The sequence below is a fragment of the Pelmatolapia mariae genome, linkage group LG7 (assembly GCF_036321145.2).
Source record: "Pelmatolapia mariae isolate MD_Pm_ZW linkage group LG7, Pm_UMD_F_2, whole genome shotgun sequence".
NCBI lineage: Eukaryota > Metazoa > Chordata > Actinopteri > Cichliformes > Cichlidae > Pelmatolapia > Pelmatolapia mariae.
In genome coordinates, this window is record NC_086233.1 from 18,420,207 (window position 1) to 18,564,385 (window position 144,179).

Here is a 144,179-nt window from a genome sequence, read left to right on the forward strand (position 1 = left end):
TGCAGCATACTGAAGTCATGTTCTTTTTTAGTCTTTTAGTATTTAAAGCTGAACCTTCATCAGTGTAAGGTCTGAGGTCTTGTTGAAACTCACTCTTATTTGTATTTTCAGCAGCATATATGAAAATTCTGAGAAGAAATAAGAACCCTGATGATGATGATGAAAATGTAGTATTGCAAGATATTAGACTTAATATTGTCAGTGCTTTGATTCACTTAATCTGTGACCCACCCTGGTCTCGTAGCCTCTGCTGCTGTGGTGTGACAAAGGCTCTTTTTGCAATGAAACAAAGCGTCTTGTCTGCAGGACATGCTTTCTCATCCGTCCTCTGCCTTCCTAATTGTCTCCTATTTTTCTATATCGTGTGTTGCTCGAGAAAGCGATGAAGTCAGCATATGCCAAAAAGCTGATTGCCAGCAGAGGTGCATTGGAATCAGTCTTATTCATGATGATTTACTCATCTATCTAGCCTGCGCTCACAGTGCCCTTGACTGTCCAGGCCAGAGTACACTCCAGTTTGTCTCAGCATCTTAACTCCTCTCTCACCCTCGCTATCTCTGTCTTTCATGCACAGCAGGGCTTTTGAAATGCACTCCAGCAGAGCTCGCATTTCAAGATTTTATGCATTTGCAGTGACACACTGTCCTCTCACATATTAGCAAAATTTGATTGGTGGATTTGATTGATTTTTATTTCAGACGCTGCTGTCACCAAGGAAGCATTGGGGATCTGTGCCTGGGCATGACATGCAGCAATCATGTCAACCAGTCAAACAAACTGGACTTCGCACTCAATCAGTCACTCTTGGGTACTGTACAGGTGGCCTAGTGTGAGTACAAACTAAAATGCTGCTTCAGCAACAGAAAACAACCCCCTTCCTTTATCACCTCAAGCCTTGTGTGTACTTTGGTGCCTTCATTTCCCTTTATCTCTCTCTCCCTCTCATGTGACTCATAAATAGCTTTTTTTGCTTGTTTGTTTTTTAATGTGGGAAGGTTGCAGATATTGTAGTAAAATTCTTAAAATGCCAGAATGTAATTTTTCAAGCAATATAATTGTGTCAGTGGAGGTGGGAAGTAATGAAGTACAACACTTTGTTACTGAACTTTTTACTTTTACTCCCCACATTTTCTACATTTTCACACAAATACCTGAATCTGGCATCATGGTGCCAGGACAACCACCTCCAGCTGAACGTCGGCAAGACCAAGGAGCTGGTGGTGGACTTCAGAAGGAGTCAGCACAGAGACTACAAGCCCATTATCATCAATGGAGCTCCAGTGGAGAGGGTGCAGTCCTTCAAGTATCTTGGTGTCCACATCTCCTCAGACCTGACATGGTCTGCCCACATTCAGGTCCAGACCAAAAAGGCTAGGCAGCGCCTGTATCACCTAAGACAACTGAGGAAGTTCAGGGTCTCTCCAAAGATCCTCAGGATTTTCTATACAGGCGCTGTGGAGAGCATCCTCACACAGAACATCACATCCTGGTTTGGGAACAGCTGTGTTAAGGACCAAAAAGCTCTCCAGAGAGTGATCCGTACAGCAGAACGCTGCTGCAGGATTGCTCTCCCCCCGCTTCAGGACACCTACACCAGGAGATGCCAGACTAGAGCAGCGCAGATACTGAAGGACCTGTCCCATCCTGGCAACAAACTGTTCCAACTTCTGCAATCCGGTAGAAGGTTCCGCATCATCCGGGCAAGGACAGAGAGACTCAAGAGGAGCTTCTATCCCCAAGCCATCCGGGCCCTAAACACACACACACCCGCCCTCTCACATCATCTATAATTGACTGAGACAGGACTCTCTTCCAGACACTCTAAACCCACCGGCACAATGTACATTTCAAATTCCTTTAATTTTACATATGTTTATATTGTCTATTCTGTAAAATAGTCAGATTGTCTATTCTTATTTAATTCACTTAATGTACAGAATTCACCTGCTTGCTGCTACTACTGCACATTCACCTAATGTATATACTATATATATATAATGTTCTTCCTCAACCCCCCCCCCATTTTTGCACATGTCGAGGAGCGTGTCAGGCTACATTTCACTGTGTGTTATACTTGTATAACTATGCATGTGACAAATAAAGAACCTTGAACCTTGAAATACCTGTACTTCCTACTCCTTACATTTTCAGGCTTGTTACTTTTGGTTTTGGTTATTGTTTCTGGTCACTGCAAGCCTTCACATATCAAACCAATTTAAGTCTAAACAGAGACACATGAAAGGCAGTCCTGTTTGTGTATTAATCGCCAGGGCATGTGGCTTAAAAACAGATGAAACCCTACGCCATAGTCAGGGGCCTTGTTACTGGCTAAAGGTCCAGCTGCTGTATTTCACAGGGAGAGAAAAGAACGAAAGCTAACTTCACTCAGAGATGGAGAAAGATAAGAAAGACAGGGCAGGAGAGGAAGAAGAGAGGTTAGATTTAAAGATAAGAACGGATCAGTAGGATTTGATAAACTGGAAATGTAAAGGTTAGATGTTCATGTTTTTAAATCAAATATTGGGTCTGTACATATGACATTATGTTTTTTATATTGTAAAACATGCTGCAAAACAAACTAAGGTACACTAACTGTGTTATTTAAAGATTGTATGAAAATACTCTGCACCTTAGTGCAGGATAAACAGGTTAGCTTGCTGTACTGGGATGGATTTAAAGTAAATGAACAATGTGCGCAGTGGCTGTGGTCCTTATGATTGGAGTTAGGTTACATGAAGTGTAGATTAATATTGCACACATCAGCTGATCACAGCCTGTATATCAACAAAATCTACTGGAGCTCTCTATAGCAATTATTGTGAGTTGTTTCCTCATGTTGAGTCACTACAACCGATTTCAGGATTCCCCCAAATGCTGAATCCCACTTTAACCTCTTTCCTACTCATTTTGCTGTTTAGAGGTAAAGTCACTCCCTATAATGTTGGCCATAGAAAAGAGAGATAATGTTTTTCCTTCTTTTCTCTGCTTGTGTTCTACTTCAGTGATTCAAGCTGACTACAATTAGAAATAAATATTAGACTAAAATAAAGTTTGTATTCCCATCTACTAATATTATTTTATTATTGTATTAATATAGCACAAGTTAGTTTCTTCTTTCTTACTTTGAAATGTACTCAAAGTACCATTACCTTTTCACTTTTACTTGAATAACAAAGTTGAATCAATACTTCAACTTTTGTATTTTTAACACAGGTATCTGTACTTCTGCTTAAGAACACAATGTCTGTACTTTTGCCACCTCTGTGTGTCGGTGTAAATGTGCTGTTTATATGCATTTTACTTAAGATGCATATAAAGATGAACCCTGTTCCTTAAAAGACACACCAAACTGTGACCAGCAGTAGTAGGGATTATAATGCAAAGAAATTAGACTAGAAAGTTTTTTTTCCCCCTAAATTTGTTTTAAATTTTTCTATAGTTACTAACAACAAGTAAAGTGGTAGTTTATGAAGTCCGCAGACATCCAGTTGCACATTTCCACATTAATGTACATTTGCAGAAGCAGCATAAAGGCCAGACATCTGAGCCCTTAAGTTTTACAACTGGTATTCTGGAGCGTTGGTGTCAGAACCACTGCTACCCTGAGCCTCACAGCTCAGTGAATTGACAAAGATTTTATTTTCTTGCCTGAAGCACAGACAGTTTGAGGGTTACATGCTGCACAGCAGCAGCCATTTCTCAGACATATGCCAACACATTTGAAATATGGGACACTGATACTTCAGAAGTGCGAGTGCTACTAAAGGACAGTGTGAGAAATAAGAATAGGGAAGACAGCCAGTCTAAGGGCCATTGTAAGCTCTTCCCACTTGCTTATTCGTCAAACAGTCAACAGACAATAAAACCATCACCTTGAATGTTTCAGCAGGTTGTGACAACAAGGTTAAACATTTCATTTTAGGTGGCAAAAGCATTGCCACATAAGGATCTAGGACAACAAGAGTGTGTAGCTTCATATTTAACACACTGTAATGTGTCATTCAGTGGGCATCACTGGGCATTTACCTTTATAGAGATAATAAAGATGGTAATTTTGCATCTTTTGCAGATGTTATACCTGTGCAGGGATCCGTGAGGTTGTTAGGATACGATGACATGTGAACAGACAGAGTTTTATTGTTTTCTGTGAACAATCTCTGGCCCAATACTTAAAAAAAATATATAGGGGGACTAATAATTATGTCCTCATCTGTACATCCATAAATACAGTCATTCATTTTCTGTATGAGAATACACCACTGAGAGATGTCAGCCTTCCTGCTCCTACACTTTTAAAATATCCATTATGGGTATTAGTGCTTGACATCAGGGGGTGCACAGCAGCAGTATAGACTGCAGCCCCAGGTGGAGATGAGTGGCTGTGTAACCCAGCAGCCAACTGATGTTCTACATTTATGACACTAATAATTAGTTCAATAAACTAGTATTTACTAGAGAAATTCTCTATACCGTGGTGAAATCCCCAAAAAGTATTACTGTATGAAAAAGGGCCCTGCTAAAGCCAGAAACCCTATACAGTATAAACTTTGCATGCTTAAAATCAATACTGATTCTTTATCATTTATGCCATATACAAGTAATAAGCTCCATTATAAGTACATTATTAGTATTGTATCCCTGCTCTCATTAGGGATGCTTCTTTGCGACCCAGCACTAATTTGATTTCCTCTTTAGGTAGATTTCAGTATTGCTGACATGAACTGGCTGCTCCTCTGTGTTCATAAAGTTGTGCATTGTTAGTAGATTCTTTTGGACTGGCCACTCCTCTCAGCGCTTTTTGTCTTTTTTTTTTTTTACTGTAAATTTGCTCTGCTCAGCAAATAAGTGTAAGTCGCTCTCACAAACTCACATAGCCAGTGTGTCGTAGTCTTTCATAGGAGTAGTGCCTATTTACAGACACCTCACTGAACCACTGTATCACTATTTCATGTGCAGAATTTTAGCATGCTCTTTTTCTGTAATGCATCTGTGAACCTGTGAATTTGACCAGTTAATTTTTTCATTTATTTTTAAATTTTTGTGTTGTTTTGTACCCAACAGATTTTTTACTTTCTTAAATATATATATACTTTTTGCCCTCAAAACTGTAGTGTAGCATTATATGGGCTGTTTCATTTTTGACCTGTCATTAGCATCACTCACCTCCACCGTACATCTTGATCCAACTCGTTTCTTCTTAACTACAATCCAACATGTGGACTTCAGAGTGTTGAAGATACATTTATTTCAGCATTTATTTCGGTTGGTCACTCTTCATCTTCTCTGGTAAGAATTGCTAAGGATTAGAAATAATGTTGAATAAAATGAGTACCAGTATGCTAATTCTGAATGTCAATGTAGAACTTATAGTATACCCACATGACCATAGGTGGTTTAGTTTGTTTGCCATTTATTAAAGTATCTCGATGAAATATGTTCGATACATTTAGAACATATATTCGTAAGAACTGTTACTTCTTGCTAACCCTATCTGCTTTTGTAGGTTACTTAAACAGTTCCGTTGCTGTAGAGGTTTAGCTATTAAGTGACTATTTCTAAAGCAATATTCTTACAACTAAAGAAAATACAAAACTCTTTTGCTGTATTCTTGCCTTGGAGCTTTCAGTTTTTATCCTTTCTTCATATACTTGCAATCAGCGAATTGGAGTCCTTCAATTTTATGGAGGTTACTAACTTCTAGTACACATCGGATGAAATTAAATAAAACATCTGCAAGATTTGAACACGTTTTCACAAATATTGCAATAGCAAAATACCAGATTGAACTTGGTCTCACAGACTTTTTATGTGACTTACTAGACTTGTCTGAAAAGTAAACAGTTTTAGTCAGTTTTTGGTCACTCTCAATCTTTTTATTTTGTTAATTTTATTCATTGTATATTTTATTGCTTATTTTATTGTTTATTCTTTTAAATATTAAAACATTTTACTTATGTTTTAATATTTAATAGATACTAATTATTTTTATCTTCTTTTTTTCATTCTATGTATTTATTTTATTGTTATTTTTATATATATTTCTTTGTCTGCTTAATGTATGGTTTCTAACTGTCATCTCTGTTTTTTTTTTATTACTGGAAAGCACTTTGGTCAACTATGTTGTTTTTAAAGTGCTCTATAAATAAAGTTGGATTGGATTGAATTGAATGCACGCAGTTACATTAAAGCATAGACACAAAAACATTTGAGTGTGCATGCCTATGGTGTATTTTTGTGAGTTGCTTAGCTCACAAAAAGACATGTATTCAAAGAATCTTCCAAAAAAGCAGTACCGTGATAAAAAATGAAGGATGCCCACTCTAACGCTGTCTCTGTTGTTTGTGGTAGTCTCTCCTCTGAGTTTATCACACCATGAAAACAGTGTCAGTCTCATTAACTGCTTACAATAAACAGATAATAAGCAAATCCATTTTATGAGCTGCTTTAATTCACAGTTTAAGAAGTAAGTTTAATAATCTGAGTCAATTCCTACTGTTTACTAAACCATCTATGGACACCATATACTTACTTTTACAGTGTTGCCTCTTTAATTAACAAAGGGACTATCAAAATGATTGCCATGCTAATAAATCCTTATGTACTGTATCAATCACTTAATGTACCCTGACTGAATGGATTATTTTCATGGATTGATGTGGCCAGTAGTGATACGTCTATCTTCTGTGGTATTGGGTTTTTGTGTAGCTAGTATCTCAGAACACAACTTACGTTACCTACGGATGTTATTACTGGTCTATCCCTTTTATCCTATCAAGTGATGTAAACAGATATCACAGTATGAACAGAAACACACATAGTTGTCAAGTCATGTTAAGTCTGTGCAAGTTAAAATAACAAACTCCAAAAAACCCCCAAAACATGAGGTGTTCTGTCAGGCTTTTTCCACGGGGATTGTATTGAGCAATGCTTTGCTAACTGTTTTTGCAAAAGATGATGAAACATGAGTAAAACCTCGGAGAAACAACTGACCCTAGAAGAGAAATCAGGTCATGTACAAGAGATGGTATGGCTGTGTAAAGAATGACTGGCAGAGATCCCTGGGCACCAGCCAGGGGGAAGGTAATCGACATGTGTATCCGCAAAACAAAAGACATTTAGAAAAGGAAATATTAGGGCAATAAAGACACAGAAGCCTCAAGGACCCAATGGAAATCTAAGAAGCTGAAAAAATTTAAACAGGAGTCAGTGTTACAGCTGGGACAACAGTGTCGAGATGACGTGGACAAATAGAGACGGTTTTCAGCAAACTGAGTCAGATTCAGGAGTTACATTCAAGGCGATAAAGACAAACTTCAGCTGTTGTTCTTTGTCTCTGATCTTAAAAATACACACACACACACCAGCCCATCTATAAGATCATAGCGTAGTAGTGATGTCGGTGGTATGTATGTGGCACCATGTATTTATTCCTTTATCTAATGGTTGGCTGTTGAATTTGAAATCTGATTTTACACAGACTCATTCTCTATTAAAATATATAAAGCATTAGCACAAATTAAAAGATTTGTTTCGTTTTCACTAAATATTCAACTATTAAGAGGTGAAGTGAAAAGATGAGCCGTCTGCTGATCAAAGAGTTTGCTCTCATTCATTTTTTATAGATCTCTGGGTTCAGCTCAGAGTAGCAAAACACAGTGTTGCTCTGTTTTAATTTAATTGGGTGGATTAATTTGAATATTCATTAATGTCTATAATAAACGCTGGTGTTAAAAGTGCTCAGTTTTGCCTTGAATAGAGGCATCTTTTGTCAGTTCCAAACTTATTTGTCTGTTTCTAATCACAAAAAAGGGAAGTGCACTATTTGTTTTGATGAACTACAGCCCTGTTTCCAGAAAAAAGTTGGGTTATGGTAAAAATCATCTGTAAAGGTAACACAGCAAAAGTGAGGAACCATATTCTATTCTTTGAAACATAAGCAAATTTGAACTTTAATATCAGTAAGCTAGCTTATCTGGTTTTAAATTCAGAGCTGTGTGAAGGCCCACAGATTACCGCCATTTGTTTTAGCATTCATCTTTGTACTTAAACACTAGTTATTTCAGACGTTTTCTGTCTTTTGTTGCTTGTTTTTTATTTACTCGCTTATTATGTTTAATACAGTATATGTGTTGATCACTTATTATAATCATGAGTGAGTCTTTAGGTAAAATGACAACTTGTTGCTTTTTCAAGTTTGTAAAAAAATGAAACAAACCTTCAGACTTGCGTCTCAGACAGTGTTGTGTCCCACAAATGATCTCATGTTGCCTCTTCACATCTATCTTCTAAATTAAAACTATCTTGTGACTGCAGTTATCAGTTGTATGTGGAAGCTCGCTTGACTGGGAGCTATTGGTTTCCATAGTTTGTCATTTTCATGGGTATGTCTATATCCCATTAACAGAGGCTTTTTTAGCTCTTTGCACATACACATTGTGGCTAAACCTGAGCTGTCTGGCTCGAGGCTGAAGGGTGACTAGCTTGCTTGCTACTCCTGAGTCTGCTTTAGTTCTGATCTGCAACTCCTGACGTGTGAAAGCAGAGTGAACATTAGCAAGTGAACAATCAAATTACTCTAATGTGATTTCTTATCTTTAAAGATATGTTCTGCTATAATTACCTTCGTCAACATCTGTGTAGCGAAGCAAGAGAGACTTTTAACATGATAGCAACAAAACTCAGACTGTAAAGAAGTAACATCATTACCTAGCCTATCAACTCTAACAGGTGCAGAAATCAGCTTGGTGGACCAGATGGACCAAGTTGAACTAGTATTTTTATTTCCCTGTATACAGTATATTGACTGTTAAGTCCGTTACACATTGCTCAAGACTTCTAATTCAGCTGTGATGTCTTTTTTTAATATTATATGAATACATTTTAATTTTAATTAAGGTGTAGGATTGTTTTTCTGAGCTTACAGAACACCCCTGCTACTAACTTATGACAGTGCTGTAGATTATGATTTATTACCTTAGATTAAAGTGTACACAAAGCAATGTATTAAAAATTAGCTCAAACTTAATCATCTGTAGCCGTAATAATAACCCAAATAACACTGATGGGGAATGTTTTTCTGGAGAATGAGAACTTTTACATTTGATATTTAAAGTTTGCTAGTAATACACAGGAGTCATGTGTTTTCGTAGTGTAGTGTTGCTACTTTTACTAAGGGAACAGTTCTTGGAAAGTCCTCCACCATTGCTCATTGTCATCTAATGGTAAATATTTGATGGTAAGCATGGAGGTAATAAGCTTTTTCAGCCAGGCCAGGAAGGATTGCAGAAAATACTCAAAACTGTCAGCACATATAAAAGACTAGAAGTCATTTATCAGATAATCATAAATCTGGACGTTTTGATCTGGTACAGTTTGTCTCATTAGTGTGTTAAATGTGTGTAGTCAGGGGATGTCTTCTCTCGTTAGCTCTCTACAAAAGTCACCGCATGGAACTTATATATATAGTAAATGTGGGTATTTTTTTTTTTAATTTCCTGTAAACCAATTAAACCATTAAAACCATCTGGTAAAACTGTGTATTTCCCCTTCAGCCATAACAGCGCTGGCCGGGTGGGATATGGGTACAGGAGCTCTGGGGAAGTCTGGCACCAGGACATTGGCAGTGGATCCTTCGGGTCCTGTGGGATACAAGTGAAGCCTCGATGGATTAATCTTTTACCAGCACATCCCACGGATACTTGATTGGAATGGGAAGTTGGCAATGTGTTGATGAGAGTGCTTCTACTGTGGGAGCCCACAGGAACAACCTTTTGGTGGGTGGTCAGAAACAGAAATGCCATAAGCCAGTGTGTCCCAACATAACATTGTGTTGCAACCAGATGATCAGTATTATTCAATGTCGTGGCCTATGTATTATTTTACAATAGCTTGCTGTTTCCTTGCGCTTCAAACGTGCCTAATAAGCCAACCTAACTACCTTCTCACTGTAACCTTTCTGTGTATTTTCAGTATGAAAATGATATCAATATTCTTAATAAATCAAATCTGCTTATTTCCAAAATGTAAAAGTATTTCTTTAATTTAACATACCGTGCGCTGTCTTTACAGTCCTGAACTTCACGAAGTAACTTAGTCAGGTCATGCACTTCTTTCTCGTTTCAAATCACAGACCTTATTATCAACCAGACTTAATCGTGTTTTCCTTGTTCACAAGGTGGATATTTGTACTGCGTCTAGTACACTCAGTCAATAATGCATTTTTTTCTCAGCATGACTATTACCTGCTCTTTGATCCACAATGAAACGTGGGCTTACATCATTTCTCGGTGTTCTACATTCATAAACTATTCCTTCCCAAGTCTCAGTTCTTGACACCGTTCAGGCTCTGAGGGGATGAGCCCTACACACAGAATAGCTAATACAGCTACCAGCAGCTCAGACAGAGGGGAGTAATACCAGAATCCCTGTCTTGTCATTTCTCACAGGCTTAGTCCCGCTTTCATCTTTGATGTACACTGTATCCTAATGTAATGCCGCATTCATGTATCTTGATCCACTTTGTACTTCGACTGACTCAGCAATGGGATAAGTGTAATTAAACTGTAGTTTTGCATAAGATAGAAGCTTTAAAGACATTTTTGCATGAACGTTACACGTCTCGTAGCCTTGAAAGTAGAGAAGAGTGACAGATCTGGGATCAGGGTCAGTCCCTTGGTCACTCGGGGCTGACGTGAATCACTGTGTATCTGCGTTGTTTATACTGTGGAAAAGATTTTTAATTAGCCCCTTATTTTCACTGCATGTGCAAGTGGCATTTCCAGATATAAAAACTCTTTTGCAACTTTTATCAGAATAAAATAATTTATATTCTCTTGACAGGAAACAGTTCTTTGTGATTGTCAGACAGACTGTCGGCGGATAAATCGGAATAATCCGTTTGCAGTAATAAGCATTCAACACTATGTCCAAAGAGAATAAAATAGATAAAATGAATGACTTGCAATGATGCCTTTTTTCTTTTTCTTTTTCTTTTTTCTTTTTTTTTTTTTTGGTAACACCCCCTCTCCGCCTGCTACCCCCCTGAAAAAGAAGATGATTAATAGCAAGTAACTGTGGACACCGACTGAATGAAAAAAAGTACAATCAAGAAGGCAAATTAACAGTCATATTTACTGCAAGGTTTAGACTCAGTGTAATAAAATGCTCTTTTTGGAATAGATGTAAATGTATTTCTTTTTTTTATAATTTATTGTAACTCCAAACAAAAATAATTTCTACAAAAAATATTCAAATAATGTCATATAATATCGATACGTGGTTCATATCTTTTCTCTCTCTTTTAGACTTCTGATTAGTTAAATTCTTCTTCCTGAATACTGTGTGAAGATTAAATCTCGCTAAGTGTGGCAACAATCACTCATTCCTATAACAACCATAATAGTGACTAATGTATTATAATTCATAACCCCCTGGATATTATATAATATGTATAATCTCAGCAACTGCTAGTGGGCACATTAGATACAATGACTGAAGATATATATATTTTTTTTTTAGAAAAAAAAATGCAGCAGGAATAGAATAAATGTAAAATCAAGTCTCAGATTAAGAGAAAAAAAATGAAACCTGGTTAATATACTACGTAGGCCTCAGCAATAGGATCAAACAAGCGCCTCTCCGCTCGACCCTTGTCGACATGCCTTGTCCTCACTCTGAGCCCGACCGCACGCCCTCGACGTCAGTTGCAAGTGAGATCCGCAAGTCAACCGAGAAAGAGAAGAAATTTAAAAAAAGAAAAAAGAAAAGAAAAGTCTTGTGATTACAACAGCCATTCCCTTTGATGTGAAACAGTGGTGATTAAGTTTTTGTCTATGCTTTTTGGTTTGATGCACATTGCTCCAGCTTAGGAATAAAGGGAACAGTGGTTGGTATGATTTTTCTTTTTTCCCCCCCCTTTTTGACTGCATCTTTCTTCTGTGAGGTTGCTCATATTTATTCTCTGTTTGTCCTTCGCACACCTGAGTGTACACCCAGTGCAATTACAGTCCTGTGAAGTGCGCATGTGTGTTTGAAACGGGAGCGGGAGTCGAGTAGTGATCGGTGAGCGTGTGCGCTTTTAAGAGTGCTGCAGTGTTGGGTCCATTACAGGGATGACCCATTCCCATTTTGGGTAACCCGTCGCCTCACAAATACGCTCATATACACATGTTTTAGGTGTGAGGCAGGGGGGTGGGTGGAGTTTGGGGGGTGGGGAGGATTTTCGTGGCTCAATGGGGCGTTAATGTGGCCAGCAGGTAGGTTAGCAGAGTGCCGAGCAGCAGGGTGGCCGTGGAAGGGTGCGGCAAAGAAGCGCCGTTGCAGTCCTTGCCCGCCTCACAGCGCGAATGTTGGCACAGTACCCCCTTGAACTCTGGAGGACAGATGCACTTCAGGTTCTGGTAGCACGTTCCTCCGTTCTGGCACAGGAGCATCTCCTCGTCACAAACGTTAGCTGCAGAAAAGAAAAGAAAGGCGAGAAAAGAAAGTGCAGCAAAGGGAGGAAGTGGCGTAGAGGATGGAGGGTGAAGGATTTGCAGAGGTAAGGTGAACGGGAGAGACGAGTCGTGAATAAAGAGCATGCGGGGAAGTGACAGAATGACAGGCGGTAAAAGGATAGTGGGGGAGTAAAGAGCACAAAGACGAAGGAAAGATGTATGGCAAAGAGGGAGACAGGTGGGGGATGATAGAAGGGGCAATGTTAGACAAAACATGATAGGAAACAGAAACGGGGAGGAGGAGAGGAATCCAGGGCAGAAAGAACAAAGTAGAAAAGAAAGAGCAGGAAGGAAAGAGCCAAGATAAATTCTCCAGTCTTTGCCTCGGGGACTACAACAGGTAACACCTGCCTTTTTTTTTTTTTTTTTGTTATTGCAGCCCTTTTCTTTGACTGTTTTTCTTGAGCATGCACTTTCTCAGGGTGAGGTCACAATCACTGTATCAAATCCAGCAGAAAATACACAACATGTATTTTATTTGTTCAGGAGTCTTTTGGAAGAATAAGCATCATTAGGAACATAGGTACTTGGGTAGCTGTACCGCATAACATACTTGACCTAAAAATGTTCTGAGGGGAAACGGGATCCAGCTTCCGTGACAAGAAGTAATTACATGTGCTAACATTTTTTTATTACACCAAAGATAATTGGTTCTGTTGCCTGGGAGTATCTGGAGTAAGATGTCACAGCTAAAACAAACTGCACGGCCTTTTAGTGCAGCATGTTCCATATTGTAATAAAAAACTCACAGACAGATGCATTTGTTTTTGTGTGTGTGGGTAGTTGGGTCTACTTGAGACTGAGGCCAATGGCTCGATGGTAGATGGCATAAGGAAGGCGTTTCCCCATAATAGGGTTAAGGTGCGACAGGGTCATCAATTAAATAAGAGGCTGATGTCACTAATGAGCTACGTGATCTATTCCTCTGTGAGAACGGACAACAACCAGAGCTGCACGAGCTAAATGGATGGTGCACTTGCAAAGGCCCTGGAAAGACTGCAACGTTTCCTCAACTCGAAATTTTTTTAAACCACCAAAAGTCAGTATCCCCATACTCACGGTAACAGCCTTGCTTCCAGTAGTATCCTGGCAGACAGTCGTCACATTTGGCCCCCGTGGCCCCGTCTTTACACTGGCAGAAACCTGTGCCGTTACACCGGTCATGAACAGAGCCCATCTGGTTGCAGTTACACTCTGAAAGAAGAGAAAGGTGGAGAAGAAGAACAGAACGAGTCAGTTATAAATGCTTGCCTCTTTTCATTTTTTTTTTCTGTTTTTTGGGTGGGGGCGGGGTTAATCTAGACTTGAAATGAGTTTGGCTCAAAATCTACACATTTGTATTCAGACCACTGAGTTGTGTTTGATGTTCAACATCTTCAGAGCTCTGGTTCTGTGCGTGTGAGGTGGAGTTTCTCTAAAGGCGTCCCAGTGTTGAAGACATTCAGGGCTGAATTTGAGGCAATTTTTCAGCCAGAAATATATTAGTGTTTAGCCTGCAGTGTATCACCTTGTTCAAAATTCAGTCTAGTTTTTTTTCTTTACTTTTTTTTTTTCATGCAAAACTCCATGATTATGTGATCAATGTAGTCCTGTCTGGGCTACCAAACTGTTATGATTTCAAAGGCATCTCATAGGTATCATTTAATCTCAAACAGCAGAGCACAAATTTTCAAGGTCTAACTAGAGGTTATAGAGTTTTTCAGCAAATTCACTGACATGTGGCAGAATGAACAATACCTGTTTTTGGAAAGACTTTTCTGATTTGTCTCCAAATTCAATGCATATGCTAATATACACAGTATTTAATTATATGAGTATACAAGGGAAAAAAAATTCTAATGAGACTAAATGTCAACATTTGGTACAACCACCTTTATTCTCTAAACAGCCTGAGCTCTCTCAGGCAGCTTTCCTGTAATTTCTTAGTAGTAGTCTTCAGGAATAGTTCCCCAGGCTTCTTGAAGGACATTCAAAGCTCTTCTTTGGATGTTCGCTGTACTTTTTTTGTGTTCATAATTCCAGCAATTTTGACAAGACCCCCAACATCACTGGCTGAAAAGCAGCCTCAAACCAGGACAGGTCCTCCACTGTGTTTCGCAGGTTGCTGTAGACACTCACTGTTACACCTCTCTTCTCTCCTCTCAATGGTTCTTGTGTAATTACGCATGCCTCAGCTTTTTCTCCCTGTTTCTCTTCCTTAAGAATGGCTTCTTAACAGCCACACTTCCACTGATACCATTTCTGATGAGGCTTCATTGAACAGTAGATGGATGAACTGAGGGGCCGATGTAGCTCTCAGGTCCTGCGTCAGGTCTTTACTGGATCCCCTTCCCCACTTCTTAAAGACAAGACTTTCACATATTGTTCATCTGTTATAGATTGTTTTTTAGGCCTGGCACTTCTACTTCTAGCCTCCACTTGTCCAGTTTCCTCAATTTTTTTTAAAGACACACTGCATACCATGCTGAAAAATGCCAAGTGTTCATCTATTTGCATAATTTTATTTTAATTATTTTTGGCATTATTTGTAGATTTAACTAAAGTAATGGGAGCAAATGATGGGGTTTTGTGACAGGCTGCTAGTAACAAAGTGCCTAAACATACAAATTAAAATGGTTTCTTTTGGTTCTTTGCTAAATTGTTTTGTGTAGACACTACACTAGTTCTTTCCTTGAATTAGGTGACTCTTTAAACGCTCGAATGGTTGAGAAAACCTGGAGAACTAATGCTGAAGACAACTTTAACAAAATACAAGAATGTCTGGCTCCTTGAAAGCAAAATATCAAGAACTGAAGGATGCTACAAGACCCTTGCAGGTAAGCATTTTTCAACAACTTTAGAAGCCTTCTTAAAGTGTGAGTTATATTTTTTTAACGCGGGTTAGCACCACTGCCTCATAGCTAAAAGGTCCTAGGTTCGAATCTACAGGCCACAGCTGTGATCCAGCTTCCTCCCACAGTTCAAAGACATGCACATTAGGTTAACTGGTAATTGTAAATTGCCTATAGCTGTGAATGGTTGTGTCTCTCTCCCTCTGTAGGATAGACTGGCAATCTGTCCAGGGTGTAGCCCACCTCTTGCCCTATGACAGCTGGGCTCCAGTCCAGTTATGACCCTGAATTAGATGAACCGAAGAAGATGGATGGATCCCAGTGCCATTATCAGGTAGTTTTTAAATTGAGTTACAAACTGCCTGTGCTGGAGAAACAGCTGCAAAGTCACAAAAATACTCCATATATACAGTGTGCTGTGAAGTCTCCCCTGCCTGCTGTAGTTTGGTTAAAACAATCTCAGTTCATTTGTCTATTTAGTGCAGTTCACTTGAGCTGATGTGAGAGCTGTCAGTCAGTGCATAGGCACCCTATATTAATATGTATAGACTAAACATAATACTATTTTTTCTTAATAAATTGCTTTATTTCTACTAGTTATTAGGATTTCAAATCCATATATCCTTGAATAATATTGAGATCAGTGACAGCTGGCAGCAGATAAAAGGTTCAAAAACTGCAGAGCTGTGTATTTAGGATACATTTGTCAGTCAGTTGATGATGAACTGATGATTCTATCATAACTTGATGTAAGCCAATAGCTTGTCTTTTGAGAAAACCCAAGATCGCCTTTAGTAATTTATTATAAAATTTAGCATTAAAAATTAATAGAAGTGGGAAAAAGCTGAGAGTCTGAGATTAAGACAACCACAGCGATGTGGTTGGCATTCCTGTGTTTGTGGGTCATGTGCATCAGTATTGGTTGACGTACGGGAGCTTTTATCTGTGAATGTGTGTGGGGAGACTGAGTGCAAACACATTTGTGTTTTACAGTGTTTGGCTTCTTGCTCTAGAGATGCTAGTTTGAACTGATTTCTGTTGCCACACTTGGTGTGCCAGTGTGCTGGCAGATAAGCTAATGGGACCTTATTTGTGCTGACTCCAAGGCCTGGCCCTGTGTGTGCCCTGACCGCAGTGAGTTTACCCTCCAACCCCCTGCAGTCCACCTAGAGATGGATCCAAATCAACACCAGATTTTCCGCTCCACAGCTATGCAAACAGAGTGACCTCTTATCAGGACGTGCCCTTAATGTGACTGACTTTAAAACAAACACACATTATCCTGCATATCACTGCAAATAACAATACAAAACTATTCTTTTTTTTTACAGTACAGTTATAAAATATTCCTACAGTTTCTGTTCTTCATTGTTTTGGCTTTGCATGGTAGAACAGAACACATGATATGAGTTTAAAGAGTTGGCTTCTAGCTTAAAGGATGCCTGAGGGTGTTCGCATTAGTACTGGCTGAACAGTGTCTGACTTCTTTTATTCAAACTGTAGTCCGCCAAGCTTTAAGATAGCAGCGAAAAAGCCCTTAGAAACTCACAAAGCTTTGATTTCCAAGCAATAAAAACTTCTTGACTGGCCACATCAGTCACCTGTGTATACTGTTCCACTTACTTAAGACCACGCTGAAAGGCAAGAAAGCCCTGAAACAAGCAGAGATTTCATCACAAGTAGTCGTATCATCCTTTGCTTTGTTTGTTTCTATCAATTAGAGTGGCTTTAAGATTTTGTTAGAACTGTATGTTCCCTGCAGTTTGAGAATAAGTGTCTAAAACAAGGCTATTTCTTCACTTTTTCTCTGATATGGATATAAACGCACACGGCTTGAATCTGACAGCACTATAATCCCGTAATTATCGTGCCCTGTCTAAATTCAAAGCAAACATAGGCAAATATGTTTTATAAAAGTGCTGCTGAAAAAACACTTGCATTAAACACTATGCATTAAAATTTCACTGCTACACCACCAAGTGTTGGTAACTTTGTTTTTAACTTAAGATGCATCATCTTGTTGTTTGAAAATTTAAAAGCACCTAATGGATCTTCTTACCTGTTTCACTGTCAGTCACACACACACACAAACACACACACACATATATCCACTGCGGTCGTACCAATGCGCTCAAGATCCCCACCCCCCCTCCACATATTCTCCCCGTTTCCCAGCAGACTCACCGATGCAGACGCTCTCATCATCCAGTTCGGCAGAGGCGTTGCGGTAGAATCCCAGTCTGCAGTGTTGGCAGTTCTGGCCCCTGGTGTTGTGCTTGCAGCTGACGCATGTGACGATGTTCAGGTAGTCGATGTAGCTGCAGCGATTGGAGTGGCCGTAGCACTCACAGTCTGAAAGAAAAAGTGGCGGATTTCAAATTTCTTCTCAGGTGTAGGAAAAAAAAAGATTCATGAATGAAATGGGATAGGAGGGTGGGGGGTGTTGCAGTCTTGGAGGTGTTTTTGGGTGACACAAGGAAATGATAAATGAGCTGAGCTTATATAAAATGTCTGAAAGTTTTACTTTTAGATGTCAGTGGAGAAACAAATGATGCCGTGTGTGTTTTATGGCTTCCCTTTCTCACTCTATATTGGTTCAATAAAGACAGACCACTCCCTCTCCATTACTACACTCACAGGTTTGCTGAGTCTGCTTCACTGCGCTGCACTGATTACTGATGGGAATTGCACTATCCTGGCTATGGGTGTGTGTGTGAGTGTGCACGTGTTTGTGGCTATGTGTGAATACAAGCATGGTAATTGTCTCTAGGAATTTAATTATGTTACAGAATGAGCAGATTATAAGCTGTAGAATAGTAACTAAGGGAATTAGTTTGAGGTGAGTGGTACAGTGAGTGTTTGGAGACTGCGCTTGACAATATGAAAATGGTCTGACCCTGGTTAGGCTGACGGAAAACTGGCCTTTGTTCACGCCTCGGCAATGAGTCAATCTGAATAACTATTGGAGCATGTGTAAAATACCAAAAAGTCATTGTAGGAACAGTAAACTTTGTTTCTTTATTTTTAAAATGTGATGATTTTTTAAAAATTTGAGCGCAGCAATGTATAAATTCCGACTAAGGTCAGGTTTGCCCCGTGTTGCATCAGGTCTTCTATCAACAAAACTCAGTTAAGGAACTTGGTGGATCAAAATGTTGACGATGCAAATTGATACAGAATTCAGCTGCTCAGCAGTTCAGGGCTTCCTTTATAACATGCATATTATTTTTTTTGTTTTAATGAGTGAAGGGTTTGGACTGAAGACAGGCCAGTTTAGCACCTGAACCTTTCAAAGTCATATTGTTGGAGTATATAAAAGCTTTAGTTTGCCGCTGTCTTATGCCTCAGTCACACACTTTCTTTCTGGACAAGTTCAACCTCATTTTGAATACGTTGCTAGCATCTTGCTACAGTCACCCACTGTTTGAATGTAAGATGCCGACTGGTCCCAAGCACACTCGGGCAGGAGCAAAACTTAATAATGTGCAAGTGAGTAATTGCTGAGTGTTTGCAGAGGAGTTGCAAGGAGGTTTTCAGTGCAGCACCATGTAGCTCTTTGTAACCAGTTTTACTTTGCAACAACAGTCCCACATCCACTTGCTAACTACTTGGGGAATTACTCGTTACAGTACTTTCACGTTACCCTGTAAAGGACTTGAAACATACTGTCACTGTAATTACCAGGTAACTGCTGAGGACACATATAAGACCTTTCTTTTAGTGTTTAGGTACGAGCACAAGACAAAAAGACAAAGCAAAGATGAAAACTGGCACAAAGAGACCTTAAAACGATTGCCATGGTGATTCTACTGTAGAAATGGAGGCAATAACGCTAAAAGCCTGACTGATCATCACTGTCTTTGTTACTTGTTAAGGTTCAGGGTCTGGCTGCTGGGCTCGGGTCAAAATGCACTCAACTTTAACATCAATCTGAGTTTTTTGCCAGCTTTGCATTAGGACCCTGTCTGATACTTCTCAGCATATTCCATCTATTTCTATCCTGCATGCAGTTTGCACTTCAGCAGTAATTATAAAAGTAATGCTGATCTCTCCAATTCTCAAAAGTCACACACCTCAATGCCAAATTTCCTCCTCCTGCATGTGAACAGAAATTGGGAACAAAACACAAGTTTGTTTGTGCTTTTTTTTTTTTGTCTTTCCATGTTCCCGGCGTGCAGATAACTTAAGAACCTTTACAACCTGAGTAACAACATAATGTACAACAATCACTGAGTTATGTACAGTAACTTGTTACATTACTGCATTACCCAACACTGTAGTAATCAGGTAGTTGACAACTTCTTTATTTATTTAAATAATCAGGACCTTGCAAAATGTCTGGCTGGCAACAAAGCTTTTATGTTGTTCAGCAATAACTGTGTCCTCACAGGTGTGCAAGTTACCTACCTGCACTACCAGCAGACAGGTGCTGTCTACAGATTTCAGATCTCTTAATTAAACTTCGAGTTAAGTTTTTTTGTTTTGAATTTGTATAATTTTTCTAATTGTTCTTCTTAAAAAATCATGTTTATATCAATGTGGACACCAGGACAAGCTGTGCATAAATGTGCAGATGCCGTTTCCTCCTTCATTATTCTATATTGTAAATATCAATCAATATAACAAAAAATGTTGTGAGTATTTTTGGTCCTACACTCCAGCCCTGCTTTCTCCTCTTTTCACTGTTGATTTTTCCATTCACACTGTTTTAAATTCCCTTTTATAAAGTGCTGCGTAATCAGAGCTCTTAATTAAAATTTCTCTTTGTAATTCATGAATTATTCGAGCAGATTTGATTTCAGGTTTTTACTCCCTTTGCTTGTACGCTTGATAAATTAAGACTTGTTACAAGTTTTGCACCCTAAAACCAAAACGAAGAAAAAAAGTGATAATGTGGAGAATGGTTTAAGATCTCTGTATAATTTTTCCACAGAGAGAAAAATTTAAAAAAAGCCGGGTCTAACCTAGTGTAGGATCTGTGTTGTGCAGAAGGGTGTAAGAGAGGAGAGGTTGCTCGACAGTCCCTTTACGATTATCTTGGCTGAGACTTGTACCTAATTAAGGTTTTATTAAGCTTTAGAAGTTGGCTGCAGTGGTGTGCTGCAAGGCATCACTGTCCTCTAAAGAGGCGTTTACCAGGCATGTTTATGCAAATACACATTTAAATGCACATTAAAAAGTCGGAGTTTAGCTGTTTAATCAGCCGTCACATTATTATTTTATTATTGTTTGGTTGATGATGCCAGCTGAAATATTAATGAGCTGGTTTAAAGGAAGCCAGCGAGAGGAGCACAGTAAAGTGCCTCTCTCAGCACTGAGGGAACCATGCTAGCAGTGGGGGGAAGAACTGCCTAATTAAATATAAATGGCCAATTACTCCACAGACTAGAGAGGCAATGGGACATTGTTCCACAAATTAACGTTATGAGTCAAGATGCTGCTTTATTGGTATTTATCAATTGTGAACCGTTAACATTAAACGACAGTTATATTGCAAGACAGAGAGGAAACAACCTGCATTAGAGAAGCTTCAAGATTGGTGCATTTAAATCCAGATTCTTACCTTGATCATGCACATAAACACAACCACGAAGGAGCCACAGATACATAGAGAAAGAATGAGTGAAATGAAAAAACAGACAACATACAAAGGAGGGAATTCTTCCACAGGTTTTCTACTTGAAAAGCATCATCAACAGTTTAGTGAAATGACAAAGAAACACTTTACAATTCACTGACCCAAAATCCACAGGATTTAATTAAGCTCAGATTTTCTGTCTTGTTCTTCAGACCTTGTGTTTGTGTTGGACTCTTACCTTTGAAATCATCGTATATGATCCCAAACAACTGTTTGGCCTGGGGCTCTCCTGAGATCAAAAGTTTCAGCAGCCCTTGAGGGATGAAGCAATCTCTCTTTAAAAGTCAGCTCCAGATCATTCACTGTGCTATAGCCATCTACAGCACTATAGCTTCACACAGCAGGAGCTAGTATACCCTAAAGGTCAGTGTCAGTACTATAGAGGTGCTTATTGGGGGAGGTGGCAGGGATTCCCACTAGATCCTACCTTAAAGAAGGGGATTGCTTTGTTCTATAAAGCTGACTAAAACTTGAGCACTAGAGCAGTGTTTCTTCGCTGGTCAGACAGCAGATTTTACAAGCATTTATATGCAGTAAAGAAAGTACAGGTATGCCACACTTGGCTTTAAAATTTGATTTGACAGTTGTAGTATCTAAGTTGGACTGGCAATATGGTATAGCTGACTTTTACATGTAATTTTGTTGCATAAGTACAATGCAAAATGTAAAATCTTGTGGAATTGGTCCAACATAAATGCAATTGACTGGATATATTCACTGGATACATTCACTGGATACATTCACTGGATACATTCACTGGATACATTCACTGGATATATTCAGTATATATCAAGCATATTTCCTTATTGTTTAATAACTTGAAATAAAAAAACCTTTCATTTTAGGTAATCATTTTTTAGTTCTTTTTTAAAAAGCATATTTTCAGCTTTTAAGATTAATATCTGGTCCTGAAACACTGCCAATTAATTATAAACAAAGTTGCCAAACAGTAGTTGGCACCACAGTTACACAATAAATGATCATATTGAAATTCGTATTATACCAGAGGCTAAAGACGAGCCACTAATCCCACCACAGTGCTGTAGTGAGACTGTGGGGAGACTTTGGTGGTCCAAAGTAAAGAAAGGACAAGGGCGATTTCATACACATTAATATAGAAATTTGAACAGATAACTGGGTAAACGTATGGTAAATATTGTATTAAAAAAATTAAAGCTATGTAGAAAATTGGTGACAACCCTGTTTCAGTTACTAGAGGCAGAGAATAAAATCCACAACATTGCAACGTATTTAGCAAATCTTGTGTCCAGACTTTTTTTTTTTTTAGAGAGACAGGGACCGAATGAAACATTGCACATAATTTTATTTTCATATGTAGATAATGAAATCTGTTAGGGAGCTCAAATGAATAAAGTCATTACATTTCACGGAGTATCTTCCGTGCTGGCTTTTTATAACATTTTGGATAAATTCAGGACGGTGTCCCCTGTTAATCTCATCACGATAAATTTGTCCGACCAGAGATGAATCACTGAGTGATTATTTCACGTTTAAAATCCCACCTCTCCTTTTCCCTTTTTGCTTCTCCTCTTCTCTGTCTTCATCCTCCTCACGACCAACTACTTCCCATTCTGCTTTTTCAATGCCATGGTGCGCTACAAATGAGCAACAACTCAGAAATCAATCTATATTGATGCTGCACAGATTATCTCAGGTTTTTTTGTAAAGAAACACAGAGACTACAAAAATCAAAAAAAGATTTGTGGAAAAAGCCTTTGCTAATGCAGATTCCATTCATGCATTCTAATGTAATACGATATGTGTTCTTTCTGCATTATAATGTGTCGATCAGACAGAACATGACGGTGTTTAAAATGTGGGAAAAACACAGAAACAGCACTTTCTTTTCTTCAGGAGCATCTTCAGTGTGAAATTCATCTTCCTTTTCTACTCTGCCCATTTATTTCTGTGCCATCTTTTATGCTATTTGCTTTTTCTGTCCAGCCCTTCTGCATCATTCATTGTCTTAGATTAAAAAAAAAAGATAAAAAAATGGCTCTGCTTTTGCTAACAGACTTAAATTTAGCCTTATGGTTCATGTTGACAGACAGGCCATCATGTAGCTGAAGACATATATTTAGTTATTTTTTCCAGTTTTCATTTTTCACCTTAGGCTGCCAAGGTTAAGTGATGGTGAAAGTTTCTTCTACTGCCTGCGTCACAAGTAATATACTCTTTCTAGCTTGTGTAAGTCAACTGAACGTCAAAAGGGCTACATATAAACAAAATGCATGTCTTTTCAAATTTTATTTCGCTATGCTCCTTCTCTTGACCATGGTAAAATTACATTTTTGTTTTTGACCATGAGTCTCGCGTACATGTCCCTCAAATTTATGGGAGAGTGAAACGCCACAGTCATCAATGACATATCAAGAAAAAATGAGCTACATTTCATGATGAAATTCCTAGCACAACATATAGCATAGATAGCTTTCCTTTCAATTGTTGTTCATGTGAGGCTGGGGATTTGTGGTCACAAGTCTCATGTACATGTTTACTGTTCAAAAAATGTAAAGGAACACTTTTTAACCAGAGTGTAGACTCAGCTAAGTAAACTTCTGGGGTATTGATCTGGTGAGTTAAGTAGCAGAGGGGGTTGTTAATCAGCTTCAGCTGCTTTGGTTATAATGAAATTAACAACAAGTTCACTAGAGGGGAAACCCAGAGACAACCCAGCAACACAGAAATGGTTTACAGGTAGAGATATTGACATCTTTTCCCTCCTTATCTTTTCTGGCTGTTTTTTTTATTAGTTTTGCATTTGACTAGGTCAGTGTCACTACTGGTAGCATGAGGTGATAACTGGACCCTACAAAAGTTGCACAGGTAGCTGTTTGCTGTCTCCCAGCACAATCTGAGGAGCATTCAGGAGATTCCTTGAAGGGGGGGGGGCATTACTCTAGGAGATAAGGGCCTAGCTGTAGAAGGCCCTTAAACCATCAGTAAGACTAGTATCTATGCCTTTATGCGAGGACTAGCAGGATGAGCATCGCCGGTGCCCTACAATATGACCCCCAGCAGGCCTTGATGAAGATGTCAGAAACAGACATCATGAGGGTGTCTGACATCATCTAGTGGACCCTGTTCTCACTGTCTGGCACAGTGGAGTCTGACAGGGATTTGCCACAGAATTGTAGATTTGGCAATTCCACCACTAGCGCCCCGTCCCTTTTACAGATAAGAGTAGGTTCACCCTGAGCACATGTGGAAAAACATGAAATGGTCTGGAGAAGCTGTGGAGAACGTTATACTCTGTAACATTGTTCAGGGGAGGGATATCTATGGAGTGATGCACAGACCTATACAGGACAGGCAATGGCACTCTGACTGCCAATCCTTCTCAGAGCCTACACTTTTTCAGTGGGTCCTGGATTCCTCCTGGTGCACAACAATGCCCGGCCTCATGCGGCCATAGAATGCAGACAGTTCCTAGAGGAGGAAGGAATTGATACCACTGACTGACCCCCACGTTCACCTGATCTAAATCCAATAGAACATCTCTGGGACATTATGTTATGTATCTGACGTCAGGGTGTCTTTGAATTCAGCCCAGTCCAGTCCATATCAGTATAGATATCCAGAATGATTTTTTCCCATTGACGTCTCACATGTTTTCAGTGTTCCCTTAACTTTTTGTGCAGTGCACGTCACACATGTGGTTGACAGTCACATCAAAACCAAAAAAGGGATACGAAAATAGCTCTTTCCTCAACTAAAAAAAATACTAATTAAACAATGTCGATCTCTGTTCCTTTACCTGGTCCTACTGCAGTTTCTGTCATCTCAGTTAATATGACGCTGCCATTAGTTTGAATTTCGATACATTTCTTCTGTTTAAAGTAGCCCAATTTTTAATACTTGTCAAGTGATATTCTTAGCTTGTAAGAAAAGTTTTTCTACTGTATGTTTTATTATATAACTGACAAACTGACCACCATAAAATACCTTTTCCTTCTCTATGACTTTCTTCCCCCATGCCCGAGGTTGTTAATGTCATGTGCCCATGACTCTCATGAACATGTCCGGCAGACTTGTGGTGGTCTGAAACAGCCATTGTCACTTTTAATAACTAAAACTTGGAAACATTAAAGTTTATGCATTGCATATTTCACTCACTAGCTACCCAAACATATCTACCACTATATCTAAATTATATACCTTGCCTGGGTGTATGCTCCTCGCCATGCTCAGATGAGGTTCTGTGGCCATGTGTGTGTCCCTCAGAGTTGTGCGAGACTGGCAAAATAATTGTTATCAACATTAGAAGCAAACATTTCTACAATTTCCAATATGCAGTAGCAGATTAGCTAAGGTTTCTTTATAGAGAAAGACTGTTAGTACAGGTGTACTACACAAGGAACTATAACTGCAGTAAAACAATCCCAGTCACAGATACCTCTTCTTTCTGTATGCCTCTCTTCCTCCCTTCCATGTCCATATGTTGTTATGTGGCCATGGGCCTCATGCATATGTCCATGAGACTTGTGGTGGTCTGAAACAGCAGCTGTTATTAACACAAACACTAACGCAATTAAAGTTTATCTACTGCGTATTTCCATCACATGAGTGATCACTACCACTACCCCTATATCTAAAAAAGATATACCTTGTCTGTCTGTATGTTCCACCTCTCCATGCTCAGATGAAGTTTTGTGGCCATATATGTGTCCCCCAGAGTTGTGCGAGTCTGACAAAATAATTGCCATCAGTATTAGACACAAACGTTTCTGCTGTTTTTGGTATTCAGGGGGAATTTTCTTCTAAGGGTTGCTATGCTTTATTTATGGAGAAAGATCATCTGACAGTACAGGTGTACAATAATATACACTCACCAGCCACTTCATTAGTTACACCCATTGAGCTGTTTGTTAATAATGGAAATATCTGATCAGCCAATCACATGGTAGCAACTCTATGTATTTAAACACATAGACATGATCAAAATGACCTGCTGAAATTCAAACCAAGCGTCAGAATGTGAAAGAAAGGCAATTTAAGTGACTTTGAAAATGTTATGTTTGTTGATGCCTGAGTATTTCAGAAACTGCTGGGATTTTGTCAAACAATCATCTCTGGATTTTATGGAGAGAATCCAGAGAATGGTTCCAAAGAAAGACGAACTATCCAGAGAGCAACAGTTCTCTGGGCTAAAATACATTGTTGGTGAGATCAGAGGAGAATGGCCAGACTGCCCTGGGCTAATAGGAACAGCATTAACTCAAATAACCACTTGTTAAAACCAAGGAAAGCAGAAAAGCTTTGAAAGCTTGAAACTGGTTGGCTTCAACAGTAGAAGACCACACAGCAATCAACCGTTGCAAGCTGAAAACAAGAAACTGAGGCTTGATTTTACAAGGGCTCACCAAAACTAGCCAACAGAAGTTTGGAAAAATGTTGCCTGGTCTGATGAGTCTTGATTTCTGCTGCAACGTTCACATGACAGAAACATGAAACCATGCATCCATCCTTCTTAACCAATGGTTCAGGCTGTTCAACCTAATGGTATAGTGGATATTTTCTTGGCACACCTAGGGCTCCAACAGTTCCAAATGAGTACCATCCATTGACTTGACTATAGTGTACCTATCTTCTGATGGCTGCCTCCAGAAGGAAAACAGTGCCAAAAAGCTCAAATTACCTCTATCTGGTTTCTTGGTTGTGACAACACTCCACTGAAATGGCTTCCAAGCTATCACGTCAATAAGAACTAACATCTCTGAGCACTTGGAAAAATTAATACAGTTCTGACAGCAAAATGGAGTTCAATCCAATACTTGCAATGTATACCTAACAAAGTGTCCAATGAGTGTACATTAAACTATTAAATACACTGCTAATCATACCTAATATATCGGATACCTTTTCTTTCTGTATGTCCCCTTTCCTCCCTTCCATGCCTATGTTCAGATGAGGTTGTTATTCTGTGGCCATGAGTTTCATGCACATGTCCCTCAGGCTTGTTATGTCCATATTCAGATGCTCTATGGCCATGAGCTTCTTCTACATGTCCCCCATGCTCATGTCCATCATGGTTATGATGTCCATGTTCAGTTGTTGGTTTGTGGCCACGAGTTTCTACTAAATGTCCCCCATGCACATGGCCCTCAGGCTTGTGGTGTCCATGTTCACTTGTAGGTTTGTGGTCACGAGCTTCTACTACATGTCCAACATGCACATGTCTCTCAGGCTTGTGGTCTCCATGTTCAGATGCTCTATGGCCATGAGCTTGTTCTACATGTCCCCCATGGACATGTCCCTCAGGCTTGTGGTGTCCATGTTCAGATGCAGGTCTGCCACCATGAGCTTCTTCTACATGTTCACCATGCACTTGTCCCTCAGGCTTGTGGTCTCCATGTTCAGATGCTCTATGGCCATGAGCTTGTTCTACATGTCCCCCATGCACATGTCCCTTAGGCTTGTAATGTCCATGTTCAGATGCTCTATGGCCATGAGCATCTTCTACATGTCCACCATGCACATGTCCCTCGGGCTTGTGATGTCCATGTTCAGATGCAGGCCTTTGGCCATGAGCATCTTCTGCATGTCCTCCATGCACATGTCCCTCAGGCTTGTGGTCTCCATGTTCAGATGCTCTATGGCCATGAGCTTCTTCTACATGTCCACCATGCACATGTCCCTCAGGTTTGTGATGTCCATGTTCAGATGCAGGCCTTTGGCCGTGAGCATCATCTGCATGTCCTCCATGCACATGTCCCTCAGGCTTGTGGTCTCCATGTTTAGATGCTCTATGGCCATGAGCTTCTTCTACATGTCCTCCATGCACATGTCCCTCAGGCTTGTGATGTCCATGTTCAGATGCACTATGGCCATGAGCTTCTTCTACATGTCCCCCATGCACATGTCCCTCAGGCTTGTGATGTCCATGTTCAGATGCAGGCCTTTGGCCATGTGCATCTTCTGCATGTCCTCCATGCACATGTCCCTCAGGCTTGTGATGTCCATGTTCAGTTGTTGGTTTGTGGCCACGAGCTTCTACTAAATGTCCCCCATGCACATGGCCCTCAGGCTTGTGATGTCCATGTTCAGATGCTCTATGGCCATGAGCTTCTTCTACATGTCCACCATGCACATGTCCCTCGGGCTTGTGATGTCCATGTTCAGATGCAGATCTTTGGCCATGTGCTTCTTCTGCATGTCCACCATGCACATGTCCCTCAGGCTTCTGGTGTCCATGTTCAGATGTTGATCTGTGGCCATGAGCTTCTTCTACATGTCCTCCATGCACATGTCCCTCAGGCTTGTGATGTCCATGTTCAGATGCTCTATGGCCATGAGCTTCTTCTACATGTCCTCCATGCACATGTCCCTCAGGCTTCTGATGTCCATGTTCAGATGTTGATCTGTGGCCATGTGCTTCTTTTGCATGTCCACCATGCACATGTCCCTCAGGCTTGTGGTCTCCATGTTCAGATGCTCTATGGCCATGAGCTTCTTCTACATGTCCTCCATGCACATGTCCCTCAGGCTTCTGGTGTCCATGTTCAGATGTTGATCTGTGGCCATGTGCTTCTTCTACATGTCCTCCATGCACATGTCCCTCAGGCTTCTGGTGTCCATGTTCAGATGTTGATCTGTGACCATGTGCTTCTTCTACATGTCCTCCATGCACATGTCCCTCAGGCTTCTGGTGTCCATGTTCAGATGTTGATCTGTGGCCATGGGCTTCTTCTACATGTCCTCCATGCACATGTCCATCAGGGTTGTGGGAGGCTTAAACACCACAGCAATTAATAGTAGCTGGGAATTTCAAGTTGGGGGAACAGTCTAGCCATTGCTTAGCAAAAATATAATGCAGAAGATTATTCATATGGTACCTGTAATTTCAGCTGTTCTGTGCTCAGATGGTATATTGTGGCTCTGGGCCTCATGTATGTGTTCCTCAGACTTGTGTTGGCCTGACAAAACACATTTATATAATCAGGAAACATTTCTGTTGGTTTTTTTTTCTTATATTCAGATAATATATTATATCTGAATATACGTTGGTATAATATATATAATATGTATAATAAATTCATATTAAATTCAGCAGAATAGCTTAAGTATCTTAACCTAATTGCTGTGAATCCAGCTGCTGAAACATCAAATTGAAATTATTGTTCTGAATATGATCCTCCCAGTCCCAAATACCAGTCCTTTCAGCTTTGCTTCCTGCATGTTCCCACTAAATATACTGTAAAGTGGATACACCTCCTTTCCTGATGCCCGTGCTCAAGTACGGTTTAGTGGCCACGAGTCCCATGCAAGTGTTCCTCATGATGGTGGGAAACTGAAATGCCAATTTAGTTTGTTTTGTATTTTTTTTATGCTGTTATATTTAAAATTTAGCACTATATCTTAAATGAACCAATACACAATTGTAACTGCTGAGACATTAAATTCAAATTATTTTTCTTAATACAGTCCTTCCAGGCCCCAATTTTTAGGAAGTTTTGAGTTTTAAAAAGAAACTTGTTACTACTGTGTATTAAACTGAGAGACTTTCAGCTTTGCTTCCCACATGCTCCTCCTCTCCATGTCCATGTGATGTTTTAAGACCATGAGTCTCACATTGGAGCTCAACATACTAACGGGAACTGGCAACCCACAATTGCCTTGAACAAGTTGCCATATTTATTCTGAAGGAGACTTTTAACTTGTGGTTAAAAGTCACCTTCAGAACAGCTTCGGTTCTTGATCGGGCTATTGGGTTTGATTTCAGAATAATAAAAACTATAATAAATAAATACAAATACTGCTACTAGTACTAAAATTAAGCTAAAATGCTATATTAAATCTAAAAAAAACCTGCTACTACTAGATTTCAACAATACCTTTACCTTCAGGTTTTCTTTCCATATGCTCCTGCTGTCTGTGCTCAGATGAGGTTGTTGTTGTGTGACCGTGGGCCCCATGTACATGCCCCTCCAATGTGTGGGGGTCTGACACAACCCAATCATTATTGTTAACAAGTTGCATTTCTTCTGTGTGCTGTGATTCACGTGACACTACAACATAAAAGATAAAGTACCTGTTGTTTCAGGATGTATTACTTTATTCTCCTCGTGTCTCCATCCGTGAACACGTGAGGTTGTTCTGTGACCGTGAGTCTCGTGTGTGTGTTCTCCTGACACAATTTTCAGTTAGAACCAGAAAAAAATCTCATTGGGCAAACATTAATTTCTTCTGCTTTATTTATTAATAAAGCCCATGTTAAATCTATAAAGACTTTGTCTCCACTATGCTCTAAAAATACCTTTACTTTCACTCTCCTCCTCCTTTCTTTCCTCCCCATGCTCAGATGAGGTTGTTGGTTTGTGGCTGTGAATCTCGTGTACGTGTTCCACAAAATTGTGGGGAGCTGAAACACCACAATTGTCACTGACATAACAAGCCAAAACTGAGACACAATTCCATGTCTGGCTTCTGTAGTAAATAAATCATGTTTTCATTCATCACCTGCATATTTCCTTACTCGCCTATGCCCTCTGCTATATAATTCTACAGTGCATTTGTTTAGCATGAGCAGGAAGAGCGCATCTGTATACCTTTCCCTTCAGCTTTTCTTTCTTCATGCCCGTCGCCATGCTCAGGTGAGGTTGTTGTTTTGTGGCCGTGAGTCTCACGTGCGTGCCCCTCAAACATGTGGGAAACTGTCACAAAACAGTCATGAATGTGTGTTTAAAAATAAAAATGCATCTCTGCGGTTTTGCGTCAGGACACTACAAGTTTACTACAGTTAGCTACAGAGTTGCCACTACAGTGCATATAGAACTGTCACCTTTCCGTTCTTCTCCTCGTTCTCGATGCACCACCTCATGTGAATTTCCACCGTGCTCAGATGAGGCTGTCGTTTTGTGGCCGTGAGCGTCGTGTTCCTCAAATGCGTGGGAAACTGTCATACCACAGCTTTTATTCACAAAACGTCCTTCAAAAGCCTCTATAACATGTTAGCATTTAACTGTAAAAGTTGCTTAAAAGAAGCTAAAAGTCTTGTTTATGATCTCCATTAAAGGTATAGAAACCCTGTGTGCACACCAAATCGGATTCTGAAACCAACACTATGACATCATTTGGACCACTGTGCACAAAACGCAGTACCTTTGCTTTCTGCGTGCTTCTCTTCCCCGTGCTGAGACTGGGTTGTGGATGCGTGTCCGTGAGTTTCATGTACGAGCTCCTCAGACTTGTGAGAGACTGAAACACCACATATTTTTATCTACTTAACGGGAAGATGTGTAACACATGGCGAACACTACTACTGTTATGCACTTTAACTACAGCTCTGGCTCTCATGTATGTGTCCCTAAGACTGGTGGTGGTCTGAAACGCCACAGCTGTGATTGAAATAATGAGGAGAATTTATGATAAATACTCTGTCGTTTCCAATGTATTAGGGGACCTAGGGATTGCCAAGTTTCATTTAAGTCTACAGCACATCTGCACAACAAGTAAAGTAAGGTACATAAATCTACATATGCTGTAGATTTTCGTACTTTCCACCACTAGATACCTGTCTCTTTGGATTTTCTTTCGTCTTCCTCATCTTCCTCCTCCCTTCCTGCTGCGTGTTCAGACGAGGAAGTAGTTTTGTGGCCACGAATCTCATGTGAATCTTTTTCAGACTCGTGGGAAACTTAACACATCACAACCATGATTAACATAAGAAACAAAAATTTAAATACAGTTCTACTGTTTACAGTTTTTGTTTTTTGCTTTAAGTTACAAAGTGCAATCTACTTACCATGCACACCACTAACTACACTGAGCTACTAACTACAGTCGCTACACTTCATACACAAGGGATACCTTTTCTTTCAGTTTCTCCTCCTGAATGCTCCTCCATTTTCTCCCCGTGCTCAAACAAAGATGTAGCTTTGTGGCCATGAGTCTCATGCAGCTGTTCCTCTGACTTGTGGGTTTCTGACATAATCCAAAATATTCATTTGCAGAAAAAGCAACAATGCAACATGTAGTTATTAATTTGATCTATTCCAAATTATCAAATTAATATACATAAAGATTCACATCTTGATTCAGCCTGTTTCTCTGTTGCCTCTTAAAAGATGAAAGAACTAAAAGAAGAAATGAAGGCATCTGATTGACCTCATTTAATTCAACCTGATGAACTTAAAAGTAATCTTCAGGATTTGGTTGGTTGGGTTACTGGTTGGATTACAGATTATATAAAAAGAAATATAGCTTTCTGGTCTGAAAAGTGAAGCCAACACAAGCATGGTTTCAAAACGTCAAGTTAACGAGCACAAGAAAAATCTTCAAAATGGGACACAAATAAATAGAGTGACGTCTTCCTAGCTATGTCCATCTTTTGTACTGTCCCAGTGTAAAATCAGCCCGAGTTAGTTTTCATTTACTTTTCCAATGGGATTAAATCCACAGGACCTAATAAAAACACAGTCTTATCTTATCAATCTGTGAAACCTAATCTATATTTCACTTTTGAGAAAGAAATCCAACAAAGCTACCTAAATGTTCATTTTAACGACTTTCTTTTATAATTTAAATATAACTACCACACACTGTCTCGTTAACCACAAGGTTTTTGTCTGGTTGACCTTTATCAGGTATATAGTTAATGTCCATACATTCACTCACACACACACACACACACCCACACACACACACACACACACACACACACACACACACACACACACACACACACACACACACACAAATCCTCCTGAAATGTTTCAATCATCCAGTCAGAACTTAAAGTGTGATTAGCACATTTCACATGTATGTGCCATAAATCAGATTATTATTAAAAAAAAAACAACTCCAAAGCATGAGACTGAAGCTAACCATAAATAACATCTATCCAACCCTTTTTCTCGCCTGCACAGGGGAAAATATCACCAAAATAGCCTATACTCATTAGAAACAACACAATGGCAAATATCTTTCACAAATTTACAGTTTTTTCCCACATAATCAAATATATAAACCGATGAAGACGAAATACAAATATCAAGTAGTACAAATGACCTACCAACTTGTTCAAAAAGTGACTTCCTAGTGAGTTTTATTTAACATGTTGCAGAAGTTTTCCGCCAATGTCGCCTATGCTGGTGTGCAGGTATTTTTTAGCTGACTGAAAGAGTTTCATCATTACTTCTGTCTCTGTTAACACAATAATCGTCAGAAACCTACCAACAACACTTTTTATTGAATCAGCCTTCTATATTAAATCAAATGCAACCTAAATCTAAACATAATGTAACAAACATGTCCAATTAAATTCAGTTTTATTTATATAACTCGAAAGTACATTACAGTATTTGAATTCTTTGAGCAAATTTAAGCTAGTGCTAGTTAATCTGTTTAATTGCATAATGCACTTGGGTTTAAATTGTGTTTCTTTTTAAGCCTAAACTCAAATAAATGTACTGGAGCCAACATTTTGGATAAGCTTAATGACAGTCTGTCAGCGAGAAGCGACATTTAGATATATTCCTGCTTCAGTTAAGAATCATGAGCTGTCACATTTCTATCACAATACCGAACACTCAAAGAAATCGAGTAATCTACTCCACTTAGTTAAAGAAATACCTGTCTCTTCACATATTCTCTCTCTTTCCTCCTCCTCTTCCTCCCTTTTCTGCCCATGCTCAGAGGAGGTTGTTGCTTTGTGTCTCATGGAAAGACTTGTGGGAGACTGGCACGCCGCAAACACAGTTACCTCACAGGATGCCTATTCTTGTTAAGCTATTTTACAGGCACCTATCCTCGACAACCTGAACAATAAGAGCTTTATAATTAGGCTGATACTGCAGTGGGTAAAGATTTCTGATATCGTCTGGCTGCTTTCCCCTCTTCCGCCGAGACCTTGTTTTCCTCTTCTCTGCCTTTCTCTCTGTCAGATAGCGGATTGGCCCATCAGGGGCCTCAGCCCTGGGCTTGGGAAAAAGCTGTGAGAGTCAGAGAGGCTTGAGAAACTCCTTCATCACTACATTTTCACTCTGGGTGTGAAAGAAATGACATGCACTTCCTTTTATCTGAATGTCATGAAATGTTCTGACTGCTTTTGCACTTGTTCACTTTGTTCCCTCGCATAATGGAGGAGGATGATCCACCTCTGCTTTTGTTGTCTTTTTATCATATTAAACTAGAACTATGAATATTCATGAGACGCTATGGATATCGGAGCAAATTCTTCTTATGGGTGGATTTCCTTGTTTTTTAGATTTAACGTGCTCTCTGTTGCCACAGTCACACAAAACATCTCAAATCAATACCAAAGACACATTCCACTTTTGCTGCATTTATAATTGTCACTCACTCGTGCTTTTCCTTTTTCGAGCTTTTTCCTTTGTATATTCCGCTTTCCCAGAGGGCTTTATGCGATACCCAGAATCCTTTGCTTCAAGTTTTTAGGGCTAGAAAAGAGAGATGTAAAACTAGTTCAGTTTGTGGATCAAACCTCCTCCAGCTTACACCTTTTCCGTTAACTGCACCACAGAGCGGCACAGTTCAATAAATTAAAAAGAAATAATAATTTTAAAAAAATCCACCACAGAGATGGTTAAAAATACAGATAGCCAATCCCATAACGTGACCACACCGTGCACGTCATTGAGGGACTAATGATCACTAGACCGCTAGAGAATACAGTTCTCCTGCATGCCTCCATCTGTGTTCCCCCCCTTGAGGTGTTTTTCGTGCAAGCAATGTACGTCTCCAGTTGTTCTTGCCCAGAGAGAGGGGCATCCTGCAAGCGTCCCCCGCTCCCCTGCGGAGCATCCCCCTTCAGGCAATCTCCCGCCCACATCGCTCCTCCTCTTCATCCCTCCCTCTCCCAGGGCCTCCAGGGAGACGGGACGCCAGCAGCTGTTCTCAGAGCACCCGGGACCGTTTCACACAACTGGCACTGCGCCATCATTACATCTCATCATAGTAACCCCTGCCTACCTCTACTCATGTCCTACTCTAGCCCCACATCTGTCACAGCTGTGTGAGCGAGTGAGAGAGAGCGCACACACCGGCTGATGAACTCTCTTGTGGGAAAGCAGGATTCTGAATCACAGTTGTTTCAACTGGCTGATGTAGCACAGCGGTGAGCATAAACGCATTTAATCTCAGTAACCCGCGCTGCCTTGGGGGGGTAGGAGTGATCCGAACCATTCTTGGCATTAATCTCAATCAGCTCAGCTCGAACCATCTGACAGGAGACGCTGGCAGCCGGAGCCTTCGGTGTTCCCCCTTTGCTCCGTGCTGACTGAAAGAAGGGCGTGTGTAAGAGTCAGTTGGGCTTAGTAAACCATGACAGTGATGGAGCTCTTCATTTGCTTCCTCACCGGCAGGTTTAGGCTGTGCCAAAACCAGCAGAAAATGACCCCAAACGACACGGGATCGTTTTCATGTCGGCACTTCGCACAATGCTTCCGGCAGTCTTTTTAAAGAAAAATCTGCTGCAGTGAGTTCACATAAATTTGGGCTCAGTCTCGGTCTCCGGTCCTCTGATTCTCTGCGGTTCTCTCTGTGACTTTAAATGATGCAAAGACGATGTCGGCCGAACTAATCCAACTTTCTGTTTCTTTCTGTAGCCTCTCACGCGCTCATTCACCCACATTAAGTGGATTTCACTGTCAGCACCTAAACTGAGCAAGGCTTCAGACATATGATATAATGGTGAGCCACGTAAAAGTGATGGCAGCTTGTGTATAAAAGCATGTTAGGCCTGAAAATTGCCCATTTTAAAAGACTTTGACACCCTGTAAACCCCATCAGGCTGGCTGTAAAACGATCTCATTCTAAATTAGATTACTCTCATTTCTGTGGGCCTCTATTCTACTCTGTATCTACTGCTATCTATGTCTTACTGTGCCTGAGCATTTATCCCCAGTTTTAACACAGCTCGTGTGATGGTGTGTCAGCAGATGGACATCGGGCTCCTCTGTGATCTTTTGTCGGTGGTGGCGATGATGTTGATCGACCGCTGAGCCATGTGCAGAGTTCTTCAGGACTAGATGCGACAGATGCGAGTGTTCGGGGATTGTTTCTGAAGGCGTAAACTCCTCTGGTGTCAGGGGAACTCTGCGCTGCTCTGGCAGAGAGGATGGTGATGGAGGGTGAACCTTTGTTGTAATATGAAGTGTGTCAGATTCTCCCGTGGGTATCAGTAGAGGCTTAGGCGCAGCGCTGGTGGGTAACACATTGTGTGTTAGCAGGGCTGAGCTCTCTGTAACTCGGGTTTCTGCTGGTGGAGCTCTGCTGTCTGTTGCATCAGTTGCATGAGGACGGAGAATGTAAATGCAATGAGGAATGTGCAGGCTATGGCATTAGCATAAGAGATGCTGCCTCAGATTGTTTATCCAAAGAAAGCCTAGCGCTCCCCCCCTTTTTTCCCTTCAAATGAGCACATATACGCGCACACACACTCACACACAAGTATGCGCACGTTCACACACAAACGGAAGTGAGAACCCGCAATGAAAGTGCGATTTCACACTGCTGAGACAGGCTAAACTCAAAAAGCTGTTCCACAAACCCTTTCTGTGCTGGAAATTGTGTCCTTTCTGGAAAACGCTGTGACTGCTAAAAGGTGTGACTATTGTTAATGCGGTTGTAAAATGAAATCACACAGTGTTTGTCAAAGTGTATTACGCCATTTTCTTTGCACTTACATGGATGTGTCCGTATGTGTTTGCACACACTCAGCTTTGTCGTCAGACAAAAACAATGACAAATAATGGCAACGCTTATCTCTCACCAACAAAACAGCTACAAATCAGTTGCTGGATCACTATAAATGTAACACAGCTGCACAGAGGTGCACCAGATTGCCACATAATCTAATTATACGAAACTGCATTGAAACCGCGGAAATGTCCGGGCTGATCGTCATGCTATTTTCCACTTAAGTGAATCATCAATAAGCAGTTAATGAGAGAGAATAACTGAGTTGTAATACTAGCTGCGCGGTTCCTCTACACTTCAGTTTATTGCATCGTTAATATATTTATTTTGCAGTTGGTTTATTTATAATAATTTAATTAAGACATATATTGTGTATATTTCCATTGAGCCATCCATCCATCCATTCATTTTCTCCGCTTATCCAGTTCAGGGTCATGTGGGGGGTGGGTGGGGATTGGAGCCTATCCCAGCTACCACGGGGCAAGAGGCGGATACACCCCTGGACAGGTCGCCAGTCTGTCTCTGGGCTTATTGTGTGTTTGTAGAATGTAATACATGTAAATACAGGAAATTATGCAGGATTATTCCCCTTACAGATCCAGAACAGTCAGATACTTTAAACTTCCTGTATGATGAGAACAAGATCAAAGCTTCTTTGTAAGATGCTTGGTGAAAAGTACATCATAAAACTCATTCTACATTGGTGCAACAATGTAACAAATCTATTTCTGGAAGGACAGTAGGCTGTCCAGCTCCACAGAGAGGTTTGAAAGCAGAACCGGGAAAGGAATGGAGAAGAGGAATCTGGTAGGTTTTAAACTCGGGCTAGCAGTGGATTTTGAGTATGAGGGTTTTGAAAACTCTGAATCAGATGTAAAGGAAGGCATTTTAACCATCGCACTCATAGCTATCAATCCTAATATCACTCTACTGCAATCGAAACTAAACTACATTAAGTGAGTCTCACACTATGGCGCCTACCTTCACTTGTATTGAAATAATGGGGGGTTTAGAGAGCTGAAATGTGATTTTCCGACCCCAGAAACAGAGCTGTGGAATGTAATAGACTCTGTATATACAGAAAAAGGGTTAAAAATAAAAAAAGAAGTCTTTGTATCATTTCCAGCCATGCAACAGTGCCACCACTCTCACACATAATGCATTGGCAGTCTAAGCTGATTCATTTTTAAATCCCTTAATATGTGCCTGTCTGTCTGCGCAAATGGACTCACTAACTGTCCCATGACACACTCTTCCATGCACACACCTCGCCTCAGCGCGCGTGCTGAAGCGAGCATGTAGTGTCTGCTGGCGCGCACTGGCATTTTTATGCATTTGCATGTAATGAGATCATTTGTCACTTCAATTAATGTAGCCCGGGAAAAAAGTATAACAATAATTTTTAATGCCACCTGTCAGTCTTAGCATTCTCATCATTTATTACCGGAGTGTTAAACATTGATTTAGAGTCACACTAATGAATACATTGGGATTCATAGACGGTTAACATTTTGCCGGAACACCTGACGGTGGCAGAGCGCATGGATGTTATTAATATGTCACATGATTTTCCAGACATGATCCAATCTCTCCGAGACCAAGGCCAAGTTCAATCTTTTCAAAAAATGCAAGTAATTCAAGAGAGTAATGCATCATCAATGTGTGTGTGTGCGTGTGTGTGTGTGTGTGTGTGTGTGCGTGCGTGCGCACACATGGTCATCTGCATGTGCGTTTTCAGCATGTGACAGGTTATGCTTGTATGGCTCTTTTTCAGCCCAGAGGATCTGGTTTTGGATAAACGATGAAGTCATGAGTCACGAGGGGTCATGCGTCTGGATAGGTAGATGTACGACAAGGTTTGGGGATTTTGGTTTCTCCCACCAGCCCTCCCCACTCACCAAACACCCATCTGTCCTGCTGACCAATAGGCAACGGGCTCATTGGATCAGAGCCTCTTGCCAATGCATCGCTAATCCTTATCTGAGCATGCTCACTGACTTAACTGGGGCAGAGGCACGACAAAGGCAGCAACTACTATAACATCCTGTCCAAGCATAAGCTGCTGTAATGTTTTTTAAAAGGTACATCTGCTCGGGAATCACAGAACACATTAAAAATACAACTTATCATTGTTTGATTTTACATCAAAATCAATGAATAACTAAGCCTGGATTTTCATTTTTATATTCCTGGAAACGGTAATAGTATTGAAAATATTGTTTATATAACCGGCTTTTTATGTGGATATAAAAAAAATGTATTGTTACTTCTAACCTGGAGGTTTTAAAAAGGTTCTTAAGATACACTTAAATAAGATAAATGAAATAACAGTTTATGCTGTATTATTCAAGACCAATGGTGTTATTTGATCTAGATATTAAAGTCAGGACCTTCAGTTACATGATATGATAAAACCTGTGTGTGTGTGTGTGTGTGTGTGTGTGTGTGTGTGTGTGTGTGTGTGTGTGCATCAGTGTGTGCATGTACAAACAGTAGTGGCGAACACTGTGTGAGAATGGAACCTAAGACCTGAGATCCCTGGGAGGTGAAGGAGGGGATGAAGATGATTTATGGGTTTTACTGAACTGCACCATATGCTCGCCATAAATCTAAACACACCTGCTCACAAACACACATTCATATGCACTTACACACATGCACACACGCACGCACACACACACAGATAACAGAGGTTTGCTCACATCGGGGTCAGATTCAAGCCAAATACATTTCTCTAAAGCTGAGATTAAAAATAGGCAAGAATACAATTCTACAATAGGATGATCTTTCACGTTGGTGTACCAGAAGTGTAACAGAGCAGTGTTGTATATTTTTTAATATTGCTGCATATTGTACATTTATATCTGGTATGTACAGATAGAAGTCAAGCAGAAACAACTTTTATGTATTAAAACTTGAGCCACTCCTCAGTTCTTGATATTCGGAACTTTTTCAGGATTGTTTTGCATGGTGAATCACAAGCTGATAGTATTTTTTTTGCATTCATAATTCCATCATTATTGACAAGATCTTCAACACCTCTGACTTCACCGCAGCCCCAAACCATGACACAGCCTCCATCGTGTATTACCGTTTTATGTTCTTGCAACAGGCTGCTACAAACAAAGTCCGTAAAACAACACACTGATAACACTGGTTCAATCCCTCAGTTCAGTGTTTTTTTTTTCATTGCAAAACATTTCTCCAATTGTTAATTCAGTATTTTGGGTTTTGTCTGATTAATGAAAGAAAAAGAATGAAGTAAATGATAATAAAAGAAGCTGTAGGTTGAGGCCCCATTGGGAATGCATTGTATTGCTTTATTTTAGCATTATGAGTAAATTTAAAAGTCTACGTGAGATATTCTGTAAAGTTTGTGTCCTTCAAACAGGACTTTAAAAGGCTCTCTGAGGGTTGTAGTCCTGTTTATGTAATGTTAAAGCTCCTGTCAGGCTCACCTAAATCAAAGCAAATGAGTGGGTTCTTTGAGTTCCTGTCGTCAGCCAAACAACAAAACTGCTGCGCTGTTCAAAACATGCTCTTAATGGATTTCCTTAAGACCAAAAAAAACTATCACAGCTCCTCCCACTTTCTAAGTGCTTTCCTGGTACAACATGAGAGGTCTGCTGCTTACCAAAATAGCAGGATTTAATTTAGTATGAAAGCAAGCCGCGCTTTACAGGCCACTTTACCGTACAGTATATCGAGGCGGCTGACCGAAATGTTCACGTCTATCCCGGACTGCTCAAAAATCATTCAATCTGAATGAATAAACTCTGAATGACCTTGATGACCTTGCTCTCAAGATAAGACAACCAGCTTTTAACATTACCATTAGAGACAGGCCGAACATTAACACCACAGAGGCACGTTGCTCATCAGAACTGCTTTTGCATCATATTGAGGACATACTGAAAAAGTATAAACCATCAATCTACCTATTCCTAATCTACTTTGTCGCACCTTCCTGAAGGCCTCCAAGTGGTTTGTGGGTAACAGCGGGGGACCGTTCAGCTTCAGAGATGTTTGTGGTTGTTTCCACGTCGCCCTTGGGCCCGCCCTCACCTTCAGTTTCACCCTTAGTTTCAACTCCAGCTTTCACCTCTGTCCCGTCATCAGCTTTGGGAGCGGTAAACGTCCTAGATGAAGTTCCTGTTGTGGCTATTTGGCAACAACAAGTACAGATCTCCATTAATAAACAGAAGCTAAATGTGTAGGCTGAAACTGGAAAACCGAACCCGCAATCATCCCATTAGCTAGAATCATTATTTTCTTTGATAAATAACACCAATTTTTTCCTTTTCATTCTCTAAATAACCACACAGTTGTGTCTAACTGTCAGAGGAGACCATTTAAAAAAGAAGGCTTCTGCAGTGCAGTCCAATTGCTCAGTCTATCCATGCATCAGCCTTTACTGTTGGGCCATGTGGAGAAAAGCCCAGTGCTGTCAGGGTTGATGTTGCCACTTTGCCGATCGTTTCTGTCTAACAGCTCGGAGGCTGTGAGTCTCTCCACAGAGAGAATCCCTAATCAAATTCCCTTTTATTCCTGCCTCCCCACGCTCCTCACCCGGAATCACACTGCATTACAACACACTAACATATGCCCACATCCTTCCCTCCCTTTTCGTTCTCTCTCTCCCTCGCTCAGCTCCCTTTTCTGCTCCATCCACCCGCCGTTCTCTCACTCAGCCCTCTCTCATCGCCCTTTTCTTCAATCCATCAACAGAACTGTCTTTAGTCTAAATAAAAAAAACAGCAGAACTGTGGAAGAAATCCTCCTGTGCAGGTTAGTGTGATGTGTTGGGATGAAAGGACATGGGCGACAGAGAGGCCTATTAATAATGAAGCACGCGGGGCCCGAGCTGCAGCAAGTGAGGAGAGGAGATGCAGAGGGGGGGAAGAGGAATGACTGAGTCGAGAGCCAGCTGAACATCACAAAGAGAGAGAGCAGGGTGGGGTTTAGGAGATCCAGATGGCGAGGTGTGGGGTTAAAATAATGCAACAAAAAGGGGACGGAGACAAGACAGGGAGAGAAGCAGAGTGGAATAGCACTTCTTCTGCTTCGCTTTGCATTATTACTTACTAGAACCAGAGGGGGAACCAGCAATTGTACCTGAAAGAGAATAAGAAAAGGGAAGAGGATATGAGATGAGAGCTTGTTTATTTATGCATTCAGTTTGCCTAAAGACTTGACTCTGCCTCATTCATCAGACTCAGGTGGCAGAGAGAGCTAAAGAGCTGCTCTGCAAAAATAAAGGCTTGTTTTGGACTACCTCTCAAAGTCCTGAAGTAATTACTGAACCTGCGCCGCCTCCTCCATTCTTCCTAATTTTATCTCGCTGCTCTCTCTCTAATCCCCATATTCACGGGCGCTCATCATATATGGATGCTTTAAGAGAGCGCTACCACTTTGCTACACTCGCATCAAAACTTTTGCCTCTCTTGCATATTTTTTTTTCCCCGAGATTGTACTAACAGTTAGCCTAGCCCGAGCATGCATAATGCAATCTGTAGAGGCTCTTTCGTGAGCCGTGGCCGTTTTGTGTAGCATTTCGACGAAGCGAGCTGCAAACATTTGAATTTTTAAAAATTCCACTAATGGGATTCAGTTTTAAAAAAAAAGGAAAAAATGGGCGATGGGCTCGGGAGTTGCGTCGGTACCATTAGAACTGGGTCGGAAATGTCAGGCAGATTTAAAACAAAAGGCTAACAATAGAGCCATTCTCTGCAGTGTGTTTGTATGTGTGTGAGTGCACATGCACAAGTACAGGTGCGAGTTGCAGGTTTCTGTGTGCATCTCTCGTGCTCCTAAGTGTCTCAGTGTCTGTTTGGAAGGAGAAAGGCTAGGGAGGGGTTGCCCTAGATTATTATTTTATCATATCTAGCTACTGTAGCTGGCTATACTCTGAGAGGATTTCCTCCCCACACACTCCCACGTCATGACACGGCTCTGATGTGCTCTCTGCACAGAGGTGACAACAACTCAGCCTCTTCACCCTTCAGCCTTTTCTTTCTTTTCCAGCCTGCTTTCATGCAGGACGTCAGAGTGATAGAAAATCTCTTTCATAAGTCGGCAACGATGGAGGCCACGGTTCAGATTGCTCAGTTTATATTCATTCTAAGACAAAATGTGTCATGTTCCATCACTTTCGTAAAAAGTAGTCTTACAGTTGTGCAGCTCTATTATAATAAAGAAGGCTGATAGGTGTTATTAAAAAGAGTCAGTGATGTTATTTCTAACTTACACGTGTTGGGGGTTCCGTTGGGTGCCGGCAGGTAGGAACCTGCTTTCCAGGACTTGGCTTTGAAGCCCTTCTTGCAGCGCTGGCAGTCCTGGCCTGTGGTGTTGTGCTCACACTGGCACTGGAGGTTCCCGCCATCCTCATCTGGCAGGCACTGGGAGGCGTGGAGGTTACACTTACACCTTAAACAGAAATAGAACGGACACCCGTAAGACAAAATGTTCATGTGATGTGTGAGAGCTGACTGTGTATAAAGCTGCGGGAATAAGCTGTAATCACACCCAGGTTACAGTCGCAGTGTTAATCATACTCTGTATTAAAGGAACATTTTTCATGTTCACCAAAGTGCAGCTGTGGACTGCTGAGTTCCCTGTGCACAGACACGCCGCACACTTCTTGTTCTTGTGTTTAATTGTTTAGCGAATACTCTAAATTACAGCATGCACGTCACAAAGAGTCAACTAAGTGTGGCCTCGCCGGCGCACTTGTACCAAGCAAACGAGACGAGCAGAATCATAGTTAAAAAATCGCGATGCCCTTGAGACTTGTCACTGTGATAGGTTTATTACGTTAACTCTGTTTTTGCTCTCAAATGTATTCAGTGCTTTCTCAGAAAGTACTGGCAGAACTTCAGCGCCCATTTCTATTTTGATGTTTGCTGGTAAAGTTTGTACAGTTGCCAGTCCATCTGATTCTGTTTTTTTGTATTTTACTGGCAGCTGTACTCACAGTGACAGTCTAAAGTGACAGCAATGAATTAAACTGCTTAAAAAAAACCTTGCCGGGTAACAAAAGTCCCAACTGAGTCAAAAACACTTAATTCATCAGTTTGTCAGATGATAGAAAATAAATCAGCAACTATTTTGATAATCTTCTCAGAACATTATTTCAAATTTTTTGGGTGCAAGAAGTCATAGGTGAGGTTTTTCTTTTAATCACATATAATATTAAACTAAATATATTTGGCTTGTGGGGGAACTTAAAAAGGTCGATCTGTACTCCTGGAAATTTTATTAGCCCTTTGTCACACATTGTACAATATTTAGTGCTACCACTTTACAGGACATCTGAGCATTAATATGATTATAATAGCCAGTAGTATAATAGTATATGAAATAGAGAAGTAACTGACAGTAGAACACATGAGATATGAGTAATAAGTACTCATATGATTTTTTTTTACATTTTATTTATTTGACTAATGATTTTTTTCACATTTAAACATATCAGTGAACAGTGATCGTAGTAGTATTTTTAATATTTTGGTAACAATGGGATAATCTGCCAGCACATCAGTGTAATAGCTGGATCAAATTAACTAATCCCTTTTTAAAAATTTCGTGATTACTCTCAGTATAAAAGTATCAGACGTCTCAATCACACTAACAGGATAAGCACTAAAACAGACAGAAGAAAATAATATGAAAATGATAACAAAACAAAATAGCAGTGACTGTGTATGTTGGAACAGGGTAAAGGTCCTTTACCATAATAATAACATGAAATCAAATAGAAACTGGTAGCGTTTAGCAGCCCTCAGTCATCAGAACTTTTACTGAACTTTACAAGGGTCTTCAAGTAGCAAACACACAAATCACAACAAACATAACATTTTTTACTGTATTGTCTTGAAACAAGGGAGCCCTGTATGAACATAATGCCTGAAGGTATTTCAGTATTAATTACCGGTGATATAGTGTTAGAGCACACCTAGATAAAATACAGATCACCTCAGTTTGGTCTGTTAAGGACCCCCATACACCACACCTGATACCTGCACAAAACCACTGCCAGGCAATTTAAAAAAATGAACAAACAAACAAAGAAAAAAGCAGTGGGACTGTACTGCTATTTAAATGAATTCCAGTACAGAGTGATGCATCACTGATAGTAATCTGATATGCATCAGTAGTCTGTAGCCAGTAGTCTGACATGGATCACTGGTGCATATCAAACTACTGGTGAGACCTAGGGTAGACTGAATGTTAGTATGGCATCTATGTGGATTTATTTTATTGTTACTAATATTTTCATTGGGAATTTGAACATTATTTACAATTTTAATGTTATTTAGAAGTTATTTGGAGTGTGTGGATCTTCACTTCATGACATCATTCGTGTTAGTAATGGCCCTCTATATTAGACTGCTAGTAGCCAATGACGTTTGTAAAATTAACATATAGTACCCCCTTTTAATTTAAATAATGCACTCATGAAAGCATTTAATCAAAAGTATATTACCATATTTTTAATATCTTTCGAAACATATTGTAAAGATATTACTACGCTGCGATCATTACACAAATCATTACTGCAAATATTAATATATAACTATAGTAATAGTGGAATCAGCTGATTAGTTTAATCATAAAATTAATTAAAATCAAAAACAATGACTGAATTCAGTTTAATTCAATGTTATTTGCAACATTTGTTTACAATACTAGAAAGAAAAACCCAACGATAAGACAACTCCCCCTGAGCAAGCACTTTGTGACAGTGGGAAGGAAAAACTCCCTTTAACAGGAAGAAACCTCAGACTCAGGGAAGAGCAGCCATCTGCCACAGCCGAAGTCAAACTGGGAGCTGGTTCCATAAAAAAACAGCTAAAGAACCACAAGCAAGCCCGCAGTCCGAGAGTGGCGTACTCTATCTGAGTGATATGGTACTATGAGATCTGCATAGTGTAATTTTATCAGCTTATTTGTTTGTGAGTCAAAGTATATGTTAATGTTGTTTTTCCCTTCTCACCCCCCCCCCCCCCCCCACCCCCAACAAAGTCTGGACTTTAAAGAGAAAATAAATCAGAGTACACTGAAGGTGCCACAACTGTTGATAATCTATTTATCCACTTGCTTTCTGAGACCGTCATTTCTGAGCAAATTATTGTTTGCAATTAGTGCCGGTGAAATTCAAGCATCTGAGCGTAGGTGCTTCTGTGGTTGTGTGTGTGTGTGTGCACCTTTGGGCAATTGACCTCAGCAGAGGACAGGGCCCAGGTGGGCTGATCCAGAGGCTGAAGTTCTGCCAAAAAAAGGAAATGAGGATCTTAAGGACACTCGGCAGCTACGACTTTAAATTACAGCCTTTTCCAGATGAGCGACTGGACTCCAATCTAGTTTGTTCCACTGGAGTGAACACCTATCCGTCTGCATCAAATATTCAAAGAATGGCCTCTGTATTCTGACGAGATGACTACTTCAATCTTCCTTTTGCATCCAATTTTTTTTTTGGGGGGGGGGTGGGTAACTTTCAAAATATGACAGGGACAGAATTATGATGACTAAAACTTAAAACGGAAAGAAATCGAGACAGTTGATCTGCACCATGAGTCTTACACAGAGTCGCGCAGATTACCTCAGTTTCTCTCCGATCACTGGAGGAGTTGACAGGATGTGCCACAGAGAATCCATCCACCAACAAGGCCTTGTTTACTGCCTGCTTCCTGAAGGACACGAGCTGTCCACTTAGCAAAGACGGAAATTGAACATCTCTTTTTCATGGAGAGAACGGTGCGTGCGCAAGAGCGAACGTGTGTCAAATGAGACAAGTGTGTGCGTGCGCATTTGTGTGTGTGTGTTTCTGCTTCATGTGATGCATTTGTCTGCGAGCGTCGATGACAGACAACAGATCAGAGAAGCTGAGGCGCGGTGACTAATGCCGGCACTGAGTGACTGACAGCGCCGAACATATCACTACTTCTCATCTCCTGTATCTTCAGTGATAAATCTCATCTGTCTCATCTTGAAAATGTAAGCGGGGCTGAGTCCAAAACCTAGAAGCTGGAGATTAAACACAATGCTGAGGAAGAGCGAGCGGTTTCTAGGTATGCTGCTGTGCATTTTCAGGCTCACGGGCCTCATACCATCAGAAATGGCCTTCTTTCTGTCACTTAGCTGGAGAGCACAAATCCTAAAACCTGCGTGTGTGTTTGTGTGGGTCTGTGTTTCGAGTTGTGAAATATCACTTGCTTTCTCATCTTAACAAAATTCTCTGTTAATTAACTCGCGTTCAGGAAGCCTCAGAGTCTCACAGGCTGAAACTTTTTCTCGGACGCTTCATCTCCTTGACCTCCTTTTCTGATTCCTTCCACACAGGACAACCCAGGAAGACTCGGAGTACATCTAGCCTTGCACTCTTTCCGCATGAATAATGTTGACACTCTTGACTTTTCAAGTGCAGTGTTCCTGTAGCTCTCTCTGTCTCTCTTTCGGATGACAGCTTGCACTGGGATTTTTCCCGATCCCTGTCTCCAGTCCCCCCCGCACACAAATAATACATGGGCACAATCATATGTTAATGTGCAAGATGTCTGCCTTCGCTGCAAAGTCATCAAAGTGGGAGAATCAGCTCTGAGCTGAAGGAAGTTAAGATGGGACAGCTGGATCCATCACAACAGTCTATTTGCTTGGAGTGGGAGAGAGAGGGGAGATGAAATTCGAGAAGGTGAGCGGAGGAGGAGAGTGGGAAGGGCAAGAGAAAGCAGGGTGATAAGAGTGTCTAGGAACAGGGGAAAAATAAAGAATGCAAATGAATTCCGGTCTATACAAGAAACCATACATTTAATTAGCTGCTATGATTTTAGGTCTAAGGATATTTTACCTTAAAGGTGGTCTTGGTTTCTTTGATGCTTATGTGATCCCTTGCATGTTTGTTTTCTCTCATACACATGCATGGACACAAGTGACATAATGCATATCTCTGCCAATAATTTTACACAACTCTGCTGACCTACATGAGGCGATAATGCACCAGTTAGGCAGCAGTGTGCCAGCTAAAGCAGAAAGTAGTCGACTGCTTACTAATGAACATGAACAAACACAGACTTTTTTTTAGACTTCTCTTGTTGTTGGTGAGAAACACAGGATATAAACAAAATTGGTGTTATGTTAAGTGAAGTTCACTGACCGCTGCAGGATGTTAACACACCGTGAGCAGAAAATGTATTGCCCAACAAACCATGGGCTGTGTGATACTGTTTTTAGTTAAGAAAATGCTTGATGAACTAGCTGTGACTTCTTCTGCACCACCTGAAGTGCATGATGCACTAGCTTTCCAAATTAGCGTGCTTTGATTCCTGCAAATTGGTGCTTTACAGTTTGAATTGTTAGTGACAAACTCATCCAATTTATATACATTAAGCTCTGCAGTATAAAATAATTACAGCAGAGTTTAAGCTTTTGATTCATGTGTGTCCACTTATTTGTCCAGACTATCCCTTTTATAAATATATCTCCAAAGTTCCAAATAACACAACCTAACTACATCCTGGCCATGAAAACAGGAAATGAAAAGCTATTTATTTGGATTTAAACTTATTTTGTAGAATTGGGGTTATTAAATATCAGCTAATGTCATATCATGGGAGCTATCTACATACACTCCTTTAACCTACACTACCATGAGGCGATACCTGGACCCTACAGAGGTTGCACATGTTGTCCAACACCTCCGGGATGGCATGTGTGCCATTGCCAGCTGTGTCTCCCAGCACAGAGAATGGAGGAGATTCTGGAGAGTTGGACAGGACTGTAGAAGGTCATTAACCCATCAGCAAGACCACTATCTGTGCTTTTGTGTAAGGATAAACAGAATGAGCACTGCCAGAGCTACAAAATGACCAGCAGGGAATGTCTCTGACCAAACAATCAAAGGCAGACTTCATGATGTTGCCTGAGGGATGTCCTCAGCACCGTGGAGCTGGGCAGAATACGAGTATTGGCAGGGTCTGGAGAAGACCAACAGTCTTCTCATTAGGACCATGCCCTGACGTTGTCAGACATGCATACGAGCACGTGGGGGCTGTACAGACTATAACATTTCGGTAAAATGGACTAGCCTGCCGCATCAGTGGGTTGCTAATTTTCATTTCCATCAAATGACGTGGCATCCTTTGGTTCCTAACACATTACCCAGTCCATATCAGTGTCGATATCCAACATGTTTCTTTTCCCATTGAGATCTGATGTGCCTTTAATTTTTTTGAGCAGGGTATTTTCAGGTTACCCTGAAACAATTTTCAGACATACTGCAGATTGGTGGTTATTATAGGGCATATAATTATTATATCTCTCTATGTGCATCTGTGTCCAGCCCTGTCTGACTTTGTCTTTGTCCAGTCTCCCTGCAGCGTGTCTGTCTGAAGTCATGTCGGCCATGTGTATTTAATGATATGAAGACTGCCTGTTTTAGACAGCAGAGACGCAGCAATTAGGGGAATAAATAAGACGAAAGATAAACAAACATCAAGGGGGAGTCATGTGGTGGCAGAGCCCGAGAAAGCAGCTGGAAGCAGCAGTTAATGGGGCTTTATCTGTCTCTTTACTGTAGTTGAAGCATATTCCTCTATTCCTCTCTAGGGACACCGCTATCACTCCCTCTCTCCTATTTTCTGTTTTGCACTCTCCTCCCACTGTATCTGTTGCTACCCCCCCCCCCCCCCCCCCCCCCCCCAAAAAAAATAAAAAAATCCATCTCCTCCACTCCTTCCTTTGGCTCTTGATCTCTGTTTTCCCATTTTATCCTCCATCTCTTTCCCCCTTCTGTCAGTTTACGTATGTTCCCCTTTTAGCCAGTCGCATCAGTGTTCACCGAAGAGTGCATTGACTAAATTGGGTTGCGGACATGTGTTTGAGAGGAGTGGGTTGAGGAGAAAATAGAGGGGATTTAGACCATGTGGGGGGCTGAGCAGTCAGTACAGCAGGGAGTAGGGCAGTTGTGTCAAAGCCCTGACAGTCTGCCTGCCTCTCCGACTACAGTGGTGAGAGTTGGAGGAGGAGTAGAGGGAGGGTCTGCATTGACGTGCTCTAACCTGTGATGACAGACCGCATTGATGCGGCTCTGACCCAGCAGGAGGACTCCCTCCTTCTCCACTCTCTGTTCGATCAACCGTCACTGAGAAGGCCCACTCGACACTTGCAACTATTCCCTCTCTGGAAACTGGAAAACTCACAACTGGCTAAACAACCTGCTGTAGTAATAGTAGAGAGTGAGGCTAATAGGCATTGTGTGTCAGGGCCTGTTTGCCAGAGACAGAAAGCCTTAACATCCAGAGAGACCTGAATCATATTAGGATAATGACAAAACTGACTGCTTTATGAATCTGTTTATTTATATACCACACTGGAATGAGGTAGATGGATATACATAATGTGTGGCTGTATTAACTATTATAATAAATTACATTTGTATTATGATTGTGGTTCTAGCTAAATTGTAGAAAGAAAAGCATATTTCAGTAACCTCAAGCAAGTGTTTTATGTGCTGTGCCCATAAAACAGTGAAATTATACCACGTGGTACACTTATGCTACTGTTCAAACTGTGTTTGTATTGCAGTGTTGAATATTTTGGCATCCAACAAATGAAACACATTTTCAGTGAACTGATAGATTTAGTTTGCAGCTCGCCAGATTTCCTCATTATGTTGATTAAAAAGTGTAATCCTGATATTACATAAACACAATTTCTGTGACAGGGCTGATAAAAGAGGCAGAGAAGTGCACTATAATCATAACGAATGCAATAGTCCTGCAGTTTGTGTACAATGCCAGATTTTTACAGATTCGATTCAGTTTCTGTGGTTTTGAGCTCGTAGTTTGGTCCAGAAACTTTTTGTAATTTAGATTTTGTCAACTGTGTCTAAATTTTTGACCTTCTCTGTGCAGAATGATGCATATTTGATGGGTTTGAGTCTACAAATTGTTTTTCCTGTGCCCCTTGAATCAGAGTTCAAAACATGTTCTGAATATATATGTTTTTGTTAGATCACAAATAGTTTGGAAGACCGATTGGATTGAGTATAAAAATGGAAGAGTGAAGGGCATCTTCAGTCTAACTTAAAAATGAAAGAAAAACAATGAAATCATCGAAATATTAATTTATAGGCAGAGGTAATAGATGTACCTTCAAAATTTAACTGGCTAATTCAACTTTTTATCCAAGAACCTTATCAAATGTAAATTCGTAGCACATCACACATTTTTTTAGTTCTCTAAACAGTTCTTATCATGATCACATGCATAAAAGTGTTTGGATTCACACGGGCAGATAAGGGCAGTATTTTGACTTGTTTTCTGTGTTACAGTTTGTTTCCTTTAAGTTATTCAGTAGTTCAGGTATTCATTTCCTGTTATATTTTCAAGCCTTCTGTCCCTTGTATCTTGTCTCTAGTGTTACTTCCTGTTCGTTGTTTTCTTGATTGTACTCAGCTGTGTTTAGCTCTAAATACCAATGACTTTGTGGAAAAACGTATTTGCATACACGTCGTATACATCCTTCCCCTGGCTAGACGATGACAGCCTGCAGGAAAGTCCTACAGCACAGTGCATCCCAAGCACACGAGGAAGCAACCGAGCATGAAGTGGGAGTTCCATGAAGCGTAGATCATTGATCAACAGCACGCCTTATTGGCTTCTGCTGAAGTCTTTATCACCACGTCCCCTCCCACTTCCTCCCCTGCCTCGGCTTGTAAATTCAGAGCAGCTAATTGGACATGACTGCGTTTATGTTCCAGCTTCATAAATTTCTTTCTCTGACGGGAGAGGATCGATTTTCCTCGAGTGCAACCTTCCGTAGCAGCACGAGCTTCTTCAAATGTTCCCTCTCCTCTCTACCACACCTCATCTTTTTTTTCCTCCCGCTCAGCTATCCATCCATCCACTCACGTGTACTCCCACTCTCGCTCCAGACTAAACAGGTAATCTATAACTGACCACCCCTGCTATTGGATGGTGAGCAGGAATTACAGTTTGCCTCTTTTCACAACCACAGCAGTTCTTTCACATGTTTTCTCTCAGTCCCTCCCACTCTTTCACATTAATAGCAGAGCTGATGACATCTTTTTAAACAAATCATTCCTCCTTTATCGGTCATTATCTAATGTAAACTGTTGACAGCAAAAAAAACCACAGATGCTTTAGATATATTTTCGGAATCAATCCTTCCTTCCCTGCCTTCCATTTTTTCAGTTTGAACTTTTTGTTTTGTTCTTGGTTTTTTTTGTAGAAAGGTTTTTAGAAAGAACATCTACTCGAACAAGGGGAAGGCCTCGGGAACTATGTGTTTATGGGCTACCATTCTTTGTAACACACACACACACACACACACACACACACACACACACACACGCGTGCCACTTGCTAAATATGTTCACTGTTGAGAGGTCACTGCATGTTTTTGGCACTGGGAAAAAACTGAAGTGAACAGTCCGGCAAAAAGACACTTTAAATTATTCAAGGGAATGACCTTGATTGTCTTTGCAATCCACACCCTGTGTGAATTTGTACACTGTGTGTTTATGTGTGTTTCTACAATGGAGTGTTTTGGGACGTGTGACCTCCCTGGTGCGTTTGTGGGGTGATTCATTATTTTAGCACAGTTTGCTCTAAGTTTAAAAAAACAAGTGATCATGCACTAGACAGTGGGATAGTTAGACAGGGAGAGATTGCTTGGGAATAGGCCTGCATGTAAATTATTAACACAGCATACAGTAAATGGCTATTGCATGCATCCCTAGCTGGTGCTCGGACCTGAGAGCAGCCCTGCAATTGGTCAGGTTTGGCCATGTAAAGTACAGCAGTCTAACTCCAGCTCCACTTTGAGGTACCTGCTCTCTGAAGTGTGTACTATATGCACAGCATCAAACATCTAAATAATGGAGCCTTAGCACATCCTGTTCTCCAGTTGGGACCTCAGAGGACTTTTCTCCTGAGCACAGCAGAGGCTGCCAGGAGTGACAGAGATATACATTGGAACAATTCAGGTTCCAATGTTTACCATTTTAGCTGGCCTTTCACTCTGTAGAGGTAATTAATATGCTGCTTTTTATTTCCTTTGCTGTTTCCTGTGATATTTTATGTGGTCACAATTTGTAAATTACTTTCTTACTCAGTTAAACACTGAATATATAACTTGCTTTAAGAGTTGGTTCCAGGAGGAGATTGTCTTAAAATTTGTGGTCTGTAAGAAAATCATTTACGCTGCCAATGTTCAGTTCCCTTCTTTAACATGCAGTTTGCTTTAATGGGCATGTAAGCAATACTGATTATACTGTACATCTATAAACTGTACAGGCTCTTAGTTGTTACCCTGGCAACCCCTTGTTGCCTGTATGTAATCGTTTCGAGCTTTTGATTTTGCATATTAGAAAAAAAAAGTGTTAGTAAAGCTATGAATATAGCAGACCCTAGACTTCATCCATAGCTCCAAAACAGGAGCAGGGTCCCCATGGAGCTTCTATAAGTGGGATGTAGATATCCAGGGGAAGGATATGGAGTAAAGAGCAGGTGAGGAAACAAATTAAATTTGCTGATGCTGGTGTGCTAGTTTTTTTTCTTCTTCTTTTTTTTTTTTTTTCAAAATTTCATTTAAATTAAACTTTGGCCCTTTTTTTGTTAACAAATGAAGAAAATTGTGTGGTGAAGGGAAAAGAAGATAAAAAAAATAATTGTTTTTGGTTTTTCTTGCTATATTCATAATCATTTCTGGCATTTTTGACACCTTCATGTTTTGCCTGCCTCTGCCCTAAATACATCAGTCATTCACCAGGCATCAAATACTACTTTGTCAAATCTGCCAGCGTCTTGCAGATGTTTTCATAGGCACTGGTATCATGACACACCTTGAAACCTTACAATGGCAACACCGAGATAAATCTATCTCCTAACACATCTGCCTGACATCAGATTTAAATGCACTGGTATACGTGAGCTTCCTTTCAGTCACGTAGGGTTAATGTTGTGGACAGAAATGTCTTAACTCAAGCAACAATCTTCTCCTAAACCTCACAAAGCACCCGAACAAGAGAAAGCAAAAGCAGAATCAGAAGTGAACCAAAGTTTTAAAATGCAAAGCTCCCAACAGGAACTGCAGTGTCCTGGCTGATGAAGTTGTCACTCCACTGCCACCCCTTACACTGCTTAATTGAATTCAGTTCAGTTCAATTTCTACAACACCAAATCACAAGAGCAGTCGCCTTAAGGCCTTTTATATAATAATAGAGAGGAAACCTCAACAATCAACCAAGGACTTGGCGACAGCGGAAAGGAAAAACTCCCTTTTAACAGAAAGAAACCTCCGGGCTCAGAGAGAGGCAGACACCTGCCGTGACCAGTTGGGCCAGTGTGTGACGGCACTGATGAAAAGGAAAACCTTGTGTTTTTTAGAGCAGCGCCATGGGACGTGTGACCGAACAGTAAAGCCTGACACACTGAGATGAGAACCATCAACCAACCATGCTGACTGATCAATCCCTTAAGACAATGAATCAAAATGATAACATTAAAAAAGCTTAAAATATGTGACATCATTAAAAGTCATTAATAGCATCTGTATTTGAAGCTGCTGAGTAGAATCTTAGATTTTTTGATTCTGCGTCAAAAACAATTAGAAAACCTCTCATGCAGTCTGAAACTGTCATTCATTCCTTTACGCGCTTTAGTTACAGAAATGTGAAAGCCCCACATCGGCGTTTTTACTTTCTTTTTTGTTTTGTTTTCTTTGTTTGGTCGTCTCTACATGATTCTGATGAAAAGTTATTGCACTATAAATAACATATGCTGAATGTTATCACCCATGAATAGATGCACCCTCAAAAGTCAGTGACCACTGTGATGGGTGACCCTTATTAATTCGTACACACAAGACATATTTTACTGGCATTTGGCACTTGGCAGGTGGTAATTTAAGAGCCTGCATGCCAGCATTGTAATATTCATGATGCATGATGCAGCATGAATGATGCAGGCTGGCTGACACTGTCGTACTGAGGCAGACATGTCACTGCATCTTAAGCCCTCTTTCACTAAAGAGAGAGTCCAGCCTTTTGCTCCAGCCGGCCCCCGGTTGTCTTGAGCTCACCGTGTGACTGTGCTGGATATTAGAGTGCAGCCTCCCTGCAGAGTCCTTACTGCTGCTGAATGTGTTTTAATGAACACTACAGCAAAGACTAACACCTGGGGAGAGAGGAAATTGGGTGTGAGTTGGAGGGAGGGAGTCGTTATATTATATCCTTTATTTAAGATATAAACAAGGAAGATGACCTAATAGATGAAGGGAGGCAGCTGGGTGTGTGTACGTTTGTGGGGAGGCGGGGGGGTGAAAAAGTGATGAAGAAACAGAAACTCCGGGACAATATGCAAGGTTCTTCCTGTTGTGTGGTTCCCCGCAGAGTCCTGAAACCCCCAAGGGCGATACAGATCTTTACAGGATCTTTAAGTTGTTTTTTAGGCTTTTTAAGCTGTTGCGTATATCACAAAACTCAGCATATGTGGATCTCTTCTCTCTGATGGCATATACCCGCTGTATGAACTTGAAACTTGAACCATGAATGCACTTACAAATCTGTTTTCAGAAATTAGCATTGTGCAAACACATTTGCAAACCTACACCCGCAGGCTTTTACCCGTGTTTAGCCACTCATCTAATTACTTTACTATACATGCTTTCTTTTTGTTAGGTGCATGTCCTTTCATTTAAGCAAAAAAAACAAACTAGTTTGCAAAAAGTCTCCCAAAAGTCACTAAAACTTGAACATGTGCATTCACACCAGACGCAAACATACACGCGCGAATGCAAACAGTTTTTGTATTACAGCGCAATTTGTGTTTCTGTGCGTGCGTGTGTGTGCGTATGTGTTAAAGTCTAATTCCGGTGAGACCGTAGAGGGGAGAATGCCTGGGGAAGAGGAGCTGAGCTGGGATCATCCAGAGGACAAGGGTTAATATAATTATCCTGCTAAAACCTTGAGACTGAAAGAACATCATTAGTCATAGCAAGAGGAGAGCTACCCAAGCCGCAGGCCAGAGGAGATGAGGAGAGAGGAACAGAGGAGGAGAAAGGGGAAATAGGAAAGCAGAGCTTCAAAACCCCACCAGTGCAGTTAGCAAGACAATTAGCACAAAGAGTAAAACTTGGGGGTCCTTGTTAAAAAAAGAAGAAGAAGAAAGGACAGTGTTTAATAGCACTCTAAGCAGTGGCTGAAACTGTGTCGCTTATTCAGTAATTGTTATATTCTGCTTAATAATCTCTCTATAAATGAATTACTGGAGGAAAAAAATGAATTGAATGAAATTACAGTCATATTTAAACTATATACATAATGATGCTCTTTTGAGGCAAATTCTCAGCATAATTTTGCAATAAATGGAATGAACTCTGCTTTAAGGAGGTTTAACATGAAGGCGTTTTTATCGAAGGGCACAGTGTTTTCTATTCATAAGCATAATAAAGACCTCAAAGATTCACTTGGAGCAGGTGAATTCACTGATCAGTCCTCCTCTTGTCACTTCAGGTGAAATATGCGAGGATGATGGGCATAACTTGTGTGGTGGGGGTGACTTTGTATGAAATATTGAAAGGGATGGGAAGCAGCGTACAAACTACAGGGGAGCCTGCGTGGGTTGTCTTAATAAGACCCAAGCACCCCTGAAAACATGATTTGTTAAAGTTCGGGGAGAAGGAGTCACGTTTGCTGTCACGACTCTTTCAACAAACAACGACTCTTTGACTGACCTTGCAACTCTCCATGAGTTTGTAGCACTGAAAGATGCACAGGTGACTTGTTCCTATTATTAATGCAAAAAAAAAAACCACCCTAAACCCTACTGGCGAAGTTAGGGTTTTACTAGCCCACTGTATATAGCCAAATGACAAATTCTGGGTTGTTTATGAACGCATAACATAACAGAATGATATATATGGGTGGTGATAATCACCAGAAAACTTTCTGTATATATACAGGCCCAAATCCCAATAGTAGTCTCTAAAGGTGCTTTATATTGTAAAGATGCTACAATAATACAGAGAAAACCCCAACAATCAGACAATTCCCTGTCAGGAAGAATTTGGCAACAGTGGGGAGGAAAAACTCTCTTTTAACAGGAAATAACCTCTAGCAAAACCAGGCTTAGGGAGGGCAGTCATCTGCCACGACCTGTTGGGTGTGAGCGGACGGATTATAAGACTCTGTGGAAGAGAGCCAGAAATGAATGCATACACTTCCTACAATCATTATAATAAGATTCTTATTAATAGAGATAATGATTAGAAATAAACCATATCAAGTGCTTTATGAATGCTGTACATTTTTCTAGCCACGCAAAAAAGTGGCATGATTTTTTTTAATACTTGAAAAATAAAGCATGGCTGTCAATTACAACAACTGTCTAATCTATTACTTTAATCTTTTAAAATTTAATCTGTTAAATGTTGCTTTTAAACTTTAAGCATATATTTAGTCATGACTAATTGCTTTGGCTTTAAGCATAAATCAGTTCTTTTCTTACCCAGTCTTGCTTCTCAGGCTGTTATTTACTTATTTATCCGTGGGTACGTAGAGTACAGGTTAACCCATTTGCCGAGCACGTGAAAGATTCCTTAATTGAGATTGGGAAGACTCCTTGGTACTGTTGCGTCAGGAAGAGAATTTGGTGTAAAACTCTTAGCCAAATCGAGAGAGTAGCTGAAAGAAGCTTGTGTTTATTTGTCACTTTTAGTACAAATTGCATTAATTAACCCTAATACACTATGCAGCATATATAACTTTGTTAATATTCTCTCCTTTATTTTTGGAGACTTAATATCAGATTGCTGGTTAGCTGAGAAACACAAAAGTACACAGCCAACTAAACTGACGTTATGATTAATAATTTAGCTTTTTCATAATGTGATAAATGAAAAAAAGGTGTTAATTCTTTATTCTTCGTGTATTTAGCAGCTAATTAAAACTTACAAGGAATATATGAGAAACTGGTCAGTAAACTGAGCTATTTACTAAACCGTACTCCTTCACTACCATAGCAGGAAGTTGCAGCAAGTTCTTGACCTTGAAAAGCACAGTTGACAGAACAATATCTTGTTATAGAGTTTTTGACTGGGCTACATCAGCAGATAAAGATGAGTCTTCAGCAGATGACAGAAAAGTGCTGAGAATTATTGAGAAGACGAAAACTTGCAGACTGCAGTAGAGCTGAAAGGTCCGGAGGTAGTGGTTTAGAGCCATTTCTGGTTAAAGTCTATTTCTATACAATGGATTTTCCCAAACCCTGCAATAGACAACCTGTCCAGCATGTGTGTCCCCTCCTTTCAGCCTGTAACAACTGAGACCGGCTCCATCCTCCCCTCGAGACCCTGAACTGAATAAGCAATTAAGAAAATGAATGGATGTTCTCACTTAATCACTTAATGTGATCAACAGTATTGGCCTGACGTTTGTGGAAGGTGTTAATTATCATTAATAGCTGTTACAACTCAATATTTTTCTTATTCTCTAGTCTCTTTTTTTCTGCTGCCTTGTTTTGCTGGTTTGAAAACTTTGAGACTCCACGGCACATGATGGGACGATGCTGCTGTAAGAGCGAAAGTCTCCGACATCAAACGGCGGCTGATCACAGTGTGAGCCGTTGTGTTCCTCGCAGACAAACACACATTGTCTGTCTCTCACGTTGAGGCGCCAGTTGACGAGTTGTTTACCTGTCTACATGTTAGTAATGACAGACGCCTTCCAGGAGCGAAGACGCTGTGTGCTTTTGAGCACGCCACGCCTGTAATAATGCGATGCTAATTAATGTGGCCGACTGAGAACAAGCCATCTTTCCAAGGACACCCTCCCTCTACCTCATGTTCTCCCACTTACAATTCCCAGCATGCTTTTCAGCTTTAAAGCACGCTTGCGGTATCAAGAGATTCCCCTCTCACCAGATGCTGGGTAGGGCGTGATGCTGGCGCATGGTGGGGAGTATTCTTTATTGTATTTGTGAATTTAAAAGGATGGTTATGGGATGAGTTGGCGAGCGCGGGCGAGGGGGTTTAAGAAGAAAAGAGAAATCAATCGAAGAGGGCGGGGATTAAAGAAAAAAAATTCATCTGTGAAACAAAAAAAAAGACGTGGAATAAAGGGAAAACAGGCAAAATCGCTGACTATAACTTTCTTCCCTTTGGAGGGGAAATAAACTGTGATTATCAAATCAGTTACAACCATTGTGTCATAAATCATCGCATATGAGGGGAGCAATGACACATTCCTCATTCCGGTCCCTCAGCTTTCTGCATGCCTTTCTTTTCTGGGGGAGTGCTCATGAATGATTTAAAAAGTGATCCGTTTCGGAGCCTCGGCTGCCTCAGAGGGAGATAACTCGGAGGGGAGGAGTCTGGGCGAAGGTAGGATGGGCCACGCATGAAGGTTCCCCGAACATACGAGCCACCACCTTTATGTTCTCCTCATCGCACATCAAGCACAGACTGTATATTTCATTCATGAAAGGTGGTGAAAGGTGGCAGTATTCAAGCACAAAGCAGTTTTCCTCATCAAACGGAATAAATGCGGAAGTTTTCAACTGTAGTCGGAAAATGTGGCGAGTACGTGGCGAGACTGTGATACTATGCGAGACTATGATGTGCACCGCGGCGGTGGCCGTGTGTGAACTGGAGAATAATATTTACAGAGCATCGCACCTCGCATCATTCATCACAAAATCACACACCCCAGCTAGTCCCATGAAACTAGGAGTTAATCCATCATCTGCCTCCCTCTTTTCTCCCTCTCCCCTCTCCCCCACCTGATCCAGGCTTATACCTCCCATCCTCTCACCTTCACTCTTGCAAAGGACACGAAAGGAAACTTTGGTGTGATTCAAAAATAGCGTGACAGTCTCCAAAGTCAAAGTCACCCTTGGAAGATAATCAAGACATGAAAAAGACCGGAGGCTCCAAAAAAGAGAGAGCAGAGCAGAGGCATCTGCTCTCCGGTGAGGGAAATGGACACACGCCGAGGCCTCCGAGATCTCCCGCTACCTGCCCCGTCATCCTCATTCATGTTTCTACTACAACGATAGAGCTTTGTAACAATTGGATTAAGCACTGAGAGCTTTTCGGGGTCTAATTAGTCCTTCCTGTAGGATGGAGTGCGACTGCAGGGTTACTTAATCAGGGTTACTTAAGGATCGTGACTTCCAGGTTTTAATGAGTTACAGCTTCTTAGCATTGTAATTCACGTCACTGTCAGAGCTGCTAAAAAAAAAACAACAATAAAAAATTAAATTAAAACAACTTTTCTTCGAAGCAGTCCTCCATAAAATGCAATTTTATTTAAAAAAAACCCCATAAAAACAACATTTAAACTTTAAATCAATAAAAGGAGCTGCAGTCTGTTGTATTCAAAGGTACCAAAGAGAAATTAAAGTGGGGCGTTAGAGTGACAGATTAACTGATTTTAAGGTTTAATGGATGGAGAAGTACTCTTTATTGTTAATTAATTTTTGTGTTCATTCTGCAACCCCTCAGACATTATACAATCCTCAGAGGAAAGGAAGCCCAGATAGGAGCCTCTGCTCCAGACAGCGCGGACTCGTTCACAATGCGTGTTGCCCATGTCGTGTTTCGGTTTGGGTTTTGCGGTGTTATTTAATTAGATTAAATTAAAACGTCTTCATAAAGAATCTAATCAAGATTTGGCACCAGAAATGTTCCCCCTTCACGTCACTGACTGATGGCATTAACACACTAGCTGCCTGTGGATATCCTATCAGTACAATGGAAATCTGTCAATGGAAACCTGTCAGTGCAAAGTGTAAACACACACACACTGATTTTGAATGTTGGATTCTGGTAGAATCAGCACGTTCCCTTGTAGGTGATGAATAGCGTACCTAATGAGGTGCAATAAATAATTTACATTAAAAAACTAACGTTCCTAAAAAAAAGTCTTTAAATTTCCTCTATTTTTTTCTCAAAGTTGAAACACATCTCATTATAGATAATATTCATGACTACAGCATTTTACTTAATAGAAGTAAAGCCATTTGTTGGAGAATTACAAAGGACTTCTGCTGCAACGGCTATTTTGATAAAACCACAAAAGAAGAAGATGTACGAGTACATGAAAGAATTCACACAAAACTCCTTTTACTGCTCTTTCCCTCGGCAACATGTTAACAAACACCAGGAAAGTTTTCTGTGCCAGCTTGTTCCAGTCTGTGAGGAGATGGAGAGCTTAAACCTCTCAGCACATTAGCTCTGTCAGCATGGGGCCGGCACTGAGACAAACACAAACACACGACGGATAAATGAGTCGAGTAGACATGAAACGACATGACCATGTAAAAACACTCTGAATATCATTAGCATTCTTGTGCCTTGTTTCCTGCCAGGTCAGCTCTTAACTCATTTTCACTATTGGAGAATAATTAGTTGTTGGTAAAAGATGGGTCTTTCAGACAAGACTGGGCCTACCAGCTGTAATTAGTGTTTAAAGCCCAGAGAACATTCTTTGTGTTCCTCTGCCTGCAGATGTATTTCCAGTGGTATTGATATTAATACTCTTTACATATTTTAGCTGCCCAAGGGCCTCCTTATTTGAGATGAAAGGCTGTTAATATATTGCTAATTATTAAACAATTAGTAGTTGACAGTATTTGACAAAATGATGTTTCAAACTTTGTTTGGCCTTTGTCTAGTTGATTACTTTTTTGTGTTAAAATGAATATAATACATAATAATGAACATGCAGTCTCTGCAATCGCCACCAGGGGGCAACTTCTCTGGTTACAGAAACAAGTTTGTCTATGAGGAAATTACACCTCTACTCCCTTGATTTATTAGTTCAATAAACATTTCCCAGATTACTTTTTGGTCCCAACTGCAAGTTTATTGCAATTCTTTTTTTTTTTTAATAATATGATGTTTATTTGTAAATAATGACCAATAACACAGGGTAAGCGTTAACACATAGCTGCCTTGTGGCTGTGGACTCACTAAACTGTATAACTGTGGAGCTTCCCTTTGTTTCCCAGGTGGATTTACCTCTCACTGAGACCCACTATCTGACTAGGTGATGTCATGGTGGCTAAGGTCATCTTTTGGATACAGTCTATGACTGTGACACGTCTCCCCTCACCATTTGTTCTGTAGTTTGCAGGAGCCTATAGATTTTTAAAAAAAACACTGATTGAATAAAAATGATAGAGGTGTCAGTGATGGGTTTATTTTACAAACATTAATACAAATTATGTGCACACAAATATTTAAAATCTGAATTTATATCCCCAGCTGCATACCAGGATCGTTAACGTTTTCTAGAAACATAATCAGTGCTGTAATGTACCTGCGCAAATCGCACCCATTACTCAGCTCACTGACAATGAGAAGTAAGAGACACTCAGACTACTTGGCTTCTCTTAAATGTCATCTTCTTCCATCAGCCAATCAAATCAAATTGAGAAGTTAGGCAGAAGCGAACTCGACGCTGCAGCGATTATGAGTGAGGGGAGAGAAGCGCTGCAGACTCCGTCTATCTCCTCATCCTGCTCCATCTCCTCCTCTCTGTCTTGGCCCCTAATCCACTTAGTTGCCTCTTTCCTGAGCTTAGAGCCTTTCCCTTATTCCATTATAAAGACCCACTGTACGACCTGCTGCTTATTTCATTAAAAAGGCCCTATCCATGACCCTATGTCTAATCCATAATGTAGACTACGGGCCAGGCACGGCCTGCTATAGTCCACGCCACGTTCCAGCTGACAGATGGAACACCGGGAACAGGGATGGAGAGAAGGAGGTCCAATGAATGAGGGAGAATTTGAGAGCTCCGCTTATGAGTGAAGCTTCCCGGTGAATGTGATTTCAATGATGTAAATGATGATAGAGCTGAGGCTGTGCTACTCTGCCTTTGATGGTTGGAGATGGCTTTCACATGGCCCATCAATGATATGGAAATGGCCAGAACTGGGGTTTGAATATAGCCTGTAAAATGAACATACAGCCCAGGGCTTTTAAAACCCCAAACACCTTGGCTTAGAGTTTCAATTGTAGTCAGTACTTTTGCTCATTACAGTTAACCTTGGGAGAACTTTGCAACACAAAGTGAGTGACGCTGAATCCTATGATAATATTCTATCAACCCGATCCAATTTAACTTTCCCCACGCTGCCTCTGTTTGACCTTCTCTCCACTCTGCCCACTTCAAACCCCCCCGCCCCACCTCTGGCTGTCCTCTACCCCAGACGCCCTCTCGCCGCTCGCCCGAGATCCGGTTTGCTGAGTGTTTTCATCACGTCCACAAATCTAAATTTACAACCTCACTCTCATCAAATCCAACTTGCCTGCGTTTGCACTTAATGGCCTATCAGGTTACCTATTTATTGATAAAGCAGCAACATTTGCCCCCACCCTCCCCCAAGTACCTGACTTCCCGCATACCTGTGCCAGCTTTTTAGAGCCTGACCAGTCACTCTGACAATGCAGCGTCAGATAAAAGTGAAACGCTTTCCACAGAGGTAACATCTTACACCGTTTGATGGGAAAACAGCTTGCTCTGCTGTCTCTGTCCGCGGTCAGTTTGGGTTTTTAAAAAGAGTTAACCAATAATAATTACTTTTAACTGGGTTCAGTCAGAGAGCCACAGCTAGAGGCCCGGGGACATACAATACGGTCAGGAAGTGACTAGAAGCCTCTCTCCATCGATAACACCAGCATATCTCATTACTGCTGCGACCTGCGGTACACTGCCACTCGGGCTTGATCATATAAAACCCATTTCAGCGCGCTGTCCCCGGCGGAGCTCCAGCGGAGTGGAATATTCATTATTCAAATTTTAAGCATTGGAAATCCTAATATGTTACTAAGGCCAGATGAGATGAGATGGAATGGCTTAGCCTTTTGTCCAGGGAACACTGACTAATCGTCTCGCTCCCCTAAAATCAATTTCCCAGCCGTAAGCATCAGACACTCCTGATTGTACTGTACTGTTGAGGACCCCCCACCACTATCACCTAATACTCCTCCTGGCTGCCCAGAATAACTTATTGATTACTGATTATGTTACGGGAGGTGTGGGTGGCCAGGGCGGAAGACGGACTGGCCTCAGTCATCTCCACAGAGCTAAATTTGGCTCCTCTGTCACCAGATCCAACACACGCTGACACTATCACCAGCTGCCACTGGCCCGGCTCTGAGGATGAGGAGAGAAGTTAAGAGACGTACACAAAGAGAAATTTCCCCGAGCTAACAGTGTAGGTGTAGCTGTTTCAAGCAGAGTGGCACAGCGGGGATTTCATGTGTGATGATGAATTCTTAGATGTTGCGCACTTGTAGGCCACTAAATAAAGAGTTTGCTCGAATATATCAAAGCCAGAAATGGTTGATTGTTACATTTTCGGAGTTTGGTTGTGGTTCTGGTTTGGCGAGGGACTGTTGCAGCCAGGGGTCGATCCCTTGCTCTCTCTGATGCTATGCTGAGCCTGAAAAGTGGCTGTGATCAATACCTGCAGGCCCTTTCACCACTGCCAGAGGGCTGTTTGTGTTTGTGTGCGTGTGCTGTGTCAGCATCCACTCAGGACTTCATCAGACACCCCACCCCCCACCCCCATACCTTGACTCAACACACACACGCACACACGCACAAACACACAAACACGCACACACAAAGGCCCCATCGGTCAACGCCTCACTCAAACAGTAGCTCATTTTCACTTTCCCCATCTCACTCTCAACCCCTGTCTGCTTCTCTCTCTCCCTCTCTCTCTCTCACACACACACACACACACACACACACACACACACACACACACACACACACACACACACACACACACACACACACACACACAAATTATGCCTTCTTCTTCTGAGTCCATGCCATCCCAACAAGGATGTTAAATACCATTCAAATGTCAGCCTGCTGTATTGATTGGAATAATAATTCTGGAAGAATTCTGAAAGGCAGGAAAGATGGCTTGTTGATGCTAAGCAGCAGCATGACGGCCCGGGCATCGTTCACTGTCACAAAGTTGCCATGTAAGGGTTCCCGGCTCCTCTGGCAGAATGTGGATGGCGGTTTACGTTCGACCACCGAGGCCACGTGTTTCTGTCATTAATCATTGTCTTCACAGGCCAGTGACAGCCAGACCAGGACTCAGGCTGAGAGAGAGTATGTGTGGAGGTTGGTGGGGGGGTGTCATTTGAAATGCCCTCAGATCACAGTAGCTGTGTGTGAAAGTGTGCGGCTGAATGTCAGAACAGAGGGTACATTCACTGGCAGGTGAACATACCTTATCTGTCATGTCTGAGTGCAGGAAAAGACTGAAGTAATACTGAACTACAAGCATAAATATGATCAGTTCCATATTGGATCTGGTCTGCGAAGATTCACTAATCTCATATTAAACAGTGTACGCATGTAAAATTAACACTTTCACTTTTATAGCTGGTGCTGGATGTTGCATTCTGTGGCTGAAGTGCCAGTTAATTCTGTATCAGCTACCCTGAAAAATTGGTCTATCGGTCCAAGCGGCTTCTCTCCAAGCCGTTGACTGTACTCTGCCAAAGAGTGTGAGTACAGAGAAACATCCCACTATATCGTCAACGACTGCAAGCGTACAGTGTTTTTTTTAAAGTTAAACAGAGTGCTGACTGTTCTGCAGAGAAATGGTCTAGTTGATCGTTACTGTGATGCATACAGAAGGCTCCAGTTAAAATTTTCATACATAAGATCAATATTTTGAACTAATTAACCTCGCCGTTCTGAATCAAGACCTTCATTATTTTGGTCGAGTTGTGTGAATGTAATGTCAATGTGTCCGAACAATCAATGTCAAAAAATACGCCTCTCACTTAAAAAATGTCAAATTTCCACTGAAATTAATAAAAACAAAACATTTTCACCAACAACAAAACTCAAACACGGAAATCATTCTCAAAGCTAAAAAACTGAAACTAAACCGACTAACCTTTAACTTACATACTTTGTGGCTGAATTTCTGGGGTTCCTAAACATGTTAACTTTACAATAATACCACCCACTCTTGATTGTTGAACATCTAGAAAGAAATTTCACAAACCTATTTGCAGCAATGATGGGATCCTATTGCACTATGGCACTTGAATTCACGGTGCTCTTTAGAACAACTCATTCTTTCACAAATGCTTGTAAAGGCAGAATGCATGGCTAAGTGCTTCATTTCGTACACCTATAGCAACTGGACTGAAAACATCCAAATTTTACAGACAACATACAGCTTATAAAGCAAGAATTAATTACTAAAAAATCAAGCAAATACAATAACATTCCCAGCAAGAAGCATTTCTAGCTTCTTGTACCAAAACAAATTATGTAACATCTTCATTGAATAAGTTTATATTTCTAGTTTTAGTTACTTAAAAAATACAAAGCTACATTCAAGATTTGATAAAAGATTCAGTGGCATTTAATTTGATATATGATTCAGATTTAACATAGTGCTTTGGACCCTTACCAAGTTATATGAAATGGAAAACTGTTACTGATGTAATTGAACTGTTGTGGTTTTGCTTTGGTATTTAATATTTCGATTGGAGACTATGTAAGTCATTGTCAAAATGGTTTTCAATTAAAACAAAGTTTAATTTTATTTAAATTATGATATCAATATTTTGCAGCTTACCTTTAGTCATTTCTTGGTACTTCTAGGAAGTAGCTAGCATACATAAAACATGTCTTCCCTGATGGGTTTGTTTGTTGCTGGCTGTTGAACACAGAATTTTGAACACATTTCTCATTAGCAACTGGAGGTTGCCAGGCGTTTGCTGACTGGTCTAGGCCTTTAATGTGTTTTAAAGAAATTTAGCAGCTCAGCATCTTTGAGATTTCTGCTCCTATCCTAAAACATTTATTTGTGCCCTTGACAAAATCCTTTAACCCTTGTTAAGCTATTCTTACTAAGAGTAATGTTTGATTTTAAAAAGGATGCTGGTATTTTATCAAGGTATTATAATTGGATAAACCGAATAAAATGGCTCCCATTTTATAAATATATAAATCTGTCTGAGTTTTAATACTTTGCAAATGTTCCTCTTAGGGAACTTCAGTTTAACACATGTTTTAATAGTTTTATTTTTTTTTTATATATATATATATTTTTTTGTGCTGTACGGCGTTCTTAATAGTTTCATGTATTGTATTCTTCTCACCAAAGAATTTCTTATGTTCATAATCAGATTTTACATTCAAAGGTGTGAATTTGTATCAAGATGTAGTCAAAAGTGGCTCTCACCTGGCAGGTACCTCGATGTTGGAGATGGCGTAGAAGTACTTGAGTAGGTTGTCTCTCTGGACATAGGTACCTCCGAGGGCAGGCCTGAGCAGCCTCAACCTAAGGTTGGTGAAGGTGAAGAAGTCCTTCAGTCCCTTCATACTTTCCATTCGGGCGTACAGGTTGTCCATGTTCTGTAGCCGAGGTCCAGCAAACACAGCAAATCGTGCCCGCACCTCAAACTTCACATTCTTTTCACCCTTGGAGCCAACCCAGCGCGAGTACTGCTCAGTGCAGATGACCCGTGTGATGTTAGCAGGTGAGAGATCGCGCACTTGTTTGGGTGGCATGTTGAATGCATCCAGACAGTCGTCGGCATAAAACTGGTAGGGCTGCCAGGAGCGTCCGTGGTCCATGGACTTATCCAGAGCCATGATTGTAGGGCGGCCATATTCAAAGGAGATCTGGATATCGTCTGTGAGCTCCAGACTCTTGTTCCAGGACATGGTGACGTTGGCCAGCAGGGGCAGTGGGTGGTTTCGCCATGTTACTGTCTGCCAGTAGGTAATTAGGCCGTTGCGCTCATTGTCCTGCATCAGCTGAGGAGGGTGGGCAAGGTCTGGATTTAAGGCATCGCACTCGTCACTACATAGGTATGGGTTCTCCTAAAACAGAGATAAAGACAGACAGAAAGGATTTCATTCAGGGTTCGGGAATGACTCTAACAAGAGGAACAGTAATGAATACTTGATAATACAGTGCATATTCCCGAAAATTGCATTTTTATTAGATTACTGCAAATTCACATTGACACTGGGGCCCTTTGAGTCCCTTGGGCAGTTGCCTGCTTTTCTCTTCTGGTCATCCAGCCCTAAATAGGCTCAGCAAATTCTCAATTGACAAGACAACAAAATGTCTTTGCTTTAAAAATGGATTTGTGGTCCCTGCAGTAGCTGCAGCCATCATTACTGCAACGGAAAATTATGTTAAGCTACGGATTTACAAATTCTATTCACAATCATCAGGATGTTCCTTTGTTCCCAGTACAAATGCTGATTCAAAAGATATTTATTTATTCCCACAATATCCACAGCTCAACACCAAAATCCTCCATATTATCCTCCCAAAAAAGACAAAAAGAGACGTGTATGGAGGGCCTTTCCAATGCACCAAGGGACAGAGAGCTTAAAAGTAAACTTGCCAAACAACACAACAGGAAGTGTGAAGGTCAAGAGGATCGTGCATCATCACTGTCTTTGCATAGACAGCAGAGTGCTGCTGCACTTTTAACTCCAGAGAATTGATCCTCCTCTTCTAGTGATGCCAAGACTTTCAAGTTGCTGCCCCTCTACACAACTAAAAGTCAACAGGATTAGTCACGCTGCTCACAGAGAGCTACAAGCCTCTTTACACCTGCAACGAGAAATGCTTCTGTAAGAATATCTCATGCATCTCATCTTCCCTTGATACCAGTAAGACAAATTCATCTTCCACTTGTTTAGGCTTGCAAATTCTGAAACACCCCCCCAAAAAACAAAACATAACAAAAAAAACCCCAACAAAAAACATCAGGTCCATTACTACTTTATATACGTGATACAGCACGGCTTTCTCAGCATTGACAAATGTAATCTTTGGCTGGATTATGTCTGGGATCAGGGTTGAGTGAATGAAGTGCTATATTTAGTGTATGTACTGCAGCACAGTCACAGAGAGGTGGGTAAAGGGTGGGCTGCAGCTCCTGACAAGTGATTCCCATCTCTATGTAGATTTAGGCGACAAGGCTGTGCCTTCAGTTCATTTTGTATCAAGACATTTTATATATTAAACCAGACCACAGTCCTTTCCTCGCCCAATTTCTGACTGTCTACACATAACTATAAAATATATCAGTGCTATAGTCATTACACCAATGTTCTGCATGATCTGATATTCCAGTGAAAAGCAAATAAAATAGCTTGGCTTTATTCATTTTAGTAACTTGCCAAATATGTTAATTAACAAAAAACATGGTGTGATAAATGTAATTTCTAGGAGCCTAAGTTATCATCAACTAACATTAAGAGTTGTCGTAACTCCACCAACTTTTCAAATAAGTTTTATACATCTTTAATTCCACAGATGCTGGCTCGTCATATTAAAACCACTGCAGAGGTTTCAGTGAAATTGATGCAGCTGACTGTTTTAAGCCAGTTGTCTGACATCCCCATCACCACCCAAGTAAAAATATTTACATAAGGAAATCCCACAGATCCGCAGCCATCTCTCTTGGTGCTTAATTTGCAAAGCTCAGCTCTCGTGCTGTTTGGATTGTTTTACATTCAGAAGGCTAACCGTGCCCCCAAGATGCACTAATTAGACTGTTAGAGTTATGATTTTCTACAATATTTAGTCTAAGTCACTAATTGCATCAAATACAAATATCTTTGTATTATTTGACCAAGCATTCACTCTATTGCCCTCATACACTGTCTTCTTTCATTACACGTCACTTCACATTTAAAATTCAACATGTCACAAAAAATACATGTCAGTATATTGTATTTATATATTGAATATGTATTTAAATTTATGTCAGTATATTTATTTGTTATTTAAGTTTTTATGTACCTTGTGAAAAAGGATTCCCATAACAGCGTTATGTTTGCATAATTACAATAATGGATCTTCAGCTGCGTTTTCATCCTCCTCTCTGGTTTTCTCCACTCGTAGTAACTGATTGCAGTTCTACAGCTGATGTCATCCTTATTCTTTTATTTATTTGAAATCCGGCTGTCGTTCTGCGTTTTACCGCTGCGTGCTTAACAAGCTCTTGATGGACTAGAGAGTATAAATATCCCTCTTTTTTTCTTCCACCTCTACCGCCCCTGCCTCTCCGCTGCTTCCTCCCCTTTCTTCTCTTTTTTCATCCTCCCTTATTATTTTTACTTTTAGCGTTTGTGCTGTTTCTAATTGTAGTGTTTAAGAATGCACCAGCTCAACTTGAAATGTCATTTGGTAAAATAATAGTAATTAGGCTGAAAATAACTACTACAGGGAGAAAAAAAACATGTTTAGTTAAATAATTAGTTTGAAGATTTTCAATTATTATACAGTAAAGATGGGCTGTTGTAAAGCAGACAAAGTTAGGTTTCATATCTACGCCATATAGAAAATTCTTCAGCAAGGTACTGATTCTTTAGCATTTGACCTGCAAGTGAGATCCCAAAACTGGTAGGTTTTTAAAAATTATTTCAAATTTTAAGTTGTTGGACAGGTTTTTGTGTGAGTTGGCAAACTGTACAAGAGTCTCGGCGCAATAAATGCAAAGGCTCAATTACCTTACATGACCTTTAGTCGTTTTTAGGTGAAAATGGGGCCAATGAGAGAAGTTGTTGACAAAATGACCTCAGGGACCCAGAGGCAAAATATGGATTGAAATTAATAGAGTTGATCCACAGGGAGGCTTGAAAGACAACCTATAACCTTTTTAAAATTAATTTTGTATTTAGCCAGGACAGCCAAGCCAAAACAGAAGTGATATGTTATCTTTTATTTGTACCAGTTAGAGGTTTGGCTGCTGAGTCCAGCTGTGAGGTGATAAAGCTGTGGACTAATGTTTCCATATCCTTTAGAGCCAAAACCAGCTCTAATTAAGTGATGCTTCTCAGTTAGTGAAAGCTGAGTTCGCTGATTTGATTAATAAAGGAACTTTCCATAGAAACGCCAAGATTTTCAACCAGGAGCACCAGGTGTGTTTGTTAAGATATTTGTGGAGTTTGATGGACCAAACTCAATAGTTTTGGTTTTGGTATCATTTAGTTGAAGGAGGGTCCACAATTTGAGACAAAGACTTTATTCACTGAGAAGATATTTTCAAGTGTGGCAAGTAGATAAAGTTCAGTATCATTCAGGTATAAGGGAATATTGTGTTTCTGAAAGCTAGAGCTGATGGGTAACGTGTATAATGAGAAGAGAAGAGGACCTGATATAGGTCCCTGGGGGTTGTCGCGTTTAGTGGAAGGTGGGGAAGAAGAACAGTTTCCTACTTGGACCTGTAACATCACATATCATGAATGCTCAGAGCCTTAACAACCAATGCGATGTTTTAACAATTTACCACAAGGATCTGCCATATTGTTTATTCTTGTATTTTAATTAGACCAAAAGAAAGAAAGAAAAAACAATTTTTCTCTTGATAATACCAATTTCTTGGTCCTGGCTAAAATTCAATGCACATATAATGTCTTGTGTGTTGTTAAAATATTGTCAAAATGTAATGAATTTATTTATGCAAATATAGTAGTCATTTGATCAATTGAGATCTAATTACTTTTGGTGTAGCCATTTATCAAATTGTAGTCATGGCTGCATATTGAACTGAAAAAGTGTATTACACCATGGACAGAAGCCTTAATGTAGAGTAATGTAATGGTGCTGCTGCTTTAATTTTAACAAGGCTAAATTTGATCGCCTGATGATTTCACCACAGATTTGTGTTTCGACGATCAAACACTGACCCCCTGCAGGGTTTAAAGGTTGGTTGTATATAATTTGAAGTTTCATTCTTCGTGGACTTGGTGGAGTCGGCAGGGCGCTTGAACATCCTCAAGCTGACGCAGCTGCTAACAAGCTTGACAGAGTTGGGTCTGAGGTGTAAACGTTTCATGGATATCTGAGTATTTGTAATATATTGAGAATACAGATGGAGAGTAGGAGAAGCGGTCAGAGAAGTTCCTTTGTTTTTTTCCCCCCCCGCTACTAAAAAGAAATCAAGCTTTCTACAGCCACCTTTCAGTTCAATAAAGATTTTGGGTGGAGTATCACATGAAACAGCAGTTTCTTCTTTCTGTGAAGGCAGTACTGCACAATATTGATGAACCTTGCAAGGGCGTATCACATGTCGCTGCTTCTTTGCATCTATTGCCAAGCCCTCTTGAATAAAGTCATTGGACTGCGCTACAGAAAAGTGAGCAGTCACTCAAGCTCACTCTAGTAGCCTGATAACAAAAGCAAAAGTTACAATCCTGCGAGGCTGAGATTATAAATCATCTGATTTATGGTGACAGTGCAGAGTGGGGAAAACTCCAAACATAAGCAAACGCTGAGCTGGTGCTGAGAGAAGCTGTATGGCACAAAAGACACTGTGCGGGATCATAATGCATGTGAAGACACAGCAGTGGTATCTTTATACCAGAAACTGCAGATAATCTATCTCTCTGCTCACTGGAGCAACATAGCAGCATTGTTCCCCATCTGATAACCCAATTATCTCTCTTTGCACTGACTCAGATAGAGATCACTGTCAGCGCAAACACACTTAAGATGATCATCTACAACTCTCATAAACAACTGCAACCAGAAAAAGTAATTAGGATCAGATGAAGAGGGTTATAGCGAGCCTCGGAGTGAGAGTAGCAGCTCCGTGGTGGCCCAGCTGCTTCTGTGCCCTTCAATCCAGACCCGTCCACACACGTGTTTACACACACTCAAAGTAAGATTAGTACGCCTGTTGTTCTGAGGATGACCCTTGACCTACAAATCCTATTGAAAATGATCACACTGTCACACTGTCCCAGATAGAGCACATATAGGTTAGCTCCTGAAGTGTACCAGTGATAGCATTTCCTGTTTTCTCTGACACAGAAAGCATGTGAGTACCAGGCAACATGAGGGAGTCATTACAGTATTTTACGGTGTCAGGTCGAAAGCGTTCGCCAACCTCCTCCGACCTCAGCCGGCCCTTTAGGATTAACTAGTCTGGAGGTGATACGTACTGTAATAAGCTGGAAGATTTTATCCCCCGTGAGAGACTTACATGAGGTTATGTTTAAGCCCTTTGTATGCCCGTGTCCTCCTTATTCCACCTTCTTATTCCCCAGCCAGGCTCAACATACATACATATATATATATATATATATCACTATATTCCAGGATACACACACAAACACCAGCAAACACAATCTTTTCCCTCACAGAAAAACACAGACACACAGATCCCAGCCAAATGCTGCGGCAGGTGGCCCGCACTGCTAAGCCCCTCCAGCAATTATCCTCACCGGGATCCCGTCTCCACGACAACAGCCGCCATGATGCCCCTGCCGTCAGTGGCTTTCTTGTTTTCACTCACAGGATGACAGTGAGATCCTAAATGGTCATTAGAAATACCTCAAGTGCTAGAAATGTGGCTCATGCTACGGCTGTGAGCACAAATCGTTGCCTTGTTTTTGAACACATCAGGAGCGACGAAACAACTCTTGTTCTATAAAGAAAAAGAAAAAGTCCACTATCCATTCACAAAGAAGTATGCAGAAAATTTTCCTTTACATTTCTGTCCTTTCCTTTGCTCTTATGACCAGTTGTGTTCCCAAGAAATATTTTCTGTTGCCACCTTTCTCTATCACGCTGTCTGCTTTATTTCTACCTCCACTTATAGAGGTTTCCACAATACATTGCTAGCGAGGGGAATAGAGGTACTGACCCTCACTCAGAGAACGCAATTTATTTTATTTTGGAGAAACATCAAATGAAATGGCCCTCCCCATTAAAAAGGGCACAGAGGGGAAGAGAAAGAGATATTGCTTTTTCACTTATAACGTAATCTTTTATTTTGTTGGAAGCTTTTCCATCATGCTGCAAGTTCTTGTTACCCTGGATGGAGACAGTACATCAGTACGTGTGTGTGTGTGTTGCCAGCGAGCGTACGTAACTGTGTATTTGTACATGTAAAGGATTACAAACCTTTTACTTTACCTGAAAAAGTGATTATCTGCTTGCTGGAAAATGTCTTGCTGGGTGCAAAACAGCAGTTGGCAAGTGTAAAAGTGTCTTAGGTGTGTGTTTGTGTGGGCGGGTGTTGTTTATGTCTGTGTGCGTCTGTGTGCGTGTATTCGTGTGCATGTGTGTGTGCAGGCAGGAAAAAGTAAATGTTTACTGTAGGCATGTGTGATTGTGCATGAGGAGGAGGAGGAGAGAATAAGAAGGACCAAGCAGAGACACCACGCTGATCCGAAGCAGCAGCAGAGCTTGTCCTGTTCAAATTACCGCAGTTGAACCAGCACGAGTTTTATTAGCAACTTATCTTAGAATTCAGGCAGTGCTTATAGCAGATCCAAAATATCTGGCAGAGTTACTGTTGTCTCCAAGTGTAGCGGTTAGATGGATTCAGGGTCCGTTGTAAAATCTAAACCAATGGTAGTTGAGATGTAGGTAAGGTAAGGCAGAAGAGATGAGATGTGAACTGTGCAACATCTTTATATCATTTTCTTTACCTTTCTGTATTTTTTAAATATTGCACTGGCAGTTTACCTCAAATGCAGTCTGCAAACACAGCTGAATTCACAGTTGACAATTTAAGAAAAGCATTAAAACTCATATAACAGAATCAGATATATCATGTCTAACTTGCCTACACTGACCGCTACGAGTTGAGAGTTGGAGCACCGGTTATGCTAATGGTGGCTAACCTCAAGTGGGGATGAGGGGTGGGATATAGAAGTGTGGTAAGCTTTTATGTCACACCTCCAAGTATTTTGTCATGACAGCTTTACAGTCTTTGGCCCACTGCAACTGACACTGACGGATCACTTGAGGTAGGTCCCCAGTTCTTTCTCGGATCCCGCCGAAGCTGCATGAAGTTTTATTTTAAAGGTGCAGTCAGTTGTTTGTAGATTTTGTTTAAAAGAAAAAGATAATATTGTACTTGTACTTGTATGCTTTGTTAGGAACTGAGAATTAATCCATTAAAAATACATTGTATTGTAGATGATGGGGCAACAAACTACAGAGGTTGATATGGACAACGCAATTCTGTCTAATTGTGTTTTATGTCTGTGGCTAGAGACCAGCCACATATGTAGTATGTCAAAAAGTGGAGGAAAATTTTAATTACATATTGAAATTAGACATGCGACCCTGCTGTTTCTGGACAGATGACAACGCGCTAACTGAACAACAACAGCTGGTTATAAGCTAACATTACGCCAGCTAACGTTAGGCTTGAGTGTCCTAAGAATCACACTTTCACTCCGATGCACAGTTTGAATAATTTCTCATCTTTTATGAGAATTTGTTCTCTAAGTGTCTGAGTCCAACAAAGTTTCATTAGCGCAGCAAAACCAGCGCCGCTTACCAGCATAAAATTCAAGACATCCTCACCACTCACCTCAATATCAATGTCATTGGAGAGTATTGGACTGCTTTCACAAAGTTTTACAGCCTCTTCCAGGGTAAATAGACATGGATGTTTTCACCCACAATATTGACAAGTAAACTTTGTGAGGTAAACAGCCTGACAGCCTAGCCAGAATGCAAAAAACTCAGATCAAGTCTGAACTTACTTTGCTATCTCGGTTCTACAGATGAAAAGCAGCCAGAGTTTTTGAGAAGACTTGGGGGTAAAAACTGAAAATATAGCAAAGTATTTAATTGACACATATCCGTTTTTAAAATATAATGTTTAGAAAATTTTTTATTTTTTTTACACAAACAGTAGTGTAGTGACTGTATCTGTTATGGGATGGAATCAAAATTGAATGTTTTTTATCTCTCTTGGTTGCCTAAAACATGTTTGTCCTACAGCAGCCACCGTAGCTAGGATGATACACTTGAATTGAAATCTACTGACAACTAGTGGTCAGATTTTACAAACTGTACCTTTAAGTCCTTTAAACTGACTTTTATACCTAATTTAAAGTTGTCTCATCCCTCCTTCTTCTTGTGCACATCTGCACTGCTTCCTCGTTGCTATATTTAAATCACTTCCTGGAACTCGTTGCTGTTGTTGATGTTATGTTTTTTTAAAAATTCATGGGGTCGTTCCTTGTGAAGTCAACCCTGAGAGTCAGACTGTCAAGACTAATGCAGGCGTCTGACAGAGAACATTAGGCAGAAGCGACCTGAACTGCATGTGCCATCCTTCCATCAAATCTTTTAGGCAGCAGTAACATAAAGTTTGCTCACCACCTGTCCTATGTCCTGTGACTTGAGCCTCTTTCCGAAAATGAAAGTCAAATTTAAGGTTAACCTTTTTGACACACTGGAGGACGTCCAGTGTATCACAGATGTGCAACTTGTGAGAACAGGACTTCCACTGAGTGATCTAAAAATAGAAAACAGTGAACTGCTACCCAAGAAGACTGCCTTGAAGGGGACATCAGCCAGATTTAAGTAACGTCTGTTTTTTTTTTTTAAATCTTTTTGAGCAGAACTGTGCATCTTTTTCTTCTTCACACTGTTTGAACTGAGGAGCTGCGCTAAGAGAAATAAATGTCAAACTCTGGTATTTGTAAGCCTGGGCGTCCTCATACTTTCAATCTTTGTTTTTGAAAACACTTTAGTCAGTACTTCTCCCTTATAGATTTTTTGGTAAACCAAGATGATCCGTGTCATGTTTTTCACAGCTTCACTGAAAACCTTAATCTGAAAACTTCTTATATGCACCTCAAATCATCCAGAAAGTTAGCACATGAAGTATGCTCATGTGCAAGTGTGGGAAAGTGATGCAGGAGAATGGAGGGTTGCTTTTGATTTTAAAGGTTTTTGGAAAGTTGACATCAAACTATTTTTTGGGGGGCGGTGCTTTGCCTTAGTGTAAGAAAATGTGGATTGTAGTGAGAGCCGGGGGGCCAAAAACTCTTCAAATCAAAGGAAATCATACCAAGTACTTGTCAATAGGCTGTTCCAGGGGATATCTGAATTTTCTCTGTCTGTTCTGATAGATTCTGATACACTGAAGCGTTTGGAAAGCTGCAGGGTGCTGCATCCTTGCCCTTGTTTGAATTTTCTAACCCAGACTTTTAAATGATCCTCCTTACACTGTTGCCACTCAATCTCTTGTACACTGGACAGATACATGAAAGCTTCTTGCATTCATAGTAGTATCCCCACTCAACACATCCCTCAGTACTAAGCATTACTCCTCTCCACACATCCTGATAGGTTAAACAAGGTGTTTTGCTAAGTTCACCTCAGACTGTCTAAGCCCTGCAGCCAATCCCTCTTAGTATCACCTCAGTCAGGGATAAATCTCACTTATAACTATCCTCCCGTTCTGCCAACACATCTAAACACTCTCTGATCACTTTCAACTGTGTCCTAATGGGGGAAGCAAGCCATGCCATTACATCACCGCACCCTCCCCCTCCTGCCTTGTTTGTATAGTCACACTCTGTCATTCTCTTTAGCTGTCCGTTCCCTTCTCTCTCTCTTTCCCCTTCGATAATTATGCCCCTGCGCTGTCAAAGCTGCTCATGCTGTGCCCAAATTCACCTCCAAGGGTGTATTATTAGGACAGTGGCCACCTGGGCTATCTTTCACCCCAGGGAGGCTGACTGACGATGGCCCACTGCTGGATGTGGGTGGCCCTTTTGCGCAGCCTTGAAGTCCCACTGCTGGGCAGGGCAAGCCAGCCGGGCCTGGCATGGCTACACTGGGCAGGGAGTATGAAGTATGGCCATAGGCCCAGTCTGGGATGCACTGATCCACGCTACCAGCTGCCATCTTCCTCCCCTTCCTGCATGCTCCCTTTCCGCTGCTGCGCGGCTTCTCTCTTATCATGTCTATTTTTAGAGCTGGCAGATTTCTACCTTCTAAAATGGGCAAATGTGTTTTGAAACAGGAAGGTGTGTGTGCGTCTGTGCGCGCATGTTTTTTGTTTTGTGTCTTTCTTAGACATACTAGTGTGCACTGTTGGCCAACTCGTGCACGTTTCACGCAGCCCTGCTGGTTCCCGTTAACGTCACCGCGGCACTGTACATTTTAGTACACATGCACGCTACCCATTTGCATTCAGCTGCTCTCTGTTCTCTGCCCCGAGGGAGAGCGTTGATTGAAGGTTTTGGTTCAAAACCGAGAGACAAAATAACAAACAACAGCACGGTGAGACCTCTTTGAATGCTACATTGTTTTTTAATATATATATATCAACACCGTGTGCATTTAGTGTTGATTTCATCTTTCTGCTTAGCTAAGCTTGGATCATTATTACTTCTTCCTCATTATTACCTATCCACCAGTACACCTCAAATCTCCTTAGACCATCACCCCTCGACTGCAAGCTACAACTCCATAGCAGCTGCCGTACAGAGAAGCTACAAAGAAACTACTGAAGCTCCTAACACAGCACTAGTGACAGTAGCATCTTTGTCAAAGTGCTTGGAAGCCCGTCATGTTGAAAGAAGCCAACATGCTGGCCTGTTTGGCGGAGGAGAAAGGATGCTGCATTCCCAGGGAACAAGAGAGATAAATAGAGTAGAAAAAAATGCATCCCTGTGGAGATGGAGGGAGCAAAAAAAACTACTGTAAACCAATGTGAGCGGGAGGGGGTGGACGGAGCTACAGCATGCCTCCACATCAAAACCCCAAAAGTAAATTCTCTCCCAGTTTTTGTTTTTTTACGACGACTGCTACGCGCTGTAGCAGTCTTAGAGTGAGAGAAGTGGAGGGGGGGAAAAAATTATTTTGCATCTTCCGCAGTATGTCTGAAGTCTTATTAAGAGTGAGCAGCTCTGCGCTTTGGGTGATGCTTTTTCTCTTTTTTTTCCAGAGTGCCCTGACTTTCTCTTGACTTGTGGGACTGCTGAATGAGTGAATGTAAATGTACACCAATTAGATAAGAAACTGGCTTTTCTGTAAAGCTGCCAAATCTGGAAGGGTGGGAGGGGAGAAAGAGGAAGAGGGAGAAGAAAAATATAGCACTTGCTTGAAAATAAATGATCTGTATCCTAATATCACTCGACCAATACCTGTTTGGCATGTGCAGCAGAAAGGAGCACAATATGATATCCCCGTGTTGGTGCTGTTCCTGGATTATTAAAACTAAGGTTCAACATTGCAAGCGACCAATAACATTGTTGTGACGTCATAGTTTTGTGACGTGGAAACACCATCACACCAGGCCCTAACCCTAACCCCTTAACTATAGCCCTGTAAGCCTAACCCTAACCACGATCGCATCCTGACTTCCAACCCTAACCGCCCCCTTTTTTTGATGTTTTCCTGAGTGGACTTAGACGGGGGTTTTTTTCCCCATCGCAAACCAATGTGAATGCTCTCTTGCAGTGAGAAACTGGACCAAACATTCGTTTTGATGATTCAGGAACAACACCAATACAAAGATATCAGATACACCCAGAAAAACAGAGAGGAGACGTACTAGTTTTTATCCTGCTAAGGATGGAGTAATTCTTGTGTGGGGTGGTGGTGGTGGGGTTGCAGGTGCTCAGTGATTCTGTAGCGAATATGAACAGATTTCATGGGTCATTACAAATCAGAATGAGGACTTAAAGTGATGACAAGAATATAGTCACAGTACAGAATTAAACCCGCTGTTCTGACATCCCTTGCTTCTTAAGTAAACTTTTATCTGACAGCTTCCCTGCTCACTAAATCCCCACCTAATGCACTTAGAGGGGAGAGCTCCTTCTAAATCCCCCCACAACCACCGACGACCTGAGAAGAACCAGAACTTTCTGCTCTGAAGACCCGATCTGATGTGAAACTGCTGACTAAGGCCAGACTCCTTCCTGTCCCGGCCTCCATTCCTCTTTCTCTTTCTGTCTCATCTACCAAGCAACACCACTCTGGATCCCCGAGAACGAGAGACGCTGGCCAGTCCTTGTAAGGAAGCCCATTAAGGCGTCCATCAATATTTCATCATTGCTCACTCAGAAACATAGTTATAGAAGTTTCCAGGCTGAGGCCATTAGGGGGCAGACGTCAATACGTTATGGCAGCGAGCAGTTCTCCTGACTTCTGTCTTTCCCCCCGCCACACTCTTTCCACTAGCTATGTCCATCTCCCCTCTCAGGATAAGTCACATGAGAGGCTTCTCTCAAGACAACAGTGGTTTCCGCTGTTAAACAAATCATTAACCATTAGGTATCCGAAAACCACAGTATCCTCTGCTGCTCCTGTCAAATGACCCCTCCACCCCCCAAATGCCAGCCTATGTGGGAGGAAGGGAGGCAGACAAGAGTGGAGGGCTGTTTGCAAAATCGGTCTTAACAAGTAACAAGTCTCCAGTCACTCAGAATATAAACACCTAATTAACAGCATGACATGATTTTATAATGTGTTGTCGGCCGACCAACGCTCTGCGGAGACACTTGTTGTGAGATTGACTCAGGGCTGTTGAGATGGGTCTGGCACCCCCGGTACTGGCCCTGCCAGTGAGTGGACACTCAGCGACAGCAGGGCTGATCATCAAGAGGGTGAACTTGTCTCACACACGCACTCAATACACACACACACACACACACACACACACACACACACACACACACACACACACATACATACACGTGCTGTGAGTCAAATCATGAGTCAAACCTCAGATATAAAACTTTCCACGGAAGAGGCGGGAGGAAGCTTAATTTCATTCTTACGATTTTATAACCCTTATTTCTAATTATTACACCTACATTAGTTGGGAGTAGCCTCCAGGCTAAAGTGTGTTAAATACTGCTGTAGCAGACATTTTAACGAGTTTTCCTGCAGCTCACCCTTTAGTGTCCTTGGAACTAAAAGGTCCCAGTGTATGCATTTTACCACAGGAAATGCGAGCCCCTCTAGAAGCCCTAAATTAAACCGGACACCGGGCTGGCAAGTCCATACTAATGTAAACAACACCTCTAGGTCAGTCCCCAGTCATTGCACTTGTGTCGTTCCTTTCGGGTCCCTGTGGCTTTTACAGTGTGAATCCTGCTCTGACCTTAGTTAGAAATCTCTGTCATTACTCTTTTACGCTTCAGCCCTGTGAGCTTGTGATTTCCAAACTAATAGTTTCAACTTTTATTTCAACACTTTTAGGTGCATTTCATTCAAGACCAAGGCACTTTCAAACATTATTATTACGATATCCTACATTTAAAAGTCACTAATAAAAGTGCAACATATACGATGCAAGCCCTGACATGGACTCACCAGAGTGCAGAACCTCTCCGGTGGCCTTCCACATGTGATTCCAGGTGGATCCACCTTGATCCGCATAAAGTCTTTCATGGACCTAGGTTTTGGCTGGCAGGCGTAATGCTCCCACACCGAGCCCTCGTCCGTGCTCACCAGGGATTTGCACAGTTCGTACTGGCCCAGAGTGGAGGCCAAGCAGCGCAGCAGCAGCAGCAACACAGCCTGAAGGAGCATGGCAGGCTGGGGGGGTATTTGGAGAGGGGTCCGGCACAGGGTGAGGGGGCCACAGAGCTCAGAGGACAGGTTACGAGCATGGAGCGATAATCATAGGGAACCAGTGCACATCCCTACCACCATACTGCTGTGTTTGGAATGGAGAGGTCAGGGTAAATTGACACCACCTGCCTCCAGGTTTATTAATTCCCCAAAATGAAACACTGAATCGGCAGCTTTCTCTCAGCGTTTCTCGTCAGTTATTGGCAGCCCCAAAGAGGAAAGGAAAGCAGGACACTTCACTGTTTTGATGGCTGATTTCCTGAGGAAGATGGGCAGTGGGCGTGGGGGTGGATAATGTTACGGAGAGGAGTCTCGGCATGCACTCTAACCATAGTGTTGCAGGGAGTTGGGTGGGAGATGTTTGCGCGGATCCATGTCTCACAGAGCGGTGTCCTTCAGGGAAACGGCGGAGCTAGTTGGAGAGGATGGAGGAGAAGTTGATGCGTCTCCAGATGTATCCATTGGACATTTCAGATTTGTTGAGCTCTTCCGATTGTCCTGGAGGTGAAATGGGGGGCAGAAATAATAGGTTAATAGCTGTGTCCGCAATTTTTCGCATTCTTAATTTCACTGCAAATAAATATATACACGTGGCATTTGACAGAGCTGTGCTCGATAGAACTTAAGTGCCCGTCTTCGAAATGTCATTTTTATAGTAACGTTGAGCTTTTAATTCGCGGTGTCAGATTAAAAATGCAACAAATCCCACTGATTTACTCTGCAAAACATCACAACTGCCCCCAAACTATGAAAACATTTAAAGTGAATATATGCCACGAACAGTTAGCTACAAGGAGTTTGTTTTACATACAGCACGAATATTTGAGTGTTAAAATAAAAGAAAGAAAAGAAAAAAACCGCCACACAGCGTGGATAACCTTATGCGTAAAAACACGTGCTGCTGCCGGGTGCCGCCTGTGCGTGTGTGTTTTTGTATGTGTGTAAGAGTTGTTTTTGCTCCAATACCGGCGACAGAGAGTGGACTATACAGATGGTAATAACTGCACTGCAAGAAATATCCGTCGGCAAGAGGTATTTAACAGCCCCATATAATCTGTTTACTTTATGACCCGGCAAATGGTGCAAAAAATAAAGAGTGACTTATCCACAGTCTAGTTCAAGAATGTTCTTCAGCGTAGTGCCATTTCATTTATACTTCATTAACCTCGGGCCTATCCAAAATTCAGCTTTGCTTCAGCACATCAGTAACTGATGTGATAATAAAGTTCCGGAGAAACAAACTGCTAATTGAATTATTCGCAAACTAATATTATTTTTATTAATTATGTTTCCACTTTAGGCCGAGTAAATGAATAGCTACTCATGATGATTTTTCCCCCTTTTTGCAGCGTGGACTCACTGCTTTTAATCCGCCCGTCATCCCACACTAAAGGAAGCCTGGTGCTTAAACAGCCTATCCCATGCACACCCGGTGACTTACTTCACTTGTCAAGTGAAGTCGCCAAAGCTGTTTCCCGGCCCGGCACTGGCAGTCTCGCAGGGGTGTGTCAGTTTCTACAGTAGTGCATCCTTCCGTGGAGCATCACTCCAATTTTACATATATATGTATGTGTGCGGGCTATAATGCACGCTCAAGAATGAATGCATCAGCGCGTTTGTCTAAAGCAGAATGAATTATACTGCCAGTCCCCCCCCCCGAACATCCTGAAGTGCTCCGGATATTGTGGAGGCTACAACTCATCAGTAGCTCTCCGGTGCTTGTCTGACTTCGCAGAGCTTTCGCAACAAACGCATCCCGCTGTGAAATGCTTTAATCAGATAAAACACTTACTTCTGACATGCATCTGTCGGGCAGGTCAGCACTTTGCTCGGAGTGCGTGCACGTCCACCCCCCCGTTTGGCCAAAAAAAAAAGAAAAAAAGATCCCCTTTACCATCCAGTCTACTCGTCCCCCGCCGCGGTCCTCACTGTACTCCCATTATCAGCCGGCTCGCTGTTTGTTTGGTTTCTTTTTCTGTTTTATTTCTTTTTTCCCTTTTTTTGCCGTCCGACGGATACTTTTTGATCACAGCGTAGATGGCTGCGCACGGTAGATCGGTGTCCTAGATCTGGAAACGGCTGCGAAAACAGGACTGAAATCCAGCGTCAAGGAGTATCAAAAGTATAAAATATTGAGTTTGTGAAAAAAAGGCTTGTGCCCGCCCTTCTTCCCCTCCTCTCCACTTCCTTTTCCCACTTTTACAAAGCTCGGGTTTACCCGGGATGCTCAAGGGCAGAAAGAAAGAGAGGAGGAAAAAAAAGGCTTTATGGAAAATATCTCCCTCCTCTCTCTCTCTCTCTCTCCCTCTCTCTCCCTCGGTTAATGCCTGGGCTAAATCCTTTTACCATCACTTTCAATCACTATCTGAGCTTTTATCTGCTCCAGCCCTGCTGCCTGAACCGGGGCGGTGCAACTTCTCCTATCCGCTCCAGCTCCAAACTGTTCCCCGTCAGCTCTGATGAGCACTCCGCTCGGCTTTAAAGGAGCAGCCGGAGAGAGGGGTGGGGGTCCCGGTGTTACCGTAGCCTTTACCTCCGACCTTATCCGTCCAGATTTGTGAAGATAACGTCATCTATTCTTCTGCCCGCGCTGTTTATCAGTTTATTCAAAAGAATCTCCCCCTTTCCTTCAAAAATAGGTATTCCCGCAGTACTCCTGACGGGACTTGTAGTGCCGGAGAACGTTGTGACCCTATCCCACTTTGTTGAATTATTTATCATTATTCCTGAACCGCAAAATCGCCTTAAATTTACTTGTGAGGTTCAGTAACAGCAATTTTTATTTTATTTTTTTGCAAAGATGTTAGGATGACTTTTGCATGTGTCTGCAGTAACTGCAGCATGTGGTGCCTGTGTGCACTGCATCGAAGTAGTTTGATAAACGTAAGGTACATGTAGTTAGTTTCCTTTTACACTGCTCCGTGTGCGCGCGCGCGCGCGCGCGGTGATGCGTAGTGCTTTTGTCCTGTCCATGGTCCTACTGTGAAACAGACTCTTTAACTTTTCAAGCAGTGAATGTTTTTTTTTTGACTCAGAGTTGTGTGACTTTCACCTGATGTACGCTGTTAGATTTCCCACTCTTCAGTAACCCGTGGACTTGAAGAACTATCAATGATAAGGAATAGTTCAAATTATTCCAGGTGTACCCAACCTCAAAGGGTCACTATAGTTAATCAACAGTATAGAAAAAAAAACACATCAGTACAGAAACAAAACGAATCCAGTTCTCATAATCATAACTCTGCACCCACTTACACAGCATGCCATCCTTTAAAGGAGCAATATGTGTTTTTTCTTCAAAGCAGTTTAAAACATTTGAAAGTTGACTAAAAAAACATCATCAGAATGTGAAAAACAACTATGATGCTACACTAATTATCAAAAGTATTTCCTTGTTTGCCCTCCCACACATATGAACTTGTGTGACATCCCATTCTTAATCCATAGGGTTTAATATTGTGTCAGCTAAACCATTTGCAGCTATAACAGCTTGAAATCTTCTGGGAAGGGTTTCCACAATATTTAGGAGTGTTTATGGGAATTTTTGACCATTCCTCAAGAAGCATATTTGTGAGGTCAAACACTGATGTTGGATGAGAAGGCCTGGCTTGAAGTCTCTGCTCTAATCATCACAAAGGCGTTTTATTGGGTTGCGGTCAGGACTTTTTTTTGTCGTTGACCTAATTTTGAGTGAGCTTCTCTTATTAAAAACTTGTTATTCCTAGGTTACAAAATCTGTCATCTTCAGGGTTAGACATAAACGATTTGCTTATCAGTGAAAACGATAATCAGCTTCTCCTACTAGCACTGATTGCCAAGCTCAGAATGTTTATATCTTGGCAAGATGTGAAAGTTCAAGAGTGGTCACACCCAGCATCAGTAGTTTATTTATTTTTTATTCAAGTGGGTTTACAGGTCAGAAACACTCTGACCGTGGATAGCAGAAGTGCAACCAAAAGTCTCTGACTTTAAGAAAGTTAAAACTGGACTGGGAGATTAGGCCAAAAAATGTCAAGAGCAGTGAAACTTGGGGAGCTGGTGTGTAACAGAGGCAAATACTGCGATGTGACATATTCAAATCTCAAACAGAGACACTGCTGTTGGGACAGGTTTGCTGTGGTGCCATTTTTAGCTCGCATAGCATTTCTCAATATTTTACACAGCACAGCAGTGCCAAACTTAGCAAAACAGAACCCTCCACTAAGGTGATTTAGTGACCTTTCTTTGGTCTTATTCCACTCAGAGTGTTGTTTGATAGATCAGGATGTACCTCATAATTCATTCTAACATCAGCAAACAGTTTATTTTGCATAACCCTAAAGGTCCGTGCACCTGGAAACCACAAATATCAACGTGATATCGTGATAGAATGTTTTAGATCCACACATTTTAAACTTCTTGTGTGATGCATTGGGAGTAACGCCATACGATAATGTCTTGATGCATGCTCAATCATGACTGCAGGTTTCCCCAATCTTATAAACAGTACATTTGCATAATGACTGAAACCAGCCCACTGAAGGAACAATGGGCTGGGAGGTCAGTTCCTTAATCTTAATTATGCAAATTCTCATGACCATTGATCAACAACCACTGACCAAAACCCACTGATCAAAGAACACTGATCAATGGTCATGAGTACCATTCACAGAGAGTTGGGGAATGGCTGCAATCACAGCATTGTAAGATGGTGACAGATGTACCCTTAGGCCCCCTCCTCGATTCAGAGATGGTCTTTCCCTTTTCACGTAAATGGCCTCCTTGACTCCGCGCTCAAACCAGCGTTCCTCCCTGTCCAAGATGTGTACATCCTCATCCTTGAAAGAGTGTCCACTGGCCTGTAGGTGTAAATAGACTGCAGAGTCCTGGCCTGACGAGGTAGCTCTTCTGTGTTGTGCCATCCGCTTCGCCAACCAAACAGGTTTCCCCGATGTATAAATCCTGGCAATCCTCCTGGCACTTAACAGCGTACACTATGTTACTCTGTTTGTGTCGGGGGACCCGATCCTTGGGGTGGACCAATTTTTGGCGTAGCATGTTTTGGGGTTTAAAAGCCACAGAGACCCGGTGTTTGGAAAAAAATGCGTCTCAACTGCTCCGATACTCCTGACACATACGAGATCACTACAGGTTTTCGCTTAGGCAGCGGTTGTCCTTCTCTGGACAACGGCTGGAGCTTTCTTTAGGTGCCTTCCCAGCTTTGACAAAAGTCCAGCTGGGATAACCACATTTACTCAGGGCCTTCTTGATGTGCTGATCTTCTGCCTCCTTGGCCGCTGTGTCAGTGGGGATGGTGTTCGCTCTGTGTTGTAGCGTCCTGATGACACCCAGTTATGTAAAGGTACTGTTTATAAGATTGGGGAAACCTGCAGTCAGCTGAGACTGAAGAAGTCACTTGGATGAGTGACGAAACGTTTCTCCCACAAAACGCTACGTCCAGATGAACAGAATCAACTTTTGGAGCCATACAATAATCACTTGTTATTGTACATCTTTGTTTTTTGTTAATTGTGCACTTTGTTATTATTAACATTACCATTGTTTAGAAACTATACTTAAAAATCTTACTGTCATGCTTCTGAAGCATTATTCCTTTGCAGGTACCTAAATACAACTGTCAGGCAAGCAGCAACCTCCAGGGCTGCAAAATGAGAGCCAACCCAGAAGTGCCAAAAACTGTAGTTCCTCTAGTGGACACTTGGGGCTAGCTCTAAAAGTTAGTCAGTCCCTATAGACCCCATGATAAAATGCCCAACTATATAGCATTGTTTACTAGATACTAAAATGTTCTTGGCCTTAATGGATAAGTCCCCAACCTTCATGACAACTCCTCAGGGGGTGAGAAGTTGTCATGCTCCAGTATTCTTTCACCTGAATGCCGGATTTTGGGAATAGCAGATGAAATCCGCTTATTGGAGCAACCAGTATATTTATGTTTTTGGTGTCTTTTCAAGCATTTTAATGGACGTTTCTGACAAATATTATGGCTTGCTTTACACAAAAGTTTGTGCATTTAGTTTTGGTGGATAAAAAATCTGTCTTCTTTTATGTCAGTGCACTTGTGTAGCTCAGTTTGGGGAGACGGCAGAATAAATATCCTTTATGTCACGGAAGGATTAGCATCATTTTGATTTTGTGGATGTAAAGAACAACAACAATAACAGTGAAATGTAACTGGTGCCAACTACTGGTGGTCCATCCCGTGCAAAATAATCATTTTAACTGATGAGCAAAAAGATTTTTTTTAAAAAAGTGTCCTTTTTTGCCTTTTTTGCAGTTGTTATGCAAAAAGGTAACTGTGATTAACCTAAGTTGTCTGTCCTGGTTCTTTGTCTGTTGCCGCTTGTTGTGAATCTGTTGCCATCTAGACAGAAATTTATATTCAGTACTTACATTCAGAGTTCAACTGGACCGTCATAGATCCGACAAAGAAATTCGGCACTCTATATAGAAATATAAATAGAATATAACCAGCTGGAAACTAGTTGAGTCAACTCCTGAATTGCAAAGAGACCGACAAGTTGTGCTCATCAGCTCAGACTGACTCCGATTATTTGCACTGTACTGGCAATTTGTCTGCATTTATAAATTAGAAATAAATTAGACAGCAATTATTTGCAAATGTTTTCCAATCAGTCTGAGAGCTGGACTGTGGTTGCCTCCCTCCCAGTGACCTACGCAGTCACCGTGTTGCAATTGGTTGCTGAATGCAAAAAGAAAAATTAAAGGCATTTGCCAGGCAACCATCTTTTCCTAGTCGCAAGGAGGTTGCTGTCCTATTTTTACACTAGTGTGACTAAGCTGTAACACACAAAATGACTTGGTGTGTCATTCGTGTGCCAGTTCATGACACCAAGCTGCATAAGTAACACTGTCGTGGTGCCAAAACAGAAGAACAGATGTGTAATCAGTTCATACTGGGCCAGAACACTAATTCACACTTAAGAGGTGAACAACAAGCATTTGGGATTACATAATTCACACCTCCGGTCACATTTTAGGGCAAACAGAAGTAGAAAGAGGCTAGAAGACGCAGGGGGTGGGAGAGAGAAAGAGATGTACAATTGAAAGGAAATTATGAACCTCTGTATGAAACGCCGGCAGTAAACCCAGGAGAGGATCAATACTTTGTCCTTGCCAGGCCTTCCCTCTCTTTTCGTGTCTTTGAGATGAGCTTTAACCCTTTTTTTTTAAAAAAACTCCCAGAGCATTTTAGAGGCAAAGACCATTTTTCTAACTAGTTTAAGCAGGGCCAAGCTGAAAGACAAATCCCTCCTTCTGCAATCAATAGGGCATCTCAAATATGGCATTCACCGTTATAACAGGCTATCGATATAGAAAAAACATAGACCTTTAATCGACACTGCACTATAAGAGAAGAAAAAAGGCCCCGCTCAATTTGTCAAACAGCCTCGGAGTCAAAGATGAAAGACGAACTGTGTAGCATTTGTCAGAGGCTGCGAAAAACTATGTAGCAGCCTATATTTCACTTTCAGTACTAGACTTCCAAAGGTCATCAGATTTTTGCTAGTTAGAATTTGAAACTTTGAGCAACTGACCCTCCTACTTTTTCTTCCACTCCTCTGTCTTCCTGGTGTGACTGATTTGAAGCCAGAGTTCATCACTGATTCAGCGATGGCCAGAGCGCGTCAGCCGTGCTTGAAATGTGACTTAGCGTGAATAAGCTCCAAACATTTATTTCACAAACGGATGCAGATTACGGGTGTAGGCAGTGAAGCCGGTCAGGCAGCTGACGTCATTTACCGCTTATCGCTTCTAACAGAAATCCTAATCATGTTTTTAGCCATTTTCGACATATACGTATGATTTTTTCCCCCCACTTTTCTTAATTCACTTGAATGGGCATCAATAATCTGATCGAAATGTCAACCCTCAATGTGATGAATGACTGATATTGTATTTTGGAATTCAATTATGTCTACCTAAATAGGAGCATCAATAACAATAGCACAGGCTGTCCTGGCTAATAGACTCGCACACATAACAGCATGTAGCACAGCAAGCGACGCTGCCGTATTCATTTCCTGCAACAATGTTAGTCGCATGACCACGCAGTGTTCAAAGGGGTGCTGCTGACATGACATGCCATCCTTTAAAAAAAAGCACACTTAATCTGCAATCGGTTTGGATTGAAATCTGCTGTGTGAACCGCACAAATGAACGGTGTCAAATCATACTCTCCTCCATCCTCTGTTTCTATTTTGTGTCTCCCCAACTTTCTCTACACTCTCCCAGTCTTTCACTCTCACTCCCTCCATATTTGTGTTTTGGCAGAGGATAGGGCTGTGAGAGTAGCCTAGCTGGCAGACCTTGATAAAATATACACCCTTGATCGTGGCAGCCTGTGGAGTTTGGAAAAGGTTCAGGAAAGGCCTCATCTCTCTCTCTGTCGCTCTCTCTCTCTAAAAACCTGCTTGTGCAAGAGTCACACTTTTGCATCCTTGGCAAACTTTAGCAAAGCCCCTAATCAGTTCTCGGTCCCTTTGCTACAGGTGCATAAACTCAAGCACCTAACTATGCAGTCTGCTTTTACATCCTTTCATGAAAGACTGGGTCGCTCGAAAGTGCTCACTGATTTCAAGTGTGGTGCTGTGATAGAAAGCTAACAATCAGACAGCTTGTCTCTTTACACCTAGATGTTCCATGATCAGCTCTAAGTGGTATTATTGCAAAGCAGGAGCATTTAGGAACCATAGCAACTCAGACCTCGTTAAGTTACAGAGCGTGGTCGCCTAACCGGCCAAACCTCCTCTGACATTAACATCAGTACAAACAGTGTGAGCCGCGAGCTTCATGCCATGGGTTTCCATAGCCAAGCACCTCCTGTTGGTGAAGGTAGCCCAGTGCTCATGTTCATCTTCTTTTGCTGCATGTGCATTAGGTTTCTTCAGCTGGCTAATATCTTATAAGATATATAACTACATAACTTATAAGAAGATATTTAAAACCACTAGCACACAGGGACAAACAGTGATAAGAATGTAGATGGAGGTTTTTCCCTTAAAAAGACAGTTCACCTCCCAATCACATCCATATATTTTGGGGGGGTTTTGTTATTGATTATTGAGTTTTTGTCACTGCTTTGATTTTGGTGATGTTCTTTCTTGTGTTTGTAATGTTATTATTTTTCCTAGTATTCCCAGTGTTTCCAAGCTTTGGTCTGCCTCTGTTTTGTTAGTACCCCTGTCTTACTTGTTTCAACTTCCTGTTTTAAGTTGATAATTGCTTTTCCTTATGCGTTTCCTGTTTTTGTATGCCCTCTGATTCCCTGATTTGCCTTTCCTACCTGTGCCTTGAGTCCACCTGTATTGTTTGTACAGTCAGTCCTGTGTCTTGTTTTGGTTTGAGTTTGGGTCTAACACATTGACTGTTTGCCTTCTCCTGGATATAATCTACCACTCTACACAGCCAAATGTTTGACTAACTGTCTTTTTTGACATTTTTATAAATACTGTTGATTGTTTTGCTCTTCTTTCATGTGTTGTTTAAAAGTTTAGATGGATGTACTTCATGGCATTTTCACCAGTGAGCCCCATATGTTCTGTCAGACTACAAAACACCTGTCACTATGAACACATTTCCTTCTTCGAGGAAAAAAAAACAAAAAAAAAAAAACAGATGGGCCTTCCAGACAATGAATGAAGACATGCACACACAAGCATGCACACTTGTGTCGCTCACACACAGACACACACATACACACGCACACACACCAATCATGGTCTCCTAGCAACTCCTAGTTAGTGGTCCTACCTTGGGGAAAGATGCTCTTTTCACTTACATCTGGTGTTTGCCCACCAGGGAAACCAGATATAACCTTGGAGTGACCCTGAAATGTATTTCACATCATTCCCAAAAACCACCATATACCGAGTTACTATTAAAGAGGTATCGGCACTACATCTACCTTTTTGTAGTATAGCTTTATTTTTATTTCTTTTACTCCTGACATAAACTGTTGTAGATGTAGCCCTCTGTGTAATTCAGTCCTAGGAATTCTGATGAGAGGTAGCGCTTAAAGATCCAAATGAAGCGCTGTGACACACATGGGCGCTCGTCTTTCTACATCACACATCCTCTCTTTGCAACACGCAATGACAAGGTGCTGTGTCTGAGATTAACAGCATTTGTGGAGGGCCCGGTTGGTGTCCTGTCCCACACTGGGCCGACAGCAGACACATTCTGCTGTAGTGAGTGTGTGTTTGGATTTGTGTGTGGAAGGACCTGGTCACTGTCTATTTTTATGTTTTTTGTGTGTATGCAGCATTACAGGGGTGTTAAAGCTGTATCCTTCTGTGAGATGCACAGCATTTGTGCATTTGTGCAGGTGCTTTACAGTGAGTGGCCTCTTTTCTGCTCGTCAGCTGCAGCTTGACTGAACCTCCTCAGAGCTCCCATATGATCCAGTGATCGATGAGAACTTCTGGAGGTGCCTTTCACACACTCCTCGCTCCACTCTTCAACACCGCAAGTGTCTGTCGCCACTCAAGGTTACAGTTACAAAGACGACCTCTCTGTCACCTTTTTGACTCACTGGATTATTCGATTAGTCATTCGCGTCCTCGTTCCTCCTTACTCACTTGTTTGCTCGCCTATCTGTCAACAAGGCGACCTCAACAAATGTAGAGGTGTACTGGCTCTTGCCAGGATTTTGCCCTGCTGGTAAATCTCACTGACATGACCAAAGCAGACACTTGAGCAGTGCTCATGTACTCTCTCACACTTTAGGTAAATGGCTGATCTCATTGTTTACTGACTCAGTCACACACTGCTGAGCTTGCCTTGTTGCTGTCATTCTCATGACACTCCCCAATGGATTTGGGTTTCACATATATGAGTAGAAAAGGACACTTTCTTTCTGAAGATTTCAAGGGCCATGTCTGTTCTTTAACTGTGGGAGGAAGCAACAGTACCTGGAGTGAATTCATGGAGACACAGGGAGAGCGTGCAAACTCCACACAGACTGGATTCAAACCCAGGATCTCATTGCTATGAGGCACCACCACCATATACCACCATGCCACCTGATTAAAACACTTTGGATCTGAAAATGACATAAGCTCATCTGACCAAAGGACTGCTATTACTCCTACAGTATAAATATTATAAAACTTACATGCAATGATCATCTAATGAGTCCATCCATCCAATAGTTCCATCCAATCAGCCAACCAGCCATTTTTTCCCCATCTATTTATTTCCGGGTCATGGGAGCACTGGGACCTATCTTAGCTCCACCCAAATTGTACACAAGGTCAAGGTCAGGGTAACATTTATGGGCTGTGTGGCAAATGAGCTACTATGTCATTGATGTTCTTGTTGTATATTCATCTGCTGCAAGGGATCTACTGATACACAACACCATGTCCCGTATGTAACGCAAGTGTTTTCAAGGTGCTTTAAAAAGTATTTCACTTTGAGTTGAGCACATCACAAAAGACACAAAAATCAAAGTTTGTCAGTCTTTTGCACAGTCATGCATGGGTACAGGAAGTGGGGTGCAGAGGGTGCTGCGGCACCCCCTACTGACAAGGTGCAGCAAAACATGTCAGGAAAATTAAATTAAAAACTGGGGGTGGTAGCTTACAGCAGCAACCTTCAAATACTGATAAAGAAGATGTAAGAATCAAAGGTGTAGTGATTTAAAAAAATAAATAAATCAAAAGGACTGGTTAAAGACATGACAACTGCACTGAAGCTGATGAAGCGATACAGTGTTTTCTGTATGATAAACGGACCAGCGAAGCTGTCCTTTCTGTCTGTGTAAAAGAAGTTTAACGACACATTTAATCACTGCGATGTTTAAAAAGAACAAAAAGAAGTGCGATTTCAACACTACATCTTAAACGGTAAGAAATAAATGTGTAAAATGACAGAAAAAATTCTGTTAGCCCTTTGTTTGCCCTGTAATTATAAAATGGAAAAATTTTATTTACTGCCATCGGTGAGATCTTGATCAATACAAAAAGCTGTAAAACTTACATTACAGTTAAAAGTCTAAAATGTATGTCCTCCTTCACATTGTCCAAAGCCGTTCAGTGGGCCAGATTGGAGTCTTTGGAAGGGCCGATTCTGGGCCCTGGGCTTTATGTTTGACACTCCTGCTTTAGCGAGTTTAATATTGCATTTAAAGTCTGGAAAGGCTTGTGAGAGGTAGTAGCATGTGCAGACGCTTTGACATCCGGACCTTTAATCCTCAGCATGATTCATTCTCCAGATTCGCATCTGTCAAATTTGTACATTGAAAAAAAAAAGCCTGTCCACCCACAAAACATTATCTTCTTTGTAAATCCACACACCATTTTATAATGCAGGCTTTCATTCTTGAAGCATTGAAAGTTGACATAACCTTGACGCTTTCATCTGGTTAAATTTGTCCTTTCAGAGCGCCTTCGTGGCCTCCTTCAGAGAATTCTCCACATATTCAGAATATTTTTGAGGACTTTGATATGTAAAAAAAAACAGCGTAGTGCCCCTTTAAAGAGGAGCTTCTCATCTTACAGGTTGCGATTCTAATCTCTTGATGTCATGGGAATTACTACCAACTGATTTATTTATGTTTATATTTTCTATTTATATCAGGCAAGATTGAGCACTCCTCATTTAACACTGCGATTCCTTATTGAGTTGTTCCTTTTAATGGTGATGGTTATTGATTGATGCTAACGGTTGTTACATCAGCGTTTTATGAAGTGGTTTCGCACTAACAGTGGTTTCTACACGGTGCTGGAGGTAATGAATGTGCAAATTTCATGTAACCAACGGCGAACAAATTATTTGGCATGCGCTATAGCCGCTCGTGTGCCCACTTCAAATTCATAACTCAGATTTTTATTTTCAGCAAATTGATGCCGGATCTAGAGCAGGACAAAAGATTTACAGTCTGTTCAACAGAATGGTTTGCTAACAGTCTCTCAGCCTACTCACACCATTATATCCTTCACTAAATGAGCTGGAAAAGAAAGACTGAGATTTTTCCTGGTGCTCTCAGGGCAAACAGGGCGCAGTCTCCTCTTCATACTGACGCTCCATGTTGACATTGGAGGGGCGTGGGGGATAAATCCAAGCAGGATCAATACCAGCTTCTCGTCTCATTGATTTGCTCACCCAACCTCGCCCTCGTCCCACCCAGAGGTTTTTCCTGCCACGCTGACCCCTGATGTCACCCGTGGATGCTCTTCTTCATTCATATAGCTACAAATAGTGCCTATCCATTTCACCAGCAGGAGATGGTGCCTTTGTTTAGTGACAGCAGTTTTTAGAGATCTCACAATATCATATTTTAAAACAGGAAAGAAACTATCCCAAACAGTGATTGCTGACATTTAATTTCTGTCTGTTTGTACGTACGATGCAGACGGTGCTGGTAAATCTCTGAGTGTGAACAGATTCTCAACAAAGCCACAAACAAAGAAACCCAAACAAAGCTTAGACTCACACTTGTGGACTATTTATGCTAATTGATCCAAAATATTGTACATGATCATTTCTGATTTATGGACACATCAACATAAACATCGTTATTCAATGAGGATTTTATATTGCACAAAGGCCAACTCTCAGCAACAACAATGCCTGTGTTTCGGTATTACCCTACACAAGTTTATTACGTTGAAGGTCTTTCCGATTATGTACAATTGCACTAATTAACCGTGTGAGATCTAAGACCTCACTGATGATTACTAAAGGTCTAGACAAAAAGGACTTTTTGGGGGGAGGGTGAAATGTAAGTAGTTTTATGTATGAAAATAAAGCATGTATTTCAGTAGCATTAGGGCTAGTTTAGGGTCAGGCTTATCACAGATCACGACTTAGACCTCAAACAGACATAAAAAACTACAAATGTGGCTAGCTGAATGCCTGTAGTATCAGCTTTTGTCCCACGATGACCCACAAAGGTATTATCAACGAGGCTGCCACCGGAGGACCTTTGAGGCTCTGATGTGCTTTTCCTTTTGTTTGTTTGTTCTCTGGAATCTCACAAGTCTTTTTTCTTTTCTGGTTAAAGCCAGTTTTTGATGTTCTGTGATGGGAGTTAGATGCACCGTTCAGTGAGATCTTTTTTTTTACCCTTTCCCGCGTGTAACAGGCCTAATTTCTTAGAGCATTTTCACACCTAGTTTGTTTACCATGGTCTGAATTAGATGATGAGTTTGTCAACTTTCTCTGGTGGTTTTGTTTGTTTTTAAACAAAGAAAACTCTAAGGGAGCTCCAAATGAGCAAGAAATCAGTGGGAAAATGAAACAGAAATCATTTTAAACAGGTCAGGCGTGAAATTTATTTGGGACTTCTTTAATTGGAAGAACCATATTTACATCTTCCAACTAAACTGGAATTCTTTTTGAGTGACTTTTAAACATGCTAAACTATCAGAGGAAACACATTGTTGAACTTAGGATCGGTGGTTGTTGAAATTGGCTTTTGTGTGCCTGTATAAATGATTGATGATGAGTGATCCAGTTTATCATTAACCATCATTTATAATATTTCTGATCAATTTCACAAAAAGTACAAGGACATGTCAAAGTGACTGCTAACTTTTGAGCAGCTGTATAATATTTCCTGAGTTTCAAAATGTAAGTTTTCCACCATTGCTTCAGACAAAGTTGGGGAAAGGCTTGAGCCGTATGGGTTTTCGGTTCTTTGGTAATTGTTAAAAGAAAGCAAAAGTGACAGAAACAGGAAACTATTAAGGGCATTCCTGCATTAAAGGTGATCATTTCGCTGACCCATCAACCACCCTGACCTCCTCCCACTGTGGACTCTAAGAGCAACATCACAAACTTTCTCATTTTCTTCTAATGGAAAAGCATTCACCATATCATGAGCCTGTATGACTTTTTAAAGTACTTGTCTTAATTATTACCGATGTTTTACCGGTTTACCGATGTAGCACATGGCACACTGATAGCTGGAACATTGTGCATTTTCACTGCTAATGATGGCTTGTCTATAACCAGTCAGTAACCCATAGCTAACACTCTAACGTGGCTGTTGTGATAATTAACATGTGTAAATGTTGTTTATGGCTGACATTTTTGTCAGAATTGAGACAGTGTCAGCGACATTGTGTGTTTCTTTTTTTATGATTGAAAGCCAGTGGGCACTGAACAGGATGTCGGGCATCGTAACCTTTTACTGCAGTGGTGTTTTGTTTCCATCACTCAATCAGTGGTGGTCTTTGTTTATTTCTGTCCTTCCTCGGGGGTAAATAAGACCCCGCTCCGCCAGAGAGGAGTCTGGGTAATGAGCCTTGCGTCTTTGGAAGCTCTACATCTAACAGGTCATGGGGTCAGCAGTGGAGATCCAAGGGAAATGGATATGAGGCTGGAGGAAACTATTTATGCTATATTTCTATGTGTATTTATGCGCTTTCCCACTATGTCCTGCACTGCTACCCACAACCGTTGTCATATTAATCAATGCATCCAAAACACAAAACATTACAAATCAAGAGGCTCAAAAGAGTTAAGACACAACAAGACAAAAAAAACAGCAAAACCGATCATGTAAAAAATTAAAATACATTAAAAAAGTAAAGCAAAGGTAAAGTTTTTGCTCGATATTTCCTAAATGTAAGGATCATTTAGAAGTATATATCTATATACCTATCTGAGTAAACAATAATAATAAAATTAGATTTAAGATATTTTGGTAACAGATTCATCTCCAAACAATTTCTCAAAGTTGTTGTTGCCTAAAACGAGAAGAATTCAATTAAGAAGAAAAATAGAAACGGCAACAAAAAAAGAGGAAAAATTAGAGGAAAAGCAAGCATAATCAATCCCTCAGTCAAAACAGGATGTAAACAACTCTTCATCTTACTGCAGTTTTACTCTCCAAGCAGCTCATCTAACGTTCTCATTTCAGCAGAAACTTTCATGAAAAACTTTGCTGAATTTTCCAACTTTGATGGCTTTGGTTTCAGTTTCAGTGAATTTTAATGTGGCTTATTTTGCTGCTCGCTTATTGGACCTTCTTAGCATATTGCAAACACCAGCCCAAAAGGTATCATATACAATATATCAATCACTCCATATAGTTACTGCACTGCACAATATATTTTTTTCCTCTGTATATCACTCACGGGCTCCCAGTGCTGTTTGGGTTCTGGGTTGGAAGACCAGCTAATTATCAGTGGATTAAATTAGTGTGTAATGTGAAATGTGTCACTCACAGGGAGAAATGCAGTGAAACTTACCACCCAAACTCCGGAGCTCCTCTCGCCTTTAAAGAGCATTGACAAGTCTTTCAGCTCAGTGTGTGGAGCCTGTGATTTTACTGACTTGGTGTGCTTTAACACAGCAAAGTGTTTAGTCATTAAAGAGTCAGATATTTCACACACAAATTATTGCTCCTCCATGCCTGCTGCATGGCTAAACATATGATCATTACCTTGCATGTTAACCCAATAGGCTTTAAAATATCACAGCTGAACATCCATTAAGTCTACCAAAATTCCTTTAAAGCCCATTAAAACCAGTAAAGCCCTGTTTGGTGATTTTTGGACATATGAAACATCTGACTGATCAGATCATTTAGTTGGAAGCTGTGTTTTCACTAACTGGTAACCATGCATCAAACCTCTGACCATTTTTTATTTTTTTGGAACTTGTTGCCTTTTCTTTTTCTGCATCAAAAGCCCTTCATGTGAGCTACAGCTCATCAGGACCCAGTGCCAACGGATGGAAACTCTGTTAATTACCGTCAGATCCAACGCCCTACAGTAGCTGCACGCTGCGGGGGTTCAATGTATGCCTTCGCTGCAACCTAAGGTTTTCAGGATTTAAAAGCATTTCTTCCCTCACTCCCTGATGTTTCCCTTATTAGACCGAGACAAAGAACATTGATTCTCGTGCAATTATTTTTTCCGCTCCACCACAACTGGATGAATTCCTTCATGCTTTTAAGCCTGTCTGCTTGGGTCACAGTTTACCAGACTATGTGCTGTAATTTACCTGTGCTTGAATGAGCATGTGTGCAGCACTTCTCCTACTGTTCTTCTCATGAGTATAGACTCTTTTTTCTTTCATTCACCTTTCTGTTCTGTCTCTGTGTACGTGTAGCATGTGCTGGCATGTACAGTACTGCATGCATGTATTTATCTTTTTCCCACAGCATGCAGATGTGAGGCGATGGTGTTTGTTGGTGTACCTTTCCTGTCCACTTAGTATGGGAATAAAGCAGACAGTGGGTGGAGGTCTGGCCATAAGATTAGCCCTCCTCGACTGCAGCAAAGGCAGGGCCGGCCTCTCCTCTGCTGCTCCCCACGTAGCCATTAATGTAAACACGATCAATATGTTTGTTGTGAGACCTGCACAGCTAAAAGGAGAGAGTGAAACCACAGAACCATGAGGTCGGAGTCTTCCTTCATTCTCACCATCTTTCTGTAAGCCATCATATTTAAATGTCCTTGTTCTCTTGACTGCACTTGAATGTACTTTGTGTCTCCGACTTACTCGAGGGCTCTGGCTAAAACTACTTTTAGCCAGAGCCCTCAAGTAAGTCAGAGTCCTGTCAGGGTTTGGACTTTGCTGGAACCTGCCAGCGGGCGGTTGGATTGTGTGCTGATAACATACAGACTTCTTTTTTAACATCTTACCTTTTAAAAATGCATCTCAAACTTCTGTACTGCTAAATCTCTGTGGCACAGCTATATTGCTAACTTTCTGAATGTTTGTGAGGCTCCATTGCTGTACAGTGAATGGCAATGATGTGACTCTTCCATTCAAAGGCTCTGGTTTTAACTTGCAAAAAGTAGCAAAGAGAACTTTGAAATTCTTTTGGAAACTAAGAAGTCAGTAACAGAAGTTCAGTCTTCACATTTACCCTAGAGTTACAGTGATGTATGGAATAGTTCATGCAAAAGGTTTTCAAAAAGTTAAAAAATAAAGCTGTACACTTAAACATCACTTGTTCTGCTTTGTGTGGTAGAACAAACACACCATTATCGTTTTTCCTCTAAAATGTCAGTGAATCAACAGAATGATGATGCCAAGCAGTCGGTGAGCTGTTTGGTGGCAGCTATATACTTTGGCCTTGAGAGTTCAAATGAACTGCAACTTCAGAAAGAGCAAACATGTATCTAAGGTATTGTATGAATTATGCACCTAAAACACACATTACCTTGTATCTTTTTCCCTCTTACAACACCAGTGAATCCTCTGCTGTCTCTTCTACAGCTCTACGGTCATGTTATTGGCTCAACTTCCTTTGAGTTTTATCCTCAGAAACAACAACAGACACGATGGAGTTTTTGTTAGTATAAAGGTTCTCAATCCAAATATTGTAGCAAAGCATTGTATACTCTACCACATTTTGTACTGGCTGCAAGTGGTTTCATATTCCAACCGTCCTGGCAACACTCTACTGAGAACAGGAATATGTTGCTCTCCTTCTTCGTTATTCAGCTTTGTTAGTGTTTAGTCTCCACACTGACTCCATGTAATCCGTAACTCCAAGAGCTGAAAAATTTAAACGCACATTCAATACCAAACCTGTGGAATACTAGTGTTACAGATGTGCCGATGTTTTGTGCAGTCACAGTGTGGTCCATACCAGTTTTGATGTCATATTTATGATGTTCTTCATCCTTCTGTCTCCCATTAACATTTAATGTGATATTTTAGAACTTCTGGGAAAACAAACGAACAAGCAAACAAAAAAACCCCCAAACTGTTAATTTTGTCCAATTTCACATTGGTCTAGAGACTTATACATCACATGAGATTTAACTGGTTGGGTCATTTTATCTCGCTCAGTTATGTTATTAGTGTGAAGTCTGTGATCGAGCCAAGATCTGTAGGTAGCAGCAGGCTGGCTGTTTCACAGCCACATCACACCATTCTGAAGCGTACAGCCAATTGCAACGTTTGTAGTCACTTCAAAGTATATTGACTTTTTTGTGTGTGTGCAAAGCTCAGGACAAGACTCTACCATGGAGTAAACCTGTCAGAAGTCTGAGAATACACACACACACACACACACACACACACACACACACACACACACACACACACACTTGTGCATGTACTTTTCTGCCTTACAGCTTGTGAGTGTTTGCAGGAACAGAACTGAAAGCACAGACAGTGACCTGAATGCTCAGACTTATAAAATCAATCCATCGAGCACAGTTGCATACACGACTGTTATGCAGGATTTCAGTGTGCAACACTCAAATTCAAGCACACCTTCATCAATAATATAGTATTCCATATCAGTGTGGGAATTGTTAAAATGGGAGTCTGTTTGACTGATAGGCATCTTCACCTATATCACTCAGGTTGCTTTCTTTTTTTTTTCTTCTTATTTGCCCCAGTCTGTCTTTACACTGTTTTTCTAGCTCCAAAATCGTGAATAGATGGCTGCAGGTTGTTGTTCAACCTCCACGATTTAGATAACTCCCTTCAGAAACCTGTAAGTGATTTTAATGATGTTATCCTCAGCTCATCTGTACATCTGCTCAAATCTCCACTGTATTTCTGACATGCTATTTCTTTCAGGATGTGAAAACCTATTTTAAGTGCAGTTGTATAAACATCCTTTAAACGTTTCTAAGTTTATGAAATATTTTATTGTATTAATTATGTGCTATTATTTATTACAGGTTAGTTATTAAACCTTCCACCCTTGAGTTTGGTCACCAACGGAGACTGCAGTTGATATTTCATAAGCATTTAAATTTTGTGTCACTCTGTGTTCTGTGTTCAAGTTCACAGTTTGTTTGTTCTTTTTTTTTTTTTAATCCGGGGAAGGCTTTTGAAGGTTAGGAGCCTCTGCAATGTTAGTTTGGTATTATTCAGGAAGTTTCTGTATGAGTCTTAATATTCTCTCTCCTTTCAGTGTCAAAAAAGGCAAAAGGATTTTCTGATAAATCTATTCTGGTTTTGTTGACTTTTGACAGCTTTTGAGCATAGTCATTGTTTTTTGAAGAGCACACTGGTAGGTTGAAGCAATGTGCTTTTAAAAATAGAAACTTTCTCACTGATCTGTACCAAAGTATAATCATTTAGTTACCACGATTCTGGCTTTACAGGTTGTTTTTTTCTGTCTCTGCTGTTCCTCACCTGTTCGCCACTTGTCATTCACATCCATAATCAGTTCATCTGCATTTTTTCCCAAACATTAATCTTTTTTTTTAATGTTTATCTTTAATCATACCTGGAAAGACTTTGTGTTTGCACATCTAAAATGATAGCTCCTTTTTGAATGATGTGTTGTCTCATCTGCTGTCACTAGAAAAAAACTACACACTCAGTAGTATAGAACCATAAAGTATGGATGAACACTGCAGCTCACAGGCTATTGTACTAAAGATATAGAACATATAGATAAACATTGCTCTGTTGTAGGGTCCACCTCTTGAACCTAAACTGAAGACACACTATGATAGAATAAAGACATTTTCAGATCAATTTTAACTGTCTATGAGCAAGCATTTGGCGAGAGTGGAAAGGAAAAACTCCTTTTAAACAGGAAGTCTATATGCATGCATGCATTCATGTTTTTTTGTGTTTAATAGAAAATGTCCTACTTTTCAGAATCTTAGACCCATCAGATCTTCTTCATGTTAGACATTTTGGGTTTGTACATCTGGGTTTAAAATAAGTAGTAAAGTAGTAAAGAAGAAAATGGCAGACCTTTTCCAGGCATTTCAAGGTATCACTCATGAGCAAATAATGCATGTAGCTGTTCAGGTATAGTTCAGGTATCCTGATCCTGGTTCGTTGACTACGAAACTGAGTCACCACAACCACAGTCCAACTTAATGTTACTTATTATCTATTATTATCAGATGATACTGGACTTGGTGGCTTCATCTATCCACTGATATAAAAGAATGGATACTCAATAGCAACATTATTTATATAGACCTTAGACAAAGGGTCTTCTAGCAAACGTGTGGATGCCGAAGCTGACCTTGCAGCTAAACTAGAACAGGCGAAGGCAATGCAACGAATACATGAGCAGCAAGCCAAGTTGAGTAGCCTAGAGCATGAGTGGAAAATCAAGGAAGCACAAATGATTGCAGAAATAACAGCAAAGCTAGAGGAAGAGAGAACTAAACTGCAACAGCTACAGGCAGAAAATGAGGTAAAAGTAGCAGCAGCCAGAGTGAGAGCTTACAACAACTACGATGGATTGGAAAGCCTTAAATATGAGGCAGATGACAAATCACAACTTGATAGCCAAATCATTGAATCTCAAAATCCACTGAATCCACAGGCTGAATCATTTCGACCTCAGTGTGCACCACCTGAAATTTTGCAAAAGCAACAGGAGGTCAGCTTAACACAGGAGCTTGCAAGCTTGTTCGTCTCCAACCGTCTGCCTGCACCTTGCAAGCTTGTTCGTCTCCAACCGTCTGCCTGCACCTGAACCCACAGTGTTCACTGGTGACCCTTTAAAGTTTATAGACTGGAAGATATCCTTTATGGCATTGATTGGCCACAAACCCCTCCCCGCAGGTGAAAAAATGTTGCACTTGAAGGTGAGGCGCGGAAGGCGGTCGAAGGGTTCTTCTATCGAAACTCAGAATATGCATATCAGGGTGCCTGGGAGATTCTTCAGGAGAGGTATGGAAGTTCATTTGTCGTCCAAAAGGCTTTCAGGGATAAACTGATGAAATGGCCAAAAATAGCTCCCAATGACCCAGTAGCCCTCAGAGAGTTTTCAGATTTCCTTCAAAGTTGTGCCGAGGCCATCCCTCATGTTAAAGGGCTGGCAATTCTAAATGATTGTGAAGAAAATCATAAACTTCTCAAAAAGCTGCCCGAATGGCTGGTACGCAGATGGGGTCGCGTTGTCGTGGATGAACTAGACAGATGTCAAGAGTATCCACCATTTGCTCATTTCACCAGATTTCTACAAAAGGAAGCTAGAATAGCCTGCAACCCCATTGCTTCTCCCGTCTTATTAACCACTAAAGTAACAGATGAAAGGCTTCCTAAGAGAACCAAGGCACTCAGCACAAATGCTCAAGCTAAGCACTCTGCAGGTAAACCAGGGACCTTAATTTTAAAGCCAAGACCACCATGCTTCGTCTGCAACGATGAAACACAAGAATGCAAAAGAAGGCACACATGCACTATATGTAGTCGAAATCATCCAACTTGCTTGCACATAGAGAGAATTGAGGGAGCCAGTGGAATGTTAAACAACATCTGCAGGAAATGAGACAAAGGAAGTCCGCAATGTCACGTCACACACATTGACAAGATACTCCTCGGCTACGTCTAGCATTGTTCCAGTTTTTGTGTCATTGGCAGAAGATCCCCATAGAGAGATTCTCACATATGCTCTGCTCGACACACAGAGCGATTCAACTTTCATCTTGGGAGATCTGGTCTCTGCACTAAATGTGAAGACTCAGCCAGTGCAATTAAAGCTCAGTACAATGACAGCAGTAGACACAGTCATAGCTAGTAAAGTGGCTTGTGGATTGCAAGTTCGTGGGCTCCATAGTGAGTCGCATGTTCAGCTACGCCAGGCATACACAAGAGATTTCATCCCAGTCGATAAGTCTCACATTCCTACAAAGGACACCGCACTTCAGTGGCCACATCTGAGACAACTGGCAGACAAGCTGCAGCCACTTCAAGACTGTGAAGTGGGATTGCTGATTGGCTATGATTGCCCATCAGCACTGGCCCCTCTAGAAGTCATTGTAGGATCAGAAAACCATCCATTTGCTCAAAGAACTGTGCTTGGCTGGAGCATTATAGGATCAGCAAATCCATATCTTGATAGAAAGGAACATCATAGCTTTGTGCACAGAGTGGCAGTAAAGGAAATGCCGTTGCCTCCGGTCAATGATGTGTTAAAGTTCCTAGAAATGGATTTCAGCGAAAGAAACTATCAAGATAAATATGTTTCTCAAGATGATGTTCATTTTGTAAAACTCCTCGGCAGCACAATCACAAAAAGGAAGAATGGACACTATGAGATGCCACTTCCTTTCAAGGGCAGCTCTCCACCCATGCTGCCAAACAACAAGCGACTGGCTGAAGCTCGTTTGCAACACCTCAAGAGGAAGTTAAGGTCCAACAAGCAGTACCATGACCATTACACAGCATTCATGGAGGAAACCATCAGCAAGGGTGTTGCAGAACCAGCCCCCCCTGCACATGAGGGAGAGACAATTTGGTACATCCCACATCATGGGGTGTACCATCCTAGGAAACCAGATAAACTTAGGGTGGTCTTCGACTGTTCAGCCAAGTTTCTGGGCATCTCTCTGAATGACACCTTATTGACTGGCCCTGATCTGATAAACTCTCTAGTAGGAGTTCTCTGCCGCTTTAGGAGGGAAGCAGTAGCCATCACCTGCGACATTGAAAAAATGTTCCATCAGTTCTATGTCCCACCCAACATGCGGAACTACCTGAGGTTCCTATGGTGGAAGGGCGGTCAGCTAGAAACAGAACCCCAAGAGTATAGAATGGCGGTGCACCTTTTCGGTGCTGGTTCCTCTCCAGGGTGTGCCAATTTCGGCCTTAAATATCTTGCACAGCAATGCGAAGCCGATTATCCTTCGGTGGCTGCTTTCATTGAAAAGAACTTTTACGTTGATGATGGACTAACTAGCGTCCCATCAGTCACAGAAGCTACAGACCTGATTATCAATGCACAACAGCTGTGTAAGACTGGAGGTTTACACTTGCACAAATTTAACTCGAACAAGGTGGAGGCGCTATCTGGTGTTACACCTTCAGAAAGGGCAATAACCACTGGGCCTCTCAACCTTAGCCTGGATTCAACAGCGGAGGGTCACGTACTTGGCATTCAGTGGTCAATAGAAAGTGACACCTTCAGCTTCAACATTGACAAAAGGGATCAACCCTCAACTCGCCGTGGTATCCTGTCTGCTGTTTCCTCCCTCTACGACCCTCTTGGTCTCGTAGCTCCCTTTATCCTGAGTGGTAAATGTATTCTCCAGGAGCTGTGTCGCATGGGCATAGGTTGGGATGATCAGCTTCCCGATAGCCTACATTCACGGTGGGAGCAATGGAAAAGGGATCTACACAGGCTAAAGGAAATAGCGATACCCAGATGCTACCATCCTCCAGACTTTGGCAACATAGTGAGGGTGGAACTGCATCACTTTTCAGATGCCAGTAACATAGGTTATGGTGCATGTTCCTACCTCAGATACAAGAATGGAAAGGATGAAGTACACTATAGCCTTGTGTTAGCCAAAGCAAGAGTTGCACCAACAAAGCTCATGAGCATCCCAAGGCTGGAGCTTTTGGCTGCAGTAATCTCCGCAAGGCTAAGCGTCATGTTGAAAACAGAGCTCGGCATGCAGATTGACGAGGAATTCTTTTGGACTGATTCCCAAGTTGTATTGGCCTACATCAGCAATGAGGCATGGCGAATCCATGTGTTTGTCGCAAATCGTGTTCAGCTAATCCGAGAAACCACAGACCCTGCTCAGTGGCACTATGTGGATACGGCAGAAAACCCAGCTGACCACGCTTCGAGAGGTCTTTGTGCAGGGGACATTCTGTCAACGAACTGGTTATCGGGTCCTAAATTTTTATGGAAACCTGAGATACACCCAACACTACATTTTTCACCAGATTTGCTAGTCTGTGACCCTGAAGTTAAATCGGTGAAAACCTTTGCCACCCATGCCAATGAGCAAAATGACATTCTGAACCGTCTAAGCCGCTTTTCCAGCTGGACAACGCTCATTAGAGTAGTTGCAAGAATTAAGAGACTAGGCATGAAGTCAGATCGTGTCAGCAGCATTATGACGGTGGAGGAAAGGAGAAAGGCTTGTGAGCTAGTAATCAGTCTGGTTCAGCGACAAGCCTTTTTGCAAGACATAAAGACACTTCAGAAGGGCAACTCTCTTCCATGCTCTAGCCCCCTAAGCTGTCTTGATCCCATCTTAGATGAAGGACTACTTCGTGTCGGTGGAAGACTGACAAAGGCAACGCTCAGTCGAGAACTGAAACACCCGGTCATCCTTCCAAAGGAAAGTCACATTACAAGACTAATACTGTCTCATTACCATGCCACCATCTGTCATCAAGGTTGCAGTCAAACTCTAGCAGAACTCAGAGCAAATGGGTTTTGGGTGCTTGGGGGAAGCAAAGCAGTTGCCAAGTTGATACATAAATGTGTGCAATGTCGAAAACTTCGGCGCCCCACCGAGGAGCAACGCATGGCAGAGCTCCCGAAGGAAAGGATTGAAGCCTCTGCTCCTTTCTCGTACTCTGGTATGGATTGCTTTGGTCCATTTTCCATCAAGCAGGGCCGCAAGGAGTACAAAAGGTATGGGCTTATCTTTACGTGCCTGTCTTCACGTGCTGTCCATATTGAGATGCTAGAAGACCTATCAACAGATGCATTCATCAATGCCCTTAGATGCTTCATCAGCCTAAGAGGAGCTGTTTGCCAACTCCGCTGCGACCAGGACACAAACTTTGTAGGAGCCAGAAATGAGTTCAGAGAGGCTCTCAAGCAATGTGACATGCAGGCACTGGAAGCTTTCCTGGCAGACAATCAGTGTGAGTTTGTTTTCAGTGCTCCTTCTGCAAGTCATGCTGGTGGCATCTGGGAACGCCAAATTAGGACCATTCGTAATGTGCTAAATGCCACTACCGCTCAGTGTGCGGGAAGACTAGACGATGCCTCTCTTAGAACTTTGTTTTATGAGGCCATGGCTATTGTAAATAGCCGCCCCTTGACTGTGGGCAGTATCTGTGACCCAAAGGCACCTGAACCTCTTACTCCGAACCATCTTATACTGATGAAGTCCAAAGTTGCTCTACCACCACCTGGGAAATTTGTGAGAGAAGACTTGTATGCAGCGAAGAGGTGGCGTAGAGTACAATACTTAACTGAGCAGTTCTGGGGTAGGTGGAAAAGAGAATACCTCATGAATGTCTCCACAAGACAGAAGTGGCACAAAACCCGCCGTAATCTAAAAGTGAATGACATTGTTATCATCAAGGAAGATATGTTACCAAGGTGTCAGTGGCAACTGGGGCGTATCGTTGAAACTATCAAAGGCGATGATGGTTTAGTCCGTCGGGTCAAGGTTCAAGTAGGAGTCCAAAGTCGGACCAAGAAACAGGACCGTGCTTTCAAGCCCCCCATTATCGAGCGGCCTATTCAAAAACTGGTGGTTCTTGTTGAAAGAGAATAATAACAACCATGTTATTATCTGAGAGGAACTGACATGTTGACATAAACAATGTAACAGTCCAGGTGGCACCTGCTCTATGATGTTTGTACACCTGTATATTGGTTGAAGTGGTTTCATTTTGTTGTTGTTCAAATCATGTATGATTAGCTAGTTTGTAAATCATAGCATGATTGGTGGGAGTGTAATGAACCGCTGATCTGTACCAGAAGTCATCCTTGCTGGGGTTGTCGGAACTGGATGCGCAGTCGCACTAAGGACAGATGTGCTCAGAGGCATGCCCCGTAACGTGTATGAGCAGTCTGTCGTGCGGCAGGAATAAGTTTTACAAAGTCCATCTTAGACATGTGTGTCATGCAAGCTAGCAGCACCCCATGAGAAACGGGCCGAAGTGTTTAAGTGTTCACCGGAGTTTGCACCCTTGGCAAGCGGACTGAGGTATGTGATTAGAGGTGATCTATTGTTATATTTTATTTAACCGAACTGTGTAACCCCTTGATGCTGTTTGAAGTAACCCCTTTTTGTTTTATTTAATCTGTGACTGTATATCTCAGAATTACTTGTTTGAACTTACCTGAATTAACTTTTGTTAATTCAGGTAATTCAGCCCTTGGCATCGTTTTTGATGCCAAGGGCTGCTACAGGGTCAGTAAGCATTATTAAAAGCTTTACATGATTTAATTTAAAATAAGTCAGTATAGTAATTATTCGTGAATAATAGCAGAGTGCTGAAGCTGAACTCTTAAATGGATTACAGATATCGTTAATATAAGATTGGCGTGTGGTCTCTCTGCTTTGTCAGAATCTCTGTGGTGAAAACACCTTGTTGATTAACTTTGTAGTCAGAAAACGTGTGGGAGACAAACGATAGGCAAACATGAATTATTTGAAAGTTAACTTTAGCTAACACTTAAATCTCAGGAGAATTTTTGAATGCACCTACAGGGAGAATTTTTAAAGGGCTGTGTGGGTGTGTAAATTGTTCACATCCACACAGTTCTTTGTAGATTGTGCTTTATTGACGTCTCTGTAACTAATTTGCCAAATTCTTTTGTAACTCTTAACTCTCTTTACCAGCCTAAATTAATGTTCTTTAGCGATCTCGTATAATCCTGTGTATCAATGAGCAGGACTCTATTCAGTCACTCTAAGTGAAAATAATTCTCACATTTCAAAGGATGATCAATGATAATGCTTTTATGACGGGCCACCTTTTGACTAACGTGTTGCTAAGATGCGTGTTTGAAGTGGCCCTTGGTTACTTGACAATATTCAGTTTTTGTTCATCATGTTCTGTTTAAAATCATCAAGTTCATGACAGTCACCACGCTACTCACTAGGTGGGTACATTAACTTACAGCTTCTACCCTTCCAGCAAAGTGTAAAGTTAGTGGCATATTAACAAAATTTTCCTGACCTGCCTGGAAATGGTACCAATGCTTCGTTGTCCACTTGGGTTTATTGACATGTTTGGGGAATTTGAACTGACACTGGAAATTATTTGTAATTTTAATTTGATGTGTGTTACAAGATATTGTTGTAGCGTCTATCTTCTATAGTTCTAACTAAATTCTTATCACCTTATCACAAATGCAGTTACAGTTACTCTAAAAGTTATGCCCAGTGGCTCAACATTTGGTATCTAGCTAATATGAACTAATTAGTACACTTTGGCAATACTAAGCCTTCCAAACAGCAGCATTAGTAACCCAGCCAAGTCAGGAATACATTAAAATTTATCTTTATTTATTTATTTATTTTGTCTTGTTTTTATTCTAGTATTGGTACAAGGAAGAATTCTCCACAAGATATTTGGAATGCAAAGGGATTTCTGGCAGGGACTTTGCTGTTTTCATTTTACAAGTTCAGCTGCCTTTGGTGTTTTTCTTTTAAGATATTACCAGATGGAATTACATCAGGGATCGGCTCTGAGCCCCTTCTTGTTTGCAGTGGTGATAGACAGGCTGACAGACGAGGTCAGGCAGGAGTCTCTGTGGACTACGTTGTTTGCAGATGACTCTGTGATCTGTAGTGAGAATAGGGAGCAGGTATATTAGAGCCTGGAGAGACTGAGGTATGCTCTGGAGAGAAGAGGAATAAAAGTCATGAGAAGCAAGACTGAATACATGTGAGACAGGTTGTCTCACTCCCACAAGGTGATGGTAGAGGAGTTTAAATACCTGGGGTCATCAGACAACTCACAAAGGATTACAAATGAGTGCATCAGAGGTACAGCTCAGGCTGATTGTTTCGAAGACAACATTAGAGCAAGGCTGAGAAGTGCAGATGAGACATAGTGGATATATTGGACAAAAGATTTTGAAAGAAGGAAAAAAGGGGAACACCATACAGAAGATTCATGGATGTAGTGGAGAAGGGCATGCAGAGAGTTTCCATCACAGAATCAGATCCTAGGCATAGCATCCTCTTCTGTGGCGAACCCTAAAAGAAAGGAACAGCCACAGGAAGAAGAAAAAGATGACCAAATAGACGTCACAGGCCTGTGCTGCCTTTCTTTGGTGCATTTGCTGTTAGCCCTGATGCAACAGCGCCTTTCCCTTCTGATCCCTGTGTCAGTCTTGGACTGAAAACTATGAATAGTTTGTTGAAGTTTATGCATTATGTTCTTTTGCAGAGAACAATACTGTTCTGTGTCTTACTCTGCATGATTGCATGCGCAACTTGAGTTGCTGACCTATAAAAAAATCATGCACTATGACATCATAGGGCATTACCAAGTGGAAATAATGCAACTGACACATATTGAAGGACTTAACGTGTTATACTGATCTTTGGTAAGTTTTCACAGTGACTTTAAGAGGCTTATCTTTTCTTTAGTTTCCTCATGTAAGTGTAGAACCAGTGAGCACATGCCATGAGGAGGCATCCATCCATCCAACGACCTCTCAGAATTTACAAGAATTGCTACTCCTCCTATAGCATCGATCAGAATTTAGTCAAACTTAGACACTGATATCGTAATGGTTCATCATCCAATTTTAGGTCAAGGTTAAGGTTATATCCGTTATTTTAAAGGCGCTTACCTATGAATTGTGACAAATCACAAGCTAATGAGCTACCAACATTTCTCTGACATTCTGATTGCTTAAAGGGATGCATGAACAGCTATGCCTTAAGTTTGTTCAGAACTGCTAGCAAAGCAGTAGAGTGTACCACTGCATGTGAACATACTTATCCATTAATCATAGACATAATATTTCATAGATATGAAGTTAAGAGCTATTAATCCACATAATTACACAAGAAAGATGGAGAACAGCTCCACTGTTGCTCCAGTTTTGGACAGAGACATGCTTATAGCTCTAGTTTTTGTTTGCCTCCTTGAAACATCACTCTTGTTTTACTAATTTCAATAGCCATTTTCTACAAAGTGTTCAGTATTCAATGTAATATTTGTTGGCTAAAAACAGTTTTTGTTTGGTTTGAAAAACAATCTAAGTTCGTGATCATCAAAAAGTATAGAATATTGTTTTAGTTTAAGGTTTCCATGTCTGGCTTGTCACAACATTCTCATATTTATTAACTTTACACAAGTTGTAAAATCCACAGAATATTTTAATACTATCACATCTAGTTAATTCAAATTCTTAACCTTTTTTTTTTCAGATGGCTTAACTTACCCAGTTAAGTTCTTGAGCTGCGGGTCCTCTTCTTGTGTGCCCATATCTTTTTAATCTAACCATAAGCCCATTTTCCTCAAATGTACCATGTTTAAAGCTTTGTTTCTATGTGAAAACTCAAAATGTGTCTGAAAACAGATGAAGATACAATTAATGTTATGACTCACTGGAATATCTCCAGTAATTCTAATAACTTCTACCTGTTCTTCTCCTTCTGAGCCAGGTGAAAATATATTCTGCCAGTAGATTTCTGGAGTCTCTCACGCTGTACCTTCTAAATGTTGAGTGGCTTATTCGTGATCATTCTCCTCAGGATCCCGTGGGAATTGTGCTCTAACAATAGAAGCTCAGAGGGATCCGATGGAGCAGTGGCACGGTCCGATCTTTGTTATGTGACATGTGGGCCCCGGAACATTTGTTCTCTTTCATCCCTCGATATGTGTGGGATGAACAGATCCTTCCCAGGAGAGTCCAAACTGTTTGCTTGCTTCAGCTCTCTCCACATATCTGCTTCATTCTTATTGCCATCCTTTTCTCTTTCTTGCCAGCATTCTTATTGTTTTATATCTGGTTGATCTCTATAATCTTTTGTCTATTTCTACTTTGTTTGAGTTTGCTTTTTTCCCCCTGTTACCCGACTCTCTTTTCACTTCCTGTGATTACAGTAATGTTTGCCAGTAATGTGAGCCGTCTATGTACAGAAACACACGCACGCATAACATAGACATACGCAGAAGTCGCTGCTTTTATGAAGGAGTGTTGAAATCTGTTGAAATCTTCCTTTTTGATCCAGACTGAAATATTAAACTGTTGAATGAATCTCCATTCAATTTTATACACACATTCATGGTCTCAGATAGATGAATCCCTGATTGTGATGGTCCCCTGGCTGTTCCTGTTCATTGGGGTCATTTATGTCATGACTGTGACTAGATTCATTGACAGATCAAAGTTGCCACTTGATAAGGTGAAATACCTTGATATCTTCTGGATCCACCCAGCCTTTTATGCAAATATTCATGGTTCCCAGATGATATATTGAAATTACTTTCATGATTCACTAACTTAATTTATCCCCATCATCAGTTTAGAGTTAAGATTTTTGTAAATAATAGCATAAAACTACTGACATTATCCAGCAGCTTTAATTTATAAGTAGTCCTGATGAGCTACCCATGGGTTTATGTATAAGATGAACTGACTGCCTAACTACAAAACTAGTTGATTTGAATGAGGTGCTTATATGATAAATGTGCCAATAAAATCATTCTTGAGGGTTTACTTTCACAAATGGGGTGATCACATCTCAAATATTACTATTTCCCCCAGATTATATGTTACACTGATAAGAAGTTAGGAAGAATACATTTCCCTCCACAAGTCCCTAAGAGATACGTACTTTGACCTCATCTTTGGGATTGTTTACTACAGGTTTAAATCCTCAAGTTTGAGAATTTGGAATTTTATTTCTTCTATAAAAGGGAGAATTTTCATATGACTTTACAGAGACTGGCGTGCTTTTGGAGCAAGCTTCAAGTGACCATTAAAGGAACTTCAGTTATAGAGAGTTGTGCAATGGTTTCCTGTTTCACCCACCAATCCTGCTGTTTCTTGGGATTTACAAAATGTCTCCCTCCATGGATTAAACATTCAGTCATTTTGCTTAGAGTATGATGCAAAAGTCTTGAGTCACCCATCAATTATTTATATTTTGCTGTCAAGTTCTGCAGGCTTTCTGAAGGTCTTTCAGTGTTCTTCTTTAGACATTAGCTGCTTTTTCATTTATTTTCAATCCAGTCTTTGTATTGGTCCTTGTTTAAAAACAAACAAACAAAAAAAACATTTCCACAGCATTTTTTAGTTTGTTTGTTAATCCACTTAACACTGCCCTACAGTATGAATCATTAAAGTATGAAAACCTAAAAAGATCAGTAAAAGATCAGTTACTGTTTTCTCTAAAGATAGCAAACAGCAAACATTTTATCTGTAAGCACTTTGTTACTTGTCGCAAAAACCAAAATTTCTTCAGTTGATTCTCATAAAAATCCAAAGATAACGCAGTTTGACAGAAAAAATAAGCATTTTTACATCAGTGATTTAGAAAACTATTAGATGAAAACTTGACAATTCTCAACATGGTGTGCAGTGCATCCTTAAAAACATCGTGAAACCTGAAAAAGTGGTGGACCTACGTTTCCTGAAAGTCACGTTCTTAAAAAACATGACTTTAAGGAAGCTTTATAAGACATAGTCTCAGTGGAAAGGGTGTCTGTTCAGGAAGGCTGAAGTATGCCAAATTACAACAACTGGCCTGAAAATCAGTGGCACTTGTGGAGTGATGAATCCATATTTGAAACTGGGTTGAATCAGTTTGTATGCGGAGAGTTCAGAAGGCAGGTACAACAGTGAGTGTCTACAGCCATTTGTAAAACACGGCCGAGGCTCTGTCATGGTTTGGGGCTGCATTTCAGCCAGAGGTGTTGAGAATCTTGTCATAATTGGTGGATTTATGAATAATTCCTAAATGCAACAACATCTGGAAAGCATTTGTTTGGCAGAAAAACACAGAATGAAACTCTATCAGTCATTGATTGGCCTCCCCAGAGCCCAAACCTCAACATTATAGGAGTGTGAGATCATCTTAACTAAGATTGAAACAAAAGGCAACAAAAACCCAAAGAAAAGCTTTGAATGTTCTTCATGAAGCCTGGAGAACTGCTCCCGAAGACTACTTCAAGAAACTGCAAGAAAACTTGCCTAAGAGAGTTCAGGCTGTGTTGAAGAAGAGAGGTTGACTTTCAAGCTTGAAATGATAAAACTTGTTGTATTACCAGGTGTGACCACTGGGAAAAAAACTAGCATTGCTATACTGTAAACTTTTGTTAGTTAACATGCATTTAATTTATCCTCTTTTTAAATCATTCAAACCTAGTGCATAATTACTTACCATCCATACAACAATCCCAACAGCAATGCAAAAATAAAGCTATCCCCAGTCAAAGGTTCCAAGTCCACGTCTTGTCCCCAGTTGCCGTCTAAAACAGAAACACACATACACACTCCTCAGCCCTAAGCCAGCAACTTTCCTGTGTGCAAGAGGTTTCTCTCCAGAGTCACTAGATCACTGTCGGATTAGCCCCCGATTTCCCTGCAGGCTACTGGGGTGCCCCAAGTGTGTCTGTATTTTTCATTGTGTGTGCCTGTGTGTGCGTGTGTGAGAGCAGGCATGCTTGCAAGTGAAATGGCAGGGAACATGGTGATTAACACTGGATGTGTGGTTGCTCCCGGTGCTGGCACAGTTGTGGGGAAGTGCTGAGCCATGTAAGCACCTGCTTTACCCCCCTCCCCGGCCCCCCCACGTCACACAACATAATAAAGACATCAAGTGCACCATTGCACTCCCCTACACATCCGCCCCTCCCCCTTGTCTCGCTGACACAGTCCCATACTACATATAAAAAAATATGCGCAGGCAAATTTAGTCCCACATATCTATGTGTATGTGTATATGTATGGCTGCTGTGTATTTTGGCCTAATCGCTTTTAACATAGAAAACCACACTAAACTCATGTCTCCACCATCTTTCCAAGCGTGACCTCCACAAGTTGGCCAGTTAATCCTGGAACAAAACTGTTGTACCACCTTTAAATGCTCCATTACTCAGATCTGTGGTCAGCTTTGTTCCGGCTGTGTCTTCCACTGGTCCTTGGACTCAGCCACCAGACTTCAGATCACAGTGTCTGAGTCTTTGGCTTGTCTTGTAGAGTCTGGCAGTGTGTTTTAAGAAATAAGAGCAAACAAACAAAACAGGCTGAGAGGAAAGCACAGAAATCCTGTAGGGATGCCTCATACCAAGTATAAAGAAAGAGGTGGAGGAAGAAGAAGGGAGAGCTAGGGGAGAGGAGAGCAGGGGGTGCAGCTGCAGCGTATTCAGTGCCAGTGTTGGTCCTAACCAGCAGCTTGTCTTTATTTTTACAGAATGTACAACATGGTAATAATTATACTCTCAGATCATTTCCTGTCATGTTTGTTTATTCCCATTATACATATTGCCATCTTAGCTAAAGGGCCCTTTGTCTCTTTCTTGTAGCTGGGACAGAGATTAGGACTCTGGTTCCAGGTGGGGCTTACTTCAGGGTATCAAAAAAGGAGACTATGGGGAATTTGACTCTCTTGGATAATTAGCTTTTTATGTAGTTTCCCTTCAGCTGGGCAGGAGGCCGTTCTGTCTTGAGAAAATATGAGCAAAAACCAAAGCAAAGAGGGGCTCTGAACCAGAGATCTGTGTAGCATACCCATACTTTGCCTAGGAAGGTATCTGTAAAGCATGGCTATTCAACTAAGAAGTTAGTTGGGCCAGATTTTCAAACCAAGGAATTTATCTGGGCCAGATATTTTTTTGCAGCTAGTAAGCAGCAGATCATGATCAATTTCAAACCCACACAACTGTACTGAAAAACAAGTAATTTTTTTATTCCTTTTTCCCCTGTAAATCTGGTGACCTCTCGCAAATGCACACCAAAAGGTCCATTTTTAAAAAAAGGGAGCTATAACTAAACTATTTTTTTGCACATTTGAAATAATAATTAAAAAGAAACATTTTGATAATTCCCTATCAAATTAAAATAAATATTTTGCTGACCAGTCACTTTTCCTGCCATGGATGGAGCCCCATCTTTAACAAGTATACAGACACGCTTCATATCCAGACCATTTTCCTCAAAAAGAGCTTAAATCTTCTCAAACATTATTTCGCCAGCTGTGTGTCCCTCTAACGGTAGTAAGCGAGCAATTTCCCATCCAAAAAAACGGACAGAACTGTGCATTATGCTCCATATATTATGTTCCAGATATATGTTTATGCTCCATATATCTGGAACAAACTCCCAGAAAGCCTCAGATCAGCTGAAACACTCAGTTTATTTAAATCCAGGTTGAAGACTCACCTATTCTCAGCTGCATTTGAATAAAACACCAAATCCACACTTTTAAGCTTAAATTTCAAAACTTTAATTTTAACTACTGATTTTATCTACTGTTCTGATTTTATCTACTGTTGTTGTTTTTTTTTTGTTTGTTTGTTTGTTTTTATCAATTTTAAATCATGCTTTTTATTTGTTTTTGTTTTTAATGTCTCTGTAAAGCACTTTGAATCACCTTGTTGTTGAATTGTGCTATATAAATAAACTTGCCTTGCCTTGCCTTATCAGTTCTGTCTGTGAACCCATCTCCTGCTATAGATATTACATCAGTTTTCTTCAGGTCATCTAACAGCCAGAACTTCAACTTTTTTAATAGCAGATGTCACACTTACTTTAATTTTTTCGTCACTTATCACCGCATCCACCACGGCCAGCGTGCAGTATTTCACTGTTTCAGAATCCGTGAAAGGCCTTTTCTTCTTCACCAAGAAGCAAACACGAAGGGAAGCTGCTGCAGCTCTCTCTTGGGCTGTACAGGACCCTCACTGTGGTAGTACAACTCCGGTTGTAAGATTATTAAACTCGCAATTAAACTGTATTTTTGCAGCCCTCTCCTGAGATTGCTCTGGAAAGTTTGTGTAGAAAGTCTGGTGTTTGTCATTGTGGTGCCTTCGTAAGTACCGCAACACACTCACTGCAAACTAAACACATAGGTTTGGCATTTGGATTTGGCGGTAAAATGAATAGGTATTTGTCAGTCCAGGCAGGGTTAAACCGACGGTTTTCATTGTCAATTTTACGCGTTTGGACTGAGAAAGACATGCTGTTGTCTCATCATATATTACGATGATTGTTTAATATGTTTACTTCACGGTGCATTGTGGGTTAAATATTGCTAGGCTACTAGGAGTGTTGCATTCACAGTCTACACTACGCTGTAGGAATTTTTAATTTTTTTAATTAATTAATTAATTAATTTTTTTGCGTTTTCTCTGTGTTTCTGCCAGGACCACAGGCAGGGCCACTCGCAGGTTGCTTCTGGGCCGCATGTGGCCCGCGGGCCGCCATTTGAATAGGCTTGCTGTAAAGTCTCAAGTTGTTAACCCCCCTCCCCATCCCCAAAATATAGTATGAGAAAAGTTTAACCACATGCTGCTACATACTATCAGCACAACAGACATTACTGATACACAGTTGTTGTTAACACAAAAGTCACAATGTTTTCTGACCTCAAAAAAATGCTTTATCTAACTAAAGTCATCATTTTCTTAACCGCTCCTCAAATTCACTGTCTATCCCAGCCGATCCCAAAAGGCAACTCAGTGGTCTTTTACTATACTAGACCAAATCTTAGCCAAAGCTTTAAAAAATTGAAATAAGGATTGTAGCTGTTTTGGAAAGTAAATTCTGCAGATAGTGTCACCAAATTTAAAACAAAAAACAAAAAACAAAACTCTCATGTGTGTCGTTCTAGGACTTTCATGGACAAACAAATTATTTTTGGTTTGTATAATTCATTGGACTTGCAAAATGTGCTGAGGAGATTGAATCATATCTGTGTGTCTTTTTTATCAGCTCTCTCTGGGAAAGAAAAATATCTTTGTCACACTGTTGTGTATGGATCACAGTTCCTCTGTTTGAAGTCTGATGCTTCCTTTGCTGGTGCATTTCCTCGTAATGGCTGATGACAGGGGTGTGTTTCAAAGCCGACGTGGTGCTGTAGCAACTGTTTCTTTCTTCTTCTTTTTTTTCTTTTTTTCACTTTTGGCTCGGCCAGACTGTGAACAGTTTAAACTGGCGTAGAGTTTCACAGAGCCACACAAAGGATGGTGAGGACTACATGAGCACAGTTTCCACCTATCACCCACCGCCCCTGATGCTGTTTCAATAATGATACAAAGCATAATGTGGGACACAGTGCTCACTGGTTACCAGCTACACCTTCTGGCAGGTGCCTTGACGCTTATTGCATTGTAGATTAGTAATGTCGTTTGACTTTAAATTGATCATCTCACTGGTTACGCAATATAAACATTTTAAAAGACTACAGTTTTACCTTTTTTTGTATCCATGCTGATGTTTTTGATCTTAAATCGAATACCTTCAGGATTCGTTTTGAAATTCAGGTCTTATAGTAATTTATAAATGCTATTCCCCCCATTCAGTCAGCTTGAGTTTGGGCCTCATTATCTTGCAAGGCCAGTGAATCTGTGGTAGCATCTGGTGCCCGACATTCAAGGTTTTTTAAGGTGGTGGTACAAACAGTAGTATAGACGACATATTATTAAATCTATCAATCTATCTGCTTGTCTTTCTATCAATCATATCAAGCACCATCATCATCAGTTCTTTTTTTTAATGTGAGACTGGACTGCCACAGGTGCGCAAAATGAAGCACCTAGGCATGCAGACTGCTTCCACAAACATTTGCGTGATAGGATGCCAGCTGTCCAGCTAAACCAATCGTAAGATTTTCTCACTACCAAATATTCCACTGTCAGCTGTTAGTGGTATTATAACAAAGTGGTAGAAATTGGGAACAGCAGCAACTCAGTAACAAAGTAGTAAGCCACGTAAAATCACAGTGGGGTCAGAGGGGCATATTGAGCAAAGGCCGCTAACTTTCTGCAGAGACCACCAAACTTCATGTGGTCTTCAGATTAGCACAAGAACAGTGCATAGAGAGCTTCATGGGATGGGTTTCCATGGCAGAGCAGTCACATCCAAGCCTTGCATTACAAAGTACAATGCAAAGTGTTGGATGTATTGGTTTAAAGCATACTACCGCTGGACTCTGGAGCAGTAGAGACGTGTTCTCTGGAGCGACAAATCACAGTTCTCCATCTGGTAATCTGATGGATGAGTCCGGGTTTGGCACTTGCCAAGAAAATGGTACTTGTCTGACAGTACTGTGCCAAGTATAGAGTTTGGTGGTGCTGGGATTATTGTGTGGGGTTGTTTTTCAGGAGTTGGACTCGGCCCCTTGGTTCCAGTGAAAGGAAATCTTAATGCTTCAGCATACAAAGATATTTTGGAAAATTTCATGCTCCCAGCATTGTGGAAGCACCTTGAAGATGGCCCTTTCCTCTTGCAATATGACTCTACACCAGTGCACGAAAGAAGGTCCATAAAGACATGGATGAGCGAGTTTGGGGTGGAAGAACTTGACTGGCCTTAACCCGACAGAACCTCTCTAGGATAAATTAGAGCAGAGAATGTAAGCTGGGGTTTCTCATTCAACATCAGTGTCCGACCTCACAAGCGTGCTCTTCCCAGAAAAGCTGAAGCAGTTACAGCTACAAAGGGTGGGCTGACATTATACTAAACTGTATGGATTAAGAATGTCACTATAGTTCATATTCGTGTGAAGGCAGATGAGTGAATACTTTTGGCGATATATTCTTATCTATCTACATGAGCATGCACAAAAACAAATAAATGGTGAACTGCAGGTTATGTGACATGCTGAGCAGTGCTCTATGCAGAAGCGCTGACTCTGACAGGGTCGGGCGGTAATGCCGGGGCACTGGAGGTCTCTCAAGTGTCGCCCAAAGCTATGGCCACAAAATTTGATATAGCTGCAGTGGTGATTATGAAGAAAAAGACAAAGGCAAACTTTCAATTATGCTTCCCTGGGTACTTCTCAAAGGATTGTGTCTCTGGGTAACATTTCTTTGGAGAGCTTTCAAGACCTTCAAGAGTATGTTTATCAGGTTAATTCTACAAGGAACTAGCAGCCCATTTTTTTGATCAACCCTATCCTTTGTGTATCCCCCTCTTCTTTAATCAAACGCAAGACATTTCTCCACCTCAGATCTTCCTTCGTGACATTTCTTCAAGGGGTTAATTTGCTAGCAGCCATCAGCAGGCTTGTCAGTCAGTAGTCAAATGATCTCCTCTCGCATAGGAACTACGCTTAAAATTCACTCCATCTCCCCCGTCAATCACCGGTGGCTGCATCAGATCAGAGTTTTGTCTGAGGCGAGGCTGAGCTTGCTGGAGATCAGTGGTGTCAGAAAATTCCCCTGGCCTCCCTCCATCCCCAGAAGGTCACTTTGCCGCAGGCTCTATTTTCTTTCTTTGGCTCGAAGGGTAGCAGGAAAGCTAATGTACCCGACTAATGAGGGCGAGGCAGAGAGGGGGGAAGAGAGCAAGTAGGGGGACGCAGCCTGCAGATTAGCTTCAGGTTTTGATTTAATATGTTAATCTGTTGTCTAAAGTTGAACTCTGTTTTTTTTTACAGTTTATGGGCAGTCCACCCATAGTCTTCCCCCTGAACGTGCCGCGCCACTGTCACTGTTTGTCGCTTTTTGAGGATATTTTGTTTCTGGATTGGCTTTTTTTTCTCCCTGAAAGCTGATCAAAAGTTGTTTATTTGCCTTTGTATATGGCAGCATCACTGCTGTGCAGATTTCCTCTTCATGTCTGCATGTGAGCGCGCTCACTTGTATGTTTGTTTTACGCATTTGCCTGCACACGCACGCTTGTTTCTCTGTGTCACCACTGGCTTTAATCATCTGTGGAGCGAGGCCACGGGCTGAAGTCAGTGGTGACCCACCCACGCTCATCCTGTGTGTGTGTGCCTGCGTGTGTGTGTATTTGTGCGTTTTTGTGGGTGTGTACATGTTGCTTTCCTCCTTGTGCTGCAGTCCTGCTCAACTGCTAATGACCCAGCAAAGCACCTTAATGACAAGGAACACATACTCCCTGCTGTTCTGTGAGCCACAGCTAATAAGTTGGTCAGTCAAACACTGAAAGTAGTGTAACCCCTAACACACACACACACACACAAAAAAAAAAATCAATGAGAAAACAGCAAAGCATGAGCTCCAATGAGCCAGTAAGATTTTACAGCTTTGGCATTGACCAAAAAAACACACAAAAACCCCCAAAACAAACAAACAAAAAATCTTCCATCACTCAGATCTGCTTAGGTCTTTGATGGGCGAGAGAACGATGGAACACTGTAAGACGCGAGTGAATAGTAAAATCAGAATTTGTTTATTTATCTTTTACTGCTAATCCCTCATTAAAACCAGTCAGAGGCAGCAGGAGCTCTTTGATAAGAAGCAGCACAGTGTTTGCTTTACTTCTCTAAGCGCTGTCATCTGGTAAGGCCCACTGTGTGAGTTGGCTGCCGACACCAGGAGATTGTGTTGATTTATCTTATTTAAAATGTAGCATTTTCATAACTGCTTCATTATTTTTTTTTTTTTTTTCGCGTGCGGCTGTTTACTCAGTTGTAATCTGTTAAATCAGAGCGCTCGTCGCCGCTCGGGCTTTGTCTCGAGCAAAGACTTCGTTATGAAACGGCACCCTGTCCGCTTCCATCTCTTACACGAAACACAGATCACATAATTGCTCCGATGCTTGGCATGCGCATGTATACGCGTAGGATTGCACAAGCATGTGTGAGTGTGTGTGTGTGCAGCCCACACTCTAACTCTACATGTGTGTAGCGAGGGCTGAGACGAGGCTGTATTTCATAGGTCATTTCCCTCCGCTCCCCCCCTCAGAGCACACAACCCCAACTGCGTCCGTCTAAAGCCGAGATTGAGTTCAGCTCATTTTTCAACTCTGCCTCATGTCCAGGTTTTAATAAAGCCAGTCGAAGGGTTGGGAGAATTAAGGGGCTGTTGGGTGGAGGGGGAAGAGGAGGAGGAGGAGGAGGAGGTGTGAAAGGCACTAATTCCAGCATTGCTTGGTGCTGGTTTGGGATCTCATTAGTGCCGTGTTGTACTGTCACACATACACCTCCACTTGCTCAATCATAGCAAGCAAAGACGTGTTTAAATCCAAAATGAGTTCCGGGCTACAAAAACCCTCATGTCCACATATCCAGAGGAGTCTGATTTATGGAGGTCCCAACTAGGAAATACCACAGACCTCCATCTCAGAGCCAACATTTGTTATGCTTGTTTCTTTTCTGGTTTGTTGTTATTCCATTATTCTGGACTTCATTGCCTTTCTCTGTCTCTGTGCTGCTTCTTCTCCCTCTGCTCCTTTTAGGGTTGATCGTAATTGCCCCCCTTCCCTGCCCGGCAAGTTACTATCTTGCAGCAAATGAGTGAGTAAAAGCAGAAAAAAATAGAATTGCAAGCAATTATAATAGGGTCCAAGCAGCCTCACGCAATTTAGACCCAAGACAAGTACCCCAGGGTATGATAGGGAGGTTGCAGGTAGTTTGACTAGACATCTTTTGCAAAAAAATATATATATAAGTGAAAAAGGCATGGCCTACATCAGCAAAAGGTACTCCATTTGAGGTGAATATAAAGCCTGTAATTATGGGATGTATCGTTCAAGTAGCTCATTCTGATTCAGTCTTGTCAATTATTTTCGCAATTTTAAAGCTGCTGGCGCGTCTCGGTAACACGCAAGGTGTCCTTCAGCACCTGTTACGGCTTCAGAGAGACTGGGTCCCTCTCAGCTTGTTTTCGTTGTTGTGGTGAAGGGGCAGATTATAATCCCACCCCACACAAGTACATTTTATCGCCTGAACCCAAAGAGTTAAAACACCTTATGTAAACGTTACGGAATAAGAAAAATTTCCTTGAATTTCAGGTCAGTTGAAGGACCATTTAATCGCAAGAACAAACTGTCAGATGTTCAAAAACATCCAATAAAAGCAGCTGATGCTGCTCGGAACGATGGATAATTGATATCAGTGGTTCCCAAGATGGAAGGTGTTGGGATTAAATAATTTGCAGTGCCTCACTAATGCTATGTTGAACCACGTGATGGTTTGTGAGATCAGTCCTCTTACAAAGAAGAACTACGTAAAAATGATTTATTTATTTTTTTACTTTCCAAGTACAGTCTCTTGTTAAGCATTCAGGCCTCTAAATATCCCTCAGATCAGTTCTGTTTGTTATTTCTTTTACTAGGTCATTACTCATTGTAATCATTATTAGCATCGAGGCCTAAGACCAGAGTAACTGCATCTCTGTTTATGTTCTTTCATGATGAATGACAAATACAGAATATTTGCAGAAAGTTTATAACCTGTGATGATATGTCAATATCTTTTTTTAAAAAGACTCTCTAAGAAAATAATTGATGATACACATAATCAGAAGTGCTCCATTTAGCTACTTTTCCCCTCAGAAAATTTAACAAATTATCAAGAAAGGCAGTTTCTTTCTAATACTTTAAGTACTACAAATAAAATTACATTAACCTCCAGTTTTACTGCCTGTGCAGAAGAAGGTACTAAAGACAGTGATCTCAAAATCTGGGAAAAATATTTTTCTAAAATTGTGAACCTGATGTGCTTAAGACTACTACTTACCACTGGAAATGCTTACCATCACATACAGTGTCTTAAAAACAGAAAGCTGTAAGATGCTCTTGAAATTCAACTTCAAGCTCGTCAGTTTGATTTTTAACAAGACAAGGTAGGCTTTTCCTCTCTCACTCCAAACACGATCAGCAGTTCACGCCATGAAAGAGCCTCTTATTTGGCACTCCCTACTGTAACACCGTGTACCTTACAGTATCTCATTTCCCTGTACACCGGTATCCTCCGCACTCTCATTAAGGGGCCTGACTATCCTCTAAATCCACCAGGGTTTGATCATTAGGACGTACGGGAGGAATCAATCCGGCAAGTGAATTCACATCACATACACCTCTCGCTCTCATCAAATGACCTTGACTGCTGCCGCCGCTTGGTTTTAGATGAGAGGCTAAGTATGACGGCAAGATGTGTGATGTGGAGATGAAGTGTGCTGTTGCACTTTAGTGGGTTAGAGGAGCTAAATTCGGGCAAGCTAATGAATATGCCACGCTGACTAATTTAAAGTTCAGCTCCTAAGTAAAGGTAATGAGAGCCTCTGCACTAACAACAGCATCTCGCTTAGAGGCCAGGGTTGCTGATTTGAGGTCGGACATCTGCAGTGTGCTCGAGTGGACACGAGGGTGGTGCGGGTTGCCTCGGAGCTAGTTAGCTCGCTGCGCTAAGGCCCTGATGACGATTACCTCATTAGGGTGATGTCGCCCTAATCTCCCGTGTCAGCTACTAGAATTCAGCGGCCCCCCCAATGCAAACGTGCTATCTCCTCACTAGACACACACACATAACACATTGTCACAGTGCGATGCTGCAGGCTCCTGCTCTCAGCAACTCAGTAGGTCAGTTAACATCTGTGTCCAAGCCTACTGTGCTACTCTTCTCACTCCATTCATGTGTAGCAGATGTAGGTTAAACAACATGTGAGCAAGGGTTTTTTTTCTTTTCTTTTAGTGGTTTGGGTTAAGATGTGATAGCCAGCAGTTCTAAAAATGCAGGTGGTTCGGAGGTAGAGATGAATGTGCTCCAGACTGGGGGCAAATGTCGCCGTTACACAACTGAAGAGTAATAACCACGTTGAGGGCCAGCTTGTTTTTTTTTTTTTCTTTTTCCCTGCTCTGCTGTGCTGTACAGGAGACTGGGCACAGTTTCAAAGCCTACTCTTTTCTCACTCTGACTCAGTCGGAAGAAAAAAGTGTCCTTCTCCTACATTCATGCTAGAAATTTATCATTCTGGTGTCTCAGTGTAGACTATAAACAAGAGGCCATTGTCTCGTCTTCAGTACGCTGTACCTACCTGCATATCACGGTCACGGTAGGCCACACGTCCCTGCATGTAGCATTCAGGTGCACATGAGAACTTTGACTCTCTCTGATGCTTACTATGTATCGTCCCCCGGTGAGCCAGTTTTTGCGCACGGTACTCAAAGTACTTGCTTATCTAGGCATGTACTGTTTCTTAAGTATTAACCTTGTAATTTATGTATCCACACATTTTTCTTTTTGAGTACATGGTCCTGGTTCTAGATTCGAGGAACGTGCATGCTGCAGCAAGATGTCGGATTCGTTTTAACTAGGCTCATTAGCTGCAGAAGGCGGCACCAGTTAATTAAAATAATTCCCTGTTATCGTGGCTGCTTTGGTCAGCCAAACGATACTGGGGGACTGCTATGCAGCACAGGCTGCTCCTGCTCAGTGTACGGCGCTTCTCGACCACAGCTAGCACCTAATTAGCGCTGGAGGAGGAATATTTTACTGTGAATTAACATGCCGCGCTTTGGCCTGTGCTCTAATTGACGAAGCTCATCTGAGGGCCGGAGGAAGACTGCGGTTGTACGGAGGCTTAACTTAAGCGCAGCAGAGAAACACGCATAGAATGTTTAACCATTTCACAATTAGTGAGAATCAAAAAAGCTGCTTGTTTAGTGGCCGATCTGAGTCCATTTTTATGGGCGTTGCGTACTCACTCAGAGTAGGGCCTTCCTGTGTTCCTCCATGACCCCCATTGCACTCACTCCAGCATGAAAGCAGGTGGGGGATGTGACCTGGGTCAAGAGGGCAAAAGTGGCAAATATCCTATAATCCGTGTTCAGATCAAAACTCAAAAGGTCCACGCTAATGAAAGTATTTGGCCGAGCCATAATCCAGAGTAATAGGAAGGGATCCAACAAACACTCCTCTAATCAAGTCACCCTGTTGAATAACATTAAAACCCAAACAACCTTCAAAATACATATTTAAAACCCTGGAGTAAGCTTTAGCACGTGGCTATGCCGACAGGCAGCATTTTAAAAAGAAAATTTAATCACACTAATATTTGATTGGAGTTTCTTGCTGGGCAGTGGGATATTTACAGGCACTTGGTATGACTGCGTAAACACCACTAAAGGACAGGTTTATATCTTTTCAGTTTCTTCCCATACAGTGCCCCCTCCCCGCATCTGCAGTATATTAATATATGTCTGATACATCGTTGGCTTAAGTTATTTGTTTTCTCAGTGTGGCTCTGAAAAAGTTTCTTTCTGATGCAATTCTAGCGTAAAAAATGTATAACAAAATCGACACAACCCATGTTCTGTGAAAACTTCTTAACCTGCTGCTGATGCTGGGGGCTTCCCATCATGCACCGAGTGTTTCTTCTTCACTCACCTCTTCTCAAGCTCTGTGTGTTTACACACGACTCTGCATTTAATAATAAAAAACAAAACTGGAGCTCACAACAGAAATTTCAGTGGGACTTTTTCTAATTAAGTCTTTTTCCCCACCTGCCAAAATCACACCTTAACCCTTTATCACACCGCTAGTGAATACTGTTACAGTACAATTGATGGGAAAAAAATGTCAACCTGCTCTGTCTTTCCAAGGAGTTTATCATACACAAGGTTCCTGTGCTTGGTAATAGTAAATAGAGAAAGGGAATATAGAAATGGAGATAATTTAAGTTGACATAAATGGACAGGCTGGCTTCCTGTCCAAAGGGTACTCCGCCTTTCATCCTATGACCCACTGGTTAAAAAAAACTTGATAGATGGATTGTGCAAATTGTACATCAAATGTTTGCCGATCATTAAGTGTTTTTAGCATCCTCTTCAAAGTTTGTCATATTTTAGGTCGCTTTAAAAAAAAAAAAAAAAAACCCAGAAAGCTTTCTCATATTACACTGACTTCAAAAGTGAAAGCAAAATTTGGTCAAAATCAAAGCTGCACAAAGCTGAAGACCATCTCTAATATCACTCATGGACAACCTGGGTAGAGCTGCAGGAAATCATGGCCCAAAATCCTCCTGTCAATAGGTTTACACAGCTGAAGGTAAAATGCTTTATCAGAATGTGGCTAAGTTACTATTAACAGGTCATAGTGTTTATCATTTGCTTTGTATAAGCATTGAAAACAAGACTTTTTTGTGCTACTCTGTAACTATAATGAATCCTGTTTGGCATATCTTTGGTTATTACACTGACTGAGTTATTTATTTAGTTTATGTAAAGACACAGGGCTCAGCACTGATCAGTAAAATGAGGAGTTTTACTGATGAGGGTTTGACCTTTGATGTGGTGATGGGGCTACTGCTGAGACTAATATTGTTTTTCTGCATTTTTAATTAAAATAACTATGAAAAATACATATATACATGTCATGAATATGTGAAGAAGTATATTTAGTTGTTTAAAGACAGAATTTGACTTAATTCATTTACTAAAATATACATTTTTTTGGTTTGCTGCCTCGGGCCAACTTTATGCTTTTATTACACTTTTCCTTGGGCAATAATGGTAAAGCCATGCTTGGTCCTTGGGGCTGCTTGCTTTAGGTTTTTGGGTGCTTACCTGGTTCAAAACACTTGATTCAAATGCACCGTGACATCAGGCAGAATCAGCATTTAATGCTGAGTAAGTCATTTGATTTGTTGGAGCAAGGACCAGGATCACGAGGAGAACCTCTTTATATGCAAACCAACAACTGACATGAAGTTGTACCAAATTACAGGAAATGGGCAAAATCATTGTTTTTATCGGAGGAAAGAATGTGATTGGTCAGTTAGGGTCACTCCCCCTAACAGTAACTTGATGACATACAGGCTAAAACATCACACACACACACACACACACACACACTTATTGGTTGTTATTTATCATTGGAATACATTTTTTTGTTTTCTCCTACATCTACTACATGAGTACAGACAGAAAACTGTGACATTTTGGTACCCTTATGGCACATTGTTGTGCCTGAGGCAGCAAACCAATTTCTGGTTAAGGGGGAAGGTGGGGACACATTTTTTTCTGACTGATATATCAACAGGGACACCCCCAAGCTCTCAAAAAGTAGGGTGATTTTTTTTTTAAAGAAAATGAAAATTCACGCTACTGTGCAGGGTGTCAAACTCATTTTTAAATAATGGGACATAAACAGTGGAAATGAAAGTATTTAATAAATGCATAAATATGAAAAATTACAGAAAAAGTTCTGGTAGTTCAAGGACGATCTGATATCCTCATGTTGGCGTTGTTCCCACATCATCATAATTAATGTTGTTCCAGGGTCCACATTAGAAGAACGCCAACACGAGGATATCAGATCGTCCGTAGTTCAATGCCCAGACTGTCCTGTACATATAAAGTATATAAAGTTTTTTTGTTTTTGTTTTTTTTTTCACTTTATTCATTTAAACATTTAATCATTAGTAAAGCCTAATGTATCACATTTGATATGTGTGTTATCGAGTTTTTGAGGTTCAATAAAGATTCCATTTTTAAAAAATTATAAATTTCTGGCAATTATTTCATGGTTCAGGCTTTAAAAGGGGTTTTACCTGTTTATGTGTTAGTTGATAACTCTGATGTAGTATGATGGTGATTGGGTGGAGGTCTTTCTCAGTAGCAAAAAGCTATGAAACCTCAAAATCTATACACTCCTTCACGTTTTCTAAAGCAGTACACTGGGCCAGATTTGAGTCTTTGCAGGGCCAGTTCTGGCCCCCCGGCTTTATGTTTGACATCCCTGTCATAGATGGTTAATTTATAGCACATTTCAGTACCTGTGTATCACATACAGATGAGAAAACTCCTAACATGTATCCATGATCCGCTGTGATGACATCTGTAATATATCCGAGTTAACTGCTGTGACTAATACTTTGCTCTTTTCAAAACAAAAGATGTCTCTCTTGCTCACCCTCTGCTCTCCCTTTTGTTTCCTTGTTGCAGAGCTGTAACAACATTGTCACATTTTAACATATTGGTTGTGAGGAGAGTGGGTGGGAGCGCTGATTCTTCTTAAGAACTTCTTTTTTTTTTTATCCATCTATTTGTACGGTGATGTTTCTTCTCAGCGTGCTAATCTAGCAGTCAACAGTGGTAAAGCTGGAGCCGTGTATTTCACAGACCCGGGGATCTTTTGATCAGACCAGCGCTGCCTGCTGAGCCCCCCCTTCGCAACCCTACCGAGACTGGTTTGCAGCTGCACGCAGTGTGTGCACAGGCCGCTGCCTCAGTAGATGCTCGCACACAAGGTTTCTCACTGTGTGCTTCTCACACACTCGCACACCTGTGTATTGATATTTCTCACGCACACAAAAAGGAAAACTTCCATATTCTGATTATAAACTATGCCCGGCACGTGCTAAACATACCGCAGTTTAGCTTTACCATGCTCTCTTTGTAGGGTTGACACACAGCTGTGAACACATACACACACACATGCGCACACACACACACATTAGGGCCCACTCACTGACACATGAAAGCAGACACAGAGACGAGCAGCCTCCGTGGGCCTCAGAGAGCTCTAATGGCCTTGTAGAGTGCAGTCAGGGAGAGTGAGGGTGAAGAGCAGAGCAAGGTGAAGACACACACATCCACTTCCAGATTAACACACACACATGCACGTGAACATCTGTGTGCTTAGATGCACTGCACACAAGTGCGGTGGAAAAAGTACAGCGATGAGAGAAAGCGCACAACTAACAAACATGCCACTACAAGCAGAATTCGGCGCATCACATACTCTGTTTCTCTCACACACACACACACACACACTTGCGCACACACACTGCATTGCTACAGTGAAGCAGCCCTGTCCTGATGAAGCTGCTGTTTCTAAAAGGAGCAGAACATGAATTATGCAGGTTCGCCTTCACATGAGGGGTTTTTTCTCCTTCTCCGCCGCATTCCTCTAAGCCAGCTGTTTTCTGTTTCTCCTCCACTCTCTCTTTCGCTCTTTTCAACTCGTCTTCTCATCTGAAACACTTCTATCTTCTTTTTTCCCCCCACTTTATATCATGTCTCCTGAAGAAAACTGTAAGTCTCCCCCTCTCTTCTCCTGCGTGCTGCCCCACCACCGCTAACATCACCCCAGCCCCCTCCCTCCCTCCCTCCTCGGGCTCCCCACGCTTCTCCTGTTCTCTCTGCTGCACCCACTAACCCTTTTTCCATCTCTTTATCTTTGTCTTGATGTTACACACACGCACACAGACACACACTTCTCTCACTCTTTCTCTGTGTTTGTGCTCACTTTTCCCAGTGGATGGAGTGCTGAGCAGAGGAATGGGGGAGAAAAAAAGGGGGCCGGTGCTGCTCCAGTGGTATTGGATTCACATAAGTGTGTGAAATAAGAGATGCGGAAGTATTGCTGTTTGTCATCTGCCCCCACTACTCAAGTTTCCCCCATTAAAGAAGCCTATGACAAATGTCCAAAATAAGCCGTAACAATAAAACTGTGATTTGTGAGGGAGGTGGTAGGATGTGATAGATTTTGTGTGTGTTTGTTAAGCCTCTTGGAACATTGAAAAATACATATAAAATTCACTGTCATTAAAACTACTTTGTGTGAAGAAACTTTTCACGATCATTTGTTGGGATTTTTAGACTAGCTGCAATACTTTTTTCTCCTACATTGTGTTTAAGGCATAAGAAAACATCATCTGCAATCACAATAATGGACATAACCAAAAATAATGAGTGACTTTTAAAAAATCCAATAATTTTTATGCTTTATTTATGCTTTTGCAGCCTTTATTGGAGATAGTTTCCAAGTCGACTCTAGTTAAGTATTCCGCAGGCTTGAAAAGCTGGCATTTAGGGAGAGTGTTGATGGATATGACGGATCAGGGGGGGGGGATAGTGGTTATGGTGACGTGGGAGCTGTAGTTTTTCACACTGACAAATTAATCATTGATTATCTTGTTAGATTTTCCAACTTGCTGTTATGGTTTACCAAAATAAGAATTCAAATGCGGAATTATGGACCAAAAGGGATTTAACAGAAAGTTTATTAAACCTACAGAATGATATAGAGAGAGGGCAAACTTTATAAGGAAGTATTCAATCAAACCAAGTCCTGGAAAGGTAGGGATGAGGAACACGGGACAGACAGGATGGAAAGGAAAGGAAAGGAAAGGAAAAGAAAGTGTTTCCTCTCTTCCAAATCTGTGACTGAAGATAACTCACATGTAAATAGTCTATTTTTTATATTTTCATCTGTGAATTATTAACAACGTGGTGCTCTATTGCGTTAAAATACATTGGGTCAACATAATCCACAGTGCCCTTATGTATCACACACTAAAAGGACAAAAGTATTGGGTCTTCTGCACTATACATACAGATGTTTTTATGACATCCTCTTTAAATGCACAGGCATGAGTATGGAGTTGGTCCCCTCTTTGCAGCTATGACAGTTTCCACTCTTCTCGGAAGGCTTTCTACAAGATTTTAAAGTGTGTCTGTGGGATTTTTTTGCCCATTCATGCAGAAGAACACTTGTGAGGTCAGACACTGATGTTGGATGGGAGGTGCCTGACTCGCAGTCACCTTTCTAGTTCATCCCAAAGGTTTTGGATGGGGGTTGAGGTCAGGGCTCTGTGTTGGCCATTCAAGTTCTTCTGTTCCAGCTCGGCTAACTCTGGCTTTATGAACCTTGCATTGTGCGCTGGGATAGAAAAGTGCCCTGCTAAACTGTTCCCACAAAGTTAGAGCTGTCCAAAGTGGGAGGAACTATGGTGCCCAGGACAATGCCCAGAAAAATGTTATCCCACCTGCACCGATGTGCCCCATTCCCTACAGGTGACAGCCATTGCCACTGCTCCAGAGCGGCATTGTGTAAACTACTCTGTCCAATGCACTTGGTGATATAAGGCTTACATAAAGCTGTGTGTCCATGGAAACCCATGCCACGACGCTCTTGGCGCACAGCTTTTGCACTGATGTTAATCCCAGAAGAGGTTTGGAGTTCTGCTGTCACTGAGTCAGCAGAGTGCTGGCGACTTGTATGCATTATGTGCCTCAGCCCTCGATGACCACGCTCTGTAATTCGCTTTGCTGCTTTGTTGCTGAGCTGCTGTGGTTCCTAAATGCTTCCACTTTGCATTAATACCACTCATAGTTGATCTAGGAAGGGGGGAAACACTTCTCTCCATATAAGGAACCATGTCACCAGAGGAACACTGTGGTAGTCCTTGTTATCTTTGCTGGCTTTTGTTCCGTGTTGCACTTCCAGCCTACCTGTGTCTCATTCCCTAATCAGCCCTCTGTGTGTATTTAGTCTTTCTTTTTGTCTCTGTCAGATAATCTGTTTAACAACCTCTATTTCCTCTGCTCCCGTTATTCCTAGTTTTCCCAGTGCTCCTCATTGTTTTTGGGACTCTTTACATTTCTGGGCTAATCCTGCAATCCTATTAAGTGTGTTTTGCCTGCATTAGGGTCCTCATTTTTTGAACTGCTAACCATACCTATAAGGCGATATTTATATCACTACTTTTTAGACCACGCTGGGTGTCTATGGAGGTAACATCTGTGAGTAGTGGAAATTAATTATCCCTTAATTGCTGTAAGCAGTACAAAACAATGCCCCTTAACTTGACTGTAAAGAGTTAGAAATCTCAGAAGCTGCTAGAATCCAGAGACAAACAAGGTCACCTCCCTCTCCTGTAGTGTGCTGGGAAGTCACCTGCAGGCCAGTAACCAAGGCCATTTTCATCTCTCTCTTAAAGCATCTGCTTTGTCCTTGTGGGATCGATCCAGAGTGGCATTGTTCGCTGTGCCACTGTCAGCCGGGAATCCAGACATTCCTAACAGCAGAACATTTCCCCAGCTTCTGTTTAGGGTCCCGCTCCAGGACGCATGTGATCCGGCCCAACTGCCACATCTTCAGCAACAGCAGCACACATGACGGCAGCAGCGAAGTCCCATTGGGTGACGGTGTGGGGATTCACGCAGCCAGGGTTTATGACCTCGTTTGTTCCTCTGGGATGACAGAAGGCTCGTGCACTGGGGAGCTTTTTCATCACCGCTTGCAGCGAATAAGTTTACCCCTTTCGTTCTTCAAGGGCAATATTTGAGTTTAGCTAAGATTGACATTCTGCCTGTGTCGCTCGCGTTGTTGTTTTTACAACACGGAGGTCTTTTGTACGCAGAATGACAACGATGTTGAACAGAGAGCGTCGTGATGATCTGATTTTTGTGCAGCTTTCTTAAGCAGGGAGGGGGTTAAAAGGTCAAAGAAATGAAAGAGAAGTTAGAGACTGTTAAGATCTCTGCATTGTTAACCACACAGCGTTGTAGACGTGATGCCTTACATTGATTCCCAAAATCTTACCAGACCCACTGGTGCCCCAAGAATGCTCAAGCTCATACATTTCTCTAATGTATTTACGCACAGGTTTGCAAAGTTATATGCAAGGGTGTTGTGTGGGGTCTGTTTAGCTTTAAGTTTTCAATGTCACCGTTATGGCTCTGTTTAAACCTGGCTTAAGCTGCATACTTAACCTGCTCTGGAGAAGGTTATGATCAGATCTTTGGATTACAGTCAACGGTATACAGCACCGGCGTTAAGCCCTCCTTGATGATATTGTGTTTGAGTGATACAGATTCTTAGCTGCAGTAAGAAGTGTTGAAGTCCACATTAGCAGTGCTATAAAATGAAGCAGTACACGTAAACAAGATGAATAATGTCTGCCAGCGTTCTTTCTCAAACACACCCTTTTGTGAGAATTAGAAATCCTGGCTTAACAATGAAAGTTGATGTTGAACCTTCTTCACAGGACACCCCCTCTAATTTACTGCTGTAACCCTGTTTCACTCATCTTTTCCTCTCATTCTCACCCTCTGCTCTCCTCCCGGAGCAAAGCTTGTTGCGCAATGGAGCGTAATTTTTTTTTCCAGCTCGTGTTTGGACATCTTTTTGTGTTTAATCGTGGGAGATTGAAAGGATTAAGCAGGAGATTACGTATGGCGGGATTACACTGACCCCGATATCGTGTGGCCTCTGGGACGGGATGAGGGGGAAGGAGTGCAGAAAGGGAATCAGAGCAGCCATGGGACCTGTTGGGTTGGATGAAGGTGGATGAAAGATAAGAACAAGAGAGTGAGATGAGAGGGGAAAAAACGAGAGGTTGAGATTTGGAACATAATGACTGAGAGATGTGTGAGGAATGGAAAAGATGGTGGGTTGACGGAGGGAAAGACTTGTAAGACTTGGGTTCATGTGAAAGGAAAAGGAGGAAGGTGATACTGTTTTTTGGAGGGGTGACACATGGAGATGGCTAAAGGATAATTTTTGGATTATGCTTTTACTTTTATATTTGGAGTTCTGGTCATTAATACTGTCTGTATTAATGACCAGAACTCTGTAAAGTATAAACAGTATCTCTGCAGAGCATGTTCAAAGATAAAACCCCAGCAGTAGAGAGAGATCCCTGAATAGAATTTTTTCTTAATATGATCATTAGTTAATAGAAAATGGAAATTATAGCTCCTTTACCTTCAGTAATTTGTTCATAAGAGTCAAATGGAAAACGTAGTCTTTTTCTTTGAATTAGCCCTTTACATAAGTCATAGATGGAAACCTGCTTATGGTTTGATGGATGGATTCAGATTTTTTGTAAGTCAATGTTCTTTTAATCATTAGCCCCAACCGTCATTAGTAGATCTTTTTTGTGAAACATGACAATGTTGTTTGTTTGTTTTTTAAAGTTTTGTTTGCTTCTTTTTTGTCCAAACCTAATTAAATGATAACCATATTACTTTAAGAGAACTAAATTATATTTTTGAAACAGCGATGTGTGACAGTGGTGGAAGGTGCTGAAAAATGTTGCAGTTCTGCCAATACTAAACTGCTGTTGTTCAAAGCCTGATGTTCTTGTTCTATTTTATAATATTTGGCATTTGAGAAAACAGTCACCTTGCGACAGACCTGTCCAGAGTGTACCCCACCTCTCGCCCCACGGCAGCTGGGATAGGTTCCAGTCCCTCACAGCAATCCCGAGTTGAACTTCTGTAGTAGATTTACTTTATATTTTAGAATCATCAAGTCTATAGTGATGCAGTCTCTGTAAGATATGATAAGATAACTCTTTATTGTCATTGCACATTCATACTTAGTAGAATAGTACAACAAAATTGGAAACTGTCCCACTAAACACAAAACATAACATAACACAGTCAACTTTAAAGTGGATAAAACGTGCAAAAAAGGTATGAATAATAAATTAAAGAATGAATGTTCATTGCACATTATTATGTAGTCAGACTGGATGACTCCAGTAATACAGGCTTAGAGATACATTTTTTCAGAGGACACTATGCAGTCCTTTGAAAAATTGAGTACATCCTTATTTATGTCACAGCCAGGTGTTGCTAATCAAATGTCCTTGATTAACTGCTCATCAGCAAGTGTGAGCACTCCTATAAAGGGAGTTTGCTAGTCTGGAGCGTTCAAGTGTGTTAATACAATGTCACAACATTGCTCAGAGTGGACGTCCCACCAAATTCACCCCAAGGTGTGACCGCACGATGCTTGGAGCAACAGCAAAAAACCCAGACTCTGACTCTGCTCGCCTCAGTTAGCATGTTAAACTTTAAAGTTCATGACAGAACAGTTAGAAAAAGACAAAGACAAGTGTGGATGTTTGGAAGGGTTGCCAGGAGAAAGCCTCTTCTTTGTAAAAAGAACATGGCAGCGTGGTTTAGTTATGCAAAGTTGCATCTGAACAAGCCACAAGACTTCTGGAACAATCTCCATTGGACAGACTAAAGCAGAGATGTTTGGTCATAATGCACAGCGTCATGCTTGAAAATCAAAACATAACAGATCAGCACAAACACCTCATACTAACTGTCTCCCCAGGGATGGAGAGGTGATGATTTAGGCTGGTTTTGCAACCACAGGACCCTGGCATCTTGCAGTCAGTGAGCTGACCATGAGGTCATCTGTATACAAGAGTATTCTAGAGTCAAGTGTGAGGCCATCTGTCTGACAGCTAAAGCTTGGCTCAGCCTGAGGCATGAATAGGACAATAATCCCAAGCATCGCAGCAAATCTACAACTGGATGGCTGAAAAAGAAAAGAATCAAGGTGTTGCAATGGTCCAGTCAAAGTCCAGACCTCAACTTGACTGAAATGTTGTGGTATGACCTCAAGAGAGCGGTGCATAAAACGAACCTCAATGAACTGAAGCAATATTACAAAGAAGAGCGAGCACAATTCCTCCAGAAAGCTGTGAGACTGATAAAGTCACACAGAACACAATTACTTCAAGTTATTGCTGCTAAAGGGGTTCTACAAGCTACTGAATCATAAGGTGTACTTCAAGTCCTGTGATGATCTTTCATATTCGCCTAACTGTACTTAGACTACTACACTGAATATTCTTTCTACATTTGCTAGTGCTTCTCATATCTTTATTTCTTCTATCACATTTTCCCATTAGTCATAATTACATCACACCAAAACACACATTAGAATTAGCAAAATGCTTTAAGTCATCACATTTCACATTGAAGTTACACTACAGTCGGCGAACTTTTGCATGCTAACACTTTCCGCTTCTCACATGCACAGACACTTGCACATGCACACACGAACACATATGCCCATACAGAGTGGTTCATTACAAATATCCCATATTGAGGGATTTATTCATCAGATTCTGTGTCATCTCTGCTTATCCATGTTTCATTCATTTAGAGCTGCCAGTTTTGGTTTAACTGGAAGTCAGAACAGATTTAACAGCGTGTCATTATAATGTGTCTGAGTACAGAGGGAGAAAGTGAGAGAACAGAAGCAAATGGGTAGACACTACAGTGGTAGTGGATGGAGACCTTGAGCCATCACCATCATTCACTCACATCAACAGTCATTGACGATGAGTAAGAGCATATTCATAAAAGTGGCACTTAAACTATCTATTGTTTCTCTCGTAGGTGGTAGATTGATAACACTTCATGTTAAAGTTTAGTCTTTCATGCAGAAAATAAAACATTTCTTTTACAATCATCTGTCATGTGAAATATGTGGCAGTTATGAAAATGTGAATAAAGAATACAGAAATCCATATGGGCAGGAGTGACAGGCACATCCTTTCCTACTTGTTTACTCTGAAGGCTCTCTTTCGCATTGGCTACAATACCTTGATGTCACCCATCGATTGTCAGCAGTTGGAAAGGCGGCGCAGTGCCCTGATTAGCATACAATTAGGACTGACCTGCTGCCCCTGGGACTGGACGTGGCGAGGGATAGATGGAGGTCTTTCGAGGAAGGGAGGGACAGAGGCAAGAGCAGCCTGACACAGTGACTTCTGTTTCTGCTGACACACACAGGACAGTCGTGGGGTCTCAGAGGGCACCGCGGGCCAAGGTGTGTCAAACCTGTATTGACGTTTGGGAGAGTTGTCTCGGCCTCGCTGACAGACGCGACTATGAGGGCTTAATGACTGTCCCACCCAAGGATGTATAAATGTATGTGTGCCTTTAGCACTCTGCTGTGTGACTCTTAGAGAGAGGAAAAGAAGGAGAAATCCAGCATCATTTTTGGAAACTGTTATTTGGATCTAAAGGTAAATGCGATGTAGGCATGCCAATCAGTTGGTACATCACACTGACACACAGACGTCAAGTCAATAGTCTTGCTGATGGTTAAATCTCTCAAGTAAAAATACATCAAATATTTTCTTTGTTCTGTTCCTTGGATTATTTAAAGTAAATAGAAATAGTAAATAGAAAAATAAAGTAAATAGAAATGACATAGAAATAAAAGTAATTCATGTCAGTCTAAACTCTTTTTGTTTGAGGCTTAGCTCAGAGCTTAGCTTAGCTTGTTAGCGTCTTTCCAAACTGAGATTGGAAGCTGTCTGCAGGCCCCAGTCACATAGGTCTGGAGACAAGTTGATGACTGCCTGTCAATTGCTGGTTACAAGGGAAAAATGTGTATTCCCCAACCACTTGCAAGTGGTTACGATCAGCCACTGTGAAATTGATTGCTAAAGTCCCGTTCACACCAGAAACCTCCTTGCAATTGCTTTGGTTGCTACTAGATTGCCACAGTGTCTCCAAATACTTGCCAGTGACTCACTAGCTGGTAGTAAAACTATAAAAGCCCTTTTGAAATATGTTGGTTTCAGCAGAAAGGCACAATTTCCATTTAAGAGGCAACATTCTCTGTTTCTGGTTTGCACTTTTTCTTAGTTTCACTGCCACTGTGGTTATTTAGATAGTTTTTTTCCATACAAGCTAAAGGTTACTGCAGACACAGCGCATTCTTTATTTCAGTGACAGACAACAAATGTTGCCAACCAGTCAAAGAATACACATTTTTACATTTGTTGAATGGTATCTAGGTCTGTGTGACTGAATCCTAAGAAGACCATGGTGAGGTCAGAGGAGTAATTTGACATGTGAGAAGGGCGGCACTTCACAAGGAGATGACCTTGGATGTACTATAGCCAAATTTAAATGAGGTAGTTTGTAGCAGAATATTTTAACCACACCTTGTATACATTATATGATGTGTTAGGCAATGTTCCCTCTAAGCTACGCCCGTGGGCAATCGCGCACTGCTGGCACGGTCTCTGCGCACAGAAAATCTGCGTTGCGCACAAAAGAAAAAAATCTAACCTGAATTGAATTAAAATAAATATCTTAACGATTCATTCTGTTTTGCAGTGTGAGTCAGTAAGTGACCGGTGACTGGCTGCTCCAGCCAATGATGCAATTCACATTCGTATATACACAGCTAATCAACGTCGTTGACAGGCTATGACAGCGTCCTTATGTGCCGACACCGGTGTTTTAGCTAGCAAAGCGGCGTGGCTAAAGTGTGGAGTGAAGCCACGTTAATGATGACGTGTACAACCACTGGAGATGTGAGCAGGACAGACGGAACAATTGACGGAAAAAGTGTGGACTTTATACCAGTTTTTACATTGTGTTGATAGGCCACGTAAAACCAGAGTTATGGTAAAAATATATGCAATGTTTGTTTGGTTTTTTTATATTTACTGCGGGAAAAATAAAATGGCATTTTATAAGGAAAACGCTCGAAAGCACTCTCTGCCTGTGAGCAAGAACAGCGCCAAAAAAACCCACCCTTTCCTATTGGTGGAAAAAATGGACCAGGTCGACCAATCAAAAAATGATATGGCAACATGGCATTTAGTTGTTTAGGAAGGGGGGAAGTTTTAGGAGTGACGGCGGTGCTTTGAGATGTGAGTGATTTGAGACGTTTAGCGCAAATCTTGTGTAGTTACTGTGTAGTGTAGTCAATAGTTTTGTTGTGTGTGTCAGAACAATGAGGCGACTGCTGAATGTTACAGGTGTTACAGGGGTGATACATCTCCTGTTGTCAGGCCTGCAGGTATCAGGCTGTTGTTCTCCTTTATCTCATAGTGGACAGAAATTATTTTTTGGAGTGGCACAAATAATTTGTGTGGCATCAAATTTGATGCAGAACAGCTGATTGTTCTGTAAATAGTTTGAAATGTTTATTTTAAAAGCTGCCTTGGATGTATTTTTAGGTAAACAGCTGCAAAAAACTTTATTGTTTGCAAAACTCAGTAACTTTTTTTGAAGAAGCAACTATGTAATTAATTGCCCAACATTGGTCATTATATACTGTATTTTGCAGACAGAGAGTTACAGGACTCTCTCCCAGACCACAGACTCATACTCATAATACAAGTCAGAGCTTTATTTTTGTTTTTAAAAGAAAGTTGTGTTTTCAAAATTGGAGTTATTTTTACTTCCAATAGTGTTAACATTTTTTTAAAATTTTCATTTTAAGTGGGCTAAAGCAGTTAATTAAAAGTAGTCTAACATAAATGTAAATGCTGTAATTTGATTATTTTAATAAACCATGTAACTTGGATGGATTCGATGCTGGCATGACCACAGTGCACACGTTTAATGTTGCTCACAGTGGTCCAAGGGGTCGCTCAGGGAGTTTGTGTGTTTTCTCAGACACATGAAAAATTACAGGGAACACTGGTGTTAGGTGACATTTTTCCCCCAGTCTTGTTGTTGTGTCCCAATCAGCACATTTAAAAGTAACAAACTGGATTTGTTACAATCCTGTGTTTGGATTCTCTCACCCACAGAGGTTTTACAAATCTCTTTATTTCCGCTTTCACAAAAGAAAAAATTGGCTGGGAATATTTATAGCCCCCATGCCATTAATTAACCACCTGTACCAGTAGAACACCATCACTCTAATTTCTAATATCTGTCATAATTGTTAAATGGCAAAAAGATAGCCAGTGATTAATCTGCAGAGCTCTTACTGAAGTGTACTTTACAGCAATTCTGCATTAAATGAAAAGTTCATTAACAGAGAAGTTATGGCCTGAATGCAAATTAAAGGAATAAGCTGTATTGCTTATAAATAATTTAAAATGCAGCTTATAAATGCAAGTTACATTTTACAGAATCGTGTAGACTGCAAATTAATGACACAATCTGTAAAATTGGAAAACAACTCCAACTCAACTTTATTTATGTGGCAACTTTCCTGTATGCATGCAGTCCCAAATGCTTCACAGACAGAATATAATACAGAAAAATGAAAAATAATTCAATAGCAGTTAAAAATAAATAGATTATGCCAAACTTTGACAACAATAAAAGGGTAAGTAGTTAAAAATGTTAGCAAACACGAACAAGGGATAACTGGACAGTTATATCGCTCACCTTATATTTGCACATTAATGATGGCTACTCTGTTTAGTCTAGAGGGCATACAGAGTGGGGAACAGTGTTGGTCAAGTTACTTAAAAAAAGTAATCAGTTACTAATTACTGATTACTTCCCCCAAAAAGTAATCCCGTTACTTTACTGATTACTTATTTTCAAAAGTAATCAGTTACTTAGTTACTTTTCAAAAACACAATTTACAACCTGAATAGGTGATAAAGCGATAGATCTTTCAGCCCAATTCTACTTTTTCTGCATAATCCATCATATAAAACGTAATCAAATGGAAAAGTCTCTCCTTAAAACTTGTTTTATTAGTTTTAATCTTTTAACTTTATGCATCAAGCAAAAATTTAATTATATGCAACATTCTCTGACTGGAAGAAATTTGTTTAACATTTAAACCTATTTTCTGCACATTCCAGCACATAAAATAAAATATTTTTTTGTGTTTACACTCACTCTTTCAAATAGATGCAAGTAAAACACAGCAGAAAATAAATAAAGTCAAAGACTAGTTGCTCTATTTCCACCTGTAAAGCAGGACTGGGATAGGCGGAGGTTTACCCTGGTGCAGGTGTGCCGCAGCGGTCAGTGGAAGAATCCGCGAGTTTCTCTGTGAATTTCACATTACGTCGTAGCGCACTCGCTGCTTGCTTGGAAGTTTAGTGGGTTTTTCGCTGTAAAAAGTTTTCTTCCCACGCACAACGGACACTAATGTTTTTGTCACTTTTTATGGAATCAAACTCAAAGTAAGGTCAGTACTTCCACTCTTTAAACGCTGCATGCTATACTCTCTCCCGCACTCGCTATATTATCCATTGTTGATCTGCACACAGCTGTTGTCACGAACGTCGCGCTCGCTTACGTCACTGTCATGAGACATTCTTGCAAAAAACTCACGGTTTTAGTAACGCAGTAACGCAGCGTTCCTACGGGAAAGTAACGGTAATCTAATTACCGTTTTTGCAATGGTAATCCCTTACATTACTCGTTACTTGAAAAAAGTAATCGGATTACAGTAACGCGTTACAAGTAACGCGTTACTGGGCAGTAACACGTTACTGCCCATCTCTGGTGGGGAATGATCATTAGATCCTTTGCTGGATTTGGAAGTTTGTCAACTTCCAAAAAATGTCTTTAAGGCTTTAAAAGTCTTTAATTACTCTGTTGAGAAAAATATCAACAAAAAAATCTAGGGGGAAAAAATGCATTACATAAAACTGACCAGGTGCCACTGATTAGCTGTATGCCCATGTGGCACACAGCTTTCAATCACTCAATCAATTAGAGGTCCTCCTGATTTCAACTCAATATGTATATAAAGCACACCTGTCCACAGAAACAATTTCTTCCATTCCAACCTCTCCATGTGCAAGACCAAAGATCTCTCAAAGGATGTCAGGGATAAGATTGTAGACATGCACAAAGCTGGAAAGGGGTACAAGACCATCGCCAAGAGGCTTGGTGAGAAGGTGACAACTGTTGGTGTGGTTATTTAGAAATGAAAGAAGGATAAAATGACAATCAGTTGCCCTTGAACTGGAGCTCCATGCAAGATTTTGCCACAATCACCAAGAACACCATTGGTAACACTCTACACCATAATGGACTGATATGTTGCTGTGCCCGCAAGGTCGCCCTAGTAAGAGAAGGCCCGTCTTAAGTTGGCCAATGAACATCTTTTGAAGGGTTGGAAGAAAGTGCTGTGGTTAAATTAAACCAAAATTGAGCTCTTTGGTATTATCTCAACCCACCATGTTTAAAGGAAGAAAAATGGTAAATGTGGCCCAAAGAACACCATCCCCACAGTCAAGCATGGAAGTGGAAACATTATGCTGTGGGGCTGTTTTTCTGCTGAGGATACAGAATGACTTCAGTGTACTGAGTAGCCAGAGGATGGGGCCATAAAATCTTGGATGATAACCTCCTTCCCTCTGTCAGAACACTGAAGATAGGTCAGTAATGGGTCTTCCGGCTTGCCAGTGACCAAAAACAAACCACCAAGGCAAAAAAGCGTGGTTAAAGAACAAGCGCATTGAGGTCAGGGAGTAGCCTAACCAGTCTCCAGACCTCAGTCTGATAGAAAATATGTGGTGGGAGCCAAACCTTTAAGTTGCAAAGCAGCAGCCAAGAAACCTAAAGGATTTAAAGAGTTTCTGTAAAGAGCAGTGGGCCAAAATCCTTCTTGAGATGTGAGAAACCTGGTGACCAACTGCAAGAAACATCTTACCGCTGTGCTTACCAACAAGGGTTTCTCCACCAAGTACTAAGTCATGTTTTGAGGATCAAATACTTATTTTACTCAGTGACATGTAAATAAATTTATGATATTCGTGTAATGTGTTTTTTCTGGATGTTTATTTGATATTCTGTCTCTCTCCATTAAAATGAAACCACCATAAAAATGAGAGACTGTTCATTTCTTTGTAAATGAGCAAACAAACTCAGCAGGGAACCAAATAATTATTTACGCTACTGTATGTGTAGGCTTACCTTTAACATTCAGCTGTATCACTCTGCACTGCCTGTTGGTATCAAAATTAATATTAAAATAAATTAAATTTGCTGACAGCATACTCCGCGTGTATCTGAGTCACCTCCCACAGTCCACTGACATGTATGTTGTAGGTTAAATTAACCTACAACATTTCTCTCTTTGTTAGCTCTCAGATTGACTGGTGGCCTGTCTATATCTATATCCATCCATCTTCTGGTACTATATCTAATCGAGGGTCATTTGGGGTATCCATACCCATCGTGACCTTAATGGATAAAAGGTTAAATGATGTTTTCCATTATTTGTTCATCAGAAGTCTGCATTCCCAACCAAAGTCAAATGAAGTAAACTATTGTCCCGTCACCTGGACAAAAGACTCTTGTGCCTATGCAAGTAAAAGGAGAGATATTTGTCCAAATAACCCGTGTTTTAAAAAGTTAATGTGGAGCCCTGTAGTGCAGCATGACTTTATCCACTCAGTGCGATGAAAAACACTCAGATTATCTAATATATACGGCTGAAATTGAATTCTTGACCATTAGCTTTCAAAGTAGGTGCTCTATGATCGAAGCTTGCTCCTGTTTTTGCGAGTGCATGTTTAGTGAGTCACTGCAGTGAGGATATGCAGCAGTGATTTTGGTTAACTGTCCATGAATTCGTATGAGCAGAGGTTACTAAAATATAAAAAAATTTCCACTGAAAAGAAGAATTGCCTTGGAAAACATTTGTAAATCTCTCAGTGGCATCTTAATAACTTCACAGAACATGCCCGTGCTCGTCCGTTTGAAGATTTAACCTGCCATGCGTTGTCATCTCCCTCTTTCCCACTCTCCTCTCTTTTCCTTGTCCTCACCTGACACACCCACAGGCCAGGGACGGCTGCTCGGTAGCTGCAATACAGAAGCCCCAATCAGAGGTGAGTATCAATACTATTGAACCCAGAAATCTCTGTGTCCCATGGCGTTTGTTCTGATGCATTGATGTGCTATTGATAGAAACAGGATGGCTAGCAGTGACAAATTAAAATGTCAGTGATGGCAAAGGTGAGCCTTGCCTCTCCTCGCCGCGTCCTTAAGGTGGGGGGGGGGGGGGGGTGACAAGCCACTCGCTGAACGATTACTGATAAAATGCTGACACCTCACTCGTGCACACATGCACACACCAACAAGGACATCGGTGACAAGGGGAGTTGCATATTGAAAGGAAATGAGTCAGGTGAGAGGACAAGTAAGGGGATAGACTGTGACATAATGGTTTAATGATAAAAATTCCCGCCGAGTGCTTTTTAGCTATCATCGAGCTAAAACTCTCAGAGTGCCCATTTTATAAAAGGGGCTCCAGATTCAGTCATTACAGCATGAGCTACAGTATCAGTTATTTAGCCACTTCTTTACATCTCAATAAAATATGATTAAAGGCTGCTGATGAATGCTGTAATTACACAAATGAGAGCGTTTTCCAAGAATCAGACAAATTGTGCTGCTGGTTTGTCATTAGGCACGAGTAGGCCTTATGCGCATCGATTTCATGCAGTGTGTTTGGAGGAGTGAGCCGAAATGAAGACAGAGTGACGGAGGACACGAGCACTAGGCATGCTGTCAACATTTAAATATCATCAGGTCTGTGCGTTCACTCCCACA

General features: G+C 41.1%; 1 protein-coding gene across 6 annotated transcripts; it reads right to left on the bottom strand.

The window, feature by feature from the left end:
• Nucleotides 1–11,834: 11,834 nt before the first annotated feature.
• ntng2b (netrin g2b) lies at nt 11,835–83,494 on the bottom strand. Of its 6 annotated transcripts, none has more exons than XM_063478221.1 (25): nt 82,842–83,494; nt 80,789–81,547; nt 66,908–67,551; nt 42,892–43,070; nt 41,730–41,759; nt 40,608–40,805; nt 31,794–31,907; nt 31,498–31,620; nt 31,086–31,181; nt 30,766–30,879; nt 30,533–30,637; nt 30,241–30,345; nt 30,016–30,108; nt 29,825–29,926; nt 28,820–28,900; nt 26,844–28,715; nt 25,591–25,671; nt 25,381–25,488; nt 25,143–25,220; nt 24,930–25,025; nt 22,487–22,579; nt 21,142–21,216; nt 17,510–17,677; nt 13,554–13,688; nt 11,835–12,451 (listed from the first exon to the last, which is right to left on the bottom strand). In XM_063478221.1, the coding sequence occupies exons 2-25, from the start codon at nt 81,005–81,007 to the stop codon at nt 12,228–12,230; spliced, it is 5,133 nt and encodes a 1,710-aa protein (XP_063334291.1). In that variant the 5' UTR covers nt 81,008–81,547; nt 82,842–83,494; the 3' UTR covers nt 11,835–12,227. The 6 variants fall into 6 exon arrangements, with proteins under 6 accessions (XP_063334291.1, XP_063334292.1, XP_063334290.1 ...); XM_063478222.1 differs by having other exon boundaries at nt 25,381–25,476; nt 30,016–30,111; nt 82,842–83,493; XM_063478220.1 differs by having other exon boundaries at nt 30,016–30,111; nt 82,842–83,493.
• Between the last annotated feature and the right edge of the window lie 60,685 nt (nt 83,495–144,179).

What these genes read in the sequence shown, in the direction of transcription:
- ntng2b (XM_063478220.1), bottom strand. Translation starts at nt 81,007, where the DNA reads ATGCTCCTTCAGGCTGTGTTGCTGCTGCTGCTGCGCTGCTTGGCCTCC. An exon ending in AATACATCCTGAAACAACAG is followed by an intron (nt 29,927 to 30,015) that starts GTACTTTATCTT and finishes GGGTTGTGTCAG; the next exon opens with ACCCCCACACATTGGAGGGG. An exon ending in GAGGCATACAGAAAGAAGAG is followed by an intron (nt 25,221 to 25,380) that starts GTATCTGTGACT and finishes TTATTTTGCCAG; the next exon opens with TCTCGCACAACTCTGAGGGA.